At 29.8% G+C, this 144,179-nt stretch overlaps 1 protein-coding gene across 4 annotated transcripts; it reads left to right on the plus strand.

The window, feature by feature from the left end:
* Positions 1–2,716: 2,716 nt before the first annotated feature.
* LOC129908532 (proton-coupled amino acid transporter-like protein CG1139) lies at positions 2,717–76,625 on the plus strand. 4 transcript variants are annotated; one of them, XM_055985107.1, is made up of 7 exons: positions 61,800–61,855; positions 62,000–62,217; positions 68,875–68,954; positions 69,187–69,330; positions 73,878–74,696; positions 74,761–74,920; positions 76,221–76,624. In XM_055985107.1, the coding sequence occupies exons 2-7, from the start codon at positions 62,092–62,094 to the stop codon at positions 76,494–76,496; spliced, it is 1,605 nt and encodes a 534-aa protein (XP_055841082.1). In that variant the 5' UTR covers positions 61,800–61,855; positions 62,000–62,091; the 3' UTR covers positions 76,497–76,624. The 4 variants fall into 4 exon arrangements, with proteins under 4 accessions (XP_055841084.1, XP_055841083.1, XP_055841082.1 ...); XM_055985109.1 differs by lacking the exons at positions 61,800–61,855; positions 62,000–62,217 and adding an exon at positions 2,717–3,159; XM_055985108.1 differs by lacking the exons at positions 61,800–61,855; positions 62,000–62,217 and adding an exon at positions 32,464–32,789 and having other exon boundaries at positions 76,221–76,623.
* The last annotated feature ends 67,554 nt before the right edge of the window (positions 76,626–144,179 follow it).

Here is a 144,179-nt window from a genome sequence, read left to right on the forward strand (position 1 = left end):
AGAAATCAGAGAATGTGGAAATACGGGACAAATCACAAAATACGGGAAACTTAACATGACTGGTTTCTTAAATAAAAACTCGGGACAAGGTATTGAAATACGGGACAGTATTTCACCGTAGTCATATCATAATACTAGAACTTAATCATCGAAGCGCATAAATTAAAAGAAGTATTCAAGCAGCATTTCCAGTAGCTTCTTCTAAAAGTGAAAATATTAGAGCAAGTAAAACTTTTCTCACTTTTTAGTACATTTTCCTGAGATCTATCTCAATTTCTTGAGACATAATATCTCAAGTAAATGAACTCAAATGCTTTAACTGTTTTTTCGCGTCCCTTTTTATCCAAAGGTATTATGTAAGAAACAAAACACTGCATTATTTTTCAAATATTAAGTTTACAGCTCAAAAAGTAAAACTGATACTGTTGGTATCAGCTGTCTTTTAAAACAAATCCACTTTCAATTAAAATGATAGCATTTGAAGTCACCGATATCAAAGCTCATATTGTCTTAGTTGTTCGAAAACAGTTATCAGCACAGTTTACGTCCTCAAAATGGTATGCGAAATAATTTGGCAAGTCGTAAACATGAAGGTCAAAAAGTTTTCGGTTTCCACCAGTTAACTTGATACATATACTTTAAAAACAGGCCCCCAACTAAAATAGTACCTCAACTAAAATTCCACTGTCACTCAAAAATGAAAGCCAACTATGGATCCAAGCAAATAATGTCACAACATGACACCACTTCAGCATTAAGTCCATTTCATTTCATTCAATTGAATTACTTAATAGCTTCAAAAGCTTATTTTATATCATCTAATTTTTTTTTTGTCTTTGCCTACACAGATTTTTTATTTTTATTGCTTTTTTTTTGCATATCAACTATTTGTACCTCATATAATGGATGTTGATCTATAAAATCTGAGGTGTTTGACTTTTTCTCTCTCGTTTGAAATAAATAAAATTACCCACCGTCCGTCCAGTAGATAGTTATAGTTGATGATGGGGCCCCCTTATTAAAGTAGTAGTAGTACGCCTATTTCCATTATATTTTGTCCAAGGAGACAACATACGTAAGTTTTTGTGACAATTTTTCAATTGAACTGAATTCAAAAACATTTTCATTTGTGATAAATCCCAGAGAGTTAGATATTATGATATTATTTATATTACGTACGCAACACGGCTGTTAAATTAATGTCTACTTTAAAAGCTTCAGAACAATCGTACGAGTAAAGGGGAGTAAAGAGGGGTAAAGAGGGGCAAATAGGGGTAAAGAATGCGAAAACATCTTATCATCAATAAAAACCAGCCTACTTTGAAAGAAAAATATGTAAATTATTACTCAAGGAATCTCAAATGAACGTAGAAATAGGATAGGAAATCATTTAATTTGATTCTAGTTTCTTCTCTACAAAATACATTAAGAGGTTAGATAGTGCGTACCCTACTTAAGAGGATGTTACAAAATTAGTTCCTGGGAATTGACAATTTAATTTTTTAAGGTCAAAACCAGTGATTTTTTTGTATACAATTTTTTTCCAGCTTCCGTGGCTCTCAATGATAAAAAGCCAGGAATTTCTTGCCCCAAAATGACATTTCAATATAGCTTCTGTAAGACCTTAAAGAAGTTAAAATGCTTTTTGGGTCTCCTCAAACTATTTTGGATGGAAAAACCTACGAATTGTCTGCATCAAAATACCATTGCAGCTTATATAAGCCCTTGCAAAATATAAAGTGTAGCTTCTGTAAAGCCTTAAAGAAGTTAAAATGCTATTTGAGTAGCTTCAAATGACTATGGATGGAAAACATATCTACGAATTTCTTGCACTAAAATAACATTTCAGTTTCTATAAGCCCTTACAAAATATAAAGTGTAGCTTCTTAAAGGTCTGAAGGAAGTTAAAAAGCTTTTGGGTTGCCTCAAACGATTATGGATGGAAAAACCTATAAATTTTCTGCACCAAAATAACATTTTAGCTTCTAAAAACCCTAAAAAAATATAAAATATAGCTTATGTAAGGACTTAAAGAAGTTAAAATGCTAAAGGTAGCCTTAAACTACCTTTTTTGAGTTATTTTTGAACAAATCAATTTTTTTTAAAGGGAGCCGGACACAATCCCGAAATTTTGAATCCAGGCAACCCAGATTCCCGAAAATCAAAAATCTCGAAAACCCAGAATTCCAAAAACCCAAAATCCCGAAAACCCTAAATTCTGAAATACCAATATCCCCAAAATCCAAAATTTCGAAAACCCAGATTAGGTTTCAGAATTTTAACCCCGAATGTGACTATTTAAAAAAAAAACCCTTTTTACAAGCTTCACTATAAAAAAGCTCAACTTTATCTTTAATATTTATTCAATTTCAAAAACCTAACATGAAATCCATACATTATTCTGCACACCCTACTGTCATATTGACAAGAAAGTTGACGAGGCTTTTTTTTTTTAACTGGATTATAAAACAATAAGCGATAAACAGGAATGCCCGATAAGAACTTATCTAAGGCTAATAATCTAAGATTTACTCAATCCCCATTGATAAAAATTTACTTTAACAGCTTATACCTGTCTAACTTCGTATTTGACAATGATTTTTGAAATTTAACAGTGTTGCATTTCTTACCCTTGAATTCAGTTCTAATAAGTTTTTTTTTTTAACTCCCAAGAAAAAGAAAAAAAAAAAAACATTAAAAAAATAAATCTCAACCCCTCCCATATTTGCAATTCAAACATTAACATAGTTTAACTTCAAGTAGCTTATAACAGGTTCTAAGAGTATATCTCAGTGCAATAAAAAAGAGTCTTAAAGTCTTATGCTTAAACAACTTGTCGAAATGGTGTTAGTCTTGATCAAATCGAAACTCTTAATCAAACGTTTGCTGGCGTAGAAAAAAAAAATAAACTTAAATATCTCGTTTTAATTGTATGAGTGATTAATTTTTAATCAAATAAAAAAACAAAAAAACCAAAAACAAAAAATTGAGTTAAAATAAACAGCCTTTACTCTTTATTCCACATATCAAAAATTGGCAACAACAGCTGAATTCAGTTTACTTTTGTTAGCTGAGTCGAGTTATTGTTAAACTTTTTTTGATCATCATCGTTAACGACAGCAAATAATTATGTCGGAAATACCGCCAGCAGAGGGTCCTGTAAGTGTAATATATTTTTTAAAATACAAAAACAATACAATTTAACAAAATAAATAAACAAATTAATAAAAATTAGTGATAACATTTATGAGGTACTAAAGCTAGTGAGTTAAAAGTAGTTAAGTTTAGTTCAATGACAGAAAATGTGATGGAATGCAGTTCATTAAAATATCATAGAATTTTTTCCAAAAATTTGAATTATTAACTCTGTTGTTTAGTTTTAAATAAATTTTATTTAAATTTATGGTAATTTTGTGAAAAAAATTCAAGACGTGTTTTCGTGTTTTTTAAAATTCAAATCATTTTAAAAAAATGTCACGTTTCAACATTATCTCAGGTCACAAACATTATTTTTTAAACTCTTTAGTAGTTTTAATATAGTAATTGCTTTTCGAACAAACAATATTATCATTCTCATTATTATATTAAGTTTTTTTTTCAACGTGCTTGATTTTTTGGTTTAAGAGAGTAAGAGATGAAATCCAATTAAGATAAACTGATGTGATACACAGTGGAGTTGATATTTATTTTTTAAAATTTTAATTGATGATTGTTAATCTTATCTGGAGCACACTTTGTTAATTGTTTATTATATTTTGTCTGCTAAGGTATGATTTTGCTTTTAACAATAATGATTCAAGGTTACTATTGAATTAATCTGATAACAATATAGGGTATTTTGAAGTGCTGATCTTAACTGAAGGTAAAATTTTGTATTTTTTTTTGAAGTATTAAATTTGCCAAAGTAAATCTTAGGCCTAAAGATAACAAAGATAATTAAGGAATGTCAACAAGTTGATAATAGTTATTAACAAGAGAAAATCTATTTAATTTGCCTCCTAAATTCTTAGTAAACCAACTTTTTTGATTTATTAGTTTTTAAAAATAATATAATATAACTTTTAATTTAGTTTATTTTTTAATACTTATTATTCTTATTTAATTTCAATCCAACCTCAAAAACCAATACATTATTGTAGTTTTGTATTTCAAATAATCAAAAAAAAAAAAAGTTTACCTGCAGAAATAATTTTATTTTATGATATATTTTGAACATAAGACTTAATATTTTCACTTTCCTAAATATTCACTAACATCCTTGTTATTTAAAAAATTGAAAGGCTCTATTAAAAATTGCCAATTTTAACTTATGCTACATTGCTTTAAAAGCGGAAAAATATTGAGATAATTACGTTGTATAATATTGTCTTTTACTTAGACGGTCACTATGGTGTATACGTAACTTTTTGTTTTTACTTGTTAATACATTTTTTCTATTCTTGAGCATTTCAGCATTTCAGTTAAAAATTGTATAACTTTTCATATAGTTTATTTGGCCATGCAACATTAAAAGGCCAGTTCAAAATTAGTTTAAAAGTAATTTCAGCTCAGGAAAAGCGATATATCGCCAGAATGTATAATTTTAATTAACGACTTTCACGTTGGCTCAACGCCTTTTAATTGATTTCTTACTTTCTTTCTTACTTCCCTTCTTTCTTAGCTGTGAGATAGTTTAATGAACATTTTTTTTAAATATAACATGATCCCCAGAATTGATTCTTTTTTAAAATTAAATTTTATAGATAAAAAATATCGATGTTATATACCGAACTTCGAAATTATTAATTTAATAACAACGGCTTCAACTTTTTTCATTAAAATATGAATATTGGCTTTTTGGAACAGCTGTCTTTTCTGTAAAACAGTTTTTATTCAAAAACTATTACATACTGTTTACTTGGTTTTTTTTTTTTTTTTAATTTCTGACTTTCTCCTAAACAACTACATAATTCAATTTCAATGTAATGCTGTACTCTAAAGCTTTAAGGCTGAATACTTATACATTTTAAACTTAATGTCTAACATATATTTTTTTGTATCTTAAAAAAATATTTGAATTTTTTGAAAAATGATTTTCTCGAAAACGGAAAACCAAACTAGGTATTTTTTACTTGCGATATAGGTACTATCAAGTTATGCATTCGTACATAAAAAAAAGTTGAGATAACATTTTTCCATGACATTACGATGGTAGAGAATGCCAAAAAAGTGGGTCCCGGAAGTCCGTCTGTCAGTCTGTCTGTCTGTCTGTCTGTCAGTCTGCCTGTCTGTCTGTCTGTATAAGGAGCTACAGCCTAAACGGATAGACTGATTAATGTCAAACTTGGTATGTAGCGTTATTTGGCGACTCTCCAGAGGTGTTTTTGGAATTAATTTTTTTTGGACAAAGAATAACGGTATATATGACAGGTATATAAAAATTTCGGAAAAGTGTAATTTTTCGAAAGTGGCTCCAACGATTTTGTTAAAAAAATTCAAATGAAAGTTTTAAGACGAAGTCTATATTCTAATGAAAAAACTTTTTTTTGAAAACCATTATTAACGGTGCCACAGAACCGTTTTTTTTTCAAATCCGATTATCTCCGAAACTGCTCATTCGATTTCAACGAAACTTTTTGTGAAGAAGCATTTATATAATTTAAATATAAGCCAAATTTAAAATTTCGAAAAAAATAATTTTTTGATTTTTAAAAAAATCAAATTCTCAAAAACGGGACATTGAAATTTTGTTTTAGATGTTGATTAGTGATTTCTACAAAATGGCATACCAATTTTATTTTAAAACTTTTTTTCCAAAAAATTATTTATAAAAAATTAGTTTTTTAAAAAACGGCTCTAACGATTTTGAAAATTTTTTTTCTAAAAATGCATCTTAATATATCTATCAAAACTGCATACTTGTTTTGGAAGGCAATTTGATTTCAGATTTTATTTTATTTTTTTAAAAAACCAATTTTATTTTTTTTTTACATTTTTTTTTGTACATATGTAGTAGGTACCTACATTTTTCAAATTTCTATATAAAAAGTCTTAAAAATTTAAGCAACTTGAACTCTAAAAGCAAGTTCGTGCAACCCAGTCGTGCATTTTATTTTTTGTACAAATAAAAGATTACTTCAAAATGGGGCCCAACTTTTTTATAAAAAAAAAACATATTTGATTTTGGTCTCTGTATTTATCATTAATAAAATCATTTTTATAAAAAAAAACTACTTTTGTGGATCGAAACCTATACTAAGTTTTCTCATGGATGGCATAGTAAGAACTGAACAGGGGAAGAAAATATAAAAAGAATCATGAAAATCGGTTCACCCAGTCTAAACTTCTGAGGTAAAAAAAAACTTTTGAGATAAGCTTTAATATGCAAAAATAAAGATATTTACTAAACTTTTAGCCTTTAAAAATTCATTCCGAGCCAAGTTTTAACCCCCTTTAAAAACAAAAAGTAATGAGCTGATTTTTATTTTCAAATTTTACAAAAATAAAGAAATTTTATTTCTAGTCAAATGAACTTAAATGAAATCGAACTCTTTTCTGGATCTGAGTAATGTAGTTTTTTTTTAAGAAATAGAGAAAAGCTGTAAACAGATTTTAGTAACCACTTAAGTTGCTTTCTTTAAAAAATAATAATAGGTAAACACCTAAACTTATGTTACTAATGTTATTTTCTTTTCTCTTATTTTTCGTATTTAGGTATATACAAATATTCAAAATATTTGAATTAGAACAAAATAAAAATAAACGGAATTTTGCCATTCAACATCTGGTTGAATGGCAAAAAACACACCTATCCGTCTCAGCTTCGCTTTATTTCCTATTAGTACAGGTAAAATAGTACATTAAATCAAGAAATAAAAAAAAAATTCAAAAAATTTCATTAGGGTGACCCATCATTTTTGTTTTCACTCAAAAAAAAAAACACCCTTTTAAACATGATATTTTTAAAGACACTTGAAATTCTTGTTTCTTATCTTAAAAGTAACATAATTACTAAATTTCAATAGGGTACCACTAATATTACCCAAGTATTACACACTTTTTCAAATATACCCATATTTTTTTTACTTATAAAATAACAACCTTTCACATAAAAAAAAAATTTCTAGATTTACATTATTCGTAATTCCCATGGGAAAGAGAACATATTAAATGAATTTGGTAAGGGTACCATTTATACCATTGATTTTATCGGACTTAACGCGGATTTTTCCCTATTTCCCAAAAAATTACCCTTTAACTTAAAATTTTCATTGGTGTAACAATTTTTTTCTAGTTTTTGTGGTACTAATTACGAATTTCATCATTTAAAAAAAAAAAAAAACACTTTTTCACTCGAGATAATTTTTTACACTTTATAGATTCTTAATTCTTATACCAACCAAAACATTTACACCAAGTTTTAAAAATTATTTTTTTTATTTAAGTGAGCTGTTATGATACCTTCCTCACACACAACTTAACCCATCAAAAAAACACCCTTTCGCCAAAAATAATTTTAAGAACTTTATGAATCCTTTGTCCCTGCTTTATCTAAAACCTTCATCCCGAATTTTATCAGTGTAGCATGGGTTTCGGTTATATTTAACTTTTTGAAGTAAAAAAACAAGCACCCCCTTTTTTAATCGGCAATAACTTTTCTTAGAGCAATTGTATTGACTTTATTTTTATGTCATTAGATTCAGCATCAAAAAATACCTTGAAAAGATGTGTCATATGACTTCACCTCCTCCCTCTTGTACGCGAAAAAACACCCTTCCACCCAACTTTTTTTTATAGACTTTTTATGTAATTGGTTCTTATCCTAAAAGCAAACTTTTTGCCAAATTTCATGAGTGTAACAATTTTTTTTCTTTTAAATGCCTATTTTACCTGTACTATATATGTTGCATTAAATAGAATTTCTTAGAATATTCTAAAAAATTTGAATATTTAAGATTAATTTAGAATATTTTCCACACCAAAAGATAAACTTTGTTATTGATTCTCTTCATACAAAATCTGAAGCAAAATATTCTGTTTTAGTTAAAAAAAAACCTTCTTAAAACTCAGGGATTGTTATTAGAATCATAGGCAGAGCGTGTCACATTCAAAACTTAAATTTTGCAGGAAAATAGTGCTTTTTTGAAATGTTATTTTTTTCTTGGTGTTGGAGAAATTTTAAATTTTATCTATCTAACAAATTGGATGTTGATTCAACAAACACCTTTATTAAAAAAAAAAACAAGAACACTTTTTACTCAGTGATTGCGAAATATATTTTCATGAAATCGATCACAATGTTAAGTGTTCAATATTACAAAATCAGATCAAAATCTCAAATATTAATGCATAATGACCTAAGAAGTTACTCATAGTCCCACCTTCAATATTATGTCTATTAAATTGTTTTTTTTTTTTTTTTTTTGCAAAATTACAAAATTATGACTAGATTAGTGAATGTGTTGTGAATGACAAGTACATATTAATCACTCCTAAAATGTCATAAATCGTATAAATATTTTAAGTGTTTTGTTTTTTTGTTTTAAATTTTAAAGACGATCCGATTAGCCTGATTAAAATCACTGTTCCAATCACGTTTATTTTTTATAATCATAGTAATTATTTTAATTTTATATATCATAAAAATTGAAATCGTTAATGAGCTATTGAGTAATAGATATCAATATTTCCAATCAATCAAAGTTTTATTTTTATTGTTTTAAGATCATAATTTATCAATTTAATTTTCTTTAATAAATATGCATAGAGAATTCGTTGTTCAAAGATTCAAGATCAGAAAAAAAAATAAAAAATCAAAATCATTCAAAAATTTCGCTTTAATCATTTATTTCAAATTTACAGAAAATTTTTGCATCCCCCTTTATCTACTCCTCCATCAAAAACTCGAGTTAAAAAAAAATCCAATATACTTGATTAAAAAAAGTTAAATTGTAAAAAAATAAAAACCTTGAGATTTTGTTCCTAAGAAAATCTAGTTTCATGAAACTTTATCAAACTTTATTTATGCAGATTCATTGCTTTAAGGAATAATCTCCTATCCTATTGATAAGAAAAGAAATATTTTTTTTTTCGATATCTCAACAAGATTTAAAACACAATATAATTTATTGGTCCTTGAATTGCTTTAACTGATTGAAAAAAAAAAAATAAACCGATTACAACATTAAAAAAAAAGATACAAAATCTTATCATGAAAATTTAACAGTATTAGCTTCAAAGCAAAACCTAGAATAATTTTTTTGTTGTTCTTCAAACTTTTCTCATTGTTTATATGCATTTTTTTTGTTGCATTGAAATTCAGTTTAATATACAAAGTGTTTAGTAACACAAAAAAAAGTATTCTAGATTAATTTTACCTGGAGACTCAAGAATGTAAAAAAATGAACAGCAAAAAAAAAAATAATGAGAAAACAATGCTTTCGTTGACGGTTTCTGTGAAATTTGCAACTTGAAAATATTGCACTTTAGTTCTATCGCGACGGGCATTGTGAATGAATCTTACTTTATTTTTTTAACTAAAAATTTAGCTGATTTGAATATTTTACTTTTTTTTAAATTTTTTTTTCGTTGACTTCGTTTCTTGGTTATGCTTCATAAAAGGAAGCCCCACGTAATTTAAGGTAAGTTTAAAAAACTGAATACAAAATTTTTGAGATAAACTTCTTAAAGGAATGTTTCGAGTGAATGTTTGTGTTGTAAAAATGATGTGCATGATCGCAATTTGGGTTTTAATTTTTATTTTGTTTTGATTTTCTGAAAGAAGTGACAAAAGGTGTTTTTATCCCTTTTTGAAAAGTCACTTCTCGATTGTAGGTACTAAACTCAATTTCTCAAAATTATAAACCCAAACAAATTACCACAAGTACATGGACTTGAGCTTGATTACAGTCAGCACATAGCATACCTTTAATACCTTTAATATTATTTAATTTAAAAGATAACTGTTTAGAACAAAATTTTACATAGCTTTCCGAAAATCGTGCTTGTAAAACATCGTTTTTGAAAAATTATAATATTTCTACCAAAACTGACTTAATTTTGACAAGTAAAAGTAAATGATTCAAACATACATTTTTACTAATTTATGTATTTTACTCTGTATCTATGCATTTATCTCTAAGATTCACATCGTCTTTTCTTTCATTTTTTCCTCTGAATGCAAAAAAAAAAACGATACATCTTCACATTCCACTTTTAATTTATGAGATTTTATTACTAAACTGTATGTCACACACACGTCAAGTGTATTCATTACCTGAAGGTCATCATCAACATCATAATATGTAGTTACAAAAAAAAAAAAAAAAACACTGACTGAGATGTTCACTAGGGCGTATGAGCATTTTTTTTATATTTTTTTTTATTTGCAATTTTTATTAGAAGATTGCATTCGTTTAATTATACAGATTTATATCTTTTGTGAATGAGATTCTTCTGGTTTAGATAAATAGAACCCGGTGGCAAGTCATGAAAACAAGACAAAAAATAATTGCTTTCAATTTTCATTGTTAGATTATGGTGATGAGTGATGACTTAAGTGTATGTGCGATTACATGGAATTTTTTTTTTTAGACTATGATCTGTGAATATAAAAATGGATATCATTAGGATACTTTAATATTATGAGATTGTTGATTATGATTTCCGTTGTTGATAAAAGAAGAGAGAAAATTTTAAGTTTAGGTATAATAGATATCACTTATTTTAGCTCGTTTATAAATTTTCAAATTGAATAGTTAATTGGTTTTAAAAATTTACCTTTTAAACTTAAAACAAAAATTGCTGTTTAAAATGGTAGCATGATGTATGCATTTTTGTACATTTTTTATAGGTAATAAAAATAAAATATTCTTATTGAAAAAAAATTGTATTGTGTGGCAATTGTTTCGTTCTTTAAAGACCAAAATGTACAAAAAGTAGAAAACAAGTACAAATATAAAATTAAAAAATAATTACATTTTTGCAGAGTTTTATACAAATAAAGTATTACAAGGATTTATAGAAAATTGATCAAATATTACCCACCTCTAAGTTTTATCAACCTTCAACTTTAAATTCCAACAACAAAATAAGAGATTTTACAAATTTCTATTTTCTTAATGCTTATGGCGCATTAAAAGAAAAGTTTTTTTTCAAAAAATTGTTTTACATAAAAAGCTTTTTATTTAAAAATTTTTAATTTTAGCCTGTTAATAAGTCCGTGTGTGAATTGGGTTAAATAGTTAACCTCTGTTAAATTTTTGACATTATTGAAGTGAATACAAAATTTTCAGTCAATTTTTCTGCCATGACACTCCTTTTTAATAAAAAAAAACAAAACAAAATCATCTGTTTTTAAAATCATATTTAACAGCTGAATTTTTTTTATGCACCTCAATAGTTTCAATAATTTAACAGGATTTAACTATTTAACCCAATTCACACACGGCCTAAGAACAAAAAAAAAATAAATTGCACGACTGGGGTCGCACGTACTTGCTCTTATGCTTAAAGTAACTATAATGTTAAAGCTTTTTATTCAAGAAATTTAAAATTCGATATTTTGAAGAAATTTCATAAGTAGTATAAAAAAATTAAATCTGTTTTTATAATTAATAAAACTCCGTTTTAAAATATCTTAAAAAAAAAAAACAAATATGCCATTTTATTTCTCGTATAAAAAGGTATTTTTAGAAAAAAAATTTTGAAAATTGTAGGAGCCGTTTTTTAAAAAAATAATTTTTTATATATAAAATTTTTTTTAACATTTTTCAAAAAAAAGTTGGTATGCCATTTTGAAGAAATAATTAATTTACACATAAAAACTAAATTTCAAAATTTTTCATTGATCCGTTTTCAAAAAATTGATTTTTCAAAAAAAAATTTTGAAATATTTTTTAAAAAACCAAAAATGCGTTTTTTGAAAATTTTCTAAAATTTTAATATTATCTTTACTTACACACTTTTGTATAAAAATTTTCATTTAAATCGGGTTAATTTTGTACGAGATATTCAGAAACGAAAAAACGATAGGTACCGTTAATAACGGTACAAAAAATATTTTTTTTATTTAAAAAGTTGGCCCTTATGTGTAGTATTACACACAAAAATTTTAATCAAAATCGTTAGAGCCGTTTTTGAAAAAAATTAACTTTTCTATTTCCGTTATATGGCAGGTACCGTTAGTTTTGGTCATAAAAAAAAAATTTCAATTTCCCCTCTAGGGAATCACCAAAAACTGCTAACTACCAAGTTTGAAGAAAATCACTTCACTCGTTTAGGCTGCAGCTCCAGATAGAGACAGACGGACAGACAGACAGACAGACAGACAGAATTGCCGGACCCACTTTTTTTGGCATTCTCCATCATCGTAATGTCATGTAAAATTGTTATCTCGAGTTCGATTTTTTTTACGAATCCTAAACTTGCCCTATAGTACCTATAGTATAGTATAGTAGTACCGCAAGTAAAAATAAATATACCTCACACGATTTATCAATATTTTATACCTTTTAAACAGTCCTAGTGAGTACATACATAATTATTCAAAAATTTCAAAATTCCAACTGTCATTTTAACTCAACATGATACACTTCCTGTGGTGAGTTCGGTTGGGCTATTGAAAAAGTTTATCCATATGGGTTGTTGTATTTAATAACAGTGCTTTTAAAGCTCCTTCATATCTGTGAGCTTTTCTCTTTTCAAAAGCTTTGTACACTGAAAGGAGAAAAAAACTTATTCATTATCTTTATCTGTTTTAAAAATAAGATAAGGTAAAAATCTTTTGTATAAAAAAAAACCTTTAAAATTTATTTTGACATCTTATTAAAGTATTTAAGTTCTAATTTAAATAAATAAGTTAATTCAATAAAAAAGTAAAACTTGCAATATTTGGAAGTCTTCAGGACTAGCTTAAGTTTTGGCGATTTTTTTCAATGTTTTTTTTTTTTGTGGTTATTCATAAATATTTTGATATTTTTAGGCGAACTGAACAATAATCATACTTGCTCTTATGGCAAAGGTCAATCTAATATTAAAAAAAAATTATTGAAAAAAAAATAAGGGAAATTTATTATTTCATTTTTTTAAGGTTTTTTCATATCGTAAGTAATGTAAAAAAAATCTGTTTTTATAATTAATTAAACACCGTTTTAAATGATCTTTTACACAAAATCAAGTAAGCAATTTGTTTTCTTGTATAAAAATGAAATGGTTTCGTTACAAAAAAAAATTGGAGGTTTTAATCCAATTACGATGATGGGGGAGTCCGAAAAAGTGGGTCTCGCAGTTCCGCCCGTGCATATCTACGTCTGTGCGGTTGTGCGTCTATCTGTACACATTTCCAAAGCCTAAACAGGTGGACGGATTGCCTTGAAATTTGATACAGCAGATTTTTTTTTGTTTTTTTATATCTCGCTTAAAAAGAAATTTTTCAATGTAAACCAAATATCTCGAAAACGGCTCTAACGATTTTGATTAAACTTCGCAGACGTAATATTCAAAGCGATTGCAAAAAAAATGCATTTTTTTCCAAAATGTCAAATACAAATTTTTTTTTCATTTAAAAAATGTTTGAACTAAATATCAATTTATTTTTTTAATCTATAAAGAGCCAGCTTAAAAAATCTAAAAGTTAACTAACATAAAAGTTCTTTGAACTGCAAGAACAAATACGTGCGACCCAAGGCGTGAAATTTATTTATATATCTTTATTAAGATTTTCTAATACCTATTAAATTTTTCAAAAAAAAAGTTAATAAAATATTATTATTTAACACAAAATTAAATTTCGAATTCATCACCCCTTTTTCAAAAAATTGATATTTCAAAAAAAAAAAAAATAATATTTTACCGTAACGTTTTTATATATCAAATTTGGCTAGGTCATTTATGAAAAAATCATAAATCTATCGCATGTAAAAAACCTAAGTTTCATTGAATTTTGTTTCAGTAAATCCGACAGTTCTGCTCTTTAGCAAATGGTTCAGTCTTCAGACCAATGAACATCATAACTTTTTGGACTCGGGTCTCGAATGTAACATTGTCAAAAAACTATAAAACGTTAAAAAAATTGTGAATTCTTCATTTAATCTAGATTTTAAATTTTCAAGACTCACTATCAGTAGAAAATCTCAGAAAACTGAATTTTATTTGCATCGAGCATTGAGTCACTTTTTTAGTTTTTTTGGTATGAATTTGTAGTAAAAGTTTATATCCTACGTATATTTGCAGAGAAATCTGATTAAAAATTCCGAAAACAGTCGGACTTACACATGCAAGTTTTTATTTAAAGTAAGTAATTTCGAAAATTTCTGAAGGTATACAAGTTTTAAAAAGAAATTAAAATTACACATTTTTAATTTACCTTAGTTAAGATTTTTTTTTATTTGAATTTCAAGGATATTTAAAGCCTTTAAAGCTTTAATACAAAAGCTAAAAAAAAAATAAATACGTAAGAAAAATTCTCCATGAAATCATAAATCTGAAAATTGAGCCAAGGAAACGTATTGGTTGTTCAACGAAGATTCAAGACTCTATTGCACTCATTTATTGGAATTATTGAAATTACATGAAAGTAAACATTGTATTGTTCTTCAATCAAATTTCAAGCTTTCAAAATTTCTGTCTGTCATTTGCTTATATTAACACCAACCATCGCATTCAATTATTCTTATAAAATCATCGCACCCATAAACAAAAAAATTAAATTGGCATGTCAATTAATTTTCGTTTAAGAAACAAAATATTCGTAGTTCATCATTTTTTCTTACTCTCATTTCCACACTAAATAAATAAAACTGAATTATTATGATGGACATTTATATAGAAAATAAAAATAAAAGAAAACAAAAAATCAAAGCCAAAGAACTATTTGTATCGCAGCAAAAAAAAAAAAGGCCAAAATAAAGAAAGAAAAAAAACTGTAAACAATCATTTATACAAGAATAACACGTAAAAATTTGGCGCCCAATTGCTACGAAAGCAAATTTTGCAAGAAAAAAAAAAAGAACATAACAAAACCAACAAAAAAAAAATAAAAATTGAAATACTGCACGCACACGTTAATGGTGAACTGTTCCGGATCGAGTTCCATTGAATATTTCTTCTTCTTGATCGTTTCAAAAAACTACGACGCAATTTATTTATTTTCTCCTACCTCTGATTTGCCCCTCTTGTACAAAGTCCATCACAATGGTGCCTAAGGGATCCTGTGACGATTTTGATGATGAAGAATTGAACACGATGAAGGTCGTTTTTATGTTGAGTACATTTTTTGCAAATTAGTTTTTGTTGTTTTAATTTTTTTTTTTTTTGGGTATTTTTGGTCTTTTGTTTTGCTTGTACAAACAAGTTTTACGCCGTTTATAATTTTTAAGGTATCTACACTTCTTAGATTTGAGTGTGAACATCTTAATAGAGTAAGAAAATAAAAAAAAACCATGAAAGAGTTATCCTGAAATCATAGAATTTAATTTATAAATCCTTACTGGTGCAAACTTGAAGTGGGGATTTCTTAGAAATCTTTATAAAGATTTTTTTCCATTTTTTGTAATAAATATGAAAACAATGAAAGGGATGTTATAGGTTTCACTGCGGGACTTTTATATTTTTACGAAAACGTCTAGTTTTGAGATAAGGAACATGCACTGAGAAAAAAGTCATGCTCAAAAAATTTAATCTGTATAAAATTAAAAAAGCATAGTTTGTTGCCAAGAAGACTTGCATATTAAAATAATTTCTTTCGCACTAAAAAACATTGCATTTGACAAAAACAAAAAAAAAAAAAAATAACTACGAAATATTGAATAGATTTTCACATTTATTTTAAGTGGATTAATTAAAAAAACAAAAAACCAACAAGTATGTACAAGTACATAGGATTGATAAATTTTTTCGTTTCTAGTCGATTTTGTATTAAAGAAAAAAATTAAATCAAGTTTAGTTTTAAATTAAACAGATTTAAATGGATTAAATTCATTTTAACAAGAAATCTGATTGTTTTAAGAAGATTAAATTTTAAGTCTTCTTCTAAAGTCATCTTATTTTACATTGCCTTACTTTTCTCCGTGTGGCCACTATTTTGTTTTTTTTTTTTTACTATTTATCTTCGTCAAAGATGAACAACTACATTGGGAATAATTTTAAGGGTCAGTTTGTTCACAGTCGATTATCTTTTAATCAAGGATTATTCCATAGAAAAATCTTTGGTAAAGAGATAATCGAGTGTGAACAAACCGGGCCTAAATCAGACAGTCATAAAATATGACCAATTTTTTTAGGCAGAATCTATACTTGACTGTTATTTATATTTTTTTACGTGATTACTGATTAAGCATTATATCAATTATATGACACCTTAAAACAATCATACATTTAAAGAGTCAGCAGCTAATAACCTGTTTTCTTATAACGTTATTCCCAAAAATTTACTTCCGTAGACCGACTTTACAGACTACCAATGGCTCTGAGTAGTAGGAGAGCTAGTGGCACATTTGACTAAGGTAGCTCTTGTAAGGCTAAAAATTCTTACAGTGGTAATTTTTAGCATGCTAAGTAAAAAAATCTTGGTCTGGCAGGCCTCAGCGGTGCACATCATATATATATATGACCTTGAAAGTGTAAAAAAAATTAAAAAAAAAAAAGTTGCTCTTGTAAGGCTGAAATTTTTATAGAATTTAGTTTACCCATCGAGAAGAACAAAAAAAAAATTGCCAGACTTTTTTGAGGTGCACAAGTGCCTGCCAGACTAAATTGAAGGTGCGAAGTTTACATGCATTAAACGAAACTTTATTCTGTAAAGTCGAAATTTATATGTATATGTGTTTGTCTAAGCGATTTTAAGAGGAGCTGTGCAATTACAGCCGGTCCTGGCCGATATAAGTCCTAGTTAGGTGAGTGGAAAGATGCAACTTTCTAAAAAATGACTTAAAATCCAAAAAAAAATATTTAAAAACAACGGCAACACTTACAGTTATGAGTGATGCTTTTTTTAAAAGGTTAAGTTGTACACTTAATTTTAAATTTTAAATCAAAATATTTTAATCAATCGTTTTTGAAATAACCAATTTTAAAGTTAATATTTGGGAAAAAAAACTTAAAAAAAAAACATTGAAAAATAATATGGTCAAGACTGTGAATGAAAAGCAAAATTGAAGGATACTGAACATTAATCCAATCAATTTTCTATCAAACACTGAAAACTACATGTCTCTACGACTTCTAGTTTTTGAGAAAATTGAAAAATAAGAAAATATAAAAAAATATTAAAAATATAAATAAAAAAATAAAAATCTGATAAAAAAATGGTTTTCTTATTTTTCAATTTTCTCAAAAACTAGAAGTCGTAGAGACATGTAGTTTTCAGTGTTTGATAGGAAATTCGTTGGATTAATGTTCAGTATCCTTCAATTTTGCTCTTCATTCACAGTCTTGACAATATTATTTTTCAATGTATTTTTTTTAAGTTTTTTTTCCCAAATATTAACTTTAAAATTGGTTATTTCAAAAACGATTGATTAAAATATTTTGATTTAAAATTTAAAATTAAGTGTACAACTTAACCTTTTAAAAAAAGCATCACTCATAACTGTAAGTGTTGCCGTTGTTTTTAAATATTTTTTTTTGGATTTTAAGTCATTTTTTAGAAAGTTGCATCTTTCCACTCACCTAACTAGGACTTATATCGGCCAGGACCGGCTGTAATTGCACAGCTCCTCTTAAAATCGCTTAGACAAACACATATATAAATTTCGACTTTACAGAATAAAGTTTCGTTTAATGCATGTAAACTTCGCACCTTTAATTTAGTCTGGCAGGCACTTGTGCACCTCAAAAAAGTCTGGCAATTTTTTTTTGTTCTTCTCGATGGGTAAACTAAATTCTATAAAAATTTCAGCCTTACAAGAGCAACTTTTTTTTTTTTAATTTTTTTTACACTTTCAAGGTCATATATATATATGATGTGCACGGCTGAGGCCTGCCAGACCAAGATTTTTTTACTTAGCATGCTAAAAATTACCACTGTAAGAATTTTTAGCCTTACAAGAGCTACCTTAGTCAAATGTGCCACTAGCTCTTGGACTATAGTAATAGACCCGAACTCAGCAAAACTCGATTTTAACAAAAAAAAATAATAATAGTAATGAAACTTAGGTATATCTGACTTCTAAACTTAGAATTGGTTTAGAAGCAGTTCTTTAGCTAAGTCGGTTTTAAAATGATAGCACTTTTTTAATTTGGAAGATCAATCTTTTATTTTTTTTTTTTTTGTTAAAATAGAATTTTTGCTAAATTAGGGTCTATTTCTAAGGGCCGATGTTTTTTTTTTTACTAAATTCCGATTTCAAAATTTTGCTTTTCCTAATCTTATAAAAAGGTTTGAAAAATGTTAAAAGGTGCGCACTTTATAATGGTAATGGTTTCATTATTTTTTTTAACATTAGAACTGTTTGTTGAAAAAAATGTTCCACAAACGCCACAGTGACCGAGTAATTTAAATTTTGAAAAATTAATACAAAACTTGCGACTGAATTTTTTACTTCACTAAATCAAGGGAGATCACTCAACCATATATGTGCTTCTTACTACTGATCCATCTGAGTGCATATTGTCCTACCTTATGAACCTTATATGTACGTTTGTGCAGCTTTAGGACAGACAGATTTTCTCGCCACTTTATTATATAATGTTCTTAAACTACTTTTGATTCCATAGTGACAAGATGCTTCGCTTTTGATCATTGATCCAATATATTTGAACTTTTGGAAAGCACTCCATTCAAATAACCGGAATTGAAATTGACACCATTTGAATATTCTATCTTTTTCGCGCTTAAGCCGTATCCGTTTCTCTCTGGACCAATACATCAAGTGTTCATTGCAAAAATGAAGAGTCATTAATTATAATGACGTCTTGTCCACAAAGAACAACTTTCTTACTTTTTAGTCCGTCAGTTTACCATTTGGAAGAATATTTAAAAGTGCAAAGGGCTCAACAAAACTTCTTGATGCCATCTATTTTCAACTCTTCGGTTAGTCCAGCGGGGCACTTTACCTAATGGTTTTCTTGACATCCGAAACCCCTCGTTGTCTGAAAAAACAAAATCACTCTGTGCATCATAGATATTTTTGAAGATGGTCATATTGGTCCTCTTATATTCGCTCAAAAATTTGTATGGTGTGTGACATTTTATCTTTATCGAATGGTAGTTATTACAGTTTTTGGGACACCTCTTTTAATTGCTTAAGTATGACTTTAATTTTAAATTTTTTTTATTTGAAGGTTTTTTAAGATGAACATTGACATTAAAATGAAATGACGTTCACCTTAAATTTAAGGTGGTGGGATTTAAGGTGGGCAAAGTCTTATTTTAATGTGCCCTTTTTTCAGTGAATCTTTTTAAAACTCACAGGAATTTTGAATGAACCTTTCGCTTTTCCAGTTTTGGAAGTTTTCACCATTACACTAACTTTTTCGTCTGTTATGTCGTTATTTTTTCGAAATTAGGTTTATTTGTTGCAAACCGGTCTTCACAATTATCTAACAATTGTGAAGAATTTTGTCGCTATCCAACAATATTGTTTTTACTTATGAGCGAGCAAATAATTTTTGTAAATAAAGAAAACTGCATAGTTTTCGCAGTTCCTGATAAGTTTGATTTGCTTCAGTAGGTGGTACTCTACGCTTATGAAAATAAACTGGGCTTTAATAAAAAGCACAAAAAATTAATACTCATTAACGTGTTTTTTTGACTTAAATGATATGAAAGTGTAAAAAACAACTTAAGAAACGAAGAAAATTGTGTTTGATGCAAAATTGTGGAGAAACGGTTGTCCGCAGAAAAAAAAGTTTTGAGACAAACTAAAACTGTAATAAATTCTTGATTGGTTGTAAAAAAAATCTTTCAAATCAAACGTAGTTTGGCCAAGATAAGTCCAGGTAAAGGAAAAGAGAGCAAAAATCATAAAAACCGTGGTAACTCGAAAACGGGACGAAAACGAGAAAATTACCTCATAAGTTTTTCGACTTAAAATGACCTCAGGAATCCATGGTTTTTATTTGGGGCGGTGACACCCTGTATAAATTTTTGTGACTTTCAAAAAAATTACAGAACTAAAATCGCTGCGTGTAATTTATTCTTTTATTTTGATTTAACAAAAAGTTATTTTTAAACCTCCCATCTTTCAGTTCAAATAAACTTTGATAAATGATGTCTCGATCAAATTTAAATCGGTAAATTAAAGACTTATAACGCGACACGTTGTCGAATTGTCGTACATAGTGGAACAAATGTTGTTTTTAGTTGCTTAAAATCATATTAAAAATATGTATACAAAAGACTTGAGTTTAAAATCCTGTTCTTAAACATGTTTTAAAACTTAAATTGATGCAAAATTCTGAACAAAAGAATATTAAATAAAAATATGTAAGGTTTTGAACATTCCGCTGATATTCTTAAAAACAAAATTTTATCACCATTTTGAGAAAAAATTGGCTCAAGTTCTCGTTTTCTTTCCAAAACAAATTGGTTTGTCAATTTTTGAACCGAAAACTTTTGAAAGAAGTTGATGTTTGATAAAAGACTAAATCATTCGGATTACCTAAACTATTCCACTGTAAATAACCGCCGCTAGTTTGTGATGGTTCAATGATTACTTCGAATCGTTCATAAACCTTTCTTTTTGATGTACGCAATAAATAAAAAATATATACGCAATTTCACTTGAAAGATCTTGAAATTGCGCGGCTGGTGGCAATTTATTATTAATTTAAATTCCATTTCCATTCAACTAATTGAGATTTTTTATTGACAAAATTTCGTTCGTTTTTTTCGATCATCAATGAAGTTGATTTAAAGTGTCCAAAAATATATTAAAGTTCGCCGAAAAAGACAATCACGTGCTTTGTTTAAGTAAATAGAAATTAAATTGAGTACCAACTGATATAAAAAAAAAAATTCGCCAAAATAAGTTGCGAATTTAAAGCTTGCTTGATTAATAATAGCTTAACCCAAAAAAAACTTAAACAAAAAGAGTTACCAAATATAATTTTTTTTTTTCAACGCAGCTGTTCAACAAAAATCTATTCAAAAAAAGTATCTTCTTTTGTTTGTTTTTTTTTTTTTTTTGTTGAAGAAATTAACATAATAAAAAACAACAACAACAAAATTGCAAAAATAGAAAGGTAAACAAATGTATGCAAAAAGTTTTATAATTTTCTGTTTCATTTTTAATTCTTTAGAAAAAAAACTGCCATAAGCAATTTGAAGTTCATCGCTCTAAATATTTGTTTTTTTTTTTAAACTGGTTTGAAGCGGATTGAGGTAAATAAACATGACATAAATTGGGGAGGAAAGTTAACGTTGTTAGACAATCTCGGAAATAATATTTCAGGTGTTAGACTTTTTTTGGTTTAATTTCTTATTTATTGAGTTTGTTTAAGGTGAGAACGATTCTGATGACAATTTGATTCATGAATATTTGATTAAAATTATTTTAGAAGTGTGCCAGAACTTGTTTTTATCGGGTAGGTCAGTGATTTTAATTTTAAATAAATGATAATCGCAGATATAAAATAAAGGCTGGATATGGAAGTTTGCATAACTTGTTTGTTTAATTTCAGAGTTTTAAAATTTCAATTGAAATAAAAAAAAATATTTATTGCAAATACAAAAATATTTTGAATTAAAAAAATCAATGTAAAATGCGTGTGCATTAAATATTTTTTTTAGATTCGTGATACAATTTTGATCATTTGGCTTTGCATTAGGGTCAATAATTATAATTGAAATATTCGACGAATAGCGTAAGGGGTACAATGGTTGGCACCCCCGATTTTTGTACCAATTTATTGGTACCCTTCATGCAATAAATCATTTCAAAAAAACTACTATGCCCAGAAACAAAAATCATGTTTTTTTCATAATCTGTATTAATTAATTCTCTATACAATTCTGCATTTTTATTAAGGTTTATTTAATTCTCAGTTCCTTTTAATTAATAAAAAAGTAAAGCTGTTCGAAGTTCATGGAAAAAGGCAAAAAATACAGTGTTCCCGCTAAGGACACTGAATTTGGTAATTGTCCGTTTTTGATTATTTTTTGAGTTTTTGAATGAAGATTTATTTCTTTTAGCTTAACAATATAATAAATTAAATGTTTTTAGTTGTTTTTTTTTTTTTTTAAATATGTTCAAATTAATTAAAAAGGGGTGTCAATAATTGGTTCCAAATAAAGTGGTGGTTTTATTATTGGCAGTTGGGTGATAATAATGCGTGCTTTGGGACATCAATCGTTGGCACTGGCAATGATTGTACCTTTATGACTGCCAATAATTATACCGTGTATCCGTTATAAGCTTATGTTTGAAAAATGGAGATAAAATAGCTCAAAAGGATTAATATATTTGCCATAAACCGTTACAGACGATTTGTACGTAATTTCCAAACCCGTTTTTATTTTATTTTAATATCTTGTTTTTGACGGATATCTCCTATATATAAAGTTTTTGAGATATTGCAATTTTCTCGAAAACGGCTCAAACAATTTCGATTAAATTTTGCGTACGCAATGTTCTAAAAAATACTAACAAAAAATCGTGTTTATTTTTCTCAAAAATATTGTACACCAGAAATATGACGTTTCTCTTTTTTGCCAAAATGACATAATTTTAAGTTAAATTTAAACTTTAAAAGATTATTTTACTTCCAAAATTTATCTAAGGTAAAGGTATGTAATTTGAAATGCAAGAGCCAATACATACGACCCAGTCGTACACTTTATTTGTTTTTTAATTGCGTTAAATGAAGATTTTTCGTTATATTAAACTGTTTTTAACTAAACTTTGATAAAAACTATCATAAAAAACACTTGTATTTCTTTCAATTTTGAGGGTGCCAATAATTGTACCCTCGGGTGCCAACAATTGTATCTGGGTGCCAATGATTGTACCTTTTGGGTAGTTTTTCCTATTTTAATATTTTAAAAATAGTCTTCGTTTTTTAAACATTTTTTACTAATAACATCCAAGTCAGAAATTCTTTAAACTTTAATTTGACATATAAAATACATTCCTAACTCTTTAAATGCGAGAGTAATTCGCAATTCAAAGTGAAAAAATGCTTAGGGGTGCCAACCATTGTACCCGTTACGCTATTAAAAAAAAAAATGAATGCAAACATTTTGCACTGAATTTATTTTTCCATGCAGAAAATTTTTTATTTGCAATCATTTTTTTTATTCAAAATATTTTTATTTGCAATAAAAATTTTATTTTCAATGAAAATATTTTTCAGTTGCAGTAATATTTATTTCTTAATGCAAAATTTTTTTATTTCCAATAAATATGTTTTTTTTTTTTAATGTAAATATTTTTGTACTTTTTTGCAATAATTTTTTTATTAATTGCAATTTTTTTTCCAGTTGCAATAAATATTTTTTTAATGAGAAAATTTTTTATTTCCAATAAATATTTTTTTTTTAATTTATCTATATAATAGAAAAAAATGCATTAAAAAAATGATTTTTTACAACCCTGTTTTGTATACATTCTTAAATTTTTTCAGCTCTATAGTGTCTTTTTAATATCAAATATTTATATCGATCAGGATATCTAAATTAAATGATAAATTTACTTTCATTAATTTTGGCGTCAGTGATACTTTTCCTGTTTGCTTTTGATATTTTTTTCTACTCGGCGCATGGCTTATTAAAAAAAAAATTTAAACAAACTTTATTTAGATGATAAATAAACAAAAATAGTTTTTTTTTTTATAAAATTTTATCAATTGTTTGTCAACACTCATAATAAAATTGTCTCCATAATAAATTGCTTTGACGACACATTTTGAAATGCTATAGGAAAATAGTCTTTATATAAATTGAATATCAATTAAGGGAAGCTATATGACAAAAACAAATAATTTATCTAAAAATGTTGCCTTTCATTTTAAGAGTTAAAGTAATTTTTGATTAAAAAAGTAATTAGAATACCGTTTAAAATAAATGTCAGTTGAAAGGGCTTGCTTTATAAACAATTCGGTAATTGTTGATATAATTAAAGAGCGATTTTCAATGTAAATGATTATTTATATAGTAATTTTATTACAATGTTTCTTCCTTTATTAAAAAAATTTTTAATGAGTCAAAGTGAAGTGGTAACTATTTATTACTCTGTGATAAAATAGAAAATATAAAAGATATGATACCAATAAGTCACGAAACAAGTCACAATTATTTATTGTTTCCAACTAAATAAATTTATGCAAAGACAATTTTTATGATCATAAAAAAGTTATCTGTCAACTGTTTCCTACAAGATTATACAAGAAATAGTGCGCAAAAACAAATAAAAATGACTAAATTCTCTGAATGATTTAAAAGTATCAGATTGCGTATTCGCTAAGGAATTTCCGTTACCTATTTTAAGATTCTATTAGAAAGAACTTGCAAATAGTGTGGGCATAATTTATTGCATTCAGATGACTTGCATTTTTTGTTTAATTTTAATATTATTTGACCATTAGCTACTTGGCTTAAATATGCAGGTACAGTACAATAATTTTTCAAACTTTTAAGTAAAAATCGTCGTTTGGTCTTATGCCATAAATTGCCTTCCTAAAATTAGCTCCAAATTTAACCATTTTGAGCTTTTTGGATATTTTGGATCTCCAATTCATTGAATACAACCTTGAGTGCATTACTATCATGACAATGTGCATAAACAAAAAATTGTAAATCCCCTGGTTCTCGCAAACTAATTACGTTAATACAGAAATGGTTAACAGTTTGCGCATTGGTTTTTCTTTATATTTTTAAAAATGGCAAAGTTAAGCTTGCTCGTTCAAAAACCGAGTGCAGACAAAAATTGCGTCCTTGCCCTTGCTTACAAAACCACATTACGGTTGATTTTCAAAACAAAACAAAACCTTTTCGTTTTTTATTTTTGTTATTCAGGTTAACGCATAATAGAAGAAAAGAAAAAAAATAAAATATTTAAACACGAATAAACATGAATGAATTTTGAAATGTATTCAACTGGAAAAAAATTGGTTTCAAATTGTGAGTGAATTTCATAACTCATTGAAACAAGGTATTAAGTCGAGAAGAAGTGAGTGAAAAAGAATGACGATAAAATACAAATGTTGGGAGAGGTTTTGCACGATATAAGGTATCACTTTATTAGATTATATCACATGATAAGATATGAAAACAAAAATATTATCGTTAGGTATTATCTTTTGACGTCATAATAAATAATAAAATAATAAAAAATTAGATTATTTTACATCACATAAAAAAATATCAACAGGATTTTCTCTGCATGCAATTGTTCCCTGAAGTCTACAATACAAAAATTTAAATTGGAGGTATGTATTCCCAAAATGTTGTCCTTTTTTTTAAATGCGAATTAATCTATATCTCCCAAATTATTGCATTGGTTTGACCCAATAAGTTATTTGACCAAAGTTGTAGCTAACATAAATATATTTTTCTGATCTTTCAATATTCTTGAGGTTATGTCATTTTTTTTTTTCGGTTTTTTGAAGTGAAAACTTCTTTAGTATATCGTAGTGATTTGAAACAAGATGAAACGAAAAAGCGACACGAAAAATCAATTGATCATAACTTTTTTGTTTTAATAGATAGATGAATGAAATTTATACAGTGGAAAGGTAATTAAATAAATTATGATTGTGCAAAATTTCAATTAATTTCATATTCAAAATTCTGAGATAACGGTGAAAAGATGTTCTTTTTCTAAACACGTTATTGATCTTGATCTAGAGCACATAACAAATTTATTTAACTTTAATACTCATAATATTAACTTTCATTTAATATATCACACATAACGGTACGTGCTCTACAAGTTACACAATCTTAAATTGAAAAAAATTTAAAAACACGTCAAAACACCTGTGGAGATCTGTTGGCGATGACCAGCTACCAGTGTAGGAAGTACCGTAATTTCAGTCTGGAAATTCGACATGGTTTACTTTAAAAAAAATTCTAACTTCTCTTGTAGACATCTTTGAAATAAGATTTATACATCATTATACAAGGTGAAACAATAAGCTTTCACATGGTATAAAATTTTTTATAGGTTGTCAAACAAATAAAATGCACGACTGGGTCGCACGAACTTGCTCTTAGAGTTCAAGTTGCTTAAATTTTTAAGACTTTTGATATAGAAATTTAGAAAATGTAGGTACCTTCTATATGGGTACAGAAAAAAAAAATAAAAAAAAAAAATTAAATTGGTTTTTAAAAAAAATAATATAAAATCTGAAATCAAATTGCCCCCCAAAACAAGTATGCAGTTTTGATTGATATATTAAGATGCATTTTTAGAAAAAAAATTTTCAAAATCGTTAGAGCCGTTTTTTAAAAAACTAATTTTTTATAAATAATTTTTTGGAAAAAAAGTTTTAAAATAAAACTGGTATGCCATTTTGTAGAAATCACTGATCAACATCTTAATACAAAATTTCAATGTCCGATTTTGTTTAAAAAATTCAAATGTTAGTTTTAAGCTAGGGTCTATCTTTCAATGAAAAAATTTTTTTTTGAGAATCATTATTAACGGTACCTGCCATAGAACCGTTTTTTTCAAATCCGATTATCTCTGAAACTGATTATTCGATTTCAACGAAACTTTTTGTGAAGAAGAATTTATATAATTTAAATATAAGCCAACAATAAGATTTTGAAAAAAATAATTTTTGGAATTTAAAAAAAAATTTGAAATTTTTTTTTTGAAAAATCAAATTTTCGAAAACGGGACATTGAATTTTTTTGAAATTTTGTTTTTAGATGTTGATTAATGATTTCTAAAGAATGGAATACCAATTTTATTTTAAAACTTTTTTTCCAAAAAATTATTTATAAAAAATTAGTTTTTAAAAAAACGGCTTTAACGATTTTGAAAATTTTTTTTCTAAAAATGCATCTTAATATATCAATCAAAACTGCATACTTGTTTTGGAGGGCAATTCAATTTCAGATTTTATTTTATTTTTTTTTTAAACGAATTTTATTTTTTTTTTTCCAAATTTCTATATAAAAAGTCTTAAAAATTTAAGCAACTTTAACTCTAAGAGCAAGTTCGTGCGACCCAGTCGTGCATTTTATTTTTTTTAAATTATTCTTAGTCCCCGAAAATCCTTAATATATAAACAAAATACGATATTTTTTTTATCCAGAAATGGTTTCTATTAGTCAAAAATATTGAAAAATGAAAAGAGTGCCTGTTTAATTTTTTTTTTTTTAGTATGGTAATCTAGCGTTTCGATTTATTTACTTTTGTGCAGCAAAACAAATATAGTTTTCCTTGAAAAAGTAAAATCCCCAACTTAATTCTACCCTTGCATTATTTCCCTATTATTATGGTGGACGTCAATAAAAGTACATTAAACATACATACTACTTCTATTATTTTTTATGTTGTAAGCAACTCAGTATTCCATTCAATACATTCATTCACACTTCCAACTTGTTAATTGACTTTGATGAATAATAAAAAAAATAAAAATGTGTAAATTCAATCAAATAAAAAGACATTTCAAATCATTTGATGTTATTATACACTTAGTCAATGGAAGAATTTTAGAGTTTTTAAAATTTCTATAAAGAATCTTTTTTACAACAAAAAAAAAAACTAGGTGTTAATGATTAGATATTTCCATAGTCCGAAAACCAACTGTTTAACACGTTGGAATGCGCAATTGCTAGAATTTTACAATCCTCACCAACGTCATCGTCATCGTATATGAAATTCAACGAGCATTATGTGAATATATATGTTTTTTTTCATTCACTTTTATCACATACAATATACTCCGTGTAATAGTCCACAATTAGTTGAAAGTGTGCTTAATGGAAATTATTACTTGGCGCCTACAATTCCGTTAAATCGATCAATAAAATGTGCTTGTCGTTTTTATATTTCTGCGACATGAGGTATGAAAGTTCAATTCCACTACAACGAACGTGTGGATTTCTGATAATAATTCTGAAAAACTTAATTGCCGTTTTCTTGGATAATTATTATTAATTTTTTAACAAATTTTTAATAGCTGCTTTCAACAATGAAAAGAAAAAAAATATAAGCACGACTTACATGATTGCTTTGGTAGTAACACCAACTAATTACATACTCGTACATACATTTTATAAAGTACATATTATTAGCGTACAAAATGGATTTTTTACAGGTGAAGCAGGAAGGGTTTTTGAGCTTTATACCTATACCCTCACGAGAATTTATTAAAAAAAAAAAATAGGTGATTATTTTTTAACAACAAAAGTTGTACTAAACTTGTCATATACAATAAAGCTGTTAAGTAAAATGGAGACAAAATGTTAACTTTTTAAAATAAGTAATAGGTATATGGCTCAGACTACCTATTCACAAAATATTGAAATTTTTTAAACTTTAAGTTTTAACGTTCTAACTAAGGTCTAACTTCCTAAATTACAAAATAAAAAAAAAAGTCATTTTAAGCAGAATTTCCCTTATAGTCATTAATTTATTAATTTCGGTTCAATGGAAAAACTCACTAAAGGCCATTTGCTGAATCGAAACTTAAATAGTTAATTTATGTTGAACATAAACTCTTATTCTCTACTTTTTCCTCTGCGTAAACTGTCACATAAGGATTTATGTTGAACTTAAATGCTTAAGTTTCGATTCAGCAAACGGCTCTACAAAATAGACTTTTGAATTTTCGTCTTTAAACTTCGATTCTGAATGTTGATTTTTTTTTTAGTTTTTTCTATACCTATTGATTTAAAAAACTTTAAAAAATCCAAGTAAGATTATATGAAAAATTAATATATTTCTTTCTTCAATTAAAAGGTTAATGTATTCTCCATCCAAAACTTCTGTCAATATTTATTTGAAAATGTGAATGAATCAAGAATCAAATCAATATGCGGTTTTTAAATAAAAAAAAAATTAAAATAAGAACGTTTTGTAAGATTTTTAACTAATTTTATTATTACTAATGTTTTTAATTAATTTTGTGATAAAAAATATATTTTTTTTTAAACTGTTACTGTTACTAATAATACCTGCGATATAGCGGTTTTCTATTTTTTTTTAATAATTTATCGTAAAATTTTGCTGTTAAGTGTTGATAAATATTTTTCGCAAATGGTATAGCCGGCTAAACTTTTAATACGAAACGTAAAAATAATTGTTATAAACAATATTTAAAAAATTAATTTTCAAAAAACATGTATTTCAAATTTTTTTTTTTTTTTTGAAAAATCAATTTTTTGGTAATGTTGTTGTAATGTCTTAAATAACGTTTTCTTAAAAATGTCGTACCTACCAATTATAATTTTTTTTTTTTGAAAAATGTCAGAAAATTTTTATATAGGTAGGTATAAAAATAATTAAAAAAAAAACGGCTCCAAGCTTTTATTTTTTTTTGTAAAAATTTCTTTTTGTACAAGAATTCAAAAGGCATACTGGGTTTTGTGCAAAAGATAATTTAAAACGATGTTTAGTTAAACAGCTTTTATTTTGTTTTTTAGATTAGGCACTTATGAAATACCTTAAAAAATCAAATTATACATTTTTCCTAATTTTGTTCAATAAAAATCCTTAACATTAAAATGAAACCTGCTTTCATAATGTATTTATGAAAATAACACATTTTCGAAAGATAATATAAAAGACAAATTATTTTTTTTTTAGAATTTCTTAAGTAACAATATCAAGCCATTAATTTATGAATTTAAATACCATACAGATATTACTTATAATGAAATCCAAGGTAGAATATTTTTCTTATTTCGTTTCCTGTAATAAAACTTCCAACAAATATTTTAATAATTTTCGAAAACAATTATAGTTAACCCTTTCGAACCCAAGCTATGAAAATCATTATTAAAAAATGTTTTTTCGGTATTATCGGGTCAAAAACATCACAACTAAGAAATATGAATATCAGAAAGTTATTTTCCAAAATATTAAATAGCAAAACTAATGTGTTATTCTCATGCTACATGTAAGTAACATGCACTGCCTATGACCACCAAAAAAAGTCGGAGAACTGAGAAAATAAATTTTTATGAAACTTTAATGTATGCTACTTCTTCTAAGCAAAAAAACAAAACACTTTCTGCATTAAAATTTTTTATATCTTTTTTCAAAATTATGACCATATATAAAAAAAAAAATTTTGCAAAAAAAAAAAGTGAATTTCAGTCTCTTTTTCGAAACAAAAAAATTAAAGGTATGATATTTGACTAACTTTTTGTAATAATCTAGTAACTAGGCATTATTATCTTTCAATTAAGCCATCGAAACCTAAAAAATTGTTTAATTTAATATTTTTTACGAATTTTTAAAAAAATGTTACATGAGAGTAACGCTGGGTCCGAAAGGGTTAAGAAAATCTGAGCATTTAAAATTTTATAAAAAAATTTCCGAAAATTAAAAAAAAAAATTCGATGTATTCAATATTAAAAATAGTAACTATTTTGATTCGATCAGAGATCCAAAGTAAATTGATTTATTTTAAAAATTTAATTACAGAATTGTGCAAGCGATTAATTAATTTTTTGTTATCTTCAAGAAATGTTTCCCCTTTCATATAATCAAACAAATTTGATTCCGTCCTATATTTGAACCCCAACGGAATTTTTTGTAATATTTATGGCGCATTTAGTAAAAAAAATAACTGAAATTTGATCTAGACAATCAACACGAACGTGTTGGCATGCATTTCCAAAAAAAAATTATATGCAAACAAAAAATAAACAAACCCCTTCCCTTTGAGGTAACCACTCTTCGACAAAAATAATAATGACTTCAAGTAGAAGACAAGACAAAAAAAAAATTACTCACAAAATAAAAAATTTGAGAATAGCTGTTCAAAAATTTTCCACTCATTTTTATCTTCAGGGCACATAACCGAAAAAGAGTTGAAACAAAATTCAAACAAACCTTTTTTTTTTTGCGTAAGTTAGATACATATCTCAAAGATTAACAAGTAATAAAAACAAAAAAAGATAAGCTTAAAAAAGAAACAAAATTTCATTCACAAATTAAAAAAAAAAAAAAAAATACAAGAATGACGTTAGAGTTAGATTGTAATAGGGGACTTTTTTTTTGTATATTCATGATTTTATGCAAATAAAATCGTCATAATTTGTAAACAAAAATCAGCTGTTTAAAGTTGAGATACACTTTTTAATACTATGTTTTGGGATAAAAATAAAGATACATAAACTCTGATGATGATGATGATGCTGACCTTTACAACAACTATGTGTTTACAACAACAACAAACACAAGTAAAAAAAACAACAAAACCACGTGCATTCAAAATGTATCCGATGCATGAATCTCAACAAAAATCTAATAATAAAAAAAAATATAAATAAATAAAACAATTTTAAGCTCCAAAGACTAAAAACCTTCTCACTCAACGCCACAACCTCTCCACCATACCTCTGTCTATATTCTCCTCATGAAAAAAAAATAATATACTCCATGTAAAAATAAAGATTATACGCATTAGTAAGCATTTCTCCATTTCCACATTCGTAAACTAATGCTTCGTTAGATATTCATAAGCTTTGTAGATACAAAGATACAAATCAAATACAACAACAAAAAAAAAATAAAAAGAAAAAAAGAAATAACAATTTGCTGTTGAGATACCTACTTTTTTTTTTTTTTAAACAACACATGCGCACAAATGTATATAAACACATACATCTAAGCATTTGCGTCTAAACAAAAGTATCTAGATACACAATCAACCAAACTCCACACTCTGAGTCAGTTTAAACAAATACACACGACTTTAAAAATCTATTAAATAAAAAAAAAAGAAAATAAAAAAAAAGTTTGAAATTTCAAAAAAAAGTATCTACAAAACTTAAACATCGCAATTTTGTAGATTCACTCCTATACAACTTCTAACAAAGTCCAATTTCGAATGAAATTCAACTTTGTGTATATGTATAAATTTTTTTTCACTCTGGTGGAATTGATTAGTCAGCACCATCAGCATACAGGCGGCAGCACTTTCGCACAAAAAAATTTTTTTTTTCAGTTGTTCTCGTCTCGTCTATATCTCATTCATTTACCAAACCAACCAACAAAAACCCAAACTGAACCTCTCTCTAACCGAAAACCAAACCCAAATGTATATCTCTAAACTATGTAACTTCACTGTGCTGTGTTGTGTATTTCAACAACTGTGAAGTGTATACTATGCGAAAAAAATGATTTTCTGATATTTTTTCTCCAACAAATCGGCAATGTTGGCATTCTTGCTTTGGACTGCAAACTGTTCGGTTGTGTTGCACAGAAAAAAAAACAAAATTAGAATTATACACTGAACGCAACATTTGAAAAAAAAAAACACATAAAGATATAATATCTAGATACTTATAGATTCTTTTTTTTATAGGAATTTAATATTTACATATATTAAGTCTTATATTCAATTTAATTAAAAAAAAAAATAATTAAATCGATTTTTTAAGAAAAAAAATTAATTTTTAAAAGTTTTCGATATAAGAAACGCGATTTTCGAAAAAAGTTTTATTCTTAAATTTCCTTATTTCAAAAAAGTCTTACGGTTTTGTACTTAAATTTTTCAAAAAAATCTATCTCGTGATACGAAAATTTCAAGCTTGGATACTTAAATTGATCTTTTTTCGAACTAATTTTCGAACTTGATTTTCGGAAAAAATTTTCGAATTATTGGATTTGAATCTCACTGGACGAAAAATGAGTTTTCACAAAAGCAACTCTAGAACGCCTCTGGCGCCAACTGAATACACCGTGAGTAGAATGCATAATACATTTTTGAATCCTTGTTGTTAGTGTTAAGTTTTTGATTGATTCATCATCCCTCCGCACCTACAACAACTCTATACCACTCTATTTCCACCCCCAATGAAAAATACTATTTGCAAAAAAGATTATCAAAATTCGTGTTGGTGTTTTTGAGATAATTACATAGCGGTTTTTGAGAATGTTTATAGTGTCGCGTGATAAAATATCCTTAAAAAAAAGGACGAAAAAAATATAATTATGTCATTTTCTCTTTTTTTAGTTTGTCCGTTACTAAGGATACGAATTATTTTGGACGAAAAATGTTTGGAAGTAAAAAGAAAAAAATAGAAAAAAAAAACAACCCCTATGTTGAGTATGTTAAGTTCGGTTTTGGTTGATGAAAAAAATGCATTTTTTTGTATGAAGTGTGTGTTTGAGTTTGTGTGTGTGTTTATTTGTATGTATATTCAGCGACTTGAATTATAGTTCTAGATAGAAATTTTTAGCTTGAATTTTGCCAGTGAGTGGAATTTTCCATTCATGTCGAAATGAAAAAAAAAACAGAAAAAATTACAAAAAAGTAAAACTAAAAAATGTTGGTTGTAAGCAAATTATTGAAAGAAGGTTTGCGGTTGCGTTTAAGTAGATTTTATTGGTTTGTCGTTTAGTTTTGAGTTTTTTTTTTATATTTTATTTATTTATTTATTTTTTTTATGCTTACTTTTTTTATTATAATGAAGCTTACTTAAGGCGGTTAGTTTTTTTGTTCTTCTTTTTTTGTTGATGTTCTTTTTCTTTTTGCTTTCTATTGTTTTATGTTTTTTTTTGTTATTTCATTGAAGGCAAATGTGGGAATAATGTGCTTTATTAGAATAGGGTCCTTTTTTTGTGTGTAAATGGTAGGTTTTGTGTTGTTGTGATTTTCGACCTTTGGTTTTCTATTTTTATAGGAAAGATGTAGGAAGGAGAAGAAGACAGTGAAATTTGAATATTGTTAATGGATTTTGTGGCGGTTATTGTTTTTTTTTTATTTCAATTTTTTTTTTATTCTTTTTGATTGAGTACTTGATTATGAATGATTATTAAGGAGGAAAGAAGGATTTTTGGTCTTTTGTTTGTTCATTGAATTATAATTTCTTTGAATTGTCTGGATTTAATTGCGTCAGAAATTCTTTTGTAAAAATTATAAAAATCAAGTTCTTGACTTTGGAAGTTTTTTTTTCAATAGAAATTTCATTGCATGTGCTTTCATTTCGTTTATTTTCTTTTTTTTTGCGAGGTATTTTTTAATGAATTTTTTAATCTAATTAAATTCAATATTTCTATACACATTTATCTATAGAACGACACCTATATTGACTATGAAATTTCTATTGAAAATAAGTATGGGTAAGCAATTTTTTAATGGCTTAACACATTTAGGCTTTAGACATACCTATTTCTATATAATAACGCCGGTTAGAATATAGAGTTATTTATAGGTATCTAGCTTTTTATCTAAATTAGTTAGAAGCTATATCTGCCTAGAAAAAAAGCAAAACAAAATTAATTATAATTACAAAAATATTATATAGGGTAGATAGATAGTTAATTTGCTTCGGGTTATGGGGATCCCCTTGTGTATAAAGATAAATAAAATGGATAAATAAGTTTCGTCACCATAGTATTAGTTAGAAATTTATTAATATCATAGTTTTTTAGAATTTTGTGGTATGTCAGAATTAATTTTGTTCAAAAATTTAACATTAGTGATTTAAATTTAGTGTTTTACTTTGATTATTGGCAATTTTATTCAATACACTGAGGGAAAAATCAACTAAAAATCAACGAAAACCACGTTAATTCAACTATTTTTTGGAATGATTTTGCGTTGAAGACGAAAATTTTAAAATCAAAGTAGAACAGCATAAGTTTAAAGTGGTTTGCCGTTATAAAACATCTTTAAAACAAAGTTGTTTCAACTTTAAAAAAAGCATCAATTTATTAAAAAAAAAAGAAAAAATGGACAGCCGCTGGGGATCGAACCTACAACGCTTGGTTTATTAGGCGAATGCTTTAAAAACGTGCTGTCTTACTGTTGAAAATTAGAGTGATTAAATGCAACAAAAGCTGAAGTCCAACAAAAATAAAAAAATATTCTTACGTTGTTTCAATTTTATTTTGAAGAAGTTTTAACTTTAATTTTTTTAATTTTTTCAACATTAAATCAACGTTGAACATTTTACATTTTACGTGGCGTTTTTTCCCTCAGTGTAATGTTAAATGTACTTTAAAATAATTAAAGAATTCATTTGAACTCTCTGAGCTTCTAAAGTCTAAACGATTAAAATTCTTTTATGATAACTTCAAACGAAATAATTTTCTCAAATTAAAAAAAAAGTATTTTTTCTTTAATAACAAAATTTAAAATGAAAAAACAAAATTATAAAGTTAATGTAGGTAAATATTTAAAACTAAATAGTTTTGTAATATATTTTGTAGAAAACCGAAATAAAACAAATTGCATGACAAGCTTGCACTTGCTTGCCCTTAAGGTTCAAGTTGCTGAACATCCAAAGTTTTCGAAAAATGTATCGAACGCATTATTTCAAAAATGAATAAAACATCGAAACTACTCGAATTTTTCAGTCTTTTGTGATTTTAGCCTCTATGAACTAGTTTTTTACGAAAATTATTGAAAGTCATCATTGTAAGCGTTAATATTTCCAAAATATCGTGCTTAGAACTTCACCGATTTGATCGAAATCGAGTTTTTTTTTTTCAATTCTGTTTTTAGCACAAAAACGTGACAGTAGGAAATTTTGCACTTCAAAGTTAGAAATCCTTCATATTTTTGTATATTTTGATTGAATATTGATACTATGAAAACTTAAAAATTTCAACATAAAGTCGATCCACCATTTTGGCAAAGCTGTTAGACCATAAAATAAATTGTTTGTTACTAAAATAACGTTCGCATACATTTTGGCAAAAAAAGAATTTGCGATGTTTCCTTTATATTCCTTATTTTTTTCTACAAATCAGATACATAATGTGAAATTTAAAAATATTTAAAAAAATGATAATTTTTGACAGTATTTTTCCATAGTAATGGTAACATTTTCTAGCAGTAAAAGTTTCAAAAAAAAAAAAAAAAAATGCTAGATTGAAATTTTCAAAACTTAAACAATTTTTCAGCAACTTCTTTCCCTTCCCAACCTCACTTCCTGCCATAAAATGCGATTGAATCGATTTTTACCCTTTTTAATCAACAATTTTCTTATGACCATTTTTTTTATTACTGACATTTTTTTTTCAAAAATTACTTGCAAGGGACTAAAACACAAATTTTAATACATAGATTCCTCCCAGTAGCTTCTTAATAGACAATTATTTTCCAAAGTGATGTATTCGGAGGAGACATCCCTTAGGTCAAAAGTATATACCCAAATTGCGAATTGCGCAAAAAAAATTTGTTTGGGGTCATCAACCCGTGCCTCTAGGGTTAGGCTGTATGGGAATTTTGTAACTATTTCTTAATTTTTTTCTGTCGAAGTAAATCATATTTTTTTTTTTTTAATTTTTGTTGATTATGGGCGGAAAATCATTCCTTCAAAAGGTCACGTTAAAAACTTTCCCTTAAAAAAGTGTTTTTATGTTTTATTTCGATTTTTGATGTAATTTCATTAATTTATAACTTTTTATTGCATACATTTTAGTGCTTTTAAGATTTTTTAAATTGTTATTTGAACTTTTTATAAAGTATCAAAAAAGTCAGGTGGCAACTCTAAAACTGCTTTTTAGTGCTTAAACTTTCCTAAAATTATTTTGGTTCAAACTAATATAATCCAATTTCCTAAGACAAGTAGTTTTTGAAATTCTTTTCTGAACAATAATTAAAATCAAGGTTATATTAATTCCCAGCATAATTGTTTATTATTTCAAATTTATTATCAAACGTTTGATGTTGAATCGAGTAATTTTCCATAGATTCACAATATGCAATCAATCAAATGATTCGGTGGTTTCTGTTTTATTTATTAGGTGGAAAATGTCACCGACATTTTATTGATTTAAATTATTTGCAAATATGATTTATTTATCAAAAATTTAATTGAAACTCGTGTGGAGGGAAGCTTAATAATATACAAAGTGTGGGTACTTATTGACCAAACTAATCACACTCATTTGTCTTATGAATAATAGGAATACACTGGAAAAGTTGTGGTTATAGTCTCCGAAACTGATCCAATAATTTTGTTTTTAATTGAAATTTAATTGTTCGGCAACAAAATCATCAAAATTCATCAATTCGACATGTCTTTCTCTGTAACACGGCAAGTTTAATTCACAGTTTTAAATTTCCTCATTTGAAGGGTCACTTTAAAAAATTTACTTTAAAGAAAATCCCTTAAACATTTCAAAGCTGTTAAAAAAATCGTAGTTAAACAGAAAGACCAGACAGAATTACGTGTCTCACTTATTTTAAACTACATATCTGCTATCTTAACTCAATGTTGATTAAGTTCTTCAAAACTGTGATTTTACAAATTCAGAGCTTATTTGATAAAAAAATAAATTGCACGACTGGGGTCGCACGTACTTGCTCTTATGCTTAAAGTAACTATAATGTTAAAGCTTTTTATTCAAGAAATTTAAAATTTGATATTTTGAAGAAATTTCATAAGTAGTATAAAATAAAATGCACGACTGGGTTGCACGAACTTGCTCTTAGAGTTAAAGTTGCTTAAATTTTTAAGACTTTTTATATAGAAATTTGGAAAAAAAAAATTCGTTTTTTAAAAAAAATAAAATAAAATCTAAAATTAAATTGCCCTCCAAAACAAGTTTGCAAAAATTTCAAAAAAATTCAATGTCCCGTTTTCGAAAATTTGATTTTTCAAAAAAAAAAATTTCAAAATTTTTTTAAAAATCCAAAAATTATTTTTTTCAAAATCTTATTTTTGGCTTATATTTAAATTATATAAATGCTTCTTCACAAAAAGTTTCGTTGAAATCGAATAAGTAGTTTCGGAGATAATCGGATTTGAAAAAAACGGTTCTATGGCAGGTACCGTTAATAATGATTCTCAAAAAAAAAAAATTTTCATTGAAAGATAGACCTTAGCTTAAAACTAACAGTTGAATTTTTTAAACAAAATCGTTAGAGCCGTTTTCGAGATATTTCAATTTTACTATAATCGGTATATGACAAGTACCGTTATTTTTGGTCCAAAAAAATTAATTCCAAAAACCCCTCTGGAGAGTCGCCAAATAACGCTACATACCAAGTTTGACATTAATCGGTCCATACGTTTAGGCTGTAGCTCCTTATACAGACAGACAGACAGACAGACTGACAGACAGACTGACAGACAGACAGACAGACGGACTTCCGGGACCCACTTTTTTGGCATTGTCTACCATCGTAATGTCATGGAAAAATGTTATCTCAACTTTTTTTTTTGTACGAATGCATAACTTGATATATAGTACCTATATCGCAAGTAAAAATATTATAATTTTGTACCTAAACAAAATTTATTGACTCTATGCCCTGTTGTCATTTCTTATTAAATAAGATTAGGAGACAACTTTTCATTAAAACCATCTAAGCTAGTTTTTATGATAAGAGATATCATTGACGCCCTTGATTTTAATTTCTACTTGTGAATCACCATGCTTTTTTAAAACTAATTTTCTCAAATAAATAAATAAATTAAAAATAAAAAAAAAAAACGCTCGTTTGTTTTTACTAGGTTTGAAGAACTAAGAAGATCCGAGTAATAGAGTTAAAATCATTATATTAATAATTTTAACTCAGAGTTCATGATACATATAAGCTTATTAAAACAACTATTTTGAGCACTTTTTACTTGCGATATAGGTACTATATCAAGTTATGCATTCGTACAAAAAAAAAAGTTGAGATAACATTTTTCCATGACATTACGATGGTAGACAATGCCAAAAAAGTGGGTCCCGGAAGTCCGTCTGTCTGTCTGTCTGTCTGTATAAGGAGCTACAGCCTAAACGGATGGACCGATTAATGTCAAACTTGGTATGTAGCGTTATTTGCGACTCTCCAGAGGGGTTTTTGGAATTAATTTTTTTGGACAACAAATAACGGTACTTGTCATATACCGATTTTGGTAAAATTGAAATATCTCAAAAACGGCTCCAACGATTTTGTTTAAAAAATTCAAATGTTAGTTTTAAGCTAAGGTCTATCTTCCAATGAAAAAAAGTTTTTGAAAATCATTATTAACGGTACCTGCCATAGAACCGTTTTTTTTTCAAATCCGATTATTTCGGAAACTGCTAATTCGATTTCAACGAAACTTTTTGTGAAGAAGCACTTATATAATTTAAATATAAACCAAAAATAAAATTTTGAAAAAAAAAAATTTTCGAAAACGGGACATTGAATTTTTTTGAAATTTTGTTTTTAGATGTTGATTAGTGATTTCTACAAAATGGCATACCAATTTTATTTTTAAACTTTTTATCCAAAAAATCATTTATAAAAAAATTGTTTTTTAAAAAACGGCTCTAACGATTTTGAAAATTTTTTTTCTAAAAATGCATGTTAATATATCAATCAAAACTGCATACTTGTTTGGAGGGAAATTCAATTTCAGATTTTATTCTATTTTTTTTTTTAAAACGAATTTTATTTTTTTTTCCAAATTTAATATAAAAAGTCTTAAAAATTTAAGCAACTTTAACTCTAAGAGCAAGTACGTGCGACCCCAGTCGTGCAATTTATTTTCTTATACATTATGGTTTTTTTTTTACACCCTTGATTTCGTACTTACATTTTAGTAATATTCTCACTCCAAAGAAGTTCCTTTTATGTTTCTTTAGACTAGTCAACACTACAGGTACACCATAGTGTATGAGTGTTTTTTTTTCAAAAAATTAAAAGTAAGATTGAATAAATCTAAAGCTCGATCCTTTCATTAAATATCGAAAGTTTTAAAATTTAAAATGGATTTTTTCTTCATGATTTGAATTGTAAATAATTATTAAATAATTATTAAAAAATAGATTAACAATCTTTTTAATTATATTATCAATAAAATTTTCCATATTTAAAATTATTATTTAAAATTTCAACCAAGACTTTGAAAAATAAAATATATTTAATGACCATATAAGCAGTAAAATTTTAAGTTCATTTTTTATTTATTACATTAATGTTCACATTCTATGCATAACAAATAATGTTAAAATCTGTTTTGATAATGACTCTATAGAGAATGTTGTAAACTTTAGATAAATTACAAAATATTATAAAAATAAACATGTTGTTGGAAGTTTTATTTTAATATTTTGTCAAGTTTTTTTTACTATCAATAAATTTTAATTTTTATTTTCTAAAATAATAATAAAATTTCATTACACTTTAAATCCTTTTAGAATGTGTGTGCTTCTTGAAATTGCATTGATTTAAGATAACAAATCACAAAAAAGACTCATGTGAATAATATCATTACACACATATTTGTCTACACTTATCATAACTTACGTAGAGTAAAACCTGTATAGTGTAGATAAATATACTCAATCACACTATCAATTCTTAAAATGAAAGATAAAAGTGAGTAAAATAGACAAAAAAAAAAACCTTCCCCAGATAAGACCACCTTTTAGTGCAAAATACTTGCCACTTTGAAAACAACAACAATGTGTCGAGTTATTTCCGGAATTAATGGCAATTTGTTAATCAAATAATTACTACTATCACGCCTACGATTTCATATGCTTTTTCGTTGTTCTCTCCCTCTCTCTAATTTTTAGCATATGACTACGTAATTTTCAACTTTGATACGAACAAACATTATATGAATCAGTTGAAGGTATAGAAGGAATATAGGGGATATCAGCAGACCAAAAGATAAAAGATATGAGTGCCGAGACTATTTATTTTCCTGATAAGTTTTTTTTTTTTACAAAAATAAAAAAATTAAGGTTATCAGTAATTAATTTTGGCGAAAAGATTTTTTTTAGTATTTTTTTTTTTTTTTCTTATTAAAAAAGTACTACGCCGTAACATTAAATAATAATTGCTTATGAATGGTTTTTAAAGGTGATAATTGATAAATAAATTTTATCAAAATTCAAATGTGAAATGATTAATCACCAAATTAATAAATTAACTAACACTGAAAAGTTGCGTATTAGAACTTCTAAACTTTTTAAAATTCTAATCAAAATAAACGAAAAACATTTGAGGATTTTTATTAGTTTCCGAAGATACACTTTGATAAGTGTACATTTTTAAATTTTATCAATAAACCCTGATATACACTGTCATAACGTCACTTAAAAATTATAGTAGGCAAGAAAATACCTTATTTAAAAAAAAATATTTAACACTGGTGTCAGAAGTAGGAAAACATTTTTTCAACCACTCATTTTGAAAGGTAGTTGAACTCAAAAAATTTCTAAATCTCCATGAAATCATTCAAGAAGGTAAAAAAAATATTTTCTTTTACATCGATCGATATAATTTTTTTATTCTTATTTCCACGAATGGAAATGATTAATTTCGCAAAAAGCTAACACGACCTTCACACTTAATTAGGTAAATTAATGATATACTCGAGGGAGTGTCTTTTCGTCTTTATTTTCTTGTTTTTTTTTTTTAATACTGTAACCTTATATGAATGTGTTTGGTCAATTATCACATAATTTTCTTTGATATTTGGTTTTTAATTTCAAGTCAAATAATCGATTAAATTTTGTAAACAAGTTGCATTCGTTTACCTGGAGTATTTGGAAATTAAATTTGTAAGGATACAAATAATACAAAACTATATTTTACTTCCTAAAAAGGTTAAAACTTCAAATAAATTGAATTTTATCTTGTTTTTACAAAAATAAAGTACTCATACGCCATAGTGAATTTAATTGAATTGATCAATTTTTGATATACTTGAGGCTAAGATATGGTTATTATTTAATAATAGGTATCAGAAATTGCTAATTGCATTTTAAATAGCTTTTTTTTTTGGAATCCTTTTACTATGAAGTTAAGAAAGAGGTTGTCTGTAAAGCCGGGTTACGGACGATGATTTTACGTAATAATATCGTAAGAAAACAGGTTGTGTGCTTTTGTTTAAAATGAGTCAATTGTAGCGTTTATTTATTTCAAACAATCATAATTTACAAGAAAAAGCTAAAATAAATTACCTTTTTTCTTTTCTCATTATATTATTTTTTTTATTTTAAAAGCTTACAAAAAAAATTATACCATTAAAAAGCTAATTATTTCTTCTAAAGAATAAAGCCCTTTTTTAAATTTTAACAATGCCCAAAAAGTATTAAAATAATGTATTGAAACAATCATTTTTTATGAAAAAAGTGAAAAAATCACTTCCATCACCCAAAAATAAATTTTTTTAATATAACAACCCATAATAAATTTTATACTACCTGAAAGCTTATTGCTTCAGCTCAAAATATATATATCGATCATGGGTATTACACATCTACAAAAAGAGCTAGAATTTTTTAAACTCGATTAATTTTCAAAAAAAAACATTTTCTCACGCTTTTGAATAAATTATTTTCAATGACAATCTATAAAAATATCATGCTTATAATTTCACCTTTCATATGACGTTTCAATCTTATTTCTGCGATGCCTAGAAAAGAAGTTAGAACCATGTCGAAATTCCAAACTGAGATTACGGTACTTGTAAAAAAAAATAAAAACTCACCCAAAAATACCCCAAAATAAGTAGGTGTTTTTCAAAAATTCATATTTTGAAACGCAGAGGCTTAAAAAAAATGCGTATTAGACCCCTAAATTTTTTTTTAATTATCTTTCGAATGACGTTTTTCAAATTGTCAAAAAAAATTTCCCTTACCTATAATCACTACTTTGTCAAAGGTCTACCTCATTTTTTTGTTTTAGAAAACCATTTATTACTTGGTTTTGAAATTTTTTAGATTTTCACCCTATTAAATAACAGATTTTTTAAAAATCTTTGATGTGTATTAAGCTTTTGTTAAGTATCTTTCAAATAAGCTATTAAAGATATTTGTATCTCTAATAGTTTATTTTAAATTTTTAATTGAAATTTTTGACGCACTGTGAAAAGTTTCAAGTGGAACGGGAGAAAATGGCGTCACTTTTTTGTGGTGGCGTTTTGTTGAGGTCAATCTAAAAAAATGTTATAAAATGTGAGTAAAGAGCTTGATCTCATCTTTTTGCATATTGCCCTCGTCGACATTTTTTGTAGTTTGACTTCAATCGGATTTAAAATGAAGTGGTGTGAAAGATCTCTAAATCTCACAACTTCCTAAATGTAACCCAATTAAAAAATGTCAAACTGTGCCCCACTTATTATGAAATTTCCTACATTAACCTTAGAAATTAACAGCCAATCATCAATACAACCTACTTCAAAAAAAAAAAATCTGCATTCGTTCATAATTCCACTTTACTGATTCCTTTTAAAATAGAAGACAAAAAAAAAAAAAAAAAAACAGAAAAAAAATACACCGATCTGTTAGACACAAGTTCTGACTTCAATTCTTTGCTGCGCAATAAAAAAGAATTGTCCAGTTAAGGAGTGGAAAATTCCATCAATCGTTAGAGCGCGCACACATTGGCCAATATTCCCAATGGACGTTTATTTTCATTTCTTTTTTTTTTGTTTCCTCTTCCCCTTTTGTTGTTCCTTCTACAGAATTGTTTGTGAATTAAGTATCAAACGTTGGCGCATATTTATTTAAGGTTTGTATTACTTTGATGACCGGGAATGGTCTGAAGATACAAAAAGATAGGAAAAAAACCGAAACAGCTTTTGTGTCGTGTGTTTGAATTTAATTACAATTTTTATGGTATTTTTTTTTTTTTTTTAATTTTTTGCTGATGTTTGCACGCAAAAAAAGTACACAGTAGACAAAAAACATGCGCGAACGTGAAGTTGTTAGAACAATAATTCGATTTGATGCACAGTGGGACAGAGTTGAGTCAGAAAATTGAAACAATAAAAAATCGAAAAATGTTTGAAATTTGGAATATATACATATTTTACCCTAAAAATTTAGGTCAAATTTTACCTATTCAAAACCTTTTTAAAGAACTAAACGGAAAAATTAATATGAAAAATACTAGGAACCTGCATGCGAAGTTAAAAAATTTTAATCCTGTTTTGGTATCAATTTGATATTTTTAAACTTCTTTCGTAAAATTTTACAATAAAAAAAAATTTAATGAATTTTAATTTATTTTTCCAAATTCTACGTAATATCGTCCCCACTGTTTCAAGTTCGAAAGAATATTAACTTATTTAGCACACCCGCTTTCAGACCTTGGCTTTCAATAATTCCAAGCTTCTCTCCGAAGAGAGAACAAAAAAAAATTACAATTCAAATTTTTGCCCCACGCCATCATCACTTCGAAAAACCGACACAGACGTCTGGCACACGAGTTACTTTTTTATTAATGCGGCATTTTTTTCTGCTAATAATAGCGGCTCTTGTTGCAATTTGCAAAAAAAAAAAAAAAATGACAAATCGAGTAATACAATACCTCAGATGAAATTATACTCTTAGCACTTGTTGTTTTAAATTAAGTGTGAAATGAATGGATCAGCGCCACTGGAATTACATTAATTGTAATAGATTGAAAGTATTGTAAATTTTCCACCTTGTTATTTTTCATTTGAATGTGTAGGTACACAGGTAATTGAGTTTTCATCAGTTCAAAAGAATTTGTGTTATATAAATATTTTCTTTTACCTTGAGAGTTAATGGATTCCAAAAAAAAAAAAACAAAGCTATTTAAAATGCATCATTGAACACGATTGAATATGAAAACATTCAGGTGCAAGGTCACACTGGTGAGTAAGTTACTTAAACACAATTGAAATGGTTGTATTTTGGATTAGGGTTTTAGAAGGTTTTAAAAAAGAATTTGGCTTGTAAGGAGAAGTTTGGGTCTTAACAAGATCAAGAAAAAAATATGTAAGGGCAATTATTCGTTTCTTCATTTAACTTAAATTGCATTGCAATTAAATTATTTGAATCTTTTTTTTGTGTCGATTAACATTTTCCTTACTACTATATATATATATATATCAAGTTATGCATTCGTACAAAAAAAAGTTGAGATAACATTTTTCCATGACATTACGATGATAGAGAATGCCAAAAAAGTGGGTCCCGGAAGTCCGTCTGTCCGTCTGTCTGTCAGTCTGTCTGTCAGTCTGTCTGTCTGTATAAGGAACTAGAGCCTAAACGGATGGACCGATTGACTCCAAACTTGCTATGTAGCAGTTTATGGAGACTCTCCAGAGGGATTTTTGGAATTAATTTTTTTGGACCAAAAATAACGGTACCTGTCATACAAAAATTTGGGAAAAGTTTAATTTCACGAAAACGGCTCCAACGATTTTGTTAAAAAAATTCAAATGTTAGTTTTTAAACAAGGTTTATCTTTTGAAGAAAAAATTTTTTTTTGAAAATCATTATCAACGGTACCTGCCATAGGACCACTTTTTTCAAATCGGATTTTCTGCAAAACTGCTAATTGTATTTCAACGAAATTTTTTATACAAAAGCATTTATATACTTTAAATATAATCCAAAAGTAAAATTTTTAAAAAAAAAATAATTTTTTGATTTTTAAAAAAATTTTGAAAATTTTTTTTTGAAAAATCAATTTTTCGAAAACGGGACATTGAATTTTTTTGAAATTTAGTTTTTAGATGTTGATAAGTTATTTCTACAAAATGGCATACCAATTTTATTTTAAAACTTTTTGTTCAAAAAATTATTTATAAAAAAAATAGTTTTTTAAAAAACGGCTCTAACGATTTTGAAAATTTTTTTTCTAAAAATGCAGTAAAACTGCGTTCTTGTTTTGTGGGGCGATTTGATTTCAGATATTGTTTTATTTTTTTGAAAAATGAATTTTATTTTTTTTTATTTGTTTTTTTTTTTTTTTTTGTTTTTATATACTTACATTTCCCAAGTTTCTATATAAAAAGTCTTAAAAACTTAAGCAATTTGAACTCTAAGAGCAAGTTCGTGCGACCCAGTAGTGCATTTTATTTTTTTTTTTTGAAAAAAGATTTAGAAATTTTATTTTAATAAAATTTTTTTTCCTTAAAATTCTTTATAGGTAGTACAAGAAATTAAATTGTGTACTTATTTTATTGTTATTAATTAGTTCAAAGCATTTGGAAATGTATTTTTGTAATTTAAAAAAAATTAAAAAATTTTTTTTTAAGTTTTTGTTAAGTTTCTTACTAATTTAAAATATTCTTTAACGAATTTTTACATAAAAGCTTTAATATTCTGAGCAAATTTTGTCTCCACGGACGAAATTTTGTATCTAGAAAAAAAAAAAAAACAAAATTCTTCTTAAAGTAAACACCAAAACTCAGTAAAATATACGTAAAAAATTTTAATTTATTGATTTTAGGAATGGAAAAAATTTCGTTTCTTCAAAAAAAAAAAAAAAAATTGGTGAACAAATCGCCATAAAATCGTTAAACTTTAGAATCCATTATCCTTATATTTTTACTAGCCCAATTGTCTACAAAATGTAGACGGTACTTGGTCACTTGTTTACCGTCGTCTTTTAACAGTCTCCGATTTTTAGACCGTGAAATTTTCCTTTTGTACATCACTTTTGAATAGTTTTGGGAGAGATTTTGTCAATGATTAAAAATTGTTAAAAAAAATTCATGAGGTAAATTACCCTAGAGAAAATTAAAGAAAAGAAGAAAAAAAATGCTCCGTGAGAAAGACAGTACAGTATTATAGCTCCAAACAAATATTTGAATAGCTGAGAACTCTTATAGTGAAGCTTAATTGTTTGAAATTTCTTATTATTACTTTTTTCTGACTCTTTTCTCGAATCTGGCATCAATTTTAGTTGCATTACAAATACTACATTACTTTCAATATGAAGATCCTAAATGCCAATTTTGTAATAATAACGTGATTAATAATTATCTTTTAAAATTTCAACTGATTTAGTTATTTTAAAAAAGAAAAACAATTATTTTATCATTTTAAAAAGCATTCACTCTTGTGTTCACTATGGCGTATACGTATTTTTTTTTAAATATTTTTTTTTTTTATAATGTTTAATAAAAATGTTTTTGATTCAATTAAAACTATTTGACACTAATTAAATACTTTGTTTTTAGAATACAAATGTATATACCTACATAAATTGTCATATTTGCCTTTTATCAATTAAAGATGTATTTTCCTTAAAGTTAATTTCTAAAGGTCAATGCTTTTATTGAAAGTTAATTTAATTGAATTTCATTTTCATCACCCCCAAAAAAAATTGTCTTCCTTCCGCATCTGAAAATAAAATAAATTCCATCCACTTTCACTCATTCTATCACAACAATAAAAAAAAAAACATCTAAAATTCAAGGATAAACAGACCGATGGCGCCAACGATTTTTCTCTCATGTGGTTTCATGAGACATCATTTTCCTAGATACAAACCCGCACTCATAAAAGAAGGAAACAAAAAAAAAAATAACAATTTTTCATTTCCACCCAAAAAATATTTGTGACTTGTGAATCCTTTCAATTTCTAGTTGCATGTTGACATGATATTTTTTTTATATTTTTCCCAATTTACTACTTTCATTTTGCTCCAAAAAAAAATAATAATAATTTGTTTTAAATATTTTCATAGTTTGAACTGAAATTAACAAAAAAAAAAACACAATTTTTTATCTACCACAAAAAAAAAAATGTTGATAAACAAAAAAATTATTTTAAATCAATTTTTTTGTTTTGTGAATTACCAACTTCCAGGTTCACCATTTATCGTGTGAACTATTATAACTTTTCAATTAAGAAATTGCGTCGTGTGTCTATCAAATGAAATATAAAAAAAAAACAAATAAAAGCTTTAAGTGGTTTCTCCTCTCTCTATAACAATCCATAATTATGGCAAAACATGAATCAAAAATGACCGCACGCTCTGTGCTCATGTTTATAGAATTTGTTTTTTTCTCTTCTATACCAAAGAATTCAATGCATTCATATATACAAAATCAAGGGGCACGGTAGTGCCCAGCCAAGTTCTCTAGCAACTTTGGCACTACACCCTTATTTACAGGAAACAACTCAGGCCATTTTCGACCCCCCTCTAACTTCCACACCAAAGATGCTAGAAATTTCAAACTCGCTTCATTTATTGAGCTTGTCAAAACCAAACTCCTTACAAAATTTAAGCCTTTTACGATGAGTAGTTTCTGAGATATAGGGCTTCAAAAATCGCAAAAACCGTAACTGACTGACTGATTCACTCACTCACTGACAGATCATCAAAATTATCTAGAACTTCCCGTTAACGTAGAAACTTGAAATTTTACACGGTGATAGGGCTTGTGGTGCATACAAAGGGAAAAATCGAAAATTTGAGATTTTCAATTCAGAGGGCGTGGCATCCGCCCATTTCCGCTGAATTATCATCAAATATTATAGAGCACTTCTGATTATCGTAGAATCTTGAAATTTGGTAGAATGGTAGAGCTGGTAGTTTGTACAAAGGAAAAAATTTAAAATTTGAGAATTTCAGCCAGGGGGCGTGGCATCCGCCCATTTCCGCTGAATTTTCATTAAATATAATAGAGCATTTCTGATCATCGTAGAATCTTGAAATTTGGTAGAATGGTAGAGATGGTAGTTTATACAAAGGAAAAAATTTAAAGTTTGAGAATTTCAGCCAGGGGGCGTGGCAACCGCCCATTTTCACTGAATTTTCATCAAATATAGAGATTTTCAATTCTACAGCCATACCTTGCAAAAAGTAGTGAAATCACAACAAAAACATTACTGTTAAAAAAGGAGCCAAGTTCTCCTATGTTGAAATTATGCTGGCACAAAAAGTACTGAGATGTAAAAGTGTACCAAGTTCTAAAGTTTGGGTTCAAATTCGTATCAATAAAATTTTGATTGTTTACTTGGCAATTTTTGAAATAACTTTAAAAATCGGTAATTAAAAGAAAAATTGTCAAGAGAACAATCAAAATTTTATTGATACGACTTTGAACCCAAACTTTAGAACTTGGTACACTTTTACATCTCAGTACTTTTTGTGCCAGCATAATTTCAACATAGGAGAACTTGGCTCCTTTTTTAACAGTAATGTTTTTGTTGTGATATGTATCAGAGAAATATCTCGTGCTTGAATGTTGGGCGACAAACGACACACAACAATTTCCCTCACGTGTCTGTCCACTTTATTTCCATTTCAATTTATGAATTATCAATTTAAAAATAAAAAAAAAAAAAAAATTCTAAAATGTTAACTTAACGTTTGACGGGACACGACGACGCATATAAAATATTTTCATTTAAAAGTTAGACCTGCAACAAAAAAAAAAAAGGTTGAGCATTCGCATACCAAAATAGAAATGTATCTCAACAACTACTGGAAGTATCTTAAACAAAAAAATGCAAAAATAGAAAAAAAAGTTTCCTCTGGACACTTGATTCAGAGACAGAACTTTTCAATTACTGTCAATTGCTGCACTTGACTTAACATGACGCAAATGGGGAAGTTAACTTAATTTTTATTCGTGTTTTGTGTGTGTTGAGGAGATTTTTCATATAACTTGCACACCTTTTGCCATTCCTTACGCCATTCAATATTTATTGCCACATTCAAATGAAAAATGACATTAAATTTATTCAGAATGAAAAAAATAATGATTGCCTGGAACTTAAATAAGATTTGTAATTTAATTAGTATTCTCATTAGTTTAAAATTGTTATGTAATTGAAATAATAATCATGAGTGTCGGCGGCGTTGCTTAGCGTTGGTGGTGGCATAACTTCAATTACTGTCTGAGACATTTTTATTTTTAAATTTACTGTCTACAATTATAATTTTTTTTTACGTAATAATTTAAGAACATTAGACAAATTTTAGAGAGTTTTTTTATAGCACAAAAAACTGATGAATAATCACTAAATAGATATATTTTTTATGCAATGAATAGGAAAAGTTACATGAAATTAAATAAAAAACTAACGTGAGTTGCACTGTAGTAGTTTTAAATAAATTATTTCCGATGATGACACTGTGGGAAAAAATTATTTCAAATAGGTGTCATATAGATTTCCTTTTAATACGATTTTACTTTATTAATTCGATTAAACTAAGACCTTTCTATTAGATTTTGAACAAAAAAATTGTCTTTTAAATTAATCCTGACAAGTAGAAGAAAAGTAAGAAAAATGAGCATTGTTTCATATTCTGAATCACTATGGAGTTTGATTTCATTGGTTAAGCCTGGTACGCTGTTCGCGCTAAATTTTAGCAGAGATAAAATTCCCATACAAGTTATCGATAATTTGTATGGGATGCATTTTAGCTCAGATACAATTTTTCGATAATTTGTATGGGAGCTAAAATTTAGCGCGAGCTGCGTACCAGGCTTTATAGGTACTGCGTTTCTTCAATGATTTTAAAATCAATGAAGAAATTAAATTTTTTTTTTGTAGTTAGACGAAACTATTCACTTTGCGACTGTTGATTTTAATTCTAAAGTCAGAAAAAGTCTTTTATTCATTTTTTTTTTTCAAAATGTTAAATTTTTAAAAAGCTTAATAGTGAGCATTAAAAAAAAACAGCTGAATCGTGTCTAGGAGGATGTATATGGGCCTTCTAATAATAACAAATTTTACATTAATTTAATTTGCTTTCTTTTGTTATAAACACCCTTCTAGGTAAAATATTAAGTAGCAAAAAATCTTAAAATGAGGGTTATATATTTTATTATTAATTCTATTCATCTGATTTTTTTATCACAAACTGCACAATTATTTTTCATACTTTAACTTATTCATCTCACTCCTTCAAAACTATAATTTGTATGAAAATTCAATGAAAAATAAAAGCAAGCTCTTTGAGTTTGTCATTAAAATTAAATATTCTATGGTAATTAGTTTGTTTTTTTATTTTTGATCTTCATAGTATGTATAATATTTGTATGCAGTTCAAAAAAAATGAATACATTTTCCAAGTAGTGCAATGGTACCATTTCAAAAGTGTTCTTTTCCACTTAAAAAAAACACCCTTTAACCCGAAATATTTTGTTGGTCATATTTTATAATTTTTTTCTTTGGTATATGAAACGGCCTTACAAAATTTTATCAGCCTACCACTTTTTTTCAAAGAGCAATTGGTAATATTCTGATTTTTGCTCTTTAAATAAAAGACTATTCATAAAGAGTCCGATAACTTTTTACATGATGGTCGAGAAATTTTGGTATTAATTTTATTCGATCAGGCGTTAAAAAATACCTAAGAATCATGGATCATATAAATAAAAATATTTTATTACTTTTACTATGATATGCAATAAGGCAAGTGCAACACAAAAAAAAATCTCTTTTATCTACCCTTCCAGATGGAATACAAGGTGGCCCAATATCTCAAAATAACTCTTATATTGAGTACTATAAATGATGTAAATTTCATGCTTTTATCACAAAGTGCACGATTTTGTTGCTAAGCCGCCCCACTATAAATATTTGTTTATTTTAAGCGGATGATTTATTTTATAAATATTACAATTCTTGTTAAATAGTAAAAAAAATTCAGACTTAGGCTAGGCGCACACATGCGATTTCAGTCGTGCGATTATTCAGTCGCAAAAATGGATCACACGGATTTCAATGCCGGTGAACACACATGCTTCTAAAAAATAGCCGCGATTTAAAAATTGAAAAATGTCCCATTTTTTTGGCGACGCGACTGTCGCAAATTAAAATGGAACAAATGGATCAGTATAGTTGTGCATGTGCACACACTTGCGACTAAACTGAAAACGACTAAAAAGTAGCAGTCGCAAAGAGGCCAAATCATGCGCACACATGCGATTTTCAACCACTCGATTTTTTAGACGCAAGAAATGAAACACAATATTTTAAATGAGAGCGCACAGACTTGCGATTTTAAAATCGCAAAGTTTAAAAAAATGGATCCGGTTCTATTTTTCGCGATTTTTTTTGCTGCACATAAGGATATATTATAAAGTATATAATGCACCTGCCCGCACGTGCGACCCTTGGAACAATTATTTTAAGTACAATAATGGATATACTAGAAAGTGTTGTATAGTGGATAGTTATAAACCATAGGAAATTTAAAAGGACAATTCCATAGAATTCATAAAAGAGAAAACCCTCAGAAATTTACCCAGTACTATAGAATGAGTATACAATGCTTTGGTGAAATAATGGTACTCGTAGGGCCTAAAATAAGAAACAAACATACACATTGCAGAGAATCTATTTCTATTTCTAATCTGGTAAACAAGCTGTCAAACCCTTACCAAATTTTGAGACTTGTATCACTTTACCACTTTTACCAGAGCTTACATTTGTTCCATGAATTCACCTTATCATAAAATCCGATCGTAGATACCATTTGTATGAAATATTCCATTACGAACGGATTTCGTGATTGTTTTCTTTGAGGTCATTTGACCATTAGATTTGAACAGTGAGTATCTCCTGGCTCTTTTGATCTTGAGATGATGCATTTTATCGAAAAACGGTCAACTCTTTTTCGACCAAACATAATGTTTTTTCTTGCAATAAAAAATAGTCGCGCGATTTTTTAGTCGCAAGTGTGTGCACGGTAATTTTATGTTGCGACTGCGATTTTTTAGTAGCAACGACTGAAAATCGCATGTGTGCGCCTAGCCTTATACTTAGTACATAAATGCTATTTTAAGGAAATAAAAAAATCGCATCCTATTGCATACATTTTTTTTTCCTTTTATGAACGATTTATGTATATACAATATACATATTTTTTTAATAAAAGCTCTTGCAATCTAGTCATGCATTTTATCTTTTTCTTCCTTTTTTCTCGGCGCTGTTATGATCTCGATGTCGAGGGGATCATAACCTTCCCACGTTACTGCTTCACACTAGTGATCCGCCTGTGGGGTTCGCCGGGTTGACCTCAGAAATCGGCGGCAAGCCTCCCGGTTTTGTATTGTTCCGTTTCTGAGGCCAACTGAATGCTGGTGTTTTTGCATTTGCTTGTACCAGGAGTTTTTAGGCCTACCTTTCTTTTTATTTTCTTTTTATTTCTAGTCATGCATTTTATATGTTATAAAAAAAAAACATTTATATTAGTTAAAAGAAAAATTAATTTTTAGATTTAAAAAAAATTGTTTTTTTTTCAAAGAACAAAGTTTTGAACATTTGGACATTGACTTTTTGAAGTTTCGGTTTTATGTGCTGATTTAAAAAATTAATCTTCAAACAAAGTCACACAAACTTTATTAATTTTTTTTTTTTTCAAAATTATATTTATAGAAATAATTTTTTTGTAACAATTTTGATTTTTATCTTAAATTGCATTTTAATAAAAAAAAAGTCCCATACATTCTTTTGATCTCAAATTCAAACGTTATTTTGCTTTTGAAAACGAAGTTTTTTTTTTTTTTTTGTATAATATAAGCTTATAAGTTATACAAATTCAAGTAAATTGAACTCTAAGAACAAGTTTGTGCAACCGATTCCTGTATTTTATTTTTCAAAGGATGTAAAAAAATGGATGTTTTTTTTTTTGTATCACAAGTAGGGTAATAGTTTTAAAATTAAAAAAAAGCGGAACCGTTTCAACGGAACTAGTCCTATAATTTGATTTCTCACTATCATGGAAACTATGATTCCATTGACTTTTTTTTGTCTAAGCCTTTGATAAAGATTTTCAAATATTATTTTTGGAAAAATAAATGTTTGAAAACGGGTCGATAAATTTTCTTGAAATTTTGTTTGAATGGACACCATGGTATACCAATTTTTTGAAAATTTTTGAAAAAATTTATTAAATATGTTGTTGTTTTTTATTTTGTTTTTTGAAATAAAACAAGACAAATCGCATATTTCATTTGGAAGTCAAAATCATTTAAAAAGATGTTTTCGCAATTTTGAAGACAAATATGATATTTTTTGACTAATTCTAAAATAATTTCTTTTTTCATTTAGGTATTTTATTTTTTTTTACGTAATTGGGTTTAATTTTCTAAGGAGCTTTTCGACAAGGGAAAAAATGAGTGATCTGATGCTGACCTGACATTTTATTTTTTTAATTTATAATAAAGATGATTTTTCCTTGAAAAAAATATTGTATTTCCTTTGCATCACCCTGAGTCTAGGGTAAATAAAATACTTGAGAAGAAGTTTATTTTAAACATTTTGGAAATACAAAAACTGAATCTTTTTCAGATATCGGAATCCTTAGGCATTTAAAAGAAAAAAAAATTGTTACACTCATGAAACTTGGCAAAAAGTTTGCTTTTAGGATAAGAACCAATAACATAAAAAGTCTATACAAAAAAGTTGGGTGGAAGGGTGTTTTTTCGCGGACAAGAGGGAGGGGGTGAAGGTCAAAAATATACTGAAAAAAATTGTTTGTCGAATATCATCATATGACACATGTTTTCAAGGTATTTTTTGTATGCTGAATCTAATGGCATTCAAATAAAGTCAATATGATTGCTCTAAGAAAAGTTATTACCGATTAAAAACAAGGGTGCTTGTTTTTTAACTTCAACAAGTAAAATATAACCGAAACCCATGTACAAAAAACATGCTACACTGATGAAATTCGGGATGAAGGTTTTAGATAAAGCAGAGACAAAGGATTCATAAAGTTCTTGAAATTATTTTTGGTGAAAGGGTGTTTTTTTGATGGGTTAAATTGTGTGTAAGGAAGGTATCATAACAGCTCACTTAAATTTTATTAATTTTTAAAACTTGGTGTAAATGTTTTGGTTGGTATAAGAATTAAGAATCTATAAAGTGTACAAAATTATCTTGAGTGAAAGGGTGTTTTTTTTTATAAAATGATGAAATTCGGAATTAGTACCACAAAAACTAGGAAAAAATTGTTACACCAATGAAATTTGGTAAAAATGTTTCATTTATAAAGTGTAAATTTTCGTGAAAAAAAACGATTTTTTCTTTGGGAAGCCGCCATTTTGTCAAAAATCAAATTTTGACTATTCCTTCGTTTATTGCCTGCATTCGTCTATCTTGAAATTGAATCTTTTGGTTTTTTTTTAAATTTTAAGTGACTTGGATCAGAGATATCTTGCTCACCGCCAACACCTTTTTTTGGAGGTCGTCTAGCAGATCTACTACAAAAATAACGGAACCCAATATTTTTTGAAATACATGGCGAATTCTTTTAATACATTAAATTTGCTATATGAATATGTATTTTTTATGTTCATATAATTAAATGCCTCTTCACAAAAAATTCACAAAAAAGAAGGTTTTTTGCACTTACAACTAGATATAACCCCTTAAGATTTATTAACTTTTACGATTTTTCAAAATAAAAACAAAAGTTACACATACACCCCAGTGTCCCTTACAAATAAATCATAAAAACTACTACAAAGCCAAATAAGAATTGCTAATTTAATAATAAAACAAGTACTTTTGTTAACAATTAACTAGTTGTTATTTTTAATATAGATTTTTAGTATTTCGGAACGCTTAAGAACCTTTATCGAAAGTGAAAACAAATTGTTAAAACTAACGTTAGACAGTACTCAATAGTTCATATAAACGGAGTGGACTGTATTTATAATTATGTTTTTGTATACCTTTATTTGAATATTAAATAAATGGTTTCTGAAATAAATAACTTAGCTTAAGTAGATATAAAAATAAATTTTTAAACTCAATTGCAATTAATTTGTTATTTTGTTTATTTATTTATATCAAGTTTTTTACTACCTCCCACGTTTTTTCTTTACTTCGAAATATCTTGACGTTTCAAGTGTAAAAAATTCTCTACAAAAAGAAACCACTTATGAACTCTATTTACTAAATTCATTGATGATCGACAGGATGAGCATTTAAAAAATGTTGGCAGTAGTCTATCGATGATGATACCATCGAAAAAACAGTCATCAATGGAAAGTTTTTGAGTTCCCAAATATATCTCAACTCAATTAATTAAGATTCTTATATCGTAAAGAAGAAAAGAAAATAATAATAAAAACACAACCAAATATAAATAAATTTAAAAAAAATAAATAAATAAAAATAAACCCCAAAAATATTCGCACGATGGAAAAGAGCATCATCCACAAGAAGCATGATCGTAGTCAGCCGACTACAAAAAAAAAAACAGTATTTTTATTTATTTATTTTTGTTGTTGTTGTTTTTTTTTTTTGTATTTGGTATAGTTTGCAACAAACTATGCGAGACGAGTCATGTTGCCAGCACACGGAAGGCATGCAACAACCACTTTTTTGTGAGTCTCATTTTTGGCACTCATGGTCGCGTCGCGTTGATCGACGCCGACGTCTTCGCCGTTTTCGTCGAGTCAAGCTCTTGGCGTCTAATTAATGCATTAGTATTTGTGATCGTTTTTACCACAATTATCTATTACCTACTGAATGGCGTCTACGTTAACCTCTCAACCCCACCCCAAACAAACTAATTGCACATACAAAGCAGGATGAAACAAAATTTAGATGCATTTTGATCTTAAAGATACTGTGCACTTGTTTGTTGTTTGACGCAAATTATTTTTTTTATTTTGTTTTGTTTTATAATTTTTCGTTTTTTTTTTTTTTCTTTTTATTTATTTTATTTTGTGTTTTTATATTTTTGGCAAAGAATTTCGACAGACGTTGTCTTTGACATTTAAATTATAATTTTTTGGTTTCGTTTTTGCTTTTTGGGTCCAAAAATATTAAAATTAATTTTAAGATAGGTACTTAAAAATCTTTTCCCACGATGAAAAGTTTTTAAATGTGTCTTCTGTTTTTGCTTTAAGTGGGTGGTTATTAATCGTGAGAAGATTTTTATTTTTATTTTTCAAAAAAAAAATTTGAAAGATAAATTATATTGGTAATAAGTTTTCTTATTAAGAAAATATTTGTCTGGTAAAAATAATAAGTAAAAAAATTTCTCTCAGCAAGTACAAATTTAAGATAAACATTTAGAAATTATTATAAGACGAATTGTTTCAGAAATTTTTTTCAAAAAATTTTAAAAACAATAAGTTTGAAAATTTGACTGAAAAAAGGAAAATTTCAGTATAAAAGAATGGGCTTATAAATTGTTTTGTAACTACTTACCTAAAAAAGAAATGAAAGTTTATTTAATTTAAAACAAATCAAGTCCATTATTTTGAAGGTTACAATTTATAGAAAGAGTTTACTTAATGTGTTCCACTTGATTGATCGCGTTGTAAAAAAAAACCCTATAAGTGCCATTGATGAATGCTTTCTATTATTTTATTTTTATTCATTGTATTGATCACAACAGTTCAATTAAAGTTTATACAAGTGATTTTAGTTTATTGCATTTCCGTATGCTATTAGCAGAGTAAGCTTACAAACTGCGTACTCGTTTGTTTTCTGAAACAGTAGACAATGTAATTTTTATTCATTCATGTAACTTACTTTTTTATTTTGTAGATATTTGCGGTTAGTAAATAACAAATTAATTGTTTTGAGTCTGCTTTGTGAGTGATCAGCTTGAGTTGACGAATAATCCTATAAAAAAAATGCTATATACCAGTTATATAATAATTTAGTTCTAATTTTATAATTTATAAACTTTTTTCATAATGTTGATATAAATCAAGAACTCATTTTATTTTTAGCTGAAAAAAATTTTCAAGAAATTTGTTTATGTAATACATTTTTATTTTGAAACTGAATTATTGTAATGGTTACATCGAAATATGTTATTCAATCAACTCTTGTTTTTTTTTTTTTAAAGAAAATTGTTACAATAATCACTTCTAAATAGTTTCCATTTTATCCAAAATGCCTTTTTGCATTAAATAATATAAAGAATTGACACCGATAGTTTCTCAAGCACTACACATTTATTTTTTCAGCAATCTAATGTACTAAAAAAAATCCCAGAGAAAATGGGGCTTTTCGTAAAATAAAAAAAGCCAGTAAAAAAATAGTACGTATACGCCACAGTGTACGTATTAGTATAACGTGCAAATAATGTAAATTACAGCTTTGGCCTGGATACTTACACACCCTAATCGAAATTAAATACACACTTGCACTCAAAAATTGAACAAAATTTTCATCTTTTTGTTGTCAGTGTTAATAAATACCTAAAAACAAAAATACAAAATCCTTTCATACAAAACCAAAAAAAAAAAAAAAAAATTAACAAATAAAATAGGCAATACAATATCAAGTATGAATAGTATTTTTATTATAGTCTTGGTTATTATTATTATTAGGACCAAATAGTCCTATTCTGAGATTTTTTGTAGCGACTGTAGCGCTTCATTTTATATAAAGCGGATTTTTACCCGATGTCACTTCTATATAGCAAGCAGCGTTTCTTACCGAAAAATAAATTTTCCATCAACGATATTTTAAAAAAAGTATGAAATTTTGTTAACAACAATGTATATTAACTGTCCCCACATTAAATAACAATGGTTTTTAGCTTTTTCTCTGGTTGCTTCTTCACCAGAGCTGGTACAGCGTTTGAAATTGTTTTATTGTTTTTATTCTTAGCCTTTAGGACTAAAGAATATACCTAAGAATTACCACTTTAATTTTGTCTTACATTAATACGGGAGACCCTGTATAATAGAACAGTTGAGACAAAACAATGTTTTCTCTACCATTTATAAAAGAATTATCCGGTTGCATTGATATATAAAAGTTTTATTTGGGTATTGAAAGAAAATTAGATAAATAAATGTTAAATAATATTGGGCCGAGTACCCATCCATGCGGTATCCCTAAAATTAATTCAAGCAAAAAGGATTTCACTCCCTTATAAGAAAGTCTATAATTTTTTTAGTTTTACTTAATCATAGCTAATGGAATTTATTAATTTTTCAAATCCAACGCTTTTTTTTTTATTTTGGGTGTGTGACGGTTAACGGGTGTGAAAATTTTACTTTTAGGAATTATTCACTCATTATTCAGAAAAATAAAATTCTATTTGTTTAATCTACAAGGTTAGTAAGGTGGTTTTTATAATAACATGTGAAAATATACTCGATGTAATTTTGAATGAAATCTAGTTTTGTTACGGGTGTGACTTCTTATTTTACCTAATTTTCAAACAGAACACATATTTTTATATATATAATATGCAAAATGACTAAAAACTATCGAAAATAATTGTGCTTACGATGTTACTGGCTTAAAAGACCCTAGAGTTATGAAAAAAAATACTTAAAAATATCCCATGAACCATTCCTCTTAAAAAAAATCAACTATATCAACTATAATTGTCAAAAAAAAAAATGAAATTAAATTGTTGTTCATATTTAGTGTTAACGAGTATTATGATAATTTAATTCAAGGATTTTTATCAATCACAGAAGCGATCATCTCTGTATCGTTTCTAAAACGGGGCATCCCGTGTAGCGTGTGATATTGTTGTTGATGATGATCATCAACATCATTTGCATAAACAAAAGAGTACTTAGTTTTTTATAAATTAAGTGACAAATTTATACTATCTCACACGTTTCGAACAAAGTACAACTAAAAACAAAAAAAAAAAAACATCTAAAACAATGTAATTTTTCAATTGAAAATCATGCTAATTTAAAACAAACTAAATAAATTGTTTTGTACATTTTTATTTGCTTATAGGTCAGTGAGTTTTCGTTACTTATTTTGCTTTTATTTTTTGTTTTTTTTTTTTTTTTTTTTTTTTAGCTAGAATCAATTTGCTTTAGTTTTTCTTAGTAGCGCTATAGTTTCTAAGGGATTCTATATTTGATTTTAAAAATAAAAGAAAAACAGATATTCAAACACAAAAAAAAAAAAAAAAAAACGATTTAAAATATTGATCAAAACCGTTATCGATATATGGAAATAACTTAGTCAAAGTTACTTATGGGGGGAAATCCCTCTGGAATTTTTTATTTTTGCATCATTTTTTTTTTGCGTAATAAATTTATTTATCAACCGAAGAAACTATTTTCAGTGGTCTTAGCCTTAAATGAAGCCTCAAAAGTGCCTAGATAGTGCCGAAACCAATGCGCTCCGAACCTACCATAGTACGAAAACGAAAACTTTAAACGCATTTTTTTCGAAACTAGTTTTTTTCCGCGCCGTGCAATGTAACTCAAAAACTAATGAAGCTATCGACTTGAAATTTGAAGCAAATTACTCCTTATTGGCCACAACATGAACCTAAAAGTTGAATAAAATTTGTACAGTAAATATTTTTTTTAACTACTTCTTTGTAAAAAAAAACATGGTTTTTTTCGTTTTTTTGATTTCTAATTTTTATTTTTCATTTAAAAAAAATAAATTTAGGTTCATGCTATGCGTACTAATATCATCTAACGGAAAAAAATTCCCTTTTTGATTTAAGATGATTTCCTGGACCTGTGCATTGCACGGCGTAAACTAGAGGCGTCAACTTTGAAATTCTCCAGAGCCGCCATTTTGTAATTTTTTCATTTCAAAAAAATTTTTTTCAATACTTAATAATGTCAGTAATATCTTGTCTTTTTCCAAATATCAATAAGTGCTTTCAGTTTTTCATAAAAAAATATTGAAAAAGGTGTCGTCCAGAGGGATTCCCTTATTTCTCAGCAAAGATAGGAAAATATGTTTGAAGATATTGTTATCGATAGTTATAAAATCGACAAAAAAAATCGATTATTTCAGTAAAATATCGATATTTTATTAAAAAAAAAGAAAAAAAAAAACATATATGAAATCCAGATATAATATTACCTTAGGCAAAGAAGTTAGACAAAACAACATCAAAATATTGTTATCGATACTTACAATATAACAAATTATAACCATTTTTTAAATAAAATATCGTTATAATAAAAAACATGTATAATACAGAAAATTGCTAACATTACCTAATAAAGGGTTAAAAAAATCGATGGAGGTATCGATCATCAGCAAAAACTGACATTATCGATAGTTTTCAACTGATATCAATGATTTTCCAAATACAATTTATTCTCGTTGTTTTTAAGTGAAATTTCTCTTTGAAGCTGGAGTACCCCTCTCCATGCATAAACAGAAAATTCAAATCGATAAAAGTGGTTATCGATAATTTTTAACTCCTTATCATTCTTTGAATAAACACTGAATAATTGAGGTAATACCATTTTGGAAAATTATTTTTTTTAAGGTACTTTTACAACATTTTGGAATTGTAAGACACAGTGTGAACTATATTATGCGAAATGTAAAAATATATGGAATTTTATTTTACTAACATTTTTTAACCAAATTTTGAGCAGGTTTGTTCAATTTTTGAGTGAACTATACGAATTCAGCAACACGTTACAACCGTCTATGACAAATTCCTTATTAAAATATTCAATTAGGGACAACTTGATAGCTTTTAGCGCACCGAGAAGTAGCACGGATTTAGTTTAAGCCCCAGAATAGGTCAGAAATTCAAAAATTAAGGCCAACATTATTGCTAATCTAGCATAGCTTGTGTCCAATTTTCGATAATAGTTATCCAACCCACCCTAATTTTGACTGAACATCCCCCAAACCCCTTAAAACTACTTCCAGGAAGATCATAAAAACTAAAAAGCAAAAAGAAGAAAAAACAGTAAAAAAAAAAAAGTCAGTCATCATGGAAATAAACATGTTCAATGAGAGGTATAGGCTTTATGGTCACTTAGTACAAAGCAAATTGTATAGATATCTACTCTATGGTCCACGACCATCAAGCTAGAAAACCTAGAGCGGCAAGCATCATGATCTCTTGTCGGTCGGTATATGTGCCACTATACACTCCGCGTGTGATCTATAAACGGCTCGTTATGTCACTAGACCAGCAACTATAGCAGCGCAAATTGCCAAGTTACACTATTTTATTCAGAGAGATACTTTATGTCTCCCGCTGCTTGCTGCTTGCTGAGGGGATGCGGATACTGCAGGGAAACTAACTTGGCACTGTCATTAATTGCGGTGGCTGCATCTGAAAATACAAAAAAAAAAAAAAAAAAAAAAAAAAGAAAAAAAAAACTATCTACTTTATTAGGCATCCGAACCGGTACAAAGGCAGTGGTTTCAGCAGTTGAGGTCAGGATTCCCGGAAGGTAGGTGGCTCTATTTTATATAGTAGAACACCAAAAAAAAAAAAAAATTAGAAATTCAAAAATTAAAAAAAAAAAAATAAACGATCTCGAAAAAAATTGAATAAAAAAATAAAATTTTTTTTTTGAAAAACTTTTCCAATTTAGTCAAACTGACTTCGTCGATAGAATTGAAAACACCCGATCGCGGGTTTTTTCAAAAAAGTCCGAAATTACCACCGACCGGTGTCACGACAACAATGAATCGCGATCTAAATTCCAAATCATCATCGTCAGCATCAAGTTCAACGGCAAACGGAAATCGAAAAACCGTGGCGGCAATTTTGGCATCGAAAAAAATGGCCGCTAATAGCGACAAGGATAAGGTTAATAAATCCCTCAACTTGAAAAAAAAAAAACAAAAAATTATTTACAAAAAAAGCTTTTTTTGAATTTTTTTTTCACTTAAAAAAAAGATAAAAAAAAAGAGATACAAAGATACAAAAAAAGTGCGTGGGAATATTTTTTGTCTATTTTTCTTTATTCACGCCTCCTGATAGTGAAAAAACTCGACGAAAAAATTCGTGCCAATTTCGAATTTTTCTTGATTTAATTAGGTGCGGAGATGTAGTAACCCGCATATACGTACGCAATTTCTCGTTCGATGTTCGACGGATGAAAAAAAAAAGTATCTGTGAGTTGCGTGTGTGTTTAGTTTTTTCTATTTTTTTTGAATTTTTATTTGAGAGAGAATTATTCCAAGGTCGCACATTCATACAAAGTGTGCGTGAAAAAGAATCTCGAGATTGTCGTGTGCAAGTGTGAGAAAATGAGTGACGTCTTTGATTTTTTTCTGTTTTACTTTTCCACTTCCTACGAAAACAATTAAAAATGTTTTTACTCGAGAGTGGGTGATGTATGTGATTGTGAATGGCGACGATGGTGATGTCCTTGGAGGAGGGTTGAAGTTCATGGTGACGTTATAGATTGTTACGCATTCAATGAAATGGGAAGTAACAACAAAAAAAAATTGAAAAAATAAAAAAAAGTAAGGTCAGAATGATGAGTTATAAAAGATACGACTTCTGTGTAGCTTCTGTGTAATAGTAAAAGGATCTATCTATAGGTTTGATTCCTCTTGTGGGTGATGGTTTTTTTTCTACTTTTTTTTGGGGGGTTAGATAATGTCTTGTGGAGGAAGGTCGTGTGTCGCGTCGTAATTGGAGTTGTTTGAGGATATTTCTGTGTGGATTTTTGTTGTTATTTTATGGAGACAAAACCAAAAACCCAGACAAGGATAACACACAAGAGAAATGGAATCGAATAAAAGATGTAATTGGAGCGAAGCTTTTAACTGCTTGGAACATGAACAAATCGTTGAAAGTTATATCTACAAATGAATGTGTATTTGAGAGCAAACAAGGACGTGTCCTAGATCTCTTTTGCTTATTTTTGTTCTATCTTCTCATACATAGTTATATTTAGAGTTATAATTTTTCTTTTCAATTGAAAGTTATAAGGGATACCTAACCTTGAAGAAGATTTCACTTATTAATTCTGAATTGGGAAGGGTCATGTTATTTTGAAGATGACTCATTCATAAGTAAAAGGTAGTCATATTCTCTTTGTTTGGTGTTTGTTTTTTGGTTTTTGATGTTCTTGTTAGAAAATTGAGATTAGGTCACAAAAGTTTGGTTATTTATTTAATTTTTCTGAATCAGAAAAGAATTTTTTTGGTACATTTTTGTGTGTGTGTACTTGAATAACTTTTTCATAATAGCAAATAAAGTTCTTAACTAAAAATCGTAATCATTTCTTGAAAGTGGAAAAAAACTTTTAACAAATTTTCCTCTAAACCATATTATTCCGGTTATAAATCTAATTAAAAATCAAGAAAATTAATTAAAGTAAAACTTCGCAACCTAACACAGAAGTTATTTGAGTTTTTTACTTGCGATATAGGTACTATAGGGCAAGTTTAGGATTCGTAAAAAAAATCGAACTCGAGATAACAATTTTACATGACATTACGATGATGGAGAATGCCAAAAAAGTGGGTCCGGCAATTCTGTCTGTCTGTCTGTCTGTCTGTCTGTCTGTCTGTCTGTCTGTCTGTCTGTCTGTCTGTCTGTCTGTCTGTCTGTCTGTCTGTCTGTCTGTCTGTCTGTGTGTCTGTCTCTATCTGGAGCTGCAGCCTAAACGAGTGAAGTGATTTTCTTCAAACTTGGTAGTTAGCGGTTTTTGGTGATTCCCTAGAGGGGAAATTGAAATTTTTTTTTTATGACCAAAACTAACGGTACCTGCCATATAACGGAAATAGAAAAGTTAATTTTTTTCAAAAACGGCTCTAACGATTTTGATTAAAATTTTTGTGTGTAGTACTGCACATATTTTTTGTACCGTTATTAACGGTACCTGTCATAGAACGGTTTTTTACGTTTCTGAACATCTCGTACAAAATTAACCCGATTTAAATGAAAATTTTTATACAAAAGTGTGTAAGTAAAGATAATATTAAAATTTTAGAAAATTTTCAAAAAACGCATTTTTGGTTTTTTAAAAAATATTTCAAAATTTTTTTTTTGAAAAATCAATTTTTTGAAAACGGATCAATGAAAAATTTTGAAATTTAGTTTTTATGTGTAAATTAATTATTTCTTCAAAATGGCATACCAATTTTTTTTTTGAAAAATGTTAAAACATTTTTATATATAAAAAATTATTTTTTTAAAAAACGGCTCCTACAATTTTCGAACATTTTTTTCTAAAAATACCTTTTTATACAAGAAATAAAATGGCATATTTGTTTTTTTTTTTTTAAGATAATGTATGACGGAGTTTAATTAATTATAAAAACAGATTTAATTTTTTTATACTACTTATGAAATTTCTTCAAAATATCAAATTTTAAATTTCTTGAATAAAAAGCTTTAACATTATAGTTACTTTAAGCATGAGAGCAAGTACGTGCGACCCCAGTCGTGCAATTTATTTATTTTTCAAGTGCACCAATAAAAATGTACAAAGTTTTTTTTTTCGTTAATAACCCTTAGAGACATTAAACGATACCCATATCTTCATGTTCAAATTTCTTATTTTACACAGAGAAAAAAAAAAAGTTAAAACTGGGATAACTATTTTGAATAGTTATTATTGTCTAATAAATAGTCATTATTGACTATTTAAATAGTCACATATAACTATTTTAATAGTTAAAATTGGCAGTTTAATAGTTAATTTTGAGAATACGAGTACATCGATTGACTATTAAAATAGTCAAAAATAACTATTTTTTTTTAACTTTTGTTATCCCGATATAATAACTATTTTGTTCTCTGTGTGTACCTATAACAATTTTGTTTGACTTTGTGTGTTTCATAGTCTAAAACTCTTAAATTATAAAAATTCAAAATTCATCAATAAATTTTCTAAGGCTTTGCAAAATTCTTTGTTCGGAAAAATTGGTAAATTTTTTATAACATGCATTATTATTGATTATTGTATACGTTGAGCTGTCTTTTTAACTTAAGTTTTACTTTTGTTTGATTCTTCTATGATTTTTTTTAGGGTTGAGGTCAAAATTCTGCCGGGGTCAAAATTATTTTGTCAAAATTCTGCTTTACAAAATTCTGCTAATCATAATTCTGTTTTTCAAAATTCTGCATTTTGCAAACCCTTTTTTAATTTTTTGAAAAATTCTGTAAAATCATCTTCTTGAAAAATTATCTACTTATTTGATTACTTACCTACATAATTTGTCATTCTTTGAATGCATATTAATTTTTGTTTTATAAATGAATAAATTTGAAAATATTAAGAAAAGGTTTTTAATACTAAACATTTCCGAAAATAATTCAAAATTTTTTAATTTATTAAATAAAGATGAATTATTCAAAAATTTTAATAAGAAAAGGAATATTTTGTATCAAACAACATCGGTTCCAATAAGTTATAAATTTTATTTGAGAGAAAGTCAGTCTATGCATTTTAAAAAATATTTGCGACACATAAACAAAAAAAAATTTAGGAAAGTAATAATGTTGAATTACATTAATGAGGTGTATTTTTCTTTATAGTCAGCGCATATGCTTTAAAAAAAAAAAACAGAATTTGCGGATTTTTTTTGTTCAAGTATAATGCTAGCAGAATTTTGAAAAGCAGAATTTTGAAAAAGCTGAATTTTCGTTAAAAAAGCTGAATTTTGAAAAGAAGAATTTTGAAGCCAGAATTTTGAACCGATCCCTTTTTTTTAGACTATTAAAATCTCAGCAACTAATCGCTGTGAATAATTTAATTTTCTAAAAAAAAAAATACACTTATGTATATGAAATTTTTGTCTAACCGCAGTGGCACGAACTTGTTCTAATGATAATAATTGCTTCAATATCAAAGTCAAAAAAGAATATTCTGAACTAAGTGTCAAGTTAATTTTAAAATTAAAAACAAGTACGCAATTTAATTTTTTTTTTGTGGAATGGAGAATACACAATACAATACACGTATTTGTTTAAATGTTTGCGAATAACTCAACAACCAGAGCTCATAAGAACTTTTGGATTTCACTTGTTAAAAGACCTTAAAGAGACCTTTCGTTTGATGTCTCACTCGATTGATTTGGAGTAATTTTTTTAAAATGCATTTTTTTTCGGCAAGGGGTTAACCTTGGATTTTTTTTGAAAATCTCAAAAAAAGTAGATTTTTTATTTTTGTTCCAAAATGCATAGGCATGGTCACTATGAACTCATATCTTCAAACCAAATCTTGTTTCGAGACTTTGTTACGAAACTAACTGCTTTCGAATATACGAAAAAAAATATTTGTTTGGGAATATCTCAACAACCAGACCTTACAGGAACTTTCTAATTTGACTTGTTAATAGATTTTAAAGAGACCTTTCGTTTGATACCTCACTCGATTGATTTGGAGTAAATTTTTTAAAATGCATTTTTTTTGGTAAGGGATTTTTTCGAAAATCTCAAAAAAAAATTTTTTTAATTTTTGTTCAAAAAATGCGTAGGCATGTTCACTATGGGCTCATAACCTTAAAACAAAACAGCTTCAAAGGTTTTGGTACGATGTTGCTTTCCATTATAATAACATAGTTTTAAGAAAAATTGATGTGATAAAATTGAAGAAATTTTTTAAAATGTACTCTTTTTTGCCAAGAGATTAGTTAGTTTTGGATTTTTTGGAAATTCTGAAAAAAAACTTTGTAATTTTTGTTTCTTCGAAAGCTACATATATGTACAAATTACAATTGCACTGAACGTCATTTTATCTCCAAAAAAAACAGATAGCTTTGACCACTTATAACTGAAGGTTTTATCAACTAATAAAACTAGTTCATTCAAATAAAATGATTTATGTAACTAACTTCGAAAACAAAGCTTTTTAAAAATTGTTTTTGATTCCACAATAACCGTATATCTATCATTATATTTTTTTTTCTATTATTTTACCTTTTGTTTAACTTCTATAAATCCAATTATTTATAGAAGTAAAACAAAAGGTTAAATAATAAATATAAAAATAATACAGCAATAAAAAATCTAAATATATAATATATTTTTTTTTATATGATTTCAAATGCAAACAAAATTACAAAATTGTTAAATTCTATTTAACATTATTTGTATTTAAATACATAATAAATACAACTTTTTCAATTCACATTTTTTAAATTTTCATTGAATGTATACAATAGAACTTTTGATATAATAAAATATTATCTGATTTATATCTTTTTAGTAAAAAAGGAAATTACAATTTAAAACGTCAAATCATAATGATATCAAGTTGCCCACAACTATATAATAAATAATAAAAAAAAGTATATTGTGAACAGTTTGATTTAAACTGACAATTGTATTATAACAAAAAAAAAAAAAAAATAGGTACAAGATATATGGGAACACTCTAAAACTAATGAACACAAGAATATTTATTTTCCCATAAATTTAAATTTTCAAATCAAAATCCTTCTTTAATTTGTTGAAAATTAATGAAAAGTGAAAAACTACTACTATACACAAAAAAAAAAAAAAAAATAAAATACAATCATCAATAGTCTCGTGCTGTTTTCCTCATGTTTGTTTTCATATTCTCATTCTACCAAAAAAATTTTGATCTTGTTTACATTATTTTCCTTGTGCTCACTAGCTGCCCCCAAAATACATTATATCAAACAGAATAAATAATACATAATAATAAAAAAAAAAAAGAGCAACGCATATATAAAAAATCTATAAAGTTCTAAAATTAACCCACAAAATACCAACTTACACCAAATCCATCAACTCTGATCTTTTTCTTTTGTGTCTTTGTATACATATATTGGCAACTTATACTGGCAGACTTAATAGACAAAATAAAATTTAATTTTTCTATCAAAAAAGCTTATATGCTATGAAAACACATAACCCTCCTGCATCGCGCACTTGAAAAATAAGCTTTTCTCCCACAATTTTCTACTTTCTTCACATCTCCCATCATCATCATAAACATGAGGATAGGGGATGAAGGGGGTGAGAGAAAAATGTTTCGCTTACAAAAAAAAAACGAACACAACTTTGAGAGTTTTCGAATATTCTATTTGTCTCTTCAATGAAAATTGTGATTCTATAATCCACTCCTTTCAACCCTTAACCTACCACCACCCCCTCCTCCCAAATTCTCAGATATATTTGAAAGCCTTTTGAGTATAAGTTTTTTTTTACTGTTTTTTTTTTTTTTTTTGTTTTTGTTCCTAATACATATCTCATGCGAATTTATTTTTGACAATTTTTTTGTTTGATTCTGGTGTGTGTTTGATTTTCTATTTCTTCTTCTTTCTGTCTTATTTTATTCCTCTACACGCACACACACCTTTTTGGCCGCTGCGAAGAACTTGAGAGAAAATGTGCGGTGAATAAAAAATAAAAAAAAAAAAAACAAAAACAAAAATTCTTTTTAAATAAAACTAAATCTTAAAAAAAAAAATCTCAAGCAAAAAAAACAAGAACAATTTTCCTAAAAATTTTCCACTCTTTTAATTTTTTTCGCAGAAAATCCCCACAGTGATTACGGGCTATGACACAGTGAAGCATAACGGAGCGAAGAATAACGCGAATTTCGACCAATCAAAGTATGTTGTGAATAATTATTTTATTAACAATTTTTCTATTTGTTCGTTATATAGTATAAAAGTTAAAATTAAAAAAAAATATATATAAACAAATAAATAAAATTAAAATTTATAAAAAATAGTTAAAAAAAATAAATTGAAAAAAAAAAAAATTGTGCTCGTAAAAAAAAAATTTTGAAAAAAAATAAGAATCCAAACTCAAAATGTTTGAAATGTATAATTCTTCGGATAGATTCCGTTCGGCTTCGGATATACCAGCACAGCAAGCGGCAGGATCAACGTTACCGTTAGTGATTACAGCACGGAAAAAAGGTACCGATGATCCGGAAGATACTTATAATCCCTTCGAGAATCGCAAGGTCGATCATCCTACCTCGTAAGTATTTTTAATTCTTTTTTTTTGTTAATTTTTTTTCCAAGGTTATATAATTTTTTAGGATATGGTTTTTATAGTTCAAAAGAGGTTTTTGTAATTTTTAAAGGATCTTAAAAGATTTAACGATTTTTTTTTTATTAAACTTAAGGAATGAAAAAAAAAATTGGAAATTTAAACAATTTTTTTGGATCGTTGTAATTTGAAATTAAAAATCAATTAAAATTAATGAACAATATTTCGCATGATTGCATTTTTAACAAAAATGTGTTTTTTTTTGTGAATTTTAATTTCGCAGAAGATTATTATTATTCGTTTTGACAAGCCAAGGTGAAAAAAGTACTTCGCATAAAATTTTTTTGGCAAAAAATCAACAAAATATTATTTCCTACTTAATATTTTTTTATTGCGTCATTTTTGTTGTGCAGATTTTTGTTTCTATTTATTTTTTTGAAAATGTTTATAACGTGATTTATACTAAGTGAAACAAAAATCTTAACAATTTTTTTTTGTTTGTCCAAGAAAATTTATGAATTTATTTACTAGGAGAATTTTTGAAAGTCAAATGAATATAAAATACAAAAAAAAAACATAGAATTGTGGGTTTTTGTTTTTATAAATTAATTTGAACAAAAGGCGGTCGATCCTAAAATTGTTTTTATTTATTGTTATTTTATGTGAATTTTTTCCTATCTTATTTTTATTTAATATAAAAACTCAACGCCCACAATGACCTAGAAATGTTTGTGAATCTTATCCAAAAAGGAAGGAAAATCAATTTTTATTCCGGATGTTTTATCTCCAACTAAAATTCAAGGGCTTTTTGGCGAAACATAACAAATTATATTTTATCTATGACTTGTGTGACCTTAGTTTTTGTCTAGATGGAAGAGAGGAAATTGAACTAATTAGACAAAAAAAAAAAAAAAAATAGTTCATTGGAATGTTTGAATCCTTTTCTTTAATATTCGAAGGATAATGAGAACCTACGATGCTTAAGGTGTGAATAGTTGAATTGAACTTAAGAATATAAATACGAGTATAATTGTCCTAAACAAATACAAATAAATGTTTATATAACAAAAGATTTATAAATATTAAACGGATTTTGGCTCAGAGTTGTTTATTCATTTTAATATAGAGATTGTATGACTTTTCGAAACATCTAAAGTGCTAAAATATGAGTTTAGTATTTGAAAAAAAAAACCTTAAGTTTTTAGAAATGTAACAGTAGTTCAGTTATAGTAAAAATATGATTAAATGCATTATTAGTGATTTGACATGTCCTTTTGGTGGACGTTAGCTTTATAGCCTGCTTTCACTAGAGCTAAAATGAGATAGATTCGCAAATTTTGCGGTAGATCTTCTAATTTAGAAAAAATGTCCTAGGTTGTTTTTTTTTTCAATGTAGAGAATGTAATAAAAATTCTTATATTAAAATTTTTTTTTTAATTTAATTTTTCTGTTCAGTGAGTTTTTGCTAAGGTGTTGATAGCTAAAAACAAAAGTATTGATTTTTGTTTGATGACTGATATCGCAGTGTGGAAAATATTTTACGAGTACCTACAAGAAGAAAAAAAAAATAATCTAGTTTAATAAAAATAGGCTCTGTTAAATGTAAAAAAAAAAAATCAATCTAAATTTAACTAGTAAGTATGTTTCTAGAAAGAAAGAAACATTTTTGTTTCGGAAAATTTTTTTTCATGCGATTTTGTATGATTGGGCAATTATAGTATTAAAAAAAAAAAATGGTCATACGGTCATAAAATTAAAAGAATGAACTTTTCAAATGTTTTTTGTTTTAGTTTTACATCTATATAATTTTTTTTTTCTTTAAAATGCACGTATGTCAAAAATCATTAAACACACAAATTACAATTCAGACCACAATTTTAATTGTGTAACATTGATTAATGTTCAATGTTTTTGTTTCGAAAAAAAGGAAGTTGTATTCAAAAGCGACTTTACAATGATGCAGAAATACAAAATAAAAATGTGTTTCATCATTCTGTCCGGCGATGTGTGCGTCTATCTGTTGCAGGGTTGTACATTTTACAAATATATCTCCAAATAAAAATAATTTCTTTTTTAACTAAAATTGAAAGTAAAATTTGAAGAACAATTTCCGCAACGAATTTCTTCTAACGCATTCTTAATTTATGGGCAACGCTTTAATAATATTTTGAAAAAATAAGGTAGTTGTTCTACTACAATTTAGTTTTTGAGTTTATATTTTCCGTTTAGGCTATAATATATATACATAGCGTGGTTAAATATAGAATTTTGACCGCTTGACAAGACCTGTATTTATAAATTTACATTTAATTGTCCGAAAAATTTCGGGAGAGTTTTATCGAAATGGGGGCAATTTATTGCGTCAACATTATGTATCTAATTGTAATTTCCAAATACATATTTAGTTCTTGCACAAATAATAAAATGGAAGGTCTATACATAAAGAAGAAGCAAAGTTGTTTCATTAAATCAAAATGCAATCATACTTTACAATAAGGTTAAGTTCAGTTACGAACGAGTAAACTGCTTGATTTCTGAAAATTTTTTAACAGTTTGCATTTATATTATTAGCATCCCTAGGTTTTTTCGCGGCATCAAGCGTAAAGGGTCCACAGTAAAAACGGCACATGTCTACTTTCAGTCAAAAATAAGCTAATATTAGGTCATGTAGTATTTATTGAGATCTATCTGATGAAACCCTTACTTTAAGAAAACAAATTTAATTCTTGTTTTTAGTACTCTTAAGTTGTATGGAGAACTAAATTTTAAATTGCGTTTGGAATAGACGTATGCTGTTTTTCCTCTGAAGCCTACAAATGAAACATTTTTTTCAAGTTGGGTGAAGATAAATTGTTTGGTTTTTTTTTACACAATTAAAAAAAACCCTTAACTGAGATAAAAATGAATAACTCTTTTTTTTACTTTATTGAAGATACTAAGGGTAAGCAATTATGAAAATGAAACTAAACCACAACAAACGAAAACTTTTACTTAGTCTTGTCAATTATTTGTTATTCTTTACCGTACAAAATATTACTGAGCCACTTACTCAGTTACCAATAAGCAATTCAAGTATATAAGTACTTTAATAAGTCCTTGCACACAAAAATATAAAGTTATAGCAAAAACTATATTTGCATATTTTTGGTACACGAGAGTATCAAAGTCCGAAAATTTGCCGATACTTTGAAACATTTTCCTCAGTTGTTAAGTTTCATTGGCAAAGTAATTTACTAATGCGATATAAGAAAAAAAAAATTAAAAAACAAGAAAAAAAGATGTTTAAACAAAAAAAAAAAAAAACAACAAGTTTTGTTCAGAAAACTAGATCCATGGATAGTTTTTTCGTTGTACTATCACTATCCTGCAATCTTAAAATAAAATCCAAGACATTAATGCAGGAAAATAGCACATTTTTTTTTCATTTTTTGTCCATTTATGGTAAATTTTTAATGGTATAATTGTATAATTATATTTTTATGTTTTCATATTTGGTAATTTTTAGTTTCCCGTGACAAATTCAGTTCTCCACAGATTTTTTTAACAGACACACCGAAATTATGACTTGCAACAGAAGATGCACTAATTTCCATGTTAAGTTCCGCCGTTTTGCCCAATTTTTTACAAATCGGGGCCATAACAAGTCTGTCAGTTTTATACGTGCTTGAAACACGTAAAATGCATTACTTCACCTTTCTAACGTTGAAAAAGAACGTTTGTCAAAATATTTTTTTCCCTCAAAAATTAATTCTTTTTGTACAAAAAATGCAGCCTCAAAGCATAATACCAACTATATGACTGACATTGACCATCATGAGATTCACCATAATATACTTAATAAATAACCGTCAATTTCCTTATTTTATGTTTAACCGTTACAGATTATTCTCATCAGTTAGAAAAATGTTCATTTTGTCAAAATACTTTTTCCGACCATTGTACTTCTTTCTTATTTCAAGTACTCGTTCAGGAAATATTAGGAAATAGATATTAAATCAACGAAAGGATATTTAGGTTAAGTAAATCGAGTAAAGGATTTTTACTAACAACTTACAATTCAGAGATGCGAAACTTGGCTAAATATTTATATCTGTTTTTGTTTCTGGTAAATTTATTTGAACTTTATTTTCATTAAAACAAAAAACAAATACAAATACAAATTTTTTAGTAGCTTATTTGAAAGAAAATATCAGATATTCTGAAACTAGCTAGAAAAATCGTAATTTTTAAAACAAAAATTTCAACAAAATATTGTAATGCGCAAAGAAATGTGAGGACAACCCCTCTCATATATGTAATGTACATAGTTTATTTTGGCTATATTTTGCTTAAAAAATCAAACTATTGAAGACGACGATTAGAAAAAGTTTGTGTAGTTCTTATTCCTAAACTGTGTAAACTGTTAATGTTTAATATTTATTTTTTTTTTATTCAAATTTTAAATTGAACCAAACCATATCTTACTATTATTGCATTTATTTTTGTACAAAAAAAAAAAATAAACAACAATATTAATCAATTTTTTTCCTTAATAGCGATCTCGAAACCTTTATGCACTTACTCAAGGGATCCTTGGGCTCAGGAATATTGGCCATGCCGTTGGCCTTCATGAATGCCGGTCTCTGGTTTGGTCTAATTGCAACATTTCTAGTTGGTGCCATCTGCACCTACTGCGTTCACATCCTGGTCAAATGCGCACATATTCTTTGCCGGCGGCGGAAGATCCCTTCCATGGGTTTCGCCGATGTAGCCGAACAAGCCTTCCTCGATGGACCACCAAGCTTAGTCGTATGGTCACGATTCATCCGATTCATTGTAAATACGTTCCTTGTCATCGATCTAATTGGATGCTGTTGCATCTACTTAGTTTTTGTGTCAACAAATATCAAACAGGTTGTGGATCATTATATGGCTGTTGAAAATGCAATTGACGTTCGTATTTACATTGCTGTTATAACTGTGCCATTAGTCTTCATGTGTTTGATTCGTAATTTGAAATATCTGACACCATTTTCGATGTTTGCTAACGTTTTGATTTTCGTGGGAATAATCATTACATTTACGTACATTTTTACTGACACTCCAGCTGTTTCGGAAAGGAAAGGTGTTACAGATTTCGTACAATGGCCGCTTTTCTTCGGAACTGTCATCTTTGCTTTGGAAGGTATTGGTGTAGTTATGTCATTGGAAAATGACATGAAGAACCCAAATCATTTTATCGGTTGCCCAAGTGTGCTGAATATTGGTATGGCTGTTGTCATCAGTTTGTATACGTTGGTTGGATTCTTTGGATATTTGAAGTATGGCGATGAGACTCAAGGAAGTATTACACTGAATTTACCTGTCGAAGATATGTAAGTTATCTTAAATCAATTTAAGGGAATTGTACTAACTTTTTGATTTTTACTTTTCGTTTAGCTTGGCCCAATCTGTGAAAGTAATGATTGCTGTTGCAATTTTCTTCACTTTCACCCTACAATTTTACGTGCCAATGAGTATTATCTGGAAGGGACTGCAGCCAAAGGTTTCAGCTGATAAGCAAAATTTCGTTGAGTATTCACTTCGCGTTGTTCTTGTTGTAAGTATAAACTGATTATATTTCTTTCATTTTTATAAACAATGTGTTTTTCAATCTATTTTATTGGTCGATAAATATTTTATCGATTTTTACAATATCGATAGTCGTAAAGCAAGATATCGAAAAAATCTTTGGGTTGATAGCTTTGCCTAAAAAGCAAAATTATGAAAATATTGATAAATATCGATTTTTTTAAATGGAGATTGTTGTCAGTTATCGATAACTTTGTCTAAAAATTTCCATTTTTTTTAAGTTTTTCAACTCTTCATGAATCCAGAACAAGATTTCCAAATACAAAAATAAAAATCAATTCATCGAAACCTAAAAAAATATCGATAATAATTATGAAAAAAATATTGATTATAATTATATATAATATCGATATGTAGATTTATTTACAATTTTATGTAAAATAAAAATATATCGATACTTTTCGATTTTATTTAGAAAATGTCGACAATAATCGAAAAATGCACATCGAAATACATCGTACTGTAACTCAACTTTCATCAATCAAAATGGATCATCGTAAAGTAAACTATCGAATAAATCACTGTATTGATAATTTTTCCTTAAAAGAAAATTACAAAAATTTTGAAATATATCGATTTCTATAGGGAAATATTGACCATTATAATCGATAGCTGTGTCTTAAGATTACTATTTAAAAGTTTTTCAACTCTTTATGAATGCAAAATAAGATTTCGAAATACAAAAATAAAAATCTATCCATAGTGATACCTTAAAAAAAATCGATAATCATTATGAAAAAAATATCGATTTTCATTGTAAAAAACATCGATATGTCGATTTATTTATAATTTTATATACAAATAATAAAAAATATATTTTTTTTGAAAAAATATCGGTTACTATCGATTATCGAAATTTCGACAATAATCGATAAATTTTCATCGAAATACTTCGTGTTTTAACTAATATTTTCTTGATAGGAGCAAACGAAAATTTCAAAACATTTCACATATACTATACATATCACGATAACTTTTGTATCGATTATAACAAATAATATCGATATTCACAGAGAAAAAATTGTATTAATCGATTAGGTAATCATTTTTTCCATGGACAAGAATTTTAGGTATTTGTCTATGCAAATATCGTTTCAAAACGTTGTTGAAGAAAAATTAATGACAGTTATCGATTAATATCGAGAATTTTTGATAAATTTATATAAATTTTTAACAATCGATTTTCAATTTTAGAAAACGATTTTGAAAAACACATTATCGATAAAGACCAAATATAAAATAATATTTTTTTTTTGTTCAATTTTCAGGTCATGTGTGGTGGTATTGCTGCTGCCCTACCCAATCTTGGACCCTTCATCTCCTTGATCGGTGCTGTGTGTTTGAGTACACTTGGTCTAATAGTTCCATCAATTATTGAACTTGCTGTCTACCACGAGGAACCAGGCTATGGCAAATATAATTGGAGAATATGGAAGAGTGCTTTCTTAATTTGCTTTGGTGTGGTTGGTTTCCTTACGGGCACATATGTCAGTATTGAAGAATTCTATGCAGAATTCCATGGTAGCCATGTTGGTAGCCAGTAATTATTTTATTTTTTTTTTTTTTATAATTTAACACTGTTTTGCCAGTATACGTATATAAAATTATATACAAATATAAATATTATAAATAATGAAAAAAGATTCTATAGTAGATATTTTACTTTAAGTAAAAAAAAAAATAAATAATAAATTAAAATTAAAATATTTAGTTTTAAGTTGTAGAAAAAAAGAGAAAAAAAAAACAAAAAAAAAATTCAAAAATGCTTAAATTAAGTTGATACATTAAACAAAAAAAGTACATAATACGAATTAAAAAAAGCACTATAAATATTTACATTGCTAATTTTAAGAATTTTATAAAAAAAAAAACAAAAAAACAATTAGTTATTAGCTTATAAGCAATAATTATTTTAAAAATAATAATAATAATGATGATGGTGTACCGAGAGAGAAATTGAAAAAAATTGTGTTAATGAAAATGAAAGTTAAATTTTGCTTATTGTTAAAATTTTTTTCGGCTGGAACCGAACCAAAAAAAAAACACAAAAAAACATATTTGTAAAAGACTTAAATATTAAAAATATTTCTATTCACATAAGACTATACTTTTTTTGAATCCTTTCGTTTTGAAGTAGGTATTTCATCGAAATGTTGTAAATGAATTTTTGTTTACTGCAATTAGATGTTCGCTTAGAGTTCTTGTCAAAAAATATGCTTCGAAAGTGACTTAGGATTAAGATAGTTTTTTTTTATTGCTGTATTTTTATTTATTTTTTCTAATACCAATGCAATAAGTTTTTTGTTTTACTTTTAAAACAAAAGTCTCATTACTACCTCTGATAAAACAGTCTTCCTTTTCTATAAATTATTGTTTCTATTGTGAGCAGCTTTATTTTATTAAAAAATTCAGGATTTCCAACAAAATTTTTGAGTACGAAATGAAGTCTTTTTGGCATTTTTTTTTCTTCTAAAGTTTAGTAACTTTATCTGTTACTCTATAGCCAATGAAAAATCTATTTAAGCGTTTCGTTGTTCAATTTTAAAAAACATCTGAATCTCAAAGTGTGTACCTACAGTACACAAACAAAAATAACTTTCTCATTTAAATATTCAGTACAGAATTGTAATTTTCAAAATTTGACCTAACAAAACTTGGGATCTTCAAAATTTTGGAATTTTTGTGTTAGTCGCAGTCTTGTCATTGATAGCTGAGTACATTTTCTGTACTGATTAGAGCTGTTAAAGTGTCCAACGACCGATCTGTGTTGGAAGGTTCTTAAGAGCAAACGATTTCCAGAAAAATAAGGTAAAAAGGCTTTGTCATAAGTTCTTGTCTTTAAATCTGGTTCATATCTTAAAGTACATTATCCTTATCCATTAGTTTTTGAGTACATCAAGTTTTGGATTGAAAAACGCCTTAAGACAAATTTTGATACAATTTAAAGTTTCAAAACAATTTTCCAGCAATTTTTTACGCAACAAAAACTTATTAGTTGAAAAAATTGCTCACGTTAAAACTTTGAGTGGGTTTTGAGGACTCTAAAAATAAAGTACTCTTAAAATAAACTAATAAATTCTTACATTTTGCTCATTATTGAGATAAGTTTTTTGTAATTTATGACATTTCAGTACCTTCGTTAAAATCAGAAAATGTTGTTAATATTAACTTGAGCGATATTAAGAAGGTACTCAATGAGCAATACACAATACTATAATAAGTGTACTCAAAGCAAATACAAATTTTTAAACTGCCAGCAGATCTCTCACATGCTAAGTACTTTTTGTATTAACCAAAGTATTTTGAGTAGGTACTCTGCTGTATATTCCTTACAATATTAAAAATCGTATGCTACAAGTTCAGTTGTATGTACTTTTTGTGACTATTGTTTGTTCTAAATTCTTTAGATTGAAAAGATTTTTTCAAAAGATCTACAATTTTTGAGTAGGTATGTACTAAAAAATATATGTACTTTACAAATATTGAGAGCGTAAAAGCGTAAAACTAATTTATTAAAGCCATGTTTGAGATTTATAACGGGAATAAAGTACGCAAGAACTAATCTTAGAGTTCTTAAATTCCTTTAGGCTTTTATGTCAGCAACAAAATACTTTATGAATTCTAAAAGAGTCAAAATGAAACTTATTTCAGTAAAACATTTTCAAAGACTTTTCATGAGTGCTAGTATATATTGAGTATATTTTAAGTACAAAGTACATCAAGGTTATAAAGTACAGATTTTTCGTCGAACTTACATTAAAAATGAAAATGATATATAAATGATCGTGACTTCTCAGCTGGTTCCTATTTTTCAAATCACCTTTGTTTAAATATTTCCATAACAATAAATTAAATTCAAAAGATTTCAATGAGATCACATTATGAGTAGAAATTTAAAAAATGTACTCAAACAAAGAACTCATATAAGCCAAACAAACTTCTGAAGAAAAAGACTGCAAACTTCTTTTGTTCATTACTGAATGCTTTAAATAATGGAAAACAAATCTTTTTAAAAATGAATTACCATCGATTTTAGGTTAATGTACAAAACCTTAAAAAACTATGTGAAAGTAAAAAAAAAAAACGTAGGTACTCAAAAAATGGTTTTTTCTCAGGTTGTATATTTTATAACTTAGATTTCTTCTACCTCAGTTTGATTTCTTCAATTTTTTTCAAAAAGACCTAACTTTAAAAGAAAACCATTATAATTTTTCAGTCAGAAATGTTAAATTAAATTTTTACAAAAAAAAATTAAACCGAAAAAAGTAAAACAAATTTGGATTTGAAGTTAACTTAATTCGGCCCATTTGAATAATTCTTAAGGCAATCATTTTACCATGAACTTTCTATTAATTCTTTATTTTCGAGGCCTTTTGCACAATTTATATATTCTTTCAATGTGTACCATCTCTGTTTTTATTTTTTTTTATTTATAATTTGTTTTTTGATAACTATAATTGACAGTACCTTGGACTTTGAACTAAGTATTTGTTAAACTATTTTTATATATAAATTAATAATTTGTTATTAGATTTAAGTGATTATTATTATTATTTCTATGGACAACTATTAAAGTTATATGATATTACCTATATTGCATTAACACAAATAAAATAAAAACGCAAAATTTAAAATTCTTATACATAATTATTATTTATATTTGTTTTTGTTAATATTCATTTCTGGTATTTTCTTAAATTATAAATAGAATTTATACTTATATTGATAGTTTAAAATAGTAAACACAAAATTAAGCTGTGAAAACATCTGTTTTATTTCTTGTTTCTTTATTATTATTATTTCGTATTTATAAAAAAAAATAAAACTAAATAAAAAATTAAACATGGCTGTACCAATAAAATAGTTTTTAAAAATATATAAGACAAAAAAAAGGGAAAAATAAACCAAATTTTAGGCTAAAATTTATTTTTGAAAGAACAAAACAAAAATCAAAATCAAGTAGATTTTTTTAAAAAGAGAATTAAAGAAACATGCAGTGAAATTCCAAATGGAATAGAATCGAAATCGAATTTGATTTGGAAGATTCCATTTTGATTTCGAGTGAAAATGTGGAATCAAGCTGATAACAATATTACACAAAAACTGTTTGTATTAACATTTCAAATGTGCAACTATATCTGTGAATATAAAAGTCAGTTTTTTTTTTAAATTAATTATTTTATAATTTATTTTTGTATGTAAATAAATTTTTCTATAAGAAAATATGTTTTTTTAACAGTTACACATAAAACCCTCGCAAAAAAAATAAAATTATTTTGAAATAAACGGAAATTAATTTGTCATTTTTAATTAAATGGATATTAACAAAACATTTTTTTTTAATTTTCAATAAAAACTAAAAAAAGAAAAGTAGATGTTGTCCAAATTAGTTAATAACAGAAAAAATATTTTTTGTATTAATGATAAACCATTTTGGAAGCTAATATTTTTGTTTTGATTAAAAAAATTGTAATTGTAAAACTTAAATAATTTAATTATGCCAAATTTATAATAAGTAAATTGATTTTTTGTTTTTGATTTTTTTTTCGTTCTTAATCTTACTGTGACAATTTATTTTTTGTTTTGTTTCTTGGTAAGAGTTTATTTTTTTTTGTAATAATTACGCTGACAGCAAGATATTATTATAATAATTATTATTATTTTGTGTAATTTGAAAAAAAAAAAAAATATTTATATATTTTGCATATTTATTATAAAAATATATAAATGCATAAGCAAAACAAAACTATAACAATATTGTTGTTTTATTTTTTAAACGTCATAGATATTGGTGAATTTTGGGTGTAGGGACTGGGTACTGGAAGGCGAATTATATGTCACAAATTACTGTTCTTGCGCAATTTTCTTATTGTTTTTACAGGCGAGAAACTAACCAGAATCAAGTGATTTCTATTATCACTGACTAAAAAAAGAGGTTTGAAAAATTAAAGTTATTTTAGTTCACAAGAAAACTTCATGTAAATAACACAAGAATGAAATTTGAGGTTATCGAAAATCAGAATAACTAATTTAACAGGTGTCTCAAAAATAAAATTTGTTTCTGTGTTTGAATGTTAGCCTGTTTTGCTAATAAAATATATAAATATTTTTGTAATAGCTTTTTTTCACTAGAGCCCATTATTTCACCTGGAATGTCAAATCGTATAGAAAAAAAATTATTTAAAATTTGAACTGACCTAATTTGAGAATTTATCTCATTTGGACTATAAAAAAAAAGCTGTTAGAAACATTTATTTATTTAAAACCATCAACCTCGAACAACCTTGATTGCTTAGAATGCTTTCTAACAAAATGTTTATTTCATGGAACCAAAAAATAGTAGTAAAGTTTTATATTGGTTTGAGCATAAGAATGCATTAATTTAAGTTGATTTCGTGTCTATTTTTAACTGAAAGACAATTTTTTTTCTCTAAAATTTTTTAAATAATGTGAAAAAGAACATTATTTAGCTTAATACTGTGTGAACTGACGAGTAAAAAAAATCATTTTTACTTAACAATGAGTTAAGGCTGATTTAAAACATATTTTGATTAACTTGTCCCATAAAAGAACATTATTATGGGTATAATGAAGATCAGGAGACTGAAATAAAATAATCCCATTTTCCATATTTGAAACTCACAAGTGTAACTGTTAGTTCGTTTTAGCCTAAAGGTATGTGATAAAAATTCAAAATCAATTTCGCCCTAGAATACTGAAGTTATTAGTAGTTGCAATGAACACCTAAAAGTAGGCGAGTAAATGTATTACTTCTCACAATGTTTGCATCGTTTTTAATAACGGTCAGTGTAGATATTGGTTTCAGAATTCGTTATTTAAAAAATAAAACTGTATGATAACACAAAAGCATAAAAAGTAAAAAAAGGAGTGTGAAAATATAAAATACATAGCTACAAATTAAAATTATTTGAAAATTGGAAATTTTTTTGGTGAATTTTTCAACTTTTCACCAAGAATATTTGAACAAACTGTTTTGAAGCGTGAGCACATCCCAGCTGCAGTGCCGTCGCTGATTTTTACAAGTTTTTTTTTTTACGGTTGGAATCAAAATTTAGCCGAGGTCAAAATCTTGCATCAAAAATTCTGCTTCTCAAAATTCTGCTTTTCAAAATTCTGTTTTACAAAATTCTACAAAAATTAAAAAAAAAGTTGGGAAAATGTTAAAAAGTAGGTACGCTCTTTTTTACATTTTTCAAAACCTTTTAATTTTTTGATAAATCAATAACTTTAAAAATATTGAGAAAAGGTCTTTAATGTTTAATATTTTCGAATTAAATTAACCCTCTGTAGACACACCTCTTTTTTGTGACGTGATAGGCACACGGGTGCGAATTTGGTTTATACTTTTTCATTTCGCTAGAACTTTTGTCGGTCACAATATTTTATAGAGAATCAAGTATGAAATTGATGTAAAATTTTCCGGGGAATTCGAATATTGAATTCACAATTTCGAAAAAAAATATTTTCACCCTTATAAAGAGACTTTTTTGTGACCACTTTTTTCGCACCCGTGTGCCGACAGAGGGTTAGTATTCAAAAAATTCACACAAGATAGTTATTATAGTTTTCAACGGTTTAAAGATGCGAATTGGAAGGACTCAGTCTACGCATTTTGAAGAATATTGGCGTAGTTAAACAACAAACGGTTTGGAAAGTTCCAAACTTGAAATACTTTAATTAGGTGAAGTAGTTTAGTTTAATAAAAAAAAAATTAATTAGCAGAATTTTTTGTTCAAATGTTATGCTGGCAAAATTTTGAAAAGCAGTATTTTGGAAGACAAAAATTTAAAGTCAGAATTTTGACCTGCTCCCTTGGTATTATTCACAAGGTGTTTCGGTACTAGTTTCGATTTTTCATCACATTTTTCTAAAAAAGACTTTCTTAATTCTTTATAAATTAAAACAACAGTCCTTTTTATAAGTGAAAGTGACTATTATTCACTTGAAGGACTTAAACAATGTTTCATATGGGCAAATAGTATCAAATTAATTAATTTTAATTTTAAACTTTGGTCAGTCATCACCTCCAACCGATTTAAACGAAAATTTTAATACGAAAGCTATTTAGTAACATTTGCTTAAAAGCTATTTTCAAAAATATTAATAACAATAAAATAATAATAATAGTAAAATCATTAATAACTGCAAGTTTTGCCGTCGTTTTTAAATATTTTTTTTTTTTTGATTTTGAGTAATTTTTTAGAAAATTGTGTCTGGCAAGGTGTTGAAACCATCAAAACTTTCTGGCTCATGAGGTAACATCTTTTCATAGGTCCCCAGGTAACATATATAAAATTTAGCCTTAATACTATAACGAAAGTACAATCATAATTTTTTTGAAGTTTAGGCAGGGGGAAGCAACCTTCATAAGTGTCTGGCAATGGATGACGAAATTTCTAAAGTTATCCTATAGAAAATATAAAAAATTGAGTTTTATACTTTAAACAAACTAAGGTACTATTTTTTACACCTTTACTGCCCGTTACCTGCCAAAGTAACCACAACTCACAACTAAAAAGTCCCTGATCGTTCTTACCTGTATGTCAAATATACACAGATAAATTTTCAGATTTTTTAAATAACAATGGGGTGGCCGTCGTTGTCTCTTAGTCTAATTCCCAGTAGGGTCTCAAAGCATATAAAACAGTTTTAGCACATAAAAAACTTTCTAACAAATGTTAATATTTTTACTTGATTTCTTGTTTTACAAAAAAACGTCATGGTTCTGGGCTAGTCTAATATATTTTTTGTATTATTTTTTGTGTGGCATAACCATGCAATTTATTTTATTATCATATGTAACTAGATTTTGAAGATATTCCATTTCAAAATCATTGTTTTCTTATCTTCAAATTTTCTCATGACTCCGGTACTAAGAAATCGACTCCCCATTTAATTAATTTGATCAGAATTAAATAACCTTATCATAAGATTTCCCACGCTTTTTAGCAAAATATATAAAAATTTTGCAAGAATTTTGCAATCCCCCGAAAACACATATTATTTACCCAGGTGTACATTGAAACGCCTACCCTCTTTTCAAATACTTCTTCTTTAAAAGTTCTTAATTATGATAAGTGATCGAATTGATTTCTTATTGCAACAAAAGTTCCCACGCTTTCTGTCTTTCTTTTCGACATAATTCAATTGGATTCCACATAACACTATAACACACCTGATTCAAAAACTATCATCATTCCATAACTTTATTCCCTCATGATTAAGAAAGATAACCTTTTAGCAGTAGCATTCCTATAAACTCCACCATCAAGTTTTCTCTCCCTCGACAATAAAACACAACGACGACAATTCATATCGTCGATAAAGACAAACCAATTGTCGCTGACAAATGTATGAGTAAGGTATATCTCCCCCCCATTGGGAAGAGCTCAATAACAATATTTTCACACTCTCAAGACGTACATTATCTTTTTTTATTTTTTCATTTTTGCGAAGGAGTTACGGGAATACTTGGGAATATCCAATGTTTGATTATCATGGATACAAAAATTCGCGATAAATATTTACTTTAGCCAAACACACAAGGTAAAATTCACACCGAAATGAAACGAAACCGTAAACCGATAATAAATCATGCAAATTGGTAATTTTCAGCAACATTAATCAGCAGCAAGCGAGCTTCGGTTGAGAGAGGTTTGTGCTTTATTGCTTCAGTGTGACCTCTGAGATTGAACTTTGATTAACCTTTAATCACGTTTTTTTGTTAACCGTTGTAAAATCGCTAAGAAAAATGAAAAATTATGCTGATTTTTCTTACCTGGTTAATATCTTCATTGAAAATCAGTGTTCAAATATTTCAAAAGTAAAAGTTTCAATGAGTAATAGCTTGAGGGTAATATGGACATCAAAATCTAATAGTTTAAAGCTGGATAAAAGAGTTAAGCTTTCGTTCAGTTGACTTCTTCCAGTTTTTTTTTTAGATTTTTGTGTCCAAAACGCTGATTTTTGAACTTCAGCTTCCTGAATAATGCCTCTTAGAAGGTATAAAGGGTTTATCCAGCTCAAGTGTTTCAGACTGCGAACAGCTTAAAACACGACAATCTACGTACAAAAGGCTTAAAAGTTATAAGACGATAAACAACTCGAGACTCCATTCATATTTCTGCAGAAATAATATTCCTTGGCAACATCTTAATTTGCCATCGCCTCCTCAACAACACCCACGATATCATACAACCACCTCACTCATATCCTCTCTAAGATACCCAACACTACAAAGCTAAGCCCGTTCTCCCAATACCCGACCCATAAATCAGGATAAATTATCCTCTCAAAAAATGCGCAAAGGTTGTACCATTATATCAAGTCTCAAAAAAGAGCCTCCTTATCCCGCAATAAGACGACAAAAATGTCAATCGAATTCGAGCTCTCTTTCTATGCAACACTCTACAAGAGGCACACTGTACCGATATAGACGCAAAAGGTACAAAAAAAAAGAAGAACACGACTTCTTGATTATTATTATTTACCAGTTACAATTCATTCAGGAATTATTCATGCCACAAATCACTCGTCCACCAAACGATGATTTACTGCCGCCGAACGTCGCTTATTTTTCGCCTGTCAGAGGCCCTTTTCCTTTGCGTCTCTGGCAGCGCGGGGCTACCTTATAAACCTGGCGCGTCGGTCAAAATTCAAACCGTTTACACAATGCACGCCGGCTGTTAGCTGCTTGCGAAAAAGGACACACTTGCTGCGCTTCGCAAAGACGAAAAAGAAGCAAGTTGCAACACAAACATCAGCGGAGTGCATTGGTGCTGCTCACTTACAAGACAACAACAAGCTGCATCAATACCACCAGCACCACCTCCGGATCCAGTAGGAGTTTCCCCACAGGGAAGCATTGTGTATGAAGGTACAAAGGCTCCTTTTCTACATCGCGCGCGAGATGCTGCTGCTACCTTCTGCCTGCCTTCGCTGTATTTATATGCTCTGGGCCTGTTGTGCATTGATTTCTGTTCGATGATTTATGGACTCGAAGCTGGGAGCTTGTTGTTGCGGGCCGTCGCAACAAGTTGCTCACTGTGCTGCCGCCACATTACATCGACTGGCGGTGTGTCGCTAAAAGTGGTGGGCGATTGCAACGCACCATCCTCCCGTCCCAGCTGCCTCTGATTTTGATCGTCGTCGTTGCCTTCGCAGCAACTTGTGTACCTTTGCAAACAAAAGTGCGTGATGCAAGAAAGAAAGAATTGCACAAACTGATGGTGGGTGTGTGTGGAGATGGCAGGCAGTTGCTTGCCTAGACGAAACGAAACGAATCCAGGCCTACACTCTTTGACTCTCTGTGTCCGCGAGAGAGATGAATAATCTGTATTTTTGTTCGATTCTTTTCTGTTATAGAAGTCTTGGTTTCCATCCAAGGCAATTTATGCTTCCGCAGATGAATTGCTTATAAATTAAATGGTTCCATTGTGTCTTGTTGCAGTGTTATTTATGTCTATGGGAAATAATGTTGCGCACTGATCGCGGATCATTCGTGGAGAGCAGAGAATTTTGTACCAGTTCTATGGGAGACATTGAACATTGGGAATTCCACATGCATTTGCTATATGATTGCCTGTTGGACGCGCAACAGTGATCTTGGGTCCATCAAATGGTTATGGGTTATTGGTAACATGATGATGATTCCAGAAAACTGACAGACGGATGTAATAGATTCTTGGAAAGCATCAGCAACAGATAGAAAAAAATGAAAAAGTTCTTTGGGTCTTGAGATGGAAGAAATGAAGCACATTCACAGGTGATAGGTAATGGAAATAGCAGTAACTGGAGTTAACTTAGTGAGGTTGTGACATCGTGGAAGACGGTGTGATGAACGGTTTGACACATATTTTTTTTTTATTTCAGAGGTGTATTTTATGAGAGCAATATCTGTTTGGTCATTTTATCAATTATTTAGAAATCTACGATTTAAAGGTAGAGGATTAAAAACTATTAAGAACTAGTAACAAAATATTTGGTCGAATTACAAAAAAATATAAAAAAAATTTTAAATGGTTTTCAACGAATGATGACATTTTATTTTTTGTATAACAAAGAATTTTTGAGCAATTAAAAAAAAATGTATTTTTTTTAACACAAAATTAAAAAATCGGTAGGCAATTTTTAAGAAATAATTATTCAGCAAAAAAAAAATTCATGAGAATGCATCGATCCGTTCTAAAAATTGATATCTACAAAAAAAATTGACATTTTTTCTGTTTTTTCCCAGGCTAATTAGTAAAAATTTTTTGCGGGACAAATTTTTTTCCATTTTGATGCAGGGTTGTAAAAATATCAGTTAAAAAACATTTATTGCATTAAAAAAAATATTTATTGCAACTGAAAAGTAGGTATTTTGCATTAAAATTTTTTTAAATTTTTGTCGAACTTCTTACAATTTTGACTATTTGCCATAAATTAGGTTCAATGTTATAGTTTACATAGCTGGTGTAACTATGGTCAAATAGTGTTACGAATTCGACGAATATTAATTTATATTGATTTTTTTTTTCAATGCAGAACATTTTTTTTCCAAAAAGAAATTTATTTTAAGCAAAATATTTTTCAGTTGCAATAAAAAATTTATTTTCAGTGCAAATATTTTTCAGTTGCCATAACTTTTTTTTATGCAAAATATTTTTAGTTGCAATTGCAAAAAAAAAATTTTAATGCAAATTTTTTTCAGTTGCAATAAATATTTTTTTTTAGGTAATACAAATTTTTACTTGAGATCAGAGATAAGAAATAAATCTCAACCTTTTGAAAGGTTCCTTACTAACTCTTATTTGTTGCCATTTTAAATAAAGGTCATAAAATAACCTTTATTTTTAAAAAAGAAAAATTTCGGTCAAGGTCTGAGAGAAACCTTTGTTTTGTATTTTTGTATGTTTCGGTCAACCAGTGAGATTTATCGCTGAGACATGGGAGTGGTGCCATATGAAAGCTTATATTCTCAGCTACCCAATAGTGGTATAATCGGGGTTTTGGATTTTTTTCAAAATTCCGAGAAAATCGTAGGTGAAAGTTGGGGTAAAATTTTTTTTTGAAAAATCCCCGAATCTTTGAACGCTCCTGAAAGCTAAACCGCTTGAGAGCAGATTTAAAAAAAATCATTATCCATGTTTAACCGCCACATCATGCCTATTTTTTCAGAATCGGGCTTAACTTTTTTTTACCTTTAAGCTCTCCGGTTTGAGAACGCGTGCACCTACAGGGGTGGAAGTTGTACCCAAATGTAGGTTAGAGTCCCCGCTACCTTTTGGCATCAAAAAATTTTTTTCAAAATTATTTTAACTTCTAATATTATGAACCAAGTAACTCGACGGTCACCTCTCCGACTGTTAGGGATGTTTAATTTTTGGAATAACGTACTCTAGTTTGCTCTTCATGACTCGAATTCGTCAAAAGCTCTATATTTGGTTGAAAGCTAAAGTTTTTGGTGATGTAATCTTTGTATTGTTGCTGATGGTGATGACTTATATCGTCAAATTTTTTTTTAGAGGGGATTTGTATTCCCGTCATCTGGTTCCGATTTGATGCCTTTCCAACCACTTTTGAAATTTAACTTTTACATAGCGTTTATTTTCTTCCATTAACAAAAACTCAAAAAAAAATCTTTATAATGTTTGGCACACTTTTCTTCCATCATCAGCAAAAAAAAAAATAGTAGCAACCCTCATCATATTTGACAGACACATCAAGCTCCATGAGTGGTGGTGGTATGCAATAGCAATCAGTCGCATCCACTCACATTATCAGAGACCCACCGCATACTTGCCTGCATCGTATAAATCCCATGCAATCCCAACCGATATACAACACAGCTGGAAGCCTCTCCCAATTCCGAAATTTCTTTTCCAAAGGCTTCAAAATTATCATCATCATCATCAACAAAAGTAGCAGCAAACAGCAACATATGGACGGACAGTCAAAAAAAACACCAGTCCAATGCACCACATGATGGAAACAAGCTCCACAAGCCCGAAGAGGAGGCCCATCGCATCTGACATTATAACTTGGATTGGAGTTTGCTCGACGGACATGGCGTGTAAATCACGCGATATTTCGTTTCTGAGGCGTTTCTCTGCACCACCGCACCGAACAAAAACACTTTGCATCGCACGTTACTCGTAACAAGTAACAAACAAGGCGCACAACACCAAGAGAGTGTGCGAGAGAATTAAGACTGCAGCAGAGTTCAACTCCAACTCCGACTCCCAAAAACAATGCCTCCTCGGCTACACCCTCTCACTAATGGTGCAGCAACCAGCAACAACAGCAGCAGTGAAATAATTGCTAGTATGTTGTAGGCACATCAGACAGCCACTTTGTGTATATCGAGTTTGCAAGTCGGGATGGAAAAGGCTTTTCCTTCCTTTTGTTTGGGTCTGGGTCTGGGTATCGTATATAGATGCAATGACACTCTTTGGCCCACAGTGTGATGCAGTAATTAACACTGACGAGGTAATTGAGATTAATCGGCTCTGGAAGTTAGACGATAAATTTGCCAGGTCAGGACATGGCTTCTGGCCATATCGCCATGCACTATCACCATCGCCAGCACTAGCACCATCGCTATCGTATCGCACACCGAAATTTGTGTAAGTTGAAAGTGTAATCGATGTTTCACAAAAGTAGCGCATCGCCATCATATTCACACTTACACACACAAAAGGATGATAGTCAAGATAATGATCCGCTCCAGGTTGCGGTCGTCTGTTTTGATGGGGTTAACATGATCCGAGTCAAGTCGAGCGCCAGCAGCAGGTGACCACACAGACCACACTGGTTCCCACTCAATTAGGCTCGTTTTCGCAATAATACCTTGCTCACTCGCACAATGCCTCTCTAAATCACCCGAAATCAAGGGTGTTTTGCCATAATCTTCCAAATTTACTGCAAACCATTTGAGAGCATTTAATTTCTAACCCTAAGGGGGCTGGAGATTGGAGGGGGCCAAAGACAGAGTCTTCGAGAAAATACCTATTGTCTTGAAATGCCAATTAGCTTGCAATGTATTTATGCCACTTTACCTACAAACTAGTGTCAGTAGTGCCAGTGGCAGTATGACAGTTCACCTTCAAGTGAGGACGAGGAGTGAAGGTTTTGTGGTGGTGGTGGTGGGAAATGTGTACAGTAAAGGAAAGATAATGTCAGAGGCGTCATCCATAAATGTATCTCTGACCAATTGTTTCGTTATCTTTCTCTGAAAATGCAAATGAGCGCACGAGTCAATTGTTATTTCAAAAATAATAACAATAATTATTATGGCCGAGATTATGTTAAATATGTGTGTGTGTGTGTGTTGTGTATTGTATAACTGGCCATTTATTGATTCTTATGAAGGTAAATGCAAACAAAACCTGTACCTACACTTGAGTCGTATGAATCTCAATCCGATAATTATAGACTTATAATGTGGCTAATGCACTGTATGACAAGGACATTCATACTAAATGGTGAGTCAACTGCTTTTAAATCGTATCTATGATTTGGGTAAACGATTTAGAAGTTGAATGTTGATTTCGGAAAATTTAGGGAAAGCTGTTTTTTGTTTAATTTAACCTCCTATTAACGTGGCTCAATCAAACAAGAGAGCTAGCAAGAACTATCAGATGTACATATTTTGACCATCACATAAATACATATAAAGTGAACACATGTATGCACTTCTTCTAATTTAAATTTAAAATTTAATAGAGTCACTGAGGCGTATGTGTAACTTTATTTTATAAAAAAAAGACTTAAATGTTAAAACAAGCCATTTCATTGTTGAAGAACTTATCAGATAAATTGACCTGTTCATTCTTTAATTTTTAAATGGTACAATTTAATACAAAAATAGTTCAAAATATCTGAAAGAATTCAGTACCGAAAGGCTAGTCAGTTAGGACTTTATAAACAAATCATTAAAAAAAAACCTCTTAAAATGGATACGAAACATATTTTTTAGAAAATTTTCTTAGCCAAGGGCATGTTGTTGCACTTGACGTTGAAAATATCAACACAGTAACTTTTGTTAGGGTTCAGATAATGGAAATCAGTTAATTGAAAAGTTAAGTTATTTGACTAATAACGATAATGACCAATAAGTGATAACAATCATTTAATTTAAAACAATCAACTGGGTTACACAAACTTGCTTTTATAGTTCAAGTTGCTTAATATTAAACTTTTTATATAACAACCTATAAATTAAACTTGAATGAATTTAAGCTCCGAAAAAAAAATGGATTTTATAATATGCCATTTTGTGGACATTTTTTATCAACACTTTAAACCAAAATTTTAAAGCAGTTTATTGTTCCGTTCTCGAAAATAATTGATTTTTCAAAAAAAAATTTTTAAGCCCAAAGATTTATTTTTGAAAATTTCAATTTTGTTGATCTCGTTGAAATTGAAGTAGGTACGGAGTTATTTCAAAGAAAGTCGAAAATTTAAAAATACTGACCTGTGGCCGTTTTTTAATTAACAGAGAGACATTATACAAGAGGTAATACGAGCGTCTGCCTAAACCACTGAAAAGAATTACTTCAAACTTCGTATTTAAGGGTTTTTGTTGATTTAGTAAGAATATGGCCAAAATGGAAAAGGTGGTCTCAAAAACGGGTGTTATGATTTTGATTCAAAAATAAATGAAATGTGGCAGATAAAGTCGACCTTCCGAAATGATGATGTCTGATGTCCTTCTCAACTTATTTCAATAAAAAATTCTTTAAAAATTTTAATAATAAAACATTGAAAATTTTTCAAGAAAAATCATTGCTGGATTAAAAAGAAATCAAAATATTTATTTGAAAAATTAGTTTTTTGAAAACAAATCAATGAATTTTATTGAAAATTTGTTGTTATGTGCCGACTACTATTTCCTCTTTAATGAAACACCAATTTTTTTATTTCTTTATTATTATTATTCTTTGTTATATAAGAAATAAGATGGCTTACTTCGTTTACAGCTAATAAGCAGGGAACGGATTTTTCTAACTTTGCATTTTTTTTGCGTTATCGTAAAAAAGTATAGACCTTATACAAACACAAATTTCAAATATATGCGTTTAATTTTGCCTTGTTGTTGCCTTTTTTACTCGTTAGTGTCTCATTTTGCTTTTTCACTCATCAGTGCCTTTTTGTCTTTTTTTGCCAATTTTGTTTGTTTTTGTGTCTTTTTAAAGTACATAATTTGTCTTTTTAAATCAAACAAAATCTTGAATAGGTATAAATTTCTAAAAACCATAATTGCACTAAATTTCGTTCGCCTCAGTTGAGATTATTTTGCTTAAAAATAACATAACGTAATATTAATGAAAATAAGTTTGCTTCCACTGATTATACATATAGAAAAAAAATAAGGAAGAAAGAGTAAGTACTTTTCTATAATTTCTTATTTTTTGTCCTTTTTCTTTTTCATTAAATAAATTTTTAATTTTTGTAAGACCTAAAAACAAAAATTTTTGAAGGCTTGCAAAAATCAGGTTGTGTTGAGATTCTGTAAATGTACATTTATTTATTTTAAACACATTTTTTTCAATGGAACCGATTGGGCAAATTTTCACCATTCTAAATAATATCAACGAAAACAAAGTATTGAAAAAGTTCACTACTGTTTTTAACACAAACCAAGGTCTAAAAACAGTTGAATTAATAAAATCATCAACTCTAGACTTCCCGAAAATATTGAAGTGAATAATTTCGACAGTTTTAAATTAGGTCTACTCATTTCTGCTTAAACCTCAAGTAGAAAGGTCTTTCAGCTTCTTAGAGACAATTGTAGGGTTCTGTTACCTGAAAACGTTGAAAAGCCGTTGGTAGTTCAATTGTTTTATACTTAAATTCAAGTTTTTTTTTTATTAAATAAATGCCTTTTTATGCCTTTTTATTAATTTTTATTTGCCTTTTTTTGATTTTTTAAGTCATACCAATTCTTTTTTCTGCTCATAGTTCACAATCATTTAGATATTTTCGTAACTTTAAACCAAATTGTATATTATTTTTTAAGTTCTTTTTTAACTTTAACTCTTAAGTTACATAAATTTTATAAGAGTCCTGAAAAAGGGATCGTATTTGGATAAAATAAAACGTTTGTTAGATTCCAGGAAGTTAAAACGAAGAAATATCATTCATTTAGAACTTCTTCTACAGAATTCTTAAATTTCATATGTATAAACGTAAACATATTCGGTCTTTAAATATTAGCTACATCTTCCCTAATCATAGCCAATTACATTTAAAATTATTTTCTCCTCGTAACCGTTCATCTTTCGATTACACAACATTGTGTCCTTTTGTGGCATGGCCCCACGAAAATATGTTCATCTGTCAGAAATGTATACAAAAATACCCCGTTTATGCTGGGGATGATCCCCTCCACGCTCCTTAAATTCAAATCCACCAGAAAAAACACCAAACTATCCACTATCGCATTGTTCGGCCTAAGCGATTCATCCATTTTGTCACCGCAGTGCCGATTTATAACTAAATAAATCCGATTTGGATATAAATTACTAACTTGCCCGCACCGTGCGCCAGTCGCTAGTTTGACCGCCACCATCATCTTGAGTGTCTCCCGAAGTCCACCGCCAGCTGATGGCGGAGAAGCAAGCAATTTGTTGAAAATGCCTCCGGAACGTAATTGGAGAATTAATTAGCTATCGCTAGCGATGGCTGGCTGCCGATCCGATACTCGCAACGATGATGATGATGATGGCTCTTTATCGGAGATGTAAGCCACTAAAATAACGTCTGTGCGCAGTTCGTCCGTCGACTGGTCCGGGCAATACGGAAAGCTATATGTTTACGTTGGACTAATCCTTGCGGATTTATGTCTGCGGTGGCGGCAGCGCATAGCTCAGCTCCAGTGTGTATTTTGTCCCCCGTGATCTGTGCTCGCTCTGCCAGCCGCCGATTCGATCCGATCCGACCCCATCCGATCCACCTTGTTTGGAAGTCCGCAAATGCGAGTTTAATGAATGGACAGAAGATCAATGACTCAATGCGACTCCTAACTCTCTGCGGCGAGGAAGTAACCGCACGAAGAATTGGTAACGTCATTATCCTGAATTGTTTATTGATGGCTGAGAAATGATTATCCCTGCGCCAAGAACTTCTTTTTGACTAGGTACTACCAACCAGCAGCTACTTGCATTTTGGACTTGGACTTCTGTTGCGGGACGACATACAACTCTATGGAGGATGGATTTACACGACGGCACAGTGCAGTGCAGTGCGCATGCGCAGCCAGTTCATGTTTTGGTATTATATTTACCAAACAAATCGAATATCAATTTGCCTCCGATAATGGAGTTTTAGACGCGTGATTTATGTATGAGAGTTCAACTGACTGCTGCACAGTTGCAACAGGATATTAGTTGCAGTTGCCAAGTAGAAGTAGAAGCTGGAAGATGTGGCATATAATGGCATTGTTTGGGGCGCTTGTTAAACGTGGCATTAGGAAGATCTACGAATATGGATGAGAGGATAATATTGGAATGGAAGTTTTGGCGCATGTAAGCTGAGTCGAAGGCAAGGTCATTTGTTTTCGTTTCAAGTTGCAAGTAGGTATACCACTCAGCTAACAATATGAATGGATGGAAATTGTTATTGAGCTGCGTTCCTTAGGGGAACAATGTTCTCTGACAAATTATTTTATTTTCTCTTAGAACAATTTTTGGACTATACCTTACCTATAGTTACTTAAGCATGGGTCCGTTAAAATAGTTTCTAAAAAATTATCGTAAAGTTTCTTATTGAACTTTACTAAACAAAATTTCAAAATCAATGAATTTCTGAATTGAAATAAAATGAATTGAAACTTGATAGAAACTATAATAACGCAACTGTTTAAAAATACAACATTCTGATAAGATTACACATAGAGAAACTTTATTATTTTCAGCTCAATCTATGTACAGAAAAGCTACATATTGAAAGTTAGCAGCAGAAATCTATCAGTCCACAAAAGAACTGTGTTTAGTAAAAAAACAAAAAAATATAGCAAATCGCTACAGTGCACTATGGGACGAAACGAGGTTGATCGTCTCAAAAATCTGTAACTTCTTTGTTTCTTTGAATAATTGAATGAAATTTGGAACATATTATCTTGAATATATTAGGAACTGATGTACTTAAGTATTGTTCTGGTTAGTTTGTTTTAAAAGCACAATAAATATATTAAAGTTAAAAAAATATTTTTTTCATACAAAAAATGTACTATATAATTTAATCTTTTTTCTAAGCAATGGAAAACAAAAAGAAATTGTCCGACAATGTTTGCCATAGTTCCTTACTTCGAAACTCTCAAGATCAAATATAACCTTTTTCATAAAATTTACGTTCCAAAACATAAAATTGTGTTTTAATCAATTCCTGTTATCATAATAGTCTTATTCTAAAGGTACATAACTCAGTACTTATCGAAGTAAACATATTATACTGTTAACAACAATAAACTTTTATTTATTAAAAATAATATTACTTTGTTGAATGAGCAAAACGCATAATTAAAGGAAAAAATTTGTCTGTAAAAATTAGCAAACGAATACTTTTGTTTATCGTTATCAGTCATTTGTTGACAAATGGACTAAGTTATTTCAAAATTCAAAAAAAAAAAAAAAACACTTCGAATAAAGCATTGTGAGGTAGCATTAATAACGGTTTTTAATTGTTTCAAAAGATGGGTTATTGCGTAGTTTATGTTTTAGTCTATTCAATGGACAGATAAGAATGTATTTTATTTAAAAAAATAAATAAATTATAATAGGGAAATTAATGGAATTGATTTTTCTTAAGAACATTTCCAAACATCCAATGCAAAAATTTGAATTCTTCAGTATTCTATTAAAAACAATACCGACTAAAAATTATAAGAACATTGGTCTAATATCTAACAGAGCCACGATTGCCACACTGCGTAAAAATTTCGTGGCAATCATTAACGAAAAATACTAAAGAAAAATGCTCTATAGTATTTTTTTATTTCTCGGAATAACTTTGGAAATTAGGATCAGGATTTCATTTATTTTGTTTACCGTTTGGTGTGCTAAATGAAAACTATCAAGTCAATGAATGAAAACGAGTGAATTTGGTGCGTATACATCCATAAGCTTCTTCAAGAAGGCTGTTATACATGTGAGCTTAATTTTACCGTTTTTTTTAATTTTTAACAAAAAATTATAATTATTTACAAAGCCAATAATATGAACTTTTATTGTGCCAAATTTTAACTTTTTAAATTCAAAATTGCAAAAGTAATAGATTTTTAAAGCTCAAAATAAATAAAAAATAAATTCTCTCATTATTCAATTTCGCTTGTAAAACGAAAAAGGATGAAAATGGGAAATTTTTTATTTTTGTTTCTTAATCTACAACAAAAATAGAATACAAAACAGTCATTAACTCAGCGGAGGCAGCCGGAGCCAACATAGAAAACTCTAGTTGAAAACGAAATAATGAGAAAAAAATTCACCACACTCAATTTTTTTTTTTTAATTTATTGTTCCATTTAATACAAAAAATTCCTATAGTTTTGGAGAGAAGAAATTACAAGCTTTACAAAAATATATAACATTAATAAAGTTTATTAAAAAACTAACGAAATATCTGAGTTCAAAATGTCTCTTTTCAAAAAAAGCAAAATATAAAATAACAAAATGCGGTGTTTGAAGGTTGTTTTAAGTACCAAGAATAAATATTATGTAGAAAAAAAATACTGTATCGCAAAGAGCTCTATTTCTATATAATAACCCCATCATTAGATTTTTGAAATTGCGAAATTCGTGAAAACCATTTTTGAGACGCTCAACCCCATTTCGTCCCATTGTGCAGTGGCGTAGATAGCTTTTTGCTAAGGGGGGGGATAAATCTAGTTCGCAAATTTTTTTTTATGTTTTAATAATGCTTCTTTGTATTGTTTTTATTCTCTTTAAATTGGAGAAAGTTCTTTCGGTAGTTGACGTAGAAACCAGCAGTGTAGCTAATATCTTTAATAAAATATAAATACCAGGACAACTTTTTTCGGTGCAGCTTTCGAGCGCTTTCAATGAGTTCATAGAGGAAGTATTTTTCTTTCAAAATTTTTTGTAAAAATTTCATATTTTTTCCAACTTGGCACTAGAACAAAAATTGTGACCAATATTTCTATAGTAAGTTGGAATAGGTGATTCCGTACATGATCGTATTTTTTTTATTAAAAAAACAAAACCGACTTCCATGGATCAAAACTGGGTTTTATGGTTTTTCTAATAGTACTGAACAGGCACCAGCTTTTCAATACCTACAAAAAGAATTATCAAAACTGGTTCACTCGGTCCAAAGTTATGAGGTGACAAACACAAAAAAAAGTACAGACGAATTGAATAACTCCTCCTTTTTGGAAGTCGGTAAAACAGTTAGGAAATCCCGATTGTTTAAATAATATTTCCTTCTTGGATGAAAACTATAAGAAAATCTTATTGTTTTTGTTCAATTTTATGTGGTCTAGTTTTTGGTAAAACTCAACAGTTTCATTAAATTTTTTAGCTGCTTTGTCTATTTCAGACGAAGAATCCTTAGAAGGAACCGAAATCGAGAAAAAGATTGAAAACAGTAACACGAAAATATTCTTTACTGTACTTTGAACCGAAGGGTTCGAACGATTCTTTTGTCGCTTCACTATTCTCTTATGTTTAACGCCTATGTCAAGGATTTCAGCTAATTTTTCCCATATACAAAAAACTTTCGAAAATGAGTCTGCCCGTTTAATTTTTAGTTGATCCCTTAAATCTTTAGCGAGCTCCATTGCTTGGACCAAGTCTAAATTCACTCTTTGAAACACCGACTTAATGGCAACGAAAGTTGGTAAACCATATTTATAACCTTTAAGCTAATCAAGAACTCGAAATCCATAGCGTTTTTTTTCAAAGTGCGCTTCTTCAACTTATTTATTCATGACTGTTTATATCGATCCCAATGGGGGGGATATATCCCCCTGATCCCCCCCCTATCTACGCCACTGAATCGCTACCCACTTTCCATAATTTTTAACTAAGGGTTATCAAAAACGAGTGAAAACGAAATAATTACGAAAACCCGTTAATCTTTGTTCTCCAAGAATTTCTCCAATTTCTGCAAGAATTAAAAATTTGTCTTTATTGTTGAATTCAAAAATTCTTTCCCTACTTTTTAATGTTTTTTTTGTCAAATAAAAGTAACCCAAATTTTTTGTCTAAATTTTTGTATACTGTTCATATAAATTAAGATCGCATCGGAGAAAATTTGAAAGTTATTTAATTTATAGAAAAGATTAATTGACGAAAACGCTATTTTTTCAATATTTTGTATGTTCCTCGTTTTTTGCAATGAATAATGCTTCAAAATTTAATAACCAAGCTCTTTTTGTTTTTACTTGTTTTTGGTTAAAAAAAATTGTACCTGTTGTTGTCATCGACGTCGATTTAGAACCTAAACGGATGGACGGTTTTCATTGTGTCTTGGAGATATTTTTTGTTTTATTCTCCTGAAGAAATGGTACTTTGTATCTTCCATACGAAATTTTCGATTTCTATTCAACTTGGTACGTAAGTAATTTAAGAAAAACTGCAATTTGAGTTTTTCTTCGGAAATATGGCGTTGCCCTTTTTTTTACGAAAATTGACATTATGCTCTATTTAGTAGCGCATATATATATCATTTAAGCCGTTTTAGACTGAAACGAGATAAATGCGTGACTTAATATGTTTAATATATTTGAGTTTAAAATTTACAGACAGATATCATTTTGAAGGATAATCAATGGGCTTTCAAATTTCCTAAATAAGTTTTGGAAACAAAATTAAATTTCGGTTTTCCCTCTAACAAATTATCTTTTTAAAACCTTCCAATAGTTAGTAAATATAAAATAAAATTCAAGGATGATAAAAAAACGATTGGAGGAACTTGACTGGACAAGATTACAAATGCCTTGAAAAGACGAACTATTTTTTTTTTTTTTTTTTTGAAAATTTTGCAAAGTTTTTTTTCATTGAAATACAAGTAGTTCGAGTTGCATATCAGAAAGCCTGCACATTAAAGGACCAGCCTGGCTGACGGGAAAAAACTAATTAAAATTAATTATGTAAATGAAACATTAGCATTTCTCATTATATTTAATTTTTTACTTGCTCTATAGGGCAAGTATTGGTTTCGTGTAGAAAAAAAATATCGAGGTTTTAATCAAAACCAACATTACGATGATGGAGAAGATCAAAAAAGTGGTTTTCGTCATGCCGTCTGTCGGTCTGTGCGTGTGTGCGTCTGTGCGTCCATCTGTACATGGAGCTAGGGCCTAAACGGATGAATGGATTTGCTTGAAACTTGGTACAGATGATTTTTACGTAATTCCCTAGGTCCGTTTTTTTTATTTTTTTAATATCTCCTATTTAACGCATATCTCCCATATAACGTTTTCGAGGTATTTCAAATTTCTTGAAAACGGCTCTAACGATTTCGTTAAATTAAATTTGGTGTGCGCAGTACTCTTATTGATTTTAACAAAACTACGTTTTTAGTTTTTCTCAAAAAATGCCGAGAGCGGAAATATGGCGTTGCCGTTTTTCAAAAATTGACATGTTTTTTAAGTTCATATATTTCTTCAAAGCATAAGTCAATTTTTTCAAAATTTACAGACATCATAGGTATTGAAGTGTAAAATGTAAAAAAAAATTACAAAAAAAGTTTTTCAAAAAATATTTAAAAAATTTAATTTTTTTAACTTTCATTTTTTGTTTTGTTTTTATTTTTTTTTTTTCTTCACAAAATCTTAAATTTTTTGAACTACAAGAGCAAATACGTGCGACCCAGTCGTGCATTTTATTTTATATGGAAACGTATACAAACAAAAAAATGTATACCTTCAATAAGCCCTATATTTCTTCTGAAATCTAAACAATTAAACCATAACTTAAGAGTGTTCTGTAAAAAGTATAAAAATAATTTCTTGAAATCACTCATTTTTAATGAAAAAAAAGCCAAAAAATTAGCTTTTTTTTCCTTACACATCATAATGTCAATGTTTTTACATGACAAACTATAATAAATTGTATATCATCTGAAAGCTTATTTTTTCACCTTAAAAAATATGCATCAACTATATCTTTACGACACCTACAAAAAAATTTAAAATTTTTTAAAGACATCTATGTAGTATGTCAAAATTAAAACTGGTAAAAAATGAAGTTTCGATATAATGGCAAAAGTCAACCGCTCACAGTGGCTTAACCTTTAATGCTAAAAATACCTTTAACTTGACCAACTTTTGAGTATTTCGATATCCAACAAGTACGAAAATGTTCGCCGAATAGAATTTGAATCGATCAGCGGAAGCTGGGAAGAGCAGGTCAACTCAAGTAAAAAGTATTCAACTCTGCCACTTGAAATGTCCAGTTTTTGTTTCGCATGAATGCCTTAAGAATTTTCATAATACGACTTCTTAGTTTTTTTATAGCAGCAAAAATTTTAAACAGTGTTAACGGTTCCAAGCAATCTTAGAGTATAGATGAAGATAAAGTAGCGAAATAAAGGTCAGAAAACTCTCTTTCAAAAATCTAAAATTTTTCAATTCCTCAAGTGGGCCTTAACTCATAAAACCACTGTTATACAAATTTAAAATATCTCGCTGAACCGGGAAGTTTAATAATAATTAATTTTGCATGTAATTCCCCTGTGGACATACTATAATCTGTCAAATAAGGCAAACATTTTAATAGAATACCACATTGAACAAGCATTTATTTTTCCATAATAAGAAGAATCTCTTCTCTTTCCTCACAAAAATAATATAAATTCAATAAAAATAATAGAAAGAAAGAAAAAAAATGTCCGTTAAAAATATTCCACCTCACGATTAAAATATAAAGAATAACATCATTGAACAGCTAACAACAAAGCTATTTAAATTCTTTTTCCTATTTAAATTATAAAATTGATTAAAAAGTGAATGGAACCTTTCATCTGACAATCGGCTATATATTGGCAACGTGTGTGCATAGAACTGCGCCCCCAAAATGGTCATAGGAAGCGCCTAACAACAATGCTTAGAAAAAAATAAAAATAATAGAAAAGATATCCCGCATGGTCATATGCAAGCGAAACCTCCTCGCCACTAAATTTATACATAATATGCAATGCATCCACTTCGACCTCACTCCTCCACCATCAGCATTTATCTCGACAGAGAATCTCTGAAGCCCCGAGAACGATCAGAGAACAAAAACACAGAGAGTGCGGCCGGCCTCTTGGCCAGATTCAAGCGGCTTGAAAGCTGAATAATTCCGCATGGTAATTGGGATATTGTAATTCACAAAACGCTCGATACGAAGGTCGACCGGCGCGCACTGCCCGCCGCCGCGGCGGCGGGCAGTGCGGCAACCCAGGTAAAAGCCAGGTTCTGCTGAGAAAAGTCGTCGCGACAAATATAGAAAATTGCAATTTGTATTATTTCCCCGAAAGATGACGGCACAATAGATGTCGAATGTTCACCATCGCCACCATCATCGCATCGGTATTCTACCTAACCTACCACCACCAGTCGTGCTTCCTGGCCTTCCTAACTCTGACTGTTGCCTTGGCACGGCTTGGCTTGCGCTGGGCCAATCTGAGTTGTGTCCAGTTAGTCTCGGCCAAATAGCCTGTCAAATGGAATAGAGGGCGGCAAGGTGTCATCGATTGCCACTATTATCCACATCGATGACTGGGGTATGGCATGCAGCATGTGCCACGAGTTTGCAAGAGCATGCAAAGTACATTTGGAATGGAAATGGAAATGGGATTGGGATTACAGGTGTGCTGGCTGGCTTGCTTGCTCTTTGGTTGGATACAGACTACGCTTCTATTTTGCTCGATGCGGTCGTAAGAAGGTGACGATTTTGGCGAATCGCCAAATAAGTACCTTCCACTGAAGTCCTTTATATGGAAAGCGTTTGTTGATTGCATTCCCCTAGTTGTTGTAGGTATGCTGTGGAATTACTGTGTGTTTCTAATGTTTGGAGTCTGTTGATGGCACGGGAATTGTGTTTTTTTTAGCTCTTAACGAAGTAGGGAATTTACAATTTTTGAATGTGATTCGATTTGTTAACTGGGAAAATATCTGTATGGCAATTCAATTGTAAAGTTGTTCATCAGTGTTTTATTAGTCTAAGCTATTTGTGTTTACAAAGGATAACTGGGGAAATGTCATCACAATTGTAAAATAATTTCATTAGGTGAATAAGTTTTGAGGGAATAGTCTGAGTAATAAAAATATAATTTGTTGATTGCCGTTGTAATACCCACTTGAAACGGTTTATTCACCATTTTGATAAAAAAAATCGATTTCGTTTACAATTCTAGAAAATATAGCATTCTTCCTTTATATGACTGTAATTTAGAAAAAGAAAATATTAATTTTTTCAGTTTAAATTTCGATATGGTTGGCTTTAAAAAATTGTAACTGTTTTTGTAGGCATCGTACAGATATGTTTGAGGCACATAATTTAAGCTCAAATGATAAGCTTTCCGATTTTATAAAATGTATTATAGTTTAGTTTGTCTTATAAAAAATGGACAATATTGAGATGGGAGGAAAAAATTTTTTTTTATATGAAAACTGATTGCATTAAAAAGACTCCAGCTCTTTTTGTAGATGTCGTACAGACATAATAAGTAAATATTTCTAGCTGAGATAATAAGAAAGTATAAAACTTGTAGTGGAGCAGTGTAAAAGTATTTACAAAATTTTGTTAGAGGAAAAATATTATTTTTTTTTTGTTTTTTTTCCATGAGAGATTAGTGATTTCAAAAATCCTATAAAAGAAAAAAATATTTTTTTTTTAGATTTTTCTTGTAAATTCTGATTTGCTTCAAAAAACGTTTCCATTTTTTCTACAAATCATACAGATATTTTTAACTATTATACCTGCCTCGTTCATTAATATTTATTTATTAATTAGATCGAAGAACACAAAAAATAAATGAAAAAAAGTTCGCTGCTCAGCTCTTTTGTTTCAACGTATAGCTAAATTTGCATTGCTTGAAAGTATCTACTTTCATGTTTAAATCATCGATTTAGATGTAAAAATTGACAAGTGTGTTGTCAGGTCCTCTTTTATCTGATATTTAAAAGCTTCTCGTCACATCTTCTGTTGCCCTATTCGTATTAAATAAATGATGTACCCATTTAAAATTAAATATAGAAACAAAGTCTCAAGAAATCACCACAGAATACTAAATAAAAACCCATTACCTAACAAGAATATTATTATAATGCTTTAAAAATTTATAATTCTAGTAATAAACTGATAATTGTTCATTAAACAATGTGTTCATCAAGAAATTTATGTCCAGAAACAATCCTGATGACATTCCATAATAAATTCTCTCATTATTTTCCAATTAAAAGTTCCTTTTGCTCGTCATCATCATCATCATCAACTAAATGAAATGTCTTTCATTTCATTCATAATAATTCTATAGAAAAACATCATACAAAACCAGTAAATACATTTAATTCTATATTCAGTGAAAGGGAGGAAGTCTAGAGCGAGTATATCATGTATCATCAATAACTAACTACTTCAGGAGTAATAGCAACAAAATGGAATTATGTCCAAGTCTAATAGAATATTATTACACTTAACTGGCAGCACTTGCCGCCGCCACCATCACCATCGCCACCGCCATCTTCCTTCATTGATTTTATTATTCAAGCATCTTTATCTGGTGTATCGATTTCTCGTTGAAGAAGAAAATTACATGATCCATGATGATGGTCAGTGAGTTGCTTGCTTGCTGGCTTGCTCCTCTCTGCTTCAGTTCTTGTGATAAAATTAATTATAGGCCATTTTCTCTGAGGCATAATGACAAATATATGATTGATAGAAGTGTGGTGTGAATATCAATAAATAACAACGATCATGACGAACGACGGACGTCTAGTTTGTCTCCGATTTCTCAACGTAATGGACTGGACTTGCATGCAGACAAGACTAACAAACTAACTGACTGACTTTTAGACTGATCACAACTCAGCAGTTTGAAAGTATCAGAAGAAAACTGTAAAATTTCGAAATCACTATCAACTTGGTACACATTCAGGAGGGGGAATTTCTATATCTAATTGCAGCGCCACTCTACGGAGAATGAATAAACTATTTTCTTCTTCTTTGTCCCAGTTTTATCCGTGGTAGTGTCTGTAAATCTGTCGGAATCTAAGTTAAGTGCGTTAGTTTATCTAAATCTAACATAAATTTCCTCGAAAACTCCTTGCGGTGCTGATTTTACTGATACTCAAGGCCGTAGCCCCTTTTTTCTTAGGGAGTTGCAAAGTTGTCAAATTTTAGTCAAATAATACTAAATCATTTTTAATTACATTTTTTGATCAACTCACTAAAATAACATTTAATAAGCAGAACATTCGTGAAGTGCAGTTTTTTAAAGATTCTCTGTTGATATTCTGGTTACAAATTGATGTTAAGAGGTTATTTAAGTGGTCCCAAGCCCCCTCATATGAACATTTTAGTTACGTTCTTGTACATTCATAGCATCAGGCGCGCTTGAGCGCGCTTGAGCGTTTCAGCAATTTTACGACACGTGTAAAGTACAGTTCATATAGTCTATAACTATTAAAAACTCAGCGGCCAGCACACAGAAAGTCCAATTCGGAATTCCTGTCACACGAATGCGCCATGATCGTGGATTGAAGTGATCATGAGTCTTGACTGCTGTGAGTGGTGGTGAATTGTTTTATAATACTTTGTGTTTGGCCACATAAAGAGTGTCCTACATCAAATAATTATGGAAAATTAAATATTAATGGCCAGCCTCAGGGCTGCCAGCTAAGTGCGGATTTCTTAAGTGTGTTTTTTTTGTTCTGATATAGGCTTTGCAAGAGAGATAACAAGCTTCAGGAGGAAATTGTTGGTAAGTTGTTGTAGTCATTTTTTGTTGATTTATCCTGGAAACAGATATTTTTCCTCCGTCATCATTTGTGATACAAAAATGTTTTAATAAAATTGTACCACACACAAGGTGTTTGTTTAAACGATATAGACAGAGATTAAGATACAATATTGCGTAAGAATATAAAGACTTTTTATGTATTTGCTCAAAAAATACTTTAATACTCCGTCTTTTGGGATCAATGAAGTGTAACAAGTAATATTTTTTTTTTTTTGCTAAATTAAATCTGAATGGTATTAATTATGTTGAATTATTCTTTTTTTAATTCGTTAGTGTTTTTTGATGTGGTAATATTGTTAGTAGCACAAATTGAGACCCCGAGGCGAACTATTGGTAATGTTGTTATAGTGAAATATACGGCGCTAATGAGACAACTGGAATTATTGTTTTAAATAAAAAAATGATTTGTATTTAATATGACTCCAGTTTCTACATACAATTAATTAGTACAAATTTTATATAAAAAAAAGATTATGTTAGTTGTTTGTTTTTCTTTGGTGTAGGTATGAATGTATGGTTCATATTGATTGAAAAAAAAGTGAATGTAAAATGAAGTTTCAAGAAAATAGTTTTTTTTTTTTAAAGTACTTAATAGGAAACAAAAAATAAATCGAATATCTTCAAGTTCTACTACTAAACTCATGGTAGTAGGAGTTTTTAGTGGTGCAATTAAATTCTAGACATTCTTAAAAAAAAAAAAATTGGCAATAGAAATTTTTCAATGGACTTTCGATTTTTACTGGAAAAATGCTAAAACTGTAGCAAATTATTTTTTGAAATCAATTTTGTATAGTATGCAAAAAATTTCAAAAAATTGTGTGGTACGCAAAGCTAAAAAAAAAAAAATTACACTATTCTAAAGCAACAATTGCTTTTGAACAAAACCATAATACTGTTTAAAAGGATTTTCGTGTGCAAGTTCAAAAAGTTAAGTAGTTTAAAAACAAAAACACTTAATTAAAGATTATAATTATAACTTGTGGAGCACTTACCATTATGTGTTATATATCAAATGAAAGGTAATATTATTAGCATGCGTATTAAAGTTAAATATATTTGTTATGTGCTCTAGATCAAAAGATATAACGTGTTTAAAAAAAAGAACATATTTTCACCGTTATCTCAGAATTTTGAATATGAAATTAATTGAAATATAGCACAATTATAATTTATTTAATTACCTATCTACTGTATAAATTTCATTTATCTATCTATTAAAACAAAAAAGTTATGATCCATTGATTTTTCCTGTCGCTTTTTCGTTTCATCTTGTTTCTAATCACTACGATACTAAAGAAGTTTTCACTTCCGAACATAGTTTATTGAATTCGGCATAAGTGCAACACATTCAGTTTTTATGATCAGCACCCAGATCTCAAAGAAAGTCTTGGTTTTGAGTTATGAATAAAGCTTAAAGAGACCTTTATTTTGCACAGCTTCTAAATGCAGGAAATAAAAACATGTTTGATTGAAAATAACTCAGGTACCATGCCTCCAAGAATCTTTCCGTTTGCAGTTATGAATAGAGCTAAAAAAATCTGCTTTCTTTGGGGCTCAAGCAGCTTAACGTACATCTCTGATTTTATGCTTTTCTTTTCAGATTGATGTAAGATAAAAAAGACAGTAATAATATCATTCTTAGTAAAAACCAAAAAAAAAATCGGGTTTGGTGTCATATTTCTGTAAGTGCCAAAATTCGGTTTCTAAAAATCTATATGCCAAAATTCCTTATTTTAAAATTGTTTGCGAATTAAATTTTTTTTGTAGGTATTTTGAAATTCTGTAAAACGAGAATTTTGTTTAATAAACATTTATAAAATCTATAGATTAATTCTATATTTAAAAATTCTGGGTTTAAAAATTCTGTAAATAATTTTGGAAAGTGAGCACTGTTTTTCATTATTATCTAAACAATTTGTCTTTTATTTAAATGTAACTTGTCCCATCCGTGATACTTACCTTTAACAATTTTTTTCAATATAAGCCATTTATTAGCCATGGTGTTAGGCAATGCGATTTGGACAAACATTTCAAATAGATTTGCAAAGATTCTGTAAGCAAATACCAACCTCAAAATCACTTTTTTCGTCATACCCGTGACAAAAGCACATTTTGTTCGTCCAGGTTCAATAGCTACAAACTTTATTGTTGCAATTATTTAAGTTTACATAGATTTTGTATAATTTTGTCAAACCCGTGTAATGGAATGCAAAATTTACAGAATTTTTAAATATACAAATTTTGCATTTCCAGCATTCTGAATTTACAAAATTTAAAAATCCTCGAATAATAGAAAAAAAAAAAGAATAATGGAATACCTACAAAATTATGTTTACATAGACTTTTTGATTCATTTTCAGAACTTTTAGTCATACAGTATTGAATACAACAAAGCGACCTATTCGTATACCACAAAAGTATATAAAGTATTTTTATAGCAAACGGCATACCGTTGTTAAATAGTATCAGCTGGACATGATGATGGATTTTTGTATTAATTTGCCAAAAAAAAACTTTTTTAAATAAAAAAGAAATAAGTTATTACCTCAACTTTGGTGATGACTATTTATTTTAGGTTGAAAACAATATTCTAACTGTGTGTCTAGAAAAGAAATGTAATTTGAAAAAAAATCTCTTAATTTTTGAATACAAACAAAAAAAAAAGAAAAAACAAAAGAGCTGAGCTTCGAACTTTTTTAATGTACATTTTTCTCCTTAAAATCAAAACACAAAATCTGGTTAACAGCTTCAGTTATGAATTTGTGTATTTTTATTCGAATGATTTGAGCCTAGAAAATACAGTTCAGTCTGCCATGTACAAAAATGTTTACAGCTTGTTTTTTTTTTATTCCATACAAAACCCATATCGTTTACCTCAAACTTCATCTAAGTCTCAATCAAAAATGTCGACACGCTCCTATCCCCTCATTAAATATATATATTGAAACCATAACAACCATAAGAACTTTAATAGTTGTTGTGGTGGCGGCGGCGTGCAACCCACATACCAATCTGAAACTGCATCGCATACCTAGACTGTCCGAAGCAAAAGAATCGAATTCCAATAATAATTACGGAGCGTCTGCTGCTGTTGCGAACCACTTAACTTGACAGTGGCATTGGCAGCACTTGGCATTGGGTATTCCTTTCCCAGCCATCACACACATCATTGTCCTCCTTCTATTCGACCGCCAGAGGGCGCTGTGCAGGCGGAGGAATTCTTTCTATTCGATTAAGAAGGCCACTACGACGACGGCGGCGGCGGCAGCATTGAAGAGTCGCAAACTGTCAACAGTTTTGTCATCTGCAGTTGACAATTGTCTATACTTGAACTATTCGCGTATGGCAGGCGGCGCAATGCAATAAAATGCCGCGCGTCGTCGCTATATAATTCGCCTCCACACATAGAAAATAATCATCCTCTATCCCACCACGACTCCTCCGGTCTTCGAATTCTCCGCTCGACTATAAACTTGAGGGAGGCAGTGAGCATCAAACAGCGATGACTTCTTCTTCGGTGCTACCGGTTTTTTTTTCATTGTTTGGAGGTTATCGGACGAAATCAGTAGTTCCGCGTGACTAACCCGCCTGTGTGGTAAGCCTTTAGCCGACTTTTGATCTTTTGCCGCCACCTAACCATAAGACTTTTAAGCACTCTTCGAAATGATCTGATGGCCATGGTTGTGGCCCTGGTCTATTGTGATCCACACAGGGCCTGGGTGCTGGCAAAAGTGGAGGACAAAATTGTGTCACATCATTGACAACTTTGTGTCGCTCGCAAAAATAATGTGCCAGCTTAAAGGGACCGCTGCTTCGCAAAACTGACAGAACATTGATCCCTCGATTCTCATTATAAAATCACATTTTGTATCATCAAAACGATGAAACGCGACGCGACAAAACAAAAAAAAAAGTGACCTACACCACGCGGACTTGAGATTTGACCCATAATATGACAGAATTGGAGTGCTGGCGTACAACAAGCTTACAAAAAAATAATAACAATAATTGGTTCAAAAGAGAGGATATATAAAATGAAGAACGATTTGGCGACGACGCAGACGATGACGACGAAACGATTTAAACGTCAACAGACATCACATAATAAATCTATTAATTTCAAGACATCGATGAACATCCATCGAACTGGTGTCAGTAGTGGCGGCAATCGATTGCGAGCAGCAATTACATTGATTTCTCAGTTTGCGACAAGAGGCTTTGTGTTCTCTTGGATGTCGTCTAGTCTATAGTTGTTGGTTGGTTGCAGTTGCGGGTTTTATAAGATGGCGCTCCTTCCTGCTCCAGGGGTCATTAAATCAATCAGTATCGGCGTAAATCGATAAATTGCGACTTAAACGCATTCAATACACTTAGGGAGTAATTTGCGCTATTTAACCGCACACATATCGGGTACACAACACAACACAACACCGGATTTTATATAAATTGTGAACTGCTTTTACTCTTCTATGTTGTTTGACTTTTGATGACATTTTTCATTTCGTTTATTAAGTGATAATTAGAAAAAGAAGAGAAAGGAAAACATTATTGTATCGATAGCAAGTAGCAAGAATGTTATCGATAGATTTGATGGAGATTGTTCAAGTTATTTACGGTACGTTACTTTAAGTACCAATTCCAATATTGTCATGAACTAATAACTGATATAGTGTTTAAGCATTTATTTAAGGTGACGCTAGAGGGCGAAGAAGACATGTCCTACTTTTGCTATAAAAGCTTGTTATCGACAGTCAGGAAACCTCTTTTATTTACGTCTCGCGTTGTATCGCGTCGTGCCGCGTTGTGTCGCGTTGGGTCACGTTGTGTCGCATAGTGTCGCGTCGTGCTGCGTTGTGTCGCATAGTGGCGCGTTGTGTCGCAACGTTTCGCATCGTTTCGCATTGTGTCACGTACGTCGTGTCGCATCGTTTCGCATCGTTTCACAGGTTGCTTTGAGCTCTTTGCAGAATTTAGAGGTAGTTTATTTTAAACTTTTGTAATCAATTTGTCAAATTTGTCCACTTTTTCTACACATGATTCACAATGACTTTTTTTGCAAAGTAACCAAAACCAATGCACTTTGCGCTGATGTTGCAGCAACAAAAAAGTAACAATTTATATACGATTCACATGTTTTTAATTTCCGCTTGTAACACAACCAACTTGTCGCACAGATTTGTCTATCATCCATTCTGCCTCTCAAACATTTGTATGCACCTTTCACTGCACTGCACACGCAATTTTCAATCAAAAGATATAAATTAGAAAATTGATTTAAACCAACACTAACGTGACTTTAATTGCATCCCATTAAAAGTTATTATACCGCTCTAGCGCAACTCTGTATTCAGCAAAATGTCTGCCCATTGAACGCTGATATTTTGTGACAATTGACACAGCTGTCAGTTGCAATGCGCTAGTACATTATTTGACGTTTTTCTCTTCTTTTTTTGATTGTTGTTAGCGTACTCTGCACTTCTGCAGTATTAATGGTTGCAACAGCAAACAAGAAGAAAATTTCGCAAAGTGTGGGACACTCTCTACGAAGCGAACTATTTCCCAATTTAATGTCGGCTTTTTATCTGGAATTCTTGAATTCTTCCATGGACTTTTATTCTATTTGACGTTGACTGACAGGAAAGTTCTCTTCCTCTCTCTCTCTCTCTCAATGCAACGCAATGTGGAGGAGAGCAAACTATTTTTTGTTTAAATTTGTCGCCAATCTTTGATGTGTGTCTGTCTACGAACACTGCCGCATTCCAAAATGAATTCGCACAAAGAATTGTGCGCGATTGCGATAGTGAGGCGATTAGGGGAGTGCCGTGAATCACCTGTGGGTCACTGCGATAAAGCCACCCGATTGCATTCTGATAAAACGTTTCATTGCGAAGTCTTTGCGAAGTCGTTTCTTGATCGCATATTGACAATTTGTGCCTTTCTCGCGAGAAATCCAATCATGCAAGGACACCCCGCTGAGTGGCATTGTTAACACTGCACAGTGCGCGCACGCGCAACGCACCAAACGAGCACCGCACAACTGTCCCTCCATCGCATCCAATCGTAGGATTCTATCTCACCTCACATATGGAGTCTGCGCGACAGGTATCCAATTCCGCAAGATCGATTAGGGTTGTTCGACTTAGCCATATGCATATTTATGACCAAAACACATCGACTTATGGTCGATAGATGCAAGGCTCTCAAAATGGACGACGCATTTGCTCGCAGAGTCGTAGCTGGTGGAGTAATCATGGTCGCGTCATCGTCATTGTGTAGTGTGCGATGGTCATAAACAGTGCCAAGCTTAATGATCATTGGGGAGTCATTACAAACGTTGGATCGGGTAGTAACCTCTGTGCCGCCTTGTGTCTTGGCAAGGCTATATAAAGTCCGGAAATTTCATGGAAAAGACGGAACGACAATGACGATGCGCATGATGATGATGATGATGCGAGACCACAACAACGACCACGAACTACGACGATGACGCACTTTAGAGACGAGACGTTGTAGAGTGTCGGTGGACAGTGTGTTCCCACATGTTCACTTGCGTAGTATACCGTTCTTTTTTTTAGAGCTTGAAGTAATATTCCTTCTGGCCAAGGCTTGGGGAAGTATAAGAGTTTTATTATTATTTTTTTTCGTTCTGAACAAAAAACCGGTACGATGTGCAATTTGGGAACCTGTGACTTTTCCCATCGTAAATTTAACTTCTTTATGGAGTTGTCTATCGGTTTCGCGTCGGAGGTCTGCAATGACCAACGAACTTTTCTTTCAGTATGCAGAACTATTGCGGACTTTGTTGGAACATGTGTAAAAGACATTTAATCTTTGGAAATGGAAATATATATGTTTTGAAATGAAAGGGTTCGTGAACGTGTTGACCGGAGGGTGGACTTTGGTAATAATCAACGTTTGTGGCTAAAAGTAATTGCTGACGATTTGTCATCGTTCAGGTGAGATGGGTTTCTGGGCGAAAATGAGTAAGTTATTTATGGGAATTTTGAACAAGGGAAAAGAGAAGAAATTTTGTAGGGAAATAATTGAAATGGCCTGAAAAATACGTTTATTGATTTTTGTAGAAAAGTTCTAAGGCATTTAGAAGCTCATTAACTCATATTAGCTCAATTTGGGCTATTTTACTACTTAGTCCTTTTATTTCTACAGAAGAGTTATAAAACACAGGACTTAAAAATGGACTGTTTCCGAGGAAATAACTAAGCACTTGGAATCTTTCAAATGAATAGCTCAATTTAGCTCAATTTGAGCAATTTTACTACCTAGTTTGTTGATTTCTGGAGAAGAGTTCTAAAACACAGGGCTTCAAAATTGGCGTTAGCTATGTAAAAATTAAGCATTTGGAAGTCTTCAAATGAATAGCTCATTTTTGCTCAGTTTGTATTTTTTTTTTTAACTATTTAGTTTGGTGATTTCTGCAGAAGAATTCTAAGACAAAGAACATAAAAATGCACTATTAGCTAAGTTATAATAAAGCATTTACAAGCCTTCAAATTAATAGCTCATTTTAGCTCAATTTGGGTTATTTTACTACTTAGTTTGTTGATTTCTGCAGAAGAGTTTTAAAACACAGGAATTAAATATGGACTATTTACTAAGTAAAATCATGCATTTAGAAGCCTTTGAGTGAATAGCTCATTTTGGCTCAATTTGGACTATTTTATTACTAAGTTTGTTGATTTCTGCAGAAGAGTTGTAGAACACAGGACTTAAAAATGCAATATTAGCAAAGTAACAACTAAGCATTTAGAAGCCTTCAAATGAATAGCTCATTTTAATTTGATTTGGGCTAATTTTTTTTTTTAGTTTGTTGATTTCTGCAGAGGAGTTCTAAAACACATGACTTAATAATGGACTATAAGCTAAGTAAGTATTTAGAAGCCTTCAAATGACAAACTCATTTTAGCTCAATTTGGGCTATTTTTCTACTTAGTTTGTTGATTTCTGCAAAAGAGTTCACATGACTTTAAAAAGAACTACAAATAACATAGCTAAGTGAGAGTTAAGCTTTTAGAAGCTTTGAATTGAATAGCTCATTTTAGCTCAATTTGAGCTATTTCACGATTTAAAGAGCTTAATTTTATTTTGTGTAATAAGTAAATCTCTTTAAAAACTCTTTCTTCTAATGAAATATTCAACTTTCCTTCGTTTTTAAGTCAACCTGAAACTATCAACGAACTAAATTCTGACCATGTTCCAGTTTTTTGTAAAATGCATGAATCAGCAGAAAATAGAGTTAGTTATTTTTTAGATTTAAATAATGCTAATTGGAGTCGTTTTAAGTCAGAAATAAGATCCAAACTTAGAACAACTTCTACTGATTTGGATAGAATATGCTCAAAAGAAGACGTTGATGCTAGTGTCCAGACCTTTTCTAATCAAATACTTGATTCAGTACAGTCATGTGTCCCTAAAAGAGTAAAAAAACCATTTCTTAATAAAATGCCGGAACATATATTAGAATATATACGTATACGAAATTCCTTTAAAAGGCAATGGCAACGTTACCGTTTACCTGAATATCGAATTCAAGTCAAGCTTTACGATAAAAAGATTACAGATGAAATTAATTTGCATCGCAATAGAAAATGGAATAACACCCTTAGCAATCTAGACAAAAATGCAAAGCCTTTCTGGAATATTGCTAAAATCATTAAAAATAAAAATAGGCAAATACCTAATCTTGAAAATTTTGATGAAATTGTCTACCAAGATTCAAGAAAGGCCGATGTGTTTGCATCAACATTTTCAAAAAATCATTTAGTGGCACAACATCTTAGTGATGACGCTACTAACCAACTGGTAAGTCGAACGTTGAGCTCAATTCACATCCAAACTAGTGAGACTCCTATTGATCAGTTTGTTACGAAACAGGAAGTTAGACATATTATCTCTAGCCTGAAAACAAAGAAATCTGATGGACTAGACAAGATCAAAAATATTTATTTAAAGAAACTACCGAAAGCAGGGTTTGAATTTATTTCATTTTTGATTAATGCATGTCTCAAAATTCAGTACTTCCCAAAGACATGGAAACATGCAAAAATAATACCTATTCCAAAACCAGGAAAGCCTGCAAAACTTGCAACCAGCTATCGCCCGATAAGCTTGTTAAGTTGTCTCAGTAAAATACTGGAAAAGGTGCTTAAGAACAAAATATTAAAGATTGTTGATGAAAAAAAATATTCTTCCTAACGAACAGTTTGGATTTAGAATGTTTCATAGCACTTCTCATCAAGTTTTAAGAGTCTGCGATCACGTAAGGAAAAATCGAAATCTTGGTAAATCGACAGGTCTTATTCTACTTGACATCGAAAAAGCGTTTGATACTGTATGGCACGATGGGATTGTGCACAAAATGGTATGTTTAGGTTTTCCAGTGTATTTAGTAAAGATAGTTCAGAGTTTCTTGTCCAACCGATGTTTTAATGTCTTTGTCAATAATATCCCGTCAAATTCTTATCCTGTTAACCATGGTGTACCCCAAGGATCAGTATTGGGTCCTTTCTTGTACAACATATATACATCAGATATTCCCAGATTACCAGAATGCCAATTAGCAATATTTGCTGATGATACTGGCATCTTTTCCTCGCATGAGTTTAGTCTCAACATTGACACAAATTTAAGACATGCGCTGGATCTGATGACCAAATATTATACAAAATGGAAAATTAAGCTGAATTCTGACAAATTACAAGCTATCTTTTTTAGTAGAAAAAGAAAATCTTGTTTTCTTCCTAGCAATCAGCTTAATGTCAATGGTGTAAATGTTATGTGGGAATCGAGTGTCAAATACCTTGGGATCTATTTAGATCAGAAACTAACATTTAAGGAACACATTGCTAAGACACTGCAAAAAGTAAGCATAGCGATAACTATACTCTATCCATTTATAAATAGAAAGTCACAACTTAGCAACGATAATAAAATCATTCTTTACAAAGCGATATTTCAAGCAATCCTTTTATACGGATGCCAAGTATGGGGAAATTGCGCAAAATGCCATCTAAATAAATTGCAAGTATCGCAAAATAAACTACTCAAAATGATGCTCAACCTTTCTCGATACCACTCTACCAATGATTTACACGAAAAAGCAAATGTTGAATTGATTTGTGATAGAATTGAAAAACTTAATTATTCTTTTGTAACCAAATGCGAAATGTCAGATAATCCACTGATTAATCTATTAATATCTTAACCATATTTCTGATTATATAGTTCATTTATGTATTATTGTTCATTAATGTTAATAAATCTAAGAAAAGTCAAGAATTGTAATTAAATGTTAACTGTAACTAATTGTTAAATTATATCATATTTCTTTTTTGTGTTATTATTTATGTTAATTTGCCCATTTTATGTTATTTATTATTTGTTATTTATTTAAACATATCTTATTTATATACTTCCTTATTTATTATTTATTAATTCATATCTATTTATTTATTTATATATTTATTTATTTTGTGTTTATTTATTTATTTATTTATTTATTTATTTATTTATTTATTTATTTATTTATTTATTTATTTATTTATTTATTTATTTATTTACTAGTTTATTTATTTACTTACTTATTTATTTATTTATTTATTTATTTATTTATACCTTTTTGTTAATTATTTATTTAATGCAGAGTTATTTATTATTTATTAATCATTTATTTATTTTCTTACTAACAAGTACTAACGACCCTTATTATATATATTTATTTAATATTCTTCACTAACAAAACTCTACTAATCTAACTGCTTCAAATCATTATCTTACGTTTTGAAGCAAATTTTTAGTTCTAGTCACAATGTACCTGCCCTTTCATTTCAAATTGAAGGTTTTTTGTTGTATTTTCCTTCAAATATTTATTTAAAAACTAATCCTTAAATCAGAAATATTTAAATACTGATTCAGTAGAAAGATAAAATGTAAACATTATCAAATCTCTGTATGTAAACTGTGCGGTAGCTTACCAAATGTAAATTAAATAACGAAAATAAAGATCTATCTATCTATCTTGGTGAAGACTTACCATGCACTTCAAATTAAGACGCCTTTATTCTAATTAGTTAATTTGATTCTTGTAAGCTTTCAAGTGTCTAGACTTAATTCGAATTAAATCTACATTTATCTACATCTTTTTGACAGTATAACAAAAACTTAAAAGGCGGGATCAATTAATACTTTCTGGATGGATAGATGGACAGTGTGGTCCATATCCGAAACTAGTTAAATAATAAAGAGATATCTGTCACATAAAATATATAAGACATTATAGCTTCATAATGATGCCGCGCATGCATAATATTAACCCACAATGACATTTATATTGACATCTAATAAAACCACAACTTTGGAACAACTTCATATATGATTTCCAATAATTATGTTGATGATCAATTTTTTTTTTTATTCTTTAATTGTTTCAATTATACATCTCAGAAACGCAGCCAAAAAGGGGAAATTATCGAATGAAATTACCCTTTTTGACTTTTTCATTTTCAAAAATTTCAAAAAATCAACATCTCGCCTTGTCGCCATGTCGCCTTGTCGCATTGTCGCTAACAAAATACAAAACTATCCATTTAGCTATTCCCCTTCCAAGTTTATTCTCAGCTACGACCTTGTTCACATGTCTTTTCTCTTTCATGGATTAAAGGAACATAACAAAATCATCATCATTGGCATTATGCAAATCGATTTTCGATATTTTAAATAGTCGATAACACGGATTTCGATTTTATTTAGCATACCTAACCTCATATTGATATCAGAGTCTTTTCTACATGTTCCTTATAGCCTCCAAAGCATTTAAAATATGCTTAAGTCAATCTTTTTATGGATTAATGCCACCGGAGGAGCCTAGAGTAGAGGCCAAGGGGAACAAAAACAATATCAACAACAACAACAAATTCAAATTTTTTGTGTGGGTTAAGCCGGAAAAAATTGCTGCCGATTAGTATTGAACATTGTCTTAATACCAATTCGAAAAATGGGAATAGAAGAATATCAATCGTGGGAAAGACGCACTTGACACACGACGCGCGGTGTTAGTGTTGATATACCTCAATCTCATAGGGATGGGATGTTTAGTGTCCTGACCTGCTTCGATATCTCAAACTAATTTATACAAAGTCAATGAGTGAATCGAATCAATTAAAAAAACAAAAATTAAGATGTTGACGGTTTTAGAAAAAGGTTTTCAACCCAAATACATCGAATTTGTTAGATAAACGAAAATCGAAATATTTTGTCAAGAGACAATTTAAATTGCTTAATCGGTTTGCTCTCGATGTCGGCGGTGGTGGCGGTATAGTAGCTTGTATTGGTGTAGGAGTGATACGTGTGGTAGCTTTTGGATGGCGCGGCTTTTGTCTTTGAAGTTGGCTCCATTGGCGCATCACACGGAGCCACCACCACCGCACCGACGACACCGACCGGTGTGGTAGGTATGATCCAGAGCGGTATGAATCAAAGGGGTACTTCGATGGGACTCCTTGTGGGTAGTCTTGTGTCGGTATACGATGCCGGTGGCAATCGGTGCTTAAAAAAGAAACAAGCTACTGGATATAGATATGAGAGACAACTTTCTGTGATGTCTTCAAATGTTATATGTGAATGTGAATTGGTTTGGTACTGGGAGTTAAAAAGGTTCTTAATTTGATGTTCGATTCAACCTGAAACATTAATCGGTCACAGTTAATTGCTGCTGCTTTAATTTGTATTTTTTTTTTTTTTTATTCAGGTATTACACGTGTTTTGGTTTAAGAAAATTAAGAAGTTTAAGAAATCGTTTAGGGTTTAGCATTTTTAAATAATTTAAGTCAAGTTTTTTTGGGACTTTTATAGGTTTTTGTAAATTTGAAGCTCTAGAAGAAGTAGACTTGGGAAAAAGATTGGACATTTCGAAATGATCTGACAGTACACATATTCAAAGCTTAGAGTCTCTTAGAGCTTCTGTAAGATAGCTTCCAGAAAAGCTTATTATTTGAAGCATCGGTCATACCAATGCACTGGAAACCGCTTTTAGGTTGAAAAATGTTTCTGGAAACTTGATTACCTAACATTTATTAAAACATTTGAAATGACTAGTAGAATCGAAAAAAGTGCTCTCGAAGAAATTTAATGAATTTTTGTATATTTGTTCGCCCATAACTTCTTTACGACTTATCATAATTTGACGTGTGAGGTGTCATTAGAAGCAACTTTCTTGTTTTCTGATAACACTGGTCGGCAAAAAAAAAAACAAAAAAAAGTCCGGAGCAAGAACTCTGTAAGGTGATTTTAATAAACTTGAGTGTGCTGAATTTAAAACAATTTACAGATTTTTTCCATCACGTCTAGTTTTTGAGCTCTGCTCATCACAATTTAAGCTATAAAGTCCCAAAAACTAATTTTAAATGAAATGTTTTTTTTTGACATTTGATCTAAATATATTATTTTTCTGTAGTATTTTGCTATTTTTTCAACCGAATCAGGAGTCGAAAACTGAAATTTACTTCAAATCTGCTTCAAAAACCATAAGTTACCTTAACCACCAAGATTTTGAGATATCATACCTTTCTATACCAAATATCTTTTAGAAAAAAATAATTTTGAAAATGAAAATAAACGTACTTGAATATTGCATATGTAGTTTTGCGAAAAAAAAAATTTAACGATGATGAAATTCAACGCCAAATGTAGCACAAAAACGCGTTTTTGACCTGTTAATAATTGAGTATTTCGAAAACTTGACGTGCCAGTGAAATTTTTACTTCAGATTCGGAATCAGCACAAAAAAGTCCTATAGAAAAGTATGGTTTGGTTCAAGCTCCATTTTCGTTGCCGACCAGTGTAATTGACTATAAAAAATAACTAAAACAAAAACATTGATGTATAGAGGCAAATGTCATGAACAGAACTGGTTTTTTAGTATTTAATTTTGAATTTTTATTTAAATTGACTTGTGACTATCTTACGTTAAGGTATTTTTAAATCTACTGCATATTAGATACAAAATGGTTAGTTCATTGGATTTGACATCTAGAGGACACCATATTTGTAAATGTTTCATGGTTTATAACATGGAAAAATTAAATTTAAATTTTTATTTTATTAATGCTTGTTATACAAAAACTTTAACATGCTTAGCTAATTTTACATTAAAGGCAAGGACGAGCGATCCAGTAGAGTATTTTATTTGTATTTACATTCCGAAGCCGATATCTTTTGGCCAAAGTCTTAATTCAGGTAAAAAAATAAAAAACTATTTTTTTTTATTTTCGAAAAAAAATCGAAAGGCTACTAATAAATATATTTTTTTTTTTTATTTCCTCCAAATCCATTGAGTGAGACATCAAAAGAAAGTTCTATCTAGACTCTCTTCATAGCTGAAAACCGGAGATCAGAAATAAATCTCAAGGTCATAAAATAACCTTTATTTAAAAAAAAGAAAAATTTTGGGCAAGATCTGAGAGAAACCTTTATTTTGTATTTTTTTATGTTTCGGTCAACCAGTGAGATTTATCGCTGAGAGAAAAAAATAAATCTTTTCTGCAAATGTATCAATTCCTAGAGACATGGGAGTGGTGCCATATGAAAGCTTATATTCTCAGCTACCCGATAGTGGTATAATCGGGTTTTTGGATTTTTTTTTTTTTCAAAATTCCGAGAAAATCGCGTTTGGAAGATGGAGTAAAATTTTTTTTCGAAAAATCCATGAATTTTTGAACGCTCCTGGAAGCTAAACCGCTTGAGAGCAATTTTTGGGAGTGATGCCAAATGATAGCTTGTGTCATGGGCCTACGCTTTGCTCATTGTCAGATTTTTAAAAAATCATCTTCCATGTTAAACCTCCACATCATGCCCATTTTTTCAAAATCGGGCTTAACTTTTTTTTACCTTTAAGTTCTCCCGGTTTGAGAACGCATGCACCTACAGGTACTTAAATGTAGGTTAGAGTCCCCACTACCTTTTGGCATCAACAAATTTTTTAAATTTTTTTCAAAATTCCGAGATATAGCCGTTTGAAGTTGGGCGGGCGAAAACGCTTCTGGAAGCTGAACGATTTGACCTAGATATTAGAACATCGGTCTCCTGAAATATTCGAAATTGCATTGGTTGTGCTTGACGTCCCAGCGACTCAAATCACAGTGGAAAACACATTTTCGTCTTTAGATTTTACTTTAAACGAAAAGAGATATAAACTTGGGTCTAAAGAAGTTTGAGAGTATATTTAGTTCACACATTTTTTTTGTAAAAATCTCAACTATTGAGAGTTATTTAAAAAAATAAAAAATAAATCTCAACCGATAACCTTTTTTTTTTGATTTTTAAAAATAAATCTAAAACCTTGATATTTCTGGTCTCTGCTGAAAACTAAAAGTTTCTTAGAGGCCTGGCTCCTGAGATATTTCCAATCAAACATATTTTTTTCTTTCTTGTTTGTACATCATGAAGGATATATATTTTGACCAAAGTCGCAAAATTTTGAATTGACAGGATTTTAAATTCAGGTCAAAAAAAAAAATTGTTTGGATTTCCGAAAAAATGCAAGGATTTCGTGCAAAAAAATCCAAAAAAATGCAAATCCATCGAGTGAGACTCAAAAGCTACGACACTGCTTTGGTTCAAAAGAAGAGAAACACCCACCGCATAAGTATGTTTTTTCTTCTACAACAATATTCCCAGAAATCTTGCAGATCTTAAATATTTTGCAATATTTTTGTGCATACCGTAAAAATGTTAGGACCAAAAATGATATAAGAAAATGGGTTTCTTTCCAAGTGTAGACATTTAGAGTATAGTAAAATAAATTCCAATGTAAATTCTTTGTTTATTTGTGGTGTTGGGGCTTATACAATGTAAAAGATCCCTTCGAATTTCTGATGTCTGATTTCGATAAGACCCTTTTTGAAGCGCTAAAAAAAAAAACAAACCCAAACAAATATAGAAGTTATTTGTACCTTCTCCAAAAATAGATATCCATTCCAAATCTAAGCAAAATAAAAAAAAAAAACTATTTGAAGCTTAGGTCTCATTGGCAAGATATAAAATTATTCACTTATAGCTATCATTTAATTAAAAAAAAAACTTGATGTTTCCCAATATGACTTTGAAGCGTCCCACGTCCTCAAGCTCTATACAAACGGCTTTCTATATAAAAATACATCTACCATCTTCATCACACAGGCCAGATTTAGTTATTTAAAATGCCATCAGAGGTACCGCTTACCGAATATGGACTTTGGCCATCATATCGCCACGTTCTAGTTGTGTTGTCATAGTTAAGGACGATTCTATAGATGATGACAACTGGCTCCCCCATCATCATCATCACCAGACTATTATCACAGGTGAATAACATTGACAGTCTGATGTGGATTTCAAATCAACCAAAGATGACAAAAAAAAATACTCAACTCACATAAGCCCCAGTCACGATTAAAACCGACGAACCGAAGTGCAAATCCTTAGGGAATTCATCTCCATAAATTGAAAAGAGAAAGAGAGAGAGAAGAAAGAAACGCATGCATATGCGTCGTCTAGCAGAATCTACATCCATCTTAGGCGACGACGGACGTAGTTATTCTCATTAAATTTTGCATTGCGCATCACATCGAACGGACCATCAGACGACAACTTTTAGTCTTTGCAACATTTTGCTTACGGCACAGCTCAGTGTTGGTGGTGGCATGGAATTTGTCTCCATTACGATGCTACTATAGCTTGGTCTATGACGCGGCTTCTAGTTTGTCTTTTAGCCACTATTCAATCAAGCTAGCAAAAAGGTTACCGTCCACAAATGTCCAGAATATTTTCGCATGTAACTCGCGTAACTAATTAAGCGATTTTTTTGTCGCACAGTGTTGTTGTTGTTTGATGCGTGTGCGTATCCAACGCGCGTCATGCAAAAAAAACCATCGCCCGCCGATGTCCTTTTAAGCCAATGAACGCAACTAGTTTTCTTGGATATGATGCCTCGGGACAGACAGAAATTTGTATCATCGCACGTCACCTGCAGAGAGGTATACTCCAACATTGCGGAATATGGCCGTAACTACATATATAATCCAAAAGAAGGAGGGGGGACTTTGGACTTTTTATTTTTATTCGCGTTGATAAACGATTGAAACTTTTTGCGATGTGAGAAAAGATGAGAGATAGTATGCGAGAGTGGGGTAACCTTTCACCCCTTGGGGCGGTCGCGATTTACGAGCTCCTGTCCCGGATTCTAATTAGCTGAGACGCGACACGAGGTGAATGAATCTATATGCTCGCATCCACAACGGCTCACCATCTTAATGGCAACCATTCGCAAACAATGAATAAATTTTCACCTTTGATAAGATCGCCATCAGGGATGCGACTTGTTGGTGGAATATATGAAAGTCGTCTTTGCGTCGTCTGAATCTTAACTAAGTGAAGAGGAACATGTACAGCCATCATCGTGTTGTGGCGGTGGTCATATCACCTGCGACGACAGTCCGTTAGGTGCGTCTTGTTTGTGCGCTTCTTCGCATTTGTCTCGTTTGCGAGAGATGTCGCAACTGCGCTAACAGGTGTTACCTACTCCTCCGCTGCCAACTTGCATTCAATCTCGAGGGTGGCTGGCAAATTGATGACTATGGTAAGGTAGTTTCTCTTGGAGATTGTTGATAGACTATAGTGGGTCTCAGCTCTAAGGTGAGGTGTAAAATTTTTACATGTGTTTTGCATTTTGACATTTCAACACGTTTGATAGTGTTTCGCAATCCAACGAACAATTTTTTGCTTCTATAAAACTTTATAGATGCTTCATTTGCTTCCCTAACGCTTTATAGTACCTACCGGTGCTTCTATTGATTCTGCAAAGCTTTATAGAAGCAAAATCTACACATTTGGGATGAAATCGCTGTGATTTCTTCGGCTAAACTCTTGAAGTTTAAAAGGGCTTATTTGAGTCTCGGAAAAATGTCGCCCGAGTACCTTTATAAGATTCAACCGAAATCTTTCTGCTGATTGTACCTATTTATTTTGTATTAATTTTATTTACCACAGGAAGTTTTTTTATGTAAAGGTTTCGGATGTACATTATGTGGGTATGTATATTCCCTGGTAACTTCTAAACCACTTACAATATTTTGACAATTGAGGTATCGTTGAAAACATAATCTTTTTGTGCTAGTTATTGATTATGAAACATATTCTTATATGGCGCCATCTAGATGTCAAATGTAATTAACTAAAAATTTTGCTTTTAAATGTACAGTAACTCTAAAATTACTGGGGTCGAACTACCGCATACGTTCGTTAACGTATGGTTGCTATGTGTCCCTATATTCTTCTACTAATTAAATAGAGAGAGCAATAAACAAAACGTTAACGAATAATCGTAATCGCGTGCGGTAATTCGATCCCTGTTTTATATAGTAGCTATAAACAATTAAAATAAAACCTATGTTCAAAACCTAAAACCTCGATTAGATTGTGAAGTTTTTCTCCTATAGATCGCCATTTTAGGTATTTTAGCTCATAGCTTATAACCAGAAGACAAGAAAGACGCTTTTTATGATACCTCACATATCAAGTTATGATAAGTGCTTAAACGCATCGCCTTGTTTATCTGCTTCTGAATGTAAGAAAAAAAAAATCATGTGTGCAATTCACACGTGGTAGAAGTGAAACATTAAAAAATCATTTTCGTTGAAAAAAAAATCGAAAAAATCTAACATTTTTTATTCCATAACCTTTAAATATTTTTTGTATATATATGAAATTTTATATCATCTGAAAGCTCATTATTTCACCTTTTATATGACGTTTCAATCATATTTCTACCATGCCTACAAAAAAAGTAAGAATTTTTTAAAGCTAACCATGTCGAAATTTCAAACTGAGATTACGGTACTTCCTCTACTGCTGGTTGGTCATCGGCAACAAATCTTTACAGGTGTTTTGAGGTATTTTTCAAGTTTTTCAATTAAAGATTATAATAACTTGTAGAGCACGTACCGTTATGTTTAAGTTAAATAAATTTGTTACGTGCATCTTTTCAACGTTATCTCAGAATTTTGAATATGAAATTATTTGAAATTTTGCACAATCATAATTTATTTATAATTACCTATCTACTGTATAAATTTCATTAATCTATCTATTAAAACAAAAAAGTTATGATCAATTGATTTTTCGTTTCGCTTTTTCGCTTCATCTTGTTTCAAATCACTGCGATACTAAAAAAGTTTTCACTTCAAAAATCTATTTTCATTGATATTTGTGTCTTACATTCTGGTGAGTAGCCAACCCTAAATTGATTTTCTTCACTAATGCAACAATGTTTTCCTCCTCAAAGAATCTCCAAATTACCATAAAAGATAACTGATTAATTTCACACCAGAAAAAGAAGCAAAAGTAAAGACTTAACAAAATTCCTCCTATAAGAATTTCCAAGTTATCTCCGACAACCTTTAAACTATAATCTCATTAAAAACAAAACAAAATAGGCAGATTCCATCGTGTTAATTCTTTCTTCGCTCGCGCGCACATAAAACCTTATCTTGTACCAACAAATTACACTTTTTGAGATGCGTAATTCTCCCAAACTACCATCAGGATATGTCACTTCACCATGCTTAGTCCCATACACAACTCACAGCGCAAAGTCTGGACAAATAATGTTTCATGTTAACGCCATTCACCTCTCCAAGCCCAGATAACACACGATTATTGTTTCCTTCAAACTAAGGTAAGCGCGTTTGGTATTTCTTCTCTTTGGCTTGCACCATAAATCGATCCCTAATCTTTTGTGCAAGCTCTCATAGACTTTAACATCAACTAACAACTGCCCCATCTTTCTGCTTTGCTTTTGGCCAAAAAAAATAAGAAAGAAAAAGAATATAATTCCTCATGTCTTCCGCTTGGCGATTTATGCCACATCACACTCCATTCAGAGGCACCACAACACCTCGCGATGGTCATCTTTGAAGAGCATAGCTCCCAGCCAGTTTTGTGACTTCCCGTCCCAACCCCTTTCACAAAAGGCCAATCGTTTAGATGCCCAATGAAATGTGAATATGCATCCAGATACAGCACGCACCTGTGCCCATGAGTGTCCGATGCACAATGCCCTATAGCGATCCTATAGCGATCCGCCGCTGGCCGGCTTATCAATACCATCGTAGCGTATTATGTACATTCCTGAGTTCTGTCCAGCTCAGTGGCCACATGTGTGCACTTAGCGCTTGAGCCTTATGGGCACGCGTATGCCCGACCGGACCAAAGACCATCGGGCCATCAACCATCAGCCCATGGGCCACATTGTAGTGCGGATATCGCCTTACAAATGGTCGCTCTGTGTCTGCTGGGATGTTCTCTCTTACTGTTCCTTATTTGAGCCATCACGGTGACCATATCGCCAACCAGCACAAACCAGAGTGTGGCGAAATGAACCTAGAGCTGCTGGCGATAGCGTAATTGCGCGATTGTGATCTTCACAGCTCCAGATGCCTAATTAAGAGCCAGCTAGTAAATACAGTAAACCGGTGAGGCCAAAGGTTAGCGGACTATTGCACCGTGTGATGTGCCCATTAGTCAGCCAAGAAACATCATCGCACTTTGTTGTTGGTGAGCGAGCACGAGTGCGAGAGAGAGAGAGAGTCTAGCCGGAACAACACCAGCAACAAGCAGCGGCAGCAGGTGGAATTTGCTCGCGAACATAGCTGTCCATTGTTTTTGGAATAATTGCGATTAGAACTAGTTCCTGCAAATTGGATCGCTTTGGATACCGTTGAGAAGAACGCAAGCAAAGGCGATTGCCAGATTAAGGATCTCACTAGCACTCGTTTATGTGCGCGCTGCAGATTCCGCAGAGCAGATTAAGCCATACAAAATACAGAGAGAGAGAGCTCGTGCGCAAGCGCGCATTTGCGCACTCATCGGACAACGCTAATTAGGGGATAGCTCAATTAAGCAAACAAGACAATTAATGAACTTGATTTAGCGTTGCATTGCTGGCTGTCCGGAACTGGACAAGACTCGCGCACAGAGAGTATAGAAAGCGTTGTACGTGTACATAGCAGGTGGTGTGTTCTTACATCGCCACTTGAACATGTCTCATCAGTTCAAATGTCTCCAACCCTCCAAATAAACACTATAGAGTAGTCTAACAGAGAAGGTTTGTTTGTTTTTACATTTTTACACGAACGAAATCAACTGTCACGGAACTTTCAATAAATTCCCACAGAGATAGAGATGTGTGACAAGAAAAAATATCGATAAATTATCGAAATTAATTTATAGCTTTAAACTGGGCGTCTCCGTTGAGCCCTGTCATTTTGACACTTGATTCCCACCACATCTCAATTTTAAAGCTAACTTAACCAACCGCACCCAATTAAAGTGTGAATCGATATATTTTATCGATAAATTCTTCCGCAAGTCAGTTCGTAGAGTCGCACAAATGCCAAAAATGGAAACAAGATGAAATGTTTTGAAAAATTAAGTGTAATAATTCTGCGTAAAGGTATATAGCGTTACGGTGTAACGATCAACGCTGACCGTTCGGTTTCAGTTCGATCGAAGATGGTGGCGCCCCGCTGTGGTGTGATTATATCTGTGATTTATGGTTTTTTTTTCAGACAGAGCATACATTGATTTCATCTCTTTTTCAATATTTTTCACCTTTTTTTTGTAACGCAATCTCAACTGTGTACAATAAATATAATTAACGTTCTTTATAGCAAAAAGGCGTTTTCACATCATCGATCGACGAATGAAACGAAATAATGTATGAGATCAATATGAGCTTGATTGGCTTTCGCAGGTGTAATTATAAATGTCAGATGGAGGATTATAATTTTAATTGATTGGCGATTGGTCATTGTAATTGAAACCAACTCATAAGGCGTTATAAAGTTTGTGTAAAAATCGCTACACAAAGTAGTTCAGAGAAAGGCAATTAAGTGTTATTTTGCAAAACAAACAAGAAGAAAAATAAACAAAGAATGCAATTTATCATTTTATTGCTTTGTGATTTGACATTAGTGTTCTCATGGTTCAGAAAATATAGGGAGCACAATTTTTATGTCAATTAAATGGAAAATGTGAGAAATTTCATTTGAATTTTTAAGAAAAATATTTTAATTAATCAAGGTTCTTCCGTGTAAGAAGCAAACATACAAATTAAATACGGGTTAGTGTTTCTCTGGTAAAAAGACATTTTGCGACAAGAATTGAATAATTTGGAATATGTGACAAAAATTATTTAACTTTTTTAACGTGAGTTGGAATGAAAAAATTTTAATTAGAATTAAAGCACTTTATAATATTAGATATCAAAGAAAACTCCATCAAATAAACTCAACACAAATATTTGAAACCCAACTTTTAGAGAATAAAAAGAGAAAGGAACATTATTCCGAAATCCAAAATTTTGTATGATCGTGATTTTTCTGTATAAAAATTTCTGTAGGAATAAAAATAATTCTGTACTTCATAATTCTTCTTTTTTATCACTCTGAATTTCAAAAGTCTTTAAAATAATTGTGCTTTCCGAAACTCTCTAAATAAAACTTCACGTTTTCAAAAGTCTTCATTCCAAAAATTGTTTTGATAGCGACAAAAGGTGCGCATTTTTGGTTAACTAGCAAAAAAATTTGTATTTATTCCATTTATATCTTGTTTTGGAACAGAATTTTTTAATTTCCAGAATATTAAAATACAGAATTTTTTTTAAAGTCAGAATTTTGGGAACCGAATTGTGGCACTTGCATAGCATTATTATAAACCCAACTCGAGTTACAATAAAATTAACGACTTGTACTAACTAACTTGAATAGTAAAAGTTGCTCAGAATATTAAAGCATTTTCAAAAATATAAAAAAATAATTTGAAAAGAATATTTAAGAAAATAATTTAAAACTTGTTTTAAAATTGCAAAAACATAATATCTTTAAATGAATTTGACCTCAAAATTTATTATGCCAATATAATTTTAAAGCCTATTTTCAGTAGGTACCTACATTACAATGGAGAGTGACAAAAAAGTAAGTCTGCAGTTAACTGTTCCGGGTTATTCCCTAAACGGAAAATTTATAATTGTTTCCTATTATCAAAACTAACGGTACTTCCAATAGGTAGAACAAAGAGAGAAAAGTTGTAACTTATTTTTTAAAATTTTTCAAGAATTTTTGTGTGAAAGGATCAAATATGACTATTTTTGGACCGTATTTTAACGGTACCAACCGCCAATCGTTTAGTTTTTTATTTCTTAATTTATCTTAGATAACTAAGCGGAACACAAAAATTTCAAAAACAAAATTTTGAAAAATTTCGAAAAATCAATTTTTTGAAATTTCTTTTATTAATTCCGTTTTAAAGTGTTGATTAATATTTTCTTAAAAATGGCTTTCATACCAATTTAAAAAAAAATATTTTAATTAATTAGAATTATTTGAAAAAAAAAAACTACTCAAACGATTTTTAATTTTGTTTTGAGTTGTCATATGATCATATATTGTGCTCTGATATTTTGGTTGATTCTCTATTCATAAATAAAAAGCAAAAGTTTCTTTGAGGTTTGGTTGCTGATTTATTTGAATAAAAAAATTTTTTTCTTAAATTGTGAGGTTTTCAGTTATGAGTTCATAGTGAACAGGCAAGGTTAAGCCCTTGCCGAAAAAAAAAATGCATTTTAAAAAATTTCCTAAAAATTCATTGAGTGAAACATTAAAAAAAAAACATTCTCTTTAAGCTTTATTCACAGCTGAAAACCAAAAGCTTCTTGAAGGTCTGGTTCCTGAGATATTTCCAACCAAACATTTTTTCTTTCTTTTTCTTAAATTCCGAAGCCGATTTCAGTTATAGATATGAGTTTAAAAATATATTTTCCTTGGATTCAGAAAGTTGGCAATTTTTTTTAAGTCTATTTTGTCTTGGATACAAATTCATTGGACCCTTTTGTTACTAAGATTTAGTAATTTTAAGAATTTATCAGCGTAGAGAAACCTTGCAAAATCAATTTTTTGAAAATAAAGAACAATATTGAAAATGCATGCCCCTCCAACTGTGTGTTTAAAAATAAAAATCTAAGTGCAATGATCCTAACCAGGGTTGCAAAATTTAAGCTATTTCCTAGCTTAAGCTTTGATTTAATTCAAGAGTCAATAATGGGCTTGTGAATTAAAAAAAAATCAATTCCCAAGCTCTTAGAACTCAATGATTTTAAAAAAAATCTAATTCGCAAGCTAGTTTTGAATCTTGAATTAAACAAAAATTTAACTCGTAAGCTAGTTGTCAATTAGGAATTGAACAAAAATTCAATTCATAAGCTAGCTTTGAATTATGAATTCAACAAATTTTCAATTCACAAGCTAGTGTTGAATAATGAATTAAACAAAAATTTAATTCACAAGCTAGTTTGTAATTGTAAATTAGACAAAATTTTAATTCATAACCTCTTTCTGACTTGTGAATTGTGAAAAGATTCAATTCAGAAGCTCTCAGGGACTTTGATTGAATTATGAATTGTAGAAAAATCAATTCATAAGCTCTTACTAAAAGATAGGTAATGTATGCTACAAACATATAGTAAGTGTCCGTTTCATAAATCATCTGTTATAGTCCAGTCAATATAGAATAATATACATATATTTGAAAATGCAAATGAACCGAGAAAGCTACATTTTTGATATGACGTAGGGGTGCTTAGAAAATCTTTACTTGAAGTTTTCGACCAAGATTTCATATGAGTGATTTCCGCCATTTGACAAAAAGTCACAAAGAAGATTTTTCGACAATAACTTTTACCCCAACTTTCAAACGCGATTTTCTCGGAATTTTGAAAAAAATCCAAAACCCGATTATACCACTATCGGGTAGCTGAGAATATAAGCTTTCATATGGCACCACTCCCATGTCTCTAGGAATTGATAAATTTGCAGATGAGATTTATTTTTTTCTCTCAGCGATAAATCTCACTGGTTGACCGAAACATAAAAAAATACAAAATAAAGGTTTCTGTCAGACCTTGACCGAAAATTTTCTTTTTTAAAAATAAAGGTTATTTTTGACCTTTATTGAAAATGGCGACAAATAAGAGTTATTAAGGAACCTTTCAAAAGGTTGAGATTTATTTCTGATCTCTGTTTCTTAGTTTTCTAGAAATATTGGCCCATCCGTTACTCATATGGACGTAAGACGAAGTGTACTGCTCAGATGGATCTGGCAAAATTTGAAGAAATATAAAAGAGTACCAAAATCCTATAAATAAAGCTGGTACTGGTAGAAACGGCAGTGAATTGTTTATGGTATGGAGGTGTTTGCTAACATATTTATCACTTCTTTATTAGCTTTTAGCTAAATTTTTTTAATACCATTCCTCTTTATGACTAGTTAATTTACTCGAGACAAGTGTTTACTTATTTTAGTTTAACAAAAGTCTTTTAAACATCTTGAAGACCTTCTTGGAAATTGTTTTCATTTTGAGTTTTTGTAGGTCTTCTTTAAAATATCAGGCTAATAGAAGTAAAAATATCATGTCAGACAATAAAAGCAAACTTTAATCATAATCAACTGAAAGGCGTTTTATAAAAAATATGAAACAATCATGTTTTTTACCGACTTCTTTTTTTTTTTTTATGTTTGTTACCGCATAACTTTGGACTGAGTGAACCAATTTTGATAATTCTTTTTGTATTGGATAGCTGGTGGCTGCAGTGTGGTCCCATTTCAATTTCGTTCACTTTTTGCCATAGGAACTATTTTAAAAACCATAAAACCCAGTTTTGATCCATGGAAGTCGGTTTTGTTTTTTTGCTAAAAATGATTATTTTATGTTTTTATTGAGTTTATTTAACAAACAACAATTCAGAGTCAATAATATTTATGAATTAAGTCAAATAACTAAAACAGAATTATTTAGGACCCCCGGAATGATTTTTTATAACTTTAATGTGAATATTTTAATTGCAAAATATGATGATGCTCTATCATCTTTCAAAGAATGATATTGAATCATATTTCATACTAAAATAAAAACATAATTCAATTTGTTCACGCATTGCACTATGCATTAACAATAATAAATATTGCAAAATCTAACCTTCTTAATGCAATACAGCAAAACGTCCATTGTCCATAATAATCTAAGACACTACTTGTTTATTCCTCCCTTCCTTTAAAGCTGAATAAAGAATTCCTGAAAAGAAAGCTGTTGCCATCCATTGTGCTTAAACAGCGCCTCTTTTGAAAACGATAACGGTGGTAGCTTGCCCATACAATCTAAAACACAACTTGTTTATTCTATCCTAGTACCACCAAAAACTAACCCTGAGACTCCTTGCATTACTACAAAACCACTTTCATCGGCTTTGGGACAAAAACTCCTTTTTGAGGCCTAGCGTACTATACTCACCGATATTTGTATGCATCAAACACATATTTTCGTTTTTCCGGAGAGAGCTTATGAATTTCAACATAGTTTAATTCACAAATCAATTTTCTAAGAGCTTGTGAATTAAAAATTATTCTAATTCACAAGTCACAAATAGCTTACGATTTGAAAATTATTTCAATTCACAATTCAAAAATAGCTTATGAATTTAATATTTTTTCAATTCATAATTCAAAACTAGCTTATGAATTAGATTGTTTTTCATTTGGGAATTCTTAAGGGCTTCTGAATGAAGTACTTCTTGAATTCCAGATTCAAAAAAAGCTTATGAATTGAATATTATTCCATTCTCAAATCTAAAAAAGCTTATGGATTAAATATTTATTAATTCGCAAGTTAAAGAGTAGCTTATGACTTAGTGTTTTTTTAATTCATAAACTCGCAACCCTGATCCTAACCAACCCAACTAGCTATATCTTTCCCATCGCTAATATCTGCATAGTTAATAAAAAATATAAGAGCCCAATATCTCCAATTATGAAATATCTTTCCGCATTAATTCAAATCTCTCCACTTATACCGACCAAAGTCACCATCATTGATAATAAACCAAAAGCGGATATTGAAATTGCACTAAATGAGAGGGTGCGAGCCATCTTTTTAAAAAAATTGTGTATTAATAATTTTTTAGCCCCCAAAAATTCCCATCCTCTCAACCATACTCGCGCTTCTGTAGCATCTCTACCACAAGATGCATCTAACCATTGAACCATCAACATGTAGAGTGCCTTGGGTTACATTTTTAAAACCATCAGCATCAGAAGCATCATCAAGAACAGCAGCGAAGGTGGATGTTGTGCGCAATTCAGATGCACTGCGGATAAATAATTTCGCAGAAGTTCGCGGCTGCATGCTGATGCTGGATGCCCCGTTTCTGCTGCTGCTGCTGCAGAAGCTGTTGCATACCAACCGAGAAGACATCAACTCCGACAGCCTTTTTGATTCACTATATGGCAGCAAAATATGATGATGCGGTGTGTGTTGCGCTCCAGAATCAGCAAGCAGTCCATTGAAAATCCCACATTTGGCTCCAAGGCACCCTGCTGCCGACCATTCAGCTCTGCGCAACCCTCTTCTACCCGCTTGATCCTTTCCAGATGAACCACATACCTTCAACTCTCTCAAAAACTGATGGTGCATCCTCCCACTTTTGGATTTTTATTATTTTTTTTTTTTTTTTTTGTGTGAAGTTGTGCGAAGTCCTCGTCTTGATTAATGTCCATTGGAGTGGGAGATGTTCATGTGATGATATACTGAGGTCTGAGTTTTGGTCAGCCAGCAACAAAACTGAACAAGGCCTGAACTCTATCCCAATTGGCATCATAGTGTGGTTCTGGTTATAGTGGCATAGCATCAAGCATCAATTGGAGAGGAGCAGAGTTTGGGACAATGATGGTGGTGGTGAAGGCGATGTTGTTCGGGACATGATCTGAATTATTATATCGATTGTGAGCTTGGATAAAAAGCGCTTTGTGCACCCGTATAGTCAGGACTCAAATCGTTGCTACGTGAGGTAATTTGCAATTTTTCAGTAGTTTCGCCCTCAACTTTTATATATGTCCAGTCAAAAAAAAGTCGACAAAAAGGTGAATTTCACAAGCGAAGTAAAAAGCGAAAAAAAATAAAAAACAAATAAAGACGAACTTACCGAATGTGTGAAGCTAGCCCCTCTTTTTTGAAATCGTGATTTTTAAAAGTTGTTCCAAGTTCCCGGTTTTTCCTAATTTTTTTTTGGAAAACTTTCAAAAATGGGGGTCTTAGAGCCCAAAAACCGTTTTTGACCTAGCCCTCCTTTTTTCGAAAGTTGAATATCTCTAAAGTAATTGGCAAAAAAAAAATTCTAGCGGCGAAATTTTCGTGCGACTTTATTTAGAAGGTGGTGCGGCAAAATTTTCGGCCAAACGGGCGATGGTGCGGCTGTGGTGCGGAAGGCAAGAAAAGGTATGTTTTTTATTGTATTTCAATTTTTACATGGGTCAGATCATAATTTGGTTTAAAAACATATGGCGGCCATTTGAATTTGATAAAAACTTGGTTTTGTTGAATAACTTATCGATTTTTAAGACTTGAGTTCAAGGGTTTTTGAATAGGTTTTGTAGACAATCGGATTGTCAAAAAATTTTGATTTGAGAATTTTCGATGAACAATCAATATTTTTCGTTAAACGGCCCAGAGAAAGAAAGAAAGAAATTTTCTTAAAAATTCGTTTTGTGGTGAAATTCACCTTCCCGATGCATCTTCTATAACTCTTCGATCAGGATCCAATCGACCAAGATGTATTGAACCACATAATTTTTTTTCTTCCTCCTGTTTTTTTTTTTGGGTCCAATGTGTATGCGATGTGGTGTGTCGAGGAGATAAATGATTTCTTGTTCCTTGTTGTGTTAAAGTCGAAAACGTTCTTGTTATATTGTTCGAGATGATGTTGGCTGGCTTTTGGCTTGCTTTTTGGTATGCTGGTGTTTTGCTTTGGTCTTTCTTTTGAGATTCTTCAATGTGATTTTTTTTCTGTTGGTGCGCGATGATGATGTGTGCGCCGGCATTTATAGGATGTGATGATGACGACGAGAAGCCTCCTGGAATATACAAGCTAACTTGTAAGTTCAAACAGAGAAAACCATCAGACGATTAAAAATTCAGAACAGGATCTAGGGTTGGTCTAGTTAAACGATGCACTTCAATCATAAGCCCAAGATGAGAAATTAAATTTTGTCGATTCCATTTAACAAGAAGAAGAAGAAGGAAGATCAAACACTGTACAGCGATGCATCGGTGGGAGTTGAAATAATAATCCTTTTTGAAGGAGGTTACACGGGCTGAGGTGTAAACTACTTAAGCTCGATGTGTATTTGGAATTAATTTTAATTTTTAATGTGAAACTATTTATATCCGGTCATTTTGAAAGGTGTTGACCGATTTTAAATTGAAAAGAACTCGATATCTAGTTGAATTATAGCGGAAATAAGGAACACAAAAAATGAATTTTTAAGATATTCTTTGTTTCAAAATCGTATTTTTGCAAAGCTTCAAAAACAAATTTTTAATAAATAAATCAAATGAATTCGAGTGTGTCAAATTAGCCCCCCCCCCCCACCCTTTTTTTTTTAAATCTTTGTTTTTTTTTAAGTTGTTCCCGATTTATTCCAAAATATTCCAATTTTTTTTTGAAATTCTTTCAAAAATGAGCCAAAAAAAATCGTTTTTGATCCCATTTTTTATTTAAACTTTATTTAAACTTTAAAAATTGTTCCGGATTTTAAAAGCTGTTCCTTACAATTTTCTAAAAGTTTTTGATCCCATTTTTTCTTTAAACTTTATTTAAACTTTAAAAATTGTTCCGGATTTTAAAAGCTGTTCCTTACAATTTTCTAAAAGTTTGGAGCTCTAAGTTCAATTTTTCGAAAGTAAGGAGCGATATTTTTCAAAATACAAATTTTACGACCCCAATATTTTGGAACAATGGTTAGCATACTTTTAAAATTTGAAAAAAAGTATAATAAAATTTAAAAAATCGAACAAAATGGGCTATATTTTTTTTTGTTTTCGACCCCTTACTTTTGAAATGTTGAAGTTAGAGGTCCAAAAATTCAAAACATTGTTAGGAACAACTTCTTAAACCCGCAACATTTTTAAAAAAATCAGTTTTCGAGATAAGTGGCCAGTGTCAAAACGGTTTTTTGGCTCTAAGACCTCATTTTTTGAAAGTCAAGTTGGAACAAATTGAGACCAACTTTCAAAAGTAACGATTTCAAAAAAAATTTGGGTAACTTCACACACTTAGTAAATTCGTCTTTCTCTTAATTTATTTATCATAAAGATTAGATTCACTTCAAGAAGGAGTATTTCCTCTGTAAATTGTCTATTTTAACGAAAATTGCATTGCATTCATGTGATAATTTAATGCAACACTAAATTGTTTAACATAGACTTTTGAGTGTAAACTTCATTTTCAAATCCAAACCAACAACGATCATCAACCATCAGATATATTATCGAGCCTCTCATTTTTATTTACAATCGATAAACGATTTAAATGCAAATAAAAACAAAAAATATCATTTCATGAATAAATATTGAATTTTTAAACAAATTCAAAAATGTTTTATCATCGGATTGCTTCGTCGGCAGTGGCTTATAAGACTCCCACAGTTTATGTAGTTGCTTATCACACTGAATAAATATTTGGCAATTTATATATGTCTACAAACCGCCTTTTTGCTGCGTTAAACACAGACAAAAAACATGTTATTTTGAGCACTGTGGGACTTCTTGATGGTTTATTATTATTTATATTTTTTTTTTTATTTTTAGAAAGAGTTGTACAACATTTGACCAGCATGTTAGACCAGTAGAGGGAGATTCAGCATAGAATGAAAAAAAAAAGTAGAAAACTGGGTGACATTTTTTTTTTATATCCACGCACAAGTGTGTGGTTCTCACGCATTTAGATGATATGTTTTTTCATTTTTTTCTCACGACTTGACACAGTGGCCTCCTCCACTGACTCTTGTTCAGCACACCAACTGTGTAATCAAAACTGTGATTGTATCATGTTCTTTATTTTTTTTTTTTTTTATTTTTGATGTCATTTTAATAAATTGTAGGCCCTTTAACAGATACAAATTTGTCTACTTGTTTTTTTTTTTTTTTGGATCGAGGCGGTATTAGTTTCGTTTGGAAAATTATCAAGATTTTATTTTATCATTTAGACTTAGACGGATCTTCCTAACCACTTTCTAAGATCTATTGAAACATTTTATTTTAAAGGGAATTTTTTTTTCCAATTTTGACCAAAATGTTTTCGAACCCAGGTTTCGAAACGAATTTAAGATTATGAGTTCTTCGTGAACAGGTTTATCCATCCAGGTACAAAAATTATTCATAAAAGAATAATTTTAATTTAATTTTATCATTTTTAATATTTTTTTTTTTTTAATTTTAAAAAGATATTGAAAGTTTATTTCCAAACGGAATATACCTATTACACTGGTCAACAAGGTTTTTGCCACAACAACCAAAATATACTTTTCTAGTAGTTTTTGATGTGCTGAACTCGAATCTGAAGTCAGAAAATTGTTATTGGCCTCCGTTTTTTAAATATTACCGTTATAAAATGTCAAAAAACGTCATTTTGGCTGCTTTCGAGGTTATGTTTTTATTTGGGGTAATACATTATGAATAAATTTGTAACGGTGGCTATAAGAACTGATTTTATTCTTTCAAAAAATGTTTAAATCTTTCCGATATCTCTTTTACTGCCCGAGATATTTAAAATTAAAATAGCGGTCTTTGAATCAGAAACAACACTGGCCAACCAAATTAAACTTTTTTTGCCACAAGAACCAAAATATACTTTTCTGAAGGTTTTTGGGTTGCTGAGCTCGAATCTGCAATCAGAAAAATTTTATTAGCCTTAGTTCTTGAAATATTACCGTTATAAAATGCAAAATAAAGTTTTTTTTAATAACGGTTATATTTCAAGAACGGAGGCTAATAGAATTTTTCTGATTGCGGATTCGAGCTCAGCAACCCAAAAACCTTCAGAAAAGTATATTTTGGTTCTTGTGGCAAAAATTCTGTGACCAGTGACTTAATCTTTAAATTAAGTTAAGTTTGTCTTTGGCTTATTAACTGAAACTTAAGATATCTCGAGCAATAAAAAAGATATCGGGAAATTTTAAATAGTTTTTGAAAGTAGAATATCAGTTCTTATAATAACCGTTACAAATTTGTTTATAATGAATTACCCCACATAAAAACAGAACCTCGAAAACAGCCAAAATGGCGTTTTTTAGCATTTTATAACGGTAATATTTCAAAAACGGAGGCCAATCAAATTTTTCTGGCTTCAGATTCGGATTTAGCACCCCAAAAAATACTAGAAAATTATATTTTGCTTCTTGTGGCAAAAAAAAGTCAAATTTTGTTGACCAGTGTTATTTGAATAAGAACGAATTCTTAGAATTTTTTTTTTTTGAGAATTATGTATTGTTTATTATTTTTTAAAAACAAATAATTTGGTCAGATATGAAGAAATATTAGGGAAGTCCACATATTCAAACAAAATTTTAAGGAAACTCATTAACGTCGGTAATTAAAAATACTTTAAGGTCTATAGATTAAAAATTTAAGATGTTGCCGTTTTGAAGATTTTTGTGAACAAAAAAATTATTTCAAAAAAATTTTCTTGAATTTAATAATTCAAAAGGTTGTCTAGAAAATTCAAGGAAAAAAAATATATGGAAGTGAGGGACAATCTTCCATCGTTCAAACGATAGATGCAATTTTCTTATTAATTGACTTAAAACACAAACAAAAATATTTGAATACAACGGCAACACCTACAACATTTAAATATACATTTTTAAAAAGCTAGAAGCTTAGTCACATTTGTAAAATTAAAATGAAGTTAATTAAATGGGAAGTAAAGAATGGGAATTGAACTCAGATTTTTGAAAAAAAAAAAAAAATATTGTCAAAATTTTAACATGTCGCTTTTAAAACTTTTTCGTCTAATATAAAATGCATTTATTTTCATTTTTACTGGCCACATTTATTATGATTTGAAATTGCAAAAGGAAATGTCAATATGTATTACGGTTTATGAAATAAATTAAAAAGTATTTCATTTTCGAAAAATTTTTTTTTAATAGAAGTTTTGAAAATAAAATAAATTTTTTTTTTTTTGTTTTTTTAAGTTCAACCTTTAAATATAAAGTTATTTTTTATTAATTCAACAGCCCTTGCTGTTGAAAGTAAATAGCAAAAGTTTAAAGTTCTTATTTGCCAAAGTCTTTAAAAAAATCAATTATTTCAATGCAAAAATTCAGTTTTTATCAAAAAACCCATTGAAATTGAAGTAATTTTTAATTTTTTTTTTCAAAAGTGTGATATATATTACCTTTTCTGCTTCGGAATTCAACTGATAATATTTATGGCCAAATAATTTTTAAAATAAATCCATATTAAAAAGTTTGGAAATGGTTTGAGGACCATTTTTTCAAAAAACTCTTGATTAAATTTAGTGGATTTAAATTTAAGAGATAAGAATGAGCTTCTGGCTTTTTAAAAATGTATTTTAACATATTGTAGGTGTTGCCGTTGTTTTCAAAATATTTTTTTTTTTTTTGTGTTTGAAGTCAGGTTGTGAGAAATTTGCATTTTTTGCTTAATCGATGGAAGATTGTCCGTTACTCCCTTGTATTATTTTTCCTTAAATTACCTAGAGAATCTTTTGCAATCATTTGTCTTATGAAATTAAAGCAAAAAAAAAATGGTTTTGTTAAAAAAAACTTTAATTTTAATTCTAAAACAACAATACGGCAACATCGGCAATTTTCAATCTATAGACTTTAAAGTATTTTAATTACCTACGTTCGTCAAAATCAGAGCTGTTCGGCCCGGTTTCCCTACTAATTTGCTTTATATATTCTACTAAAAATACAAAAAGTAAAAAGGAAAAAATATAAAAACTTGTAAATTTAAATTCCAACTTCGTTAATATTAAAACACAACCTTTTTGTATATGAGAAATATTTTTGTAGTATTTTATTTAAGTCCAATAAGACCAATTGTATAGTCGAATTGTATATCCGCTGCATCAATTTTATTAAATTTTATTAGTAGCATTGTCTAATACATAATTTTAGTACTATATTTAATACTTTTGTGTACTTTTACGTACTTTTGTACACGGTTAAATAGCTTACGAAAAAGTCAGAAACTAAGGAAACAGTGGTGATGGCTGGTACTTTTAATAGTAATAGTTCAAAGAAATATTTTTTTTAATGACAAAATCAATATACCTTATGTGTGACATTTTTTTAAATCAAAATCGTTAGAGTCGTTTTTGAAAAAAAAAACTTTTCGATTTTGGTCATTTGGGAACTTTAAAAAATTTCAATACTGTTTAAAATTGTTTTTCATGATAAGATACACTTTAAATTTTGAACTTGTATAAATTTTGTAAACCTACCTTTAGTTTAATTTCTTTGTTTGCATTTTTGTCAAGCTTCTTTTTTTTTCATCAAATTGAAGGTATCCCACATTAACTAATACAATTTTTCCCATCGTAGCTCTTAACTAAAAATTCGATCTAAGTCTGAGGTTAAAGATTTTGAAAACGATAAGAAAATGCAACATTATATCGATGATGGAAACACTTGCTATCGGTGAGGTCCAGAACTCCCAATGGATATAATGCGTGGTAATTTTTTTTCTCTCCTCTCCAGTTTATTGTATATAAAGTTATTCCTTAAAGTCCTTGTATTGAACATAATAAAAATTAAAATCCATATCATTTGTGTGGTATAAAATAGTGCGCAGCATCATTGTCCTGTCATGTTTGACCAGATGAACATCCATAGACTCTTTTCTGCGTGCAGATTATGCAAAAGGCGAGTTACAATATAAGTACCTCTAACATATACCAGAGAAAAAAAAAAACGCCACAAGTGCGACAAAAATGGGAGCACTGACTAGAAAGGGCAGTAAAGTGACAGGAAGTCCCCGCGCTTCTTCTTTATAACCACAATCCACAACTAACCACAGTCCATAGAGTATAGAGATAGCAGAGCTCTCCTTATGGTATCCTCCACGCTCTCATATGGATGCGAATATAACGCGGCGCGTAGCGTAATAAGTGCGCGCGCGCGGATGGTTCGTATTTGTGCAGTGCGTCGTGTGTGGTCATTTTCCAGAAGAAGCTTGCTATAGTGTCCCACAGAGGCATGTGAGCAGGCTGTTCGCAGTGTTGTAACCATAAATCGTGTGAAATATCGCATTTCGCATGCGCGCAAATGGTCTCCAGTGAGCATATCCCTCTCTCTAAAGGGGGCCCCCATTGCGACGCGGGCACAACAGTTTCATCTAAATTTATCCGCGATGATGTTGATATGTGTCACATGGCTTAACCACCCGCCCACCAAATTAAGCATTGCTCTGAACGAGAGTCAGTGCGACGACGACGAAGTGGGTGCACTCGCTCTCCCTTGGCGCGCGGCGCGTCTAAATATCTGATGCGATGACAGAACATGATCACACGACAGCAACTGATAACGCGGTCACAGTATCGTAAGCATTCGGCACACCGCACCACCGCTGGACCGCTCGTCCTTCTGATGGTTTGGCCCTCTCGGGCGGACAATGCTAACACACACGGCCATGTTGGTCGCCCACAAAGTCGTGTCACCCGTCAACGGAACAATGTATCAGCCAAGTTAATGGCATCTGCTCGCCGATCGAGAGCTGGGAACTGCCATCCAAAGGATCCCAATTTCCGATCCCGAGGAAGTATAAGCCCCATGCAAAAGACCACCACCAACGCATGCGAAAACATGGACGAGCGCGAAACAAAAGGCACAAACGCGGGACAAAAGGTGAATAAATCTCTTTGGCCCTTAAGTTTTTTTTGCTCCTTTTGTTTTGTGTTTAATCTTGTTTTGGACCGCTTTGCTGGGGTGGAATAAGCTTGTCGCTGTGTCTCTACTTCGGTCGTCTCAGAGGCTTGTCGATACGATTTGCAAGCTAACACGATGGACGGTCTCGTATACATGTCCTGTGTGTGAGATGCCAATAATATTGTATGGTGGAATGTGGATGTTTGCTGGACGTGGTAGTGATCTGGGGTGCTGTACCTATTTCGTGGTTTGACAAATTGTTACATGATGTTGTAGCATGTGTTTGCTGTTCGTGCAAAAGTCGGAGTTAGTTTCGGACGAGCAAACAAACATTATTCTAGGTGGTAAGTGGGTTTTGTTAGATCACGAGGTAACGCTTAGAAATTAAGAGATGATAGGGAGGTTCTATTTCAATTAGTTGGTGGATCGGGAATTGGAGTAAAGTAAAGCGACTTGTCGTCATACCTACCTGCTTTTTCTTAAAAAATATGATTGCCTTTTCGAACCTTTTTTCACTTTGTTTACACTTTAATCTTTTGAATTCGGTTGCTGTGATTGACTGTAACGCACATTGTTTTTCTAAACTTGGTGCTCAGTATGCATGTTATTTTTTATGTATTAAGAGGACCTGATTGTTTTAAGTCACTTTTCCAAGTTTTTCTTTTCAAAATTCCACTTTGTTGTTCTGAATTCGGTTGCGTTACACCGACAGACGACCCACTTTTAACGAATCCTAAGTGAATTGATAATTTAAAACTTATAAGAAGCTTCATTGAAGAACTTTTTTTTTTTAAAAATTCCACTTTTTTGTTCTGAATTTGGTTATTAGCGGTACCCACTAAATTTTACTAACAATTGTTAGCGTTACACCGGCTACCCATTTCTAAAGAATCTCAATTAAATTGTTATTTTATTACAGATTCGGGACTTCATTCAAAAACGTTATTTTCGAAATACCACTTTGTTGTTCTGATTTATTAGCGTTACACCGACCATCCGGCTAAACTCATTTTTCCAATGTTATTTTATTTTACATGTTTGAGGCTCCATTGCGCGCAATGCATGCGAGAACTTTTTTTTTCAAAATTCCCTTTGTTGTTTTGAATTCGGTTGTAAGCGTTACACCCTCAATTTTGATAAGAATTATTAGCGTTACACCAACGACCCACTTCTAGCGAATCCCAATTAAATTGTTATATTATTACAGATTCGAGATTTCATCCAAGAGCGATATTTTCAAAATTCCACCTTGTTGTTCTAAATTCGGTGGTTAGTGTTACACCAACGACTACCCACTTAACCTCATTTCTGCTAACAATTTTATAAAACTCTAACAAATCTGAAATTAATTGTTATTTCATTATAAAAACGCAGCCTAGAAGGTTTATTTTTTCAAATTCTTACTCGGTTATTTTAAATTCTGTTGTTAGCGTTACACCGATGACCCATTAATTCGCATTTCTGCTGACAGTTTCATAAAATTCTTACAAAATTCGAAATGAATTGTTATTTTATTACAAAGTCACAGTCTAGAAGGCTTTTTTTTCTAATTTCCACTTTGTTGTTATCAATTCGGTTGTTAGCGTTACACCGACAACCCACTTACCCTCATTTCCATGAAATTCTAACCAATCCTAAGTGAATGCTTATTTTCTTTCAAATTCGAAGCTTCGTTGAAGTACGTTTTTTTTTTGTCAAAATTTCACTTCTTGTTTTGAATTCGGCTGTTAGCGTTACATCGCCGACCCTGCATTTTATTCAGAGCGTTACACAGACGACACGCTTACCCTCAATTCTTTTTACAATTTCATAAAATTCCAACGAATCCCAAATGAATTGTTACTTTATTTACAAATTCGTAGCTTCCAGGTACGTTATAAATAATTCAAATATTTTTAAATACAACACTATTGACCTAAAAACGCCAATCCTCGAGGGAAAAATTATTGTCTTAAACGTGAACAACATCACGCCGCGTCGCGACGCGAAGAAGGATTTCAAAAATCACGCATCAGACAACACACATGTTTCCATGTTCTCTTGTCATATAATCTGTCATAAGTCACCCAACATGACGTTTGTTAGCTCGTAAAGCGGCAAACTTGACACAAGCTCTATTGCTTCATAACGAAGAAGAAAAGAAACTAGTAGAGAAATAGAATAGACACACTCTAGCTGCCATCATCATCATCATCGCCTAGGGAAATTTCTCCACCAATCAGAAAACACTTGCGCGCGCGCGCGCGTTTGTCCATCTCATTAATATGCCAAAGCGTTAAGGTTAAACTATTGACATCTCTCAGTCGGTGGTACAATGTGCTTTCTAGTGGTTGATAAAAATTAAAATAATTCCCATTAATTATGCAATTAACGTTACCATCTGACAGATTGGCACATTTGTGCAATTCACCGCTAATTTCATTGAGTTTTCTTCTTCATCGTCGCATCGGTCGTTTCATCGTCAGCGATTAATTTTTTCGCTCCCCTCGCTTGTAACGCAAACGCACTTCGAGTAGATATATCTGCTGTAATGAAATGAATGTGTGATGTGATATGTATGTGACTGAGACCCTATATGAGTCCTTTCCATTCATTCATAGTCTCTTGCTAAATTGCGAACTCGCAAAGCTTGGAAGAGAGTCTATGCGCATTCTAATAGAATCTAAGATATGTCTGGCGCTTGTCACGGAACTACTGCGGAATAGCAATTTCGATTTTTTTTTTCTCCTTCGTCTCCGCGAAATTTGATGTTGAGACCTTCTTATTCGTCTTCTTCGTTGTCTAGCTTGGATAGACGACGAATCATCAAACTGCGAGAGCAGCTGGAGCTTGTCAATGATAGATTTGATGGTGAAATCTTCTCAGCGAACGAACGACCGCGCCGCCACTGTTGTTTCTTTAGTTCATGTTGGCTCCTTTGTTGCACCTCGCGAGATGCAGTGTTTTTCCATCGATCCGAAAGACTTACTACCAGAATGCGCAGGCATTCTTTGTCAAACATACAATCTTTTAAGACTTGGATGCGAAGACAACGAAGTCACTGCGACCGCGCAAATCTACTCTCATAAATATTTGAAATTTTAGCGGTGAATTGAACCCGAATGTGTCATACTTTCTATCGATTGACATCGCTGTGACAGGTTGGCAAGATTTTTTCCTAAATTCCTGATTTAGAGCGAAATTGTTTTAATCTTTTGCGATGTGCAATCTTCTTGCGTGGTTAGTGGTGGCGTAGTTTAGTTTTGTTGAGGGAAATGCTTGTCATTACTTAAATTTCGAATCCGGGAATCATTGGGTAGTGAGGATTCCCATCCACAGAGTTTTGTCTGTTCTCATGAATTGGATATAATTTGATTTAATTCGATTTAATTGTAGATGCACGTACAATAGCGGGTTACGTTAAGAATGGAAATTTAGATCATTGTCAT

This window comes from Episyrphus balteatus, chromosome 2 (genome assembly GCF_945859705.1).
Source record: "Episyrphus balteatus chromosome 2, idEpiBalt1.1, whole genome shotgun sequence".
Taxonomy (NCBI): Eukaryota; Metazoa; Arthropoda; class Insecta; order Diptera; family Syrphidae; genus Episyrphus; species Episyrphus balteatus.

Bases quoted from the DNA above. Each gene is read 5' to 3' on its own strand.
- LOC129908532 (XM_055985107.1), top strand. From the start codon at position 62,092: ATGAATCGCGATCTAAATTCCAAATCATCATCGTCAGCATCAAGTTCA. The intron at 74,697-74,760 runs GTAAGTTATCTT...CTTTTCGTTTAG, and splicing joins AATTTACCTGTCGAAGATAT to CTTGGCCCAATCTGTGAAAG. The intron at 74,921-76,220 runs GTAAGTATAAAC...TTCAATTTTCAG, and splicing joins CACTTCGCGTTGTTCTTGTT to GTCATGTGTGGTGGTATTGC.